The sequence below is a fragment of the Podarcis vaucheri genome (assembly GCF_965113315.1).
Source record: "Podarcis vaucheri genome assembly, chromosome: 4".
NCBI lineage: Eukaryota > Metazoa > Chordata > Lepidosauria > Squamata > Lacertidae > Podarcis > Podarcis vaucheri.
Genome location: NC_138762.1, coordinates 39,012,448 through 39,134,343, shown reverse-complemented (window position 1 = coordinate 39,134,343; position 121,896 = coordinate 39,012,448). Strand labels below are relative to the sequence as shown.

At 42.7% G+C, this 121,896-nt stretch overlaps 1 protein-coding gene and 1 long non-coding RNA gene across 2 annotated transcripts; one reads left to right on the top strand and one right to left on the bottom strand.

Moving 5' to 3' along the window:
* Positions 1 to 7,650: 7,650 nt before the first annotated feature.
* CD47 (CD47 molecule) lies at positions 7,651 to 55,777 on the top strand. The gene is made up of 10 exons (XM_082219755.1): positions 7,651 to 7,876; positions 11,860 to 12,213; positions 21,180 to 21,269; positions 31,271 to 31,372; positions 34,500 to 34,592; positions 35,380 to 35,475; positions 39,545 to 39,637; positions 43,068 to 43,099; positions 48,539 to 48,567; positions 52,108 to 55,777. The coding sequence occupies exons 1-10, from the start codon at positions 7,828 to 7,830 to the stop codon at positions 52,178 to 52,180; spliced, it is 1,011 nt and encodes a 336-aa protein (XP_082075881.1). The 5' UTR covers positions 7,651 to 7,827; the 3' UTR covers positions 52,181 to 55,777.
* On the bottom strand, positions 43,829 to 48,499 carry LOC309530747. Its single transcript, XR_014218869.1, has 2 exons — positions 47,415 to 48,499; positions 43,829 to 47,369 (listed from the first exon to the last, which is right to left on the bottom strand). It is a non-coding gene; the product is annotated as an uncharacterized lncRNA (long non-coding RNA).
* Positions 55,778 to 121,896: the final 66,119 nt, after the last annotated feature.

Sequence of the window (121,896 nt, the reverse complement as noted above, 5' to 3'; positions counted from 1 at the left end):
GCAGGTCTCTAATTGCCACATTTTGCCCTTTTCAAGAAGCTTAGGAGTTGGTTTACCTGTTCCTCTAGTTTAAACACCTGCTCATTGAACTGGAGACCTGCCAGCACTATATCTGGGTCCTTTGAGTAACCTTGGAAAGAAAGATTCAAAAGCACACACAGGATTATAATAAGCATTATTCTAGGGATCTGTGGGCAACTTGGAGCTGATTTAATCCAATTGGATGATCAAGGGCCCTTAGTTTAAAATATGCAATCTCCCAGTTGCTTGCTGCCTGAGGTAACTAAAAAACTACAGTAACAGGCACGTTGGTATATTAGGGGGGGGGTGGAACAGACAGGGTATATGTGTTGAACTACAGGTTCACTGGGGACGCGGGTGGCGCTGTGGGTAAAACCTCAGCGCCTAGGACTTGCCGATCGCATTGTCAGCTGTTCGAATCCCCGCAGCGGGGTGCGCTCCTGTCGTTCAGTCCCAGCGCCTGCCAACCTAGCAGTTCGAAAGCACCCCCAGGCGCAAGTAGATAAATAGGGTCCGCTTACCAGCGGGAAGGTAAACAGCGTTTCCGTGTGCTGCTCTGGCTCGCCAGATGCAGCTTATCACACTGGCCACATGACCTGGAAGTGTCTGTGAACAGCGCTGGCTCCTGGCCTCTAGAGTGAGATAAGCGCACAACCCTAGAGTCTGTCAAGACTAGCCCGTACAGGCAGGGGTACCTTTCCCTTTACCTAGGTATAGGCTGGAATTATCTTCGGCTGTGTTGCCTTTCACCTCAAGATGTATTTCCACTAATCATATACACCATTACCTCATTTCATGTTTAATACACATGCACAATAAGCATTGCTCACTAAGCTTTGATTCTCACTGTGATCAGTTACATTGCCTTAGTATGCATGTTGGGAACCTGTGTTATGTGTAGCCATTTACACCATGTATCAACTTATGTTCTAGCTTATGAGCTGCATCTTTGTGATTTAAATACAGTCATACCTCGGGTTACAGACGCTGCAGGTTGAGTTTTTTCGGGTTACAGACTCGCTGGAAGCTGGAAGTACCGGAACGGGTTACTTCCAGGTTTCAGCAGTCGCTCATGTGCAGAAGCGCTAAATTGCGCTTTGCACATGCGCAGAAGCACCGAATCACAACCCACACGTGCACAAACGCGGCGCTGCGGGTTGCAAACGTGCCTCCCGCACGGATCACGTTCTCAACCCAGGTGTCCATTCTCCTTTCCCTTCCTCCCTCACAACAAACACTCTGTGAGGTGAGTGGGGCTGAGAGACTTCAGAGAAGTGTGACTAGCCCAAGGTCACCCAGCAGCTGCATGTGGAGGAGTGGAGACGTGAACCGAGTTCACCAGATTACGAGTCTACTGCTCTAAGGGAAATTCCCTTATTCCAAATAGGGTTCCTCGCAAGAAAAGGGAAAAGTTGACAGCTATGCAACCCTATGAGGCACAGCAAGATGGCTGTGCGGGGATCTGACCCTGGGACGCCCCTGCTATCGTGCAAATAACTTCAACTGCTATCTCGCTACTGTTGTGATGTTGCAAATAAGTGCTAATGCTGCTAATTTCCTCACAGAGCTACAGCTGTTAGTTAATAGTCCCCGTCCCCCCGTTGATGAGCACATTTGTTGCACAGCTGCTTTGCTGAGTGGCAAACCCTTCGGAGAGGCACGACCAGCAACTGGTTGTGTGTACGTGCCGCCGCTCGTCGCCGAGCGTGGGTGTGCTAGGCAGCCGGGAGTGGGTGGGCTCCGAGAGCCTGCCTTGGCAGCAGGGAGATGAGTGGGTGTGCTGTTGCAGCTGCAGCTATCTGGACCCGGCAGTACACCAAGCTTTGCACAGTCATCTCATCACAGACAGACCGTGCACTGTGTGTGACTGAGTGCAAGCCCAGCGCTGCCACACACAGAGACGCACAAACCCAGCTTCCTTCTCCTGTCTATTCACTCATTATCTCGGGAGCTGAATTGAGACTCCTCGCCCCCCCCCCCCAAATCCTTGTCTCCTTGGCTTCTTCTCAGCTGGGCTCCATTTCTGCTGGCTACAAATGAGCGCCTTTTGACTCCCACTGCCGAGAGGAGGCTGGCTGGGTCTAGGCATCAGCTTCCTCCCCGCCCGCTCCCCGCTTCGCAAGCTCTCCCCTTCCCATCGCATGGCCTTTTTACAGCCAGCTGGGCTGAATCGCTTTAGGGGACCCTGATCGCAGAGAGGGAGAGATCTCCGAGTGCTTCATGACTTTTCAGGCAGAAAACATAATTAATTTGGGGTCAGGGGGCAAAGAAGCCTCCATCGAGGATGGGAGCAGGGAATCAAGAACCCCCCCCCCACCTCCCACATGCCCTAGATCACAAACTACAGAATTATACATTTTGTTGCTTCTATACACTGAATAAGGCTGCTAGCAGGGTTTAATCTGAGCTAGTCTCAGTCCTGAAACCAGTTTCTTATTGCCAGAAATAAACCTTGGCAGTGGAATGCAAGAGAACTTTGGAGCATGTGCAGTGAGCATTTTTTCTCTCATAACACAAAAACCAAGCCCCATCCCTTAGGACCTGCAGCTTCTAGGCAGGCTGCGGTTCCTGATATCTTTTGTTTTTACAAATTAACAACTGTACTTCTATTACAGCTTTGTACAATTGGTTTTCCTTTGTTCAAATTGTATTTTCTGCAGTCTATTTATACTTATAAGGTTTTGGCTGTGATCCTAGGCATAGCTGAATGAGAGAAAGGCCCATTCAACAGATTGGAATTGTCTTCTTGAGGAAAAATGCATTGTGTTGTGCTCTTTGCCAGCTTATTTTACAAAGGTGCCAGCAGAATGCAAATGCTGAAATCATATCTCTCCACTTAACCTATATACGGGCACAGTTATCCTCTGCAATAAGCAGAATGGAGTGAACAATATGTCTTGCATAATTTTATTCAATTTATATCCCACCCTTCATCCCAAAGGAGCCCAGGGCGGCAAACATTCGCAATAGAACGGATTTCAAAACATTCTGAAATCAGTTTAAAACATTTCAAAAACAATAATCTCAGAGTTGCCAGGAACAGTATCTTTCAGCCATCAAGTGCATGAGTAAACAGGAATGTTTTAAAATATTCATTTATACCTCACCTTTTAGCCCCTGCCACAAAACACATCGCTCGTCCATTTCTTCCTAGCGTAGTGTCAATTCTTCAGTTTAGGGGTACAATTTGCTCCCTGCTAATACAAGTTGCACACCTGTTCAGACCACCTTCTAGAGCTTCATTCTATTATTTCAGTCAGTAGCTGTCAGGCAAACACCCATATTCCGATATCTATATATTCTACAAAACATTTAATAGTAATATTTCTTACCTGCCTGTCACCATGAGATCCCAGGGACCATTACAACAATCTAACAATACAATATTAAATATTACAATTAAGATAATACGGTTCGCTGTAAATTTTTAATGAACGTGCCAGAAACATTCCCTCTGTGGGGAGGGAATTCCAGTTTAGGGGTTACCATAAAGAATGCACTCTCTCCGGGCCATCAACCCCCAAATTTATGAGGGGGGTGGGTGGTAAAAGTACCAAGCCCCCCCCCCCCGATCATTTTAACACCTGAGAGGGCCTGTAGGCTAGGGGGCAGTCTTTCAGATATTTGGGGCCTATGTCAATCAAGCCTTTAAACATTTTGAATTGGGCCTGGAAGCAAACTGGAAACCAGTACAACTGTTTTAAAACAGGGGTTATGTGAGTTCTAAATGGAAGCCTGGCCAGTGTATTTTCATAGAATCATGGAATTGGAAGTGACCACAGGGGTGATCCAGTACATGGGTAGGCAAACTAAGGCCCCGGGGCCGGATCTGTCCCAATCGCCTTCTAAATCTGGCCCGCGGACAGTCCAGGAATCAGCGTGTTTTTACATGAGTAAAATACTTTTATTTAAAATGCATCTCTGGGTTATTTGCGGGGCCTGCCTGGTGTTTTTACATGAGTAGAATGTGTGTTTTTATTTAAAAGGCATCTCTGGGTTATTTGTGGGGCATAGGAATTCATTCATATATATTTTTCAAAATATAGTCCGGCCCCCCACAAGGTCTGAGGGACAGTAGACCGGCCCCTCGCTGAAAATGTTTGCTGACCCCTGATCTAGTCCAACCACCTGCAATGCACTAATCTTTTGCCCAATGTGGGCCTGAACTCATAATCCTGAGATTGCGAGTCTCATGCTCCACAGACTGAACTATCATGCGCTTTGGACCAAGCCATCTTCAAGGGCTGCCCCATGTAGCATGCACTGCAGCAATCCAGTCTGGTTTTTAACCTCCCTTTCTATTTGAAAGATCACCAAAGCTTACAGTAGTGATGATGATCATGATGATAGGTTATGAAACATGATAAAACTACCAACAAACCAAACAACCAATAGAGACCAAAGCACAGTAGCAGATTGCCTAGTAAACAGCAGCAGAAATATTGGTCTATAAATATGGCATTCCACAACTGTGGCACTGTGACTAAAAAGGCTGTCTTGGAAAATGATACACCAGTGGTATTTAACTCCTAAGTTAGCAAAAATGTATAGGACAAGTTCGAATACTTGCTGGAAATGTAAAGAAAAAGAAGGCAACTTTGATCATATGTGGTGCACTTGTAAGGTAATAAAAGCCTTCTGGGAAAGGATATATAATGAAATGAAAAAGAAAGCTTAAAATAACTTTTGTTATGAAACCAGAAGCCTTTTTTATTAGGAATTACATGAAGCGACATACCAAAGGATCAGAAGAGACTTTTTATGTACGGAACAACAGCCACATGGATGCTACTAGCCCAGAGATGGAAAGAAGACAAAAGTCCCTACCAGAGCAGATTGGCAAACTAAGCTGATGGACTATGCTAAAATGGCAAAACTGATTGGAAAAGTCAGAAAACAAGAGAACAATTTTTTTATATTAAAGAATGGGAGGGGATATAAGTTACAGTACTTAAGTGACCATTGTAAGCAGATGGAAACAAGAGCAGGATTTTGATTCACTTGTAGTGTGAAAAATATTATGGACAATATGGTTTGATAGAGTAGGGATGAATATGCAGTTGTAGATGTTTAAATTGAGACTCCATGGGGGGATGGGGGGAAGTCCTGAGATTCAGAGAATCTCTTTATTTAGATATGTATTATTTTGTTTATTTACATGTTGTATTTGTAAAACCAATAAAAACAATTTCACAGGGGGGAAATTAAAAGGCTGTCTTGGACCCACTTACTATTCCTTGGGGCAGGGGAACAGGATGGGACATGGGACAAAGCTTCTGATGTCAATCTGAGTTTTTGGGAAAGTGCGTATTGGAAAAGGCAATCCTTATCATGACTGTTTCAGGCTTTAAAAGCCCAAACCAATGCATGGAATGGACTCTAAAACAAACTGAATCTAATGAAGGTTGAACAATATTGGGTGTACGTCAGTGAGGATAGGGAAGCTGTGGCCCCCCAAATTTTGTATCTACTATGGGTTGCCCTCTCCCTGATCTCCAGCTGGGGCTGATGGGAGTTGGAGTACAACAATGTCCAGATGACTGCACTATCTAGATGACTGCAATGTCTAGATGCCCTTCCTATTCCTGGCATGCAGGGAACTCCTGTTTGTATTCTGGCAGTTACATTCTGAACCGGTAGAAGTTTCTGAGCACTCTTCCGAGTGAGCCCCATGTGGAACATAATGCAGTAGTCTTTTTTAAGATGTCACTGTGACATGAATTACAGTGGCCAGCTTCGTCTTCTCAAGGAGGAGCGAGGCAGGAATATCAGCTCTCCGGGAAGAGGGACTGAAAACTCTGAGAACTGTAGCTCTCTGAAGGGAATAGGGGTCTCCTGACAACTCTAACCCTTAAGCAGACTGCCGTTCCTAGGATTCATTCAGTTCCCAGGACACATGGATGTCTTCAGTGATATAAAAGTTGCGTTAAATGATGCATTTTGATGCAGATGTTGCAAGAACGAGCTGGGTATACCTGCCCTGGCATTGCCCACCCCTTGACGCACCCCGTTTTTGCCCTTTCCACCGGAATATCTTCCATTAGTTATGCTTGAAAGGGCAGCCAGAGTGTTCCTGGCTGGAAGGGTTGGGGAAAAAGATAGCTTAGCAATGACTATATCGTGCAGTGTAATTAGATTTGTCTCTGTGTACTTAATTTACATTTTATGTTATGGCTGCAAAATGTCATTTGTGCGCTTTTGTAAAATACCCTGGAATTATATGGTTCCCCACCCCCACTTGTTACGAGAACGGGGCTTAAATGTTAGAACGGCCTGAAACTTGTGCCGTGCAGCAGATGACCAACAGTCTCCACGTGGCTGAGTAGCATCTAAATGAGCCCTAATTCAGCCTTGTAAATGAATGCACAGAAGTTACAAGCCTGCGGGGGGGGGGGCGGGTAGAGGAGCAGGAGACAGCACTGCCCCTCCTTCAGCAGTTTGCCGCATGTCCAGGCTGAGCAAAGAGGATTCCCTCCTCTAGCAGCCAAATAGGTTTCTGTGGCACAGAGCATAGATGGAATTTGCCCTTCGCGCACCAGTCCTCCCATCTGCCTATCTGCAATTCCATGCTCTCCCCTTCCTACCTACCAAGGCTACTAAGTAAGTGCCTAAATGCAAGGCTGCCTTAATGGACTGAAAATGGTGTGCTTGTGTTATATGACAGTAACAATGTATCTAGGGAAAGGGACAATAAAGAGCACAAATATCCCCATTATTTTGGTTCTGATGTTCCCCAGCACAACCTGGTTGTTTTCAATAGGGGGGGGGGAGTATTTGTCAACGGGCGTAATAATTCCCCACATTTAACTTCAAACGTTTCAAAAGCGTTGGTTTAATTAAACTTTATTGATGATGATGATGGAGTCACAAGGCAGCAGGCAAAGCGAAGGTAGGCGAATTGGATGCGAGATTTAAAAGCTCTCATATTCAACCTTAATTTCCCAGGGAATGATACAGAGCGTTATTAGGATCGGGCCACTGAAGGTCCAGAAGACGGGAAAACCTTTATCAGCATATAGGCTTCACGCAACTTTCCCCCCCCCCCCCAGTGTTGAAAACGCTCGGCAGTCCTTCCCGCGCAGGCAAGGCAAGAGGCAGCGCCTCGACCAAGGCGATCTCCGCAAGCTGCGCGGAACAGCGCCCGTTCCCATCTCGCCCCAGGCTGCATCCACATAAGACGGGCGAGGCGGTATCCTTGACGGCGCCCGCCTCGCGCAAGTTTCCGTGTGACTCAGAATTCCTCCTCGGTTCCTCGCCAGTTGCTCGGCGTTGACTCCGAAGCTGGCGCGCGGCTTGGCGCGCTAGAACCGCCCAGGACTCCGCCAACCGCCGGCTGGGAGACTCGGGAGAGCGATCGTTAGCAGCGTCGGCTCCGAGGCGGACCCACCGGACTCACCCCCACCCCAAAAATCAACCCCGTCTGGGCAGCAGGTCCCGACCGCCCTACTCGTTTCCGAGCCGAAAGGGAGAATGAATTTGGGGAGGAGCGCGCGGCGGCGGCGAGGAGCACCGGGCTCGGCTTCGCCTCTGTGGGGCCGCGGGCGCGGAGGGCTTCCGCTCCCCCCCGCCTCCGCCTTCCCCTCCCGCGGCGGAGAGCGAAAGCAAAAGCCGCGTGTGGCCCCGCCCCGCGCGCTGCGGCTGGAGGGAGCAGCGGAAGCTCGTCAGGCTGCGGGTTGGGCGACTCCGGGTCCCCGCTCCGGCTCCTCCGGCGCCCCCGCCCGCTCCCTCCTTCGGCTCGCCAGGAAGAAGCAGTGCGGCGGAGAGAGCGGCGGCGGCGGCGGCGGCTTGCCCACCCCGAGGCTGGACATGTGGGCGCTGAGCGTGTGTTGGGTGCTGCTGGGCACTCTGGGCGCCGGTGAGTTGCCTTGGCTCTTTCTCTCTCTCACCTCCCCCCCCTCTCCGCCCTCCCGCCAACCCTCCGCGGGGCGTTTAACCGCCCGGACGACTTTCGCCCCTCGCGTCAGAACGCGGGAGCTTCGCCCTGCGCTTTTTGCGCTTCGCAGGTGGAGCAGGTTCGGAGTAGTGGCGGCGGCGCAGTTCTCTCTCTCTCTCTCTCTCTCTCTCTCTCTCTCTCTCTCTCTCTCTCTGTCCCCCGCCCTCAGGCCCCAGGGCAGGCAGGGGGTTGGGAGGGGGTGGGGGGGTCGAGGAGGGACCACCCAGGTGCGCGGCTGGCTGTTCTTGGCAGGTGGGAGCCCGCGCCGTCCTTGGCGAGGGAGCCGCTGCTGGTCCCACCAAAGTGCGCAATGACGGGCAGGGCTTCGCTTTGCGCCACGTCCCCTCCCTTCGAGCGAGCCCGCGGTTTAGGCGGGCGCTGGGGTTGATGCGCGCTGGGATTGGCTTCCCCCCTTCCCGACGCCTGACGCTTTCCATAAGCTCCGCTTCAGGATTCCTGCTGCTCGGAGCGTGCAGGGAAGCGGAGCCGACAGCAGGCTCTCGTATGTGCGTGTGTGAATGGGACTACGAGGTGGGAACTGGGGCGCTGGCAAGCCTGGCACTTGCCGTGCCTGGAACCAGGCGGGAGACGTGGAGGGAATGTCCCTTTCCCCTCTCCCCTCCCCCCGCCTGCTTGTTTCCGAGAAGCGGTGCTTCCGTGGCTGCTCTTAGGAGGGCCGGGCTCCCGCTGGCGTTTTCGCACCTCATCATCATCGGCGATGGCTGCTGCCCTTGAAAGTACCCACCTAAACGGCTGTGGCAGCGGGTAATCCGTCTCCCTCTGTGTGGCTGCTGTTCCCTGAAAACTTCGGAGGACATGTGCACAGCAGTTACGCACAGCTGTCGAACTGGAACGGGGATCCCGTGTGGAGAGAGGGGGATGGAGTGGGATATGGGGGGAGAGCATTCCTTCCCCCTGGGCTGCTTCCTTCTCAACATGCAGAAGTAATCTGCGGAATAATCCATGCTGGGCCTTTGTCGCAGCCGGTTAATGGGGTGGGGTTAACCACATGCCTTGGCAAGCAGCACACAAAAGTTGCCAGCCTGCAAGAGAAACATCTTTTTTTACTATTCTTTTTTTACTATTACTAACAACTCTTCTGCTAGCCTATTGGGGGCTAGCAGAAGAGGGGCACAGAGAGCTATCTCTTTAGCACCATCCCACTGCATTTCTGTTCTGGGCGCAGAAGAGGGCCTGGCCTGCTCACTCACCAAATGGTATTCTGTGCACGGTACTTGACTGTAAAGCAGTTCCTTATTGCCTGTGGTTTCCTCCTCGTATCCTGTGGTTTCCACGCTGCTAGAGTTTGTGAGCCTGCCTCCAATCTCTTGTCCGTGAATTCCAGAGGTCACAGGCATCAGGTGAAGGAAACTCTGCTGTTGAGCCTATAGCTTTGGTGACCCTTCAGAGGACCCACATCTGTTGGTCTGCAAGCTTTCCAAGTTGCTGGGTTACGCAGGCAGTGCAAGTGCTCAAGTTACACAACATGTGCCGCTGTCAGCCACCTACAGGTTTAATAAATTATATGCATCAACCTTTCGGCTCAAGCACGTAAGCGGTCTGTAGTGTGTGAGAGAGTTAAAGTGGGAGTTTTGAAGAGGAACAGAAAAGGCTAAGCTGGGTTGCATAGAAGATGGGGACTAGGCTAGTTCAACATAAAGACCTAAAAGTTAATGATATCAAAATTGAAATCTGTAAACAACTAGTGGACCTGCTTTTCAGACAGCAGGTAGGACACCTTCAAATCATGTCAGCTTTCTGTGGGAAAAAATTTCCTACTCTGTTACAGGATGTAGCAGTGCCCACCAACTTGGATGACTTTTAAAGGATTAGGCAAATTCATGGAGGATAAGGGTTTATGTTCTGCTTTCACTGCTGGAGGTAGTATTCCTCTATATACCAGCTGCTGAGAATCATCGGTGTGGAGAGTGTTCTTGCTTTTGAGTCATGTAGGCTTCCCACTGGCATCTGGTTGGCCACTGTGACAATAGGATGTTCAACTACATAGGCCTTCGGTCTGATCCAGCAGGCTCTTATGTTCTGACCAAGTGGTCTTGTCAACATTAAATACAAGAAAAGAAAATTAACAGAGCAACTTTGTCTATGCAGCTATGCCAAGAGACCCTTGCACTGGTGTATTTCCTGCATGAATTAAACTGCATCCTAATGGGTCCTGCCTGCAAGGGGGGGCAGCCCTTTCATTGACTCATGTGGGGTCAATTTTAGTTGCACTTGAAGGTTTGGTGGTGTAAATTACACCAAGCTTTGTGCGTGGGACTAGGGAATTTGGATGCAGAGTAACTTTGCTAATTCATTTCTTTGCCCTGACATGCTCATTGCATACATTGGACATACCCCTTCTTTGCCCTTTTCACCAGCAACAACTTCCAGCATGATTTTCTCTTAGCCAGTGCTAATAGTTATGTTTGGATAAATCATAAATGCTGCTTTAAGGTCAGCTCAGCCAGGAGTGGGAGGTATTCCACAACCCAATCTTGCTCAGGAAGAATGATTGGAGATTAGAAGTGCACCACCTGAGTATTTTTTGTGAGTATTCCCTATGTCTTTCTTCCAATGACCAAGGAATGGTGCTTTTAAGAGTTTTCAAATGCTGGCAGTTGAAGGGAAATCTCAAAATAATGCTTTTAATCTGGTCCAAGATTCTTACTATCTGTAAAGGCGAGAAGGGGTTTAGGCTGCAGCCCTGTCTACTCAGAAGTAAATCCACTTGAGTTTGATTAGCGTTGTTGTTGCTGCTGCTGCTGTTGAGTCATTTAGTCATGTCCGACTCTTAGTGACCCCATGGACCAGAGCACTCCAGGCACTCCTGTCCTCCACTGCCTCCCGCAGTTTGGTCAAACTCATGCTGGTAGCTTCAAGAACACTTTCCAACCATCTCGTCCTCTTTGTGCCATCAACCTTTCCCAACATCAGGGGCTTTTCCAGGAAGTCTTCTCTTCTCATGAGGTGGCCAAAGTATTGGAGCCTCAGCTTCAGGATATGTCCTTCCAGTGAGCACTCAGGGCTGATTTCCTTCAGAATGGAGAGGTTTGATCTTCTTGCAGTCCATGGGACTCTCAAGAGTCTCCTCCAGCACCATAATTCAAAAGCATCAATTCTTTGGTGATCAGCCTTCTTTATGGTCCAGCTCTCACTTCCATACATCACTACTTTACGCCTGGGGTAAATGGGTTTAGGACTGCAGACTTACTTTCAAAACAACTCTCTTCTGGGGAATTAGAATTATTTGAAACCAGGTGAGGCCTGTGACAGTACTATAGCCTTGGGGGTCTCAATAGTTTAAAAACCATTGTAAGCCACAAGATGATGCTCAGGCCTATGAAGTGCCAATAAGTCTTTGAGTAGCTAATAAATTGACACATAGAATTGTAAATCTCTGAAGTGTAGAAGCTTTGTGAAACTATAGGACAGCAAACTTATATTGTCTGATATTTGTAAAACAGAGATGTTCCTAAGCTGAATATTTTAGAAACTCTTGCCTGTTTAGGCCCCACCTTCTCTCTGATATGATTAAGATGGCTTGACAACAGTACTGGCACAAAGCAATCACAACAAATAATTGGGAGTGTGGGGGGATTATCCCAAACATTGGAATATCAAATAATGCAGAGGAAAAACTGATAGCTGGCTTGTTTTCCCTTTCTGTGCTGCTGTTACCTGATGTTCTTCTGAGGCAGCATTAGTGATGGAGTAATTAACAAAAGTTTCCACAATTTTGGCTAATAGTGGCACAGTACATCCAGAACTGTTCTTAAGTGGCCCTCATTCTATGAGTTTGTACGGGGGTAGTCCTCAGCAGAATGTACCTTCTAAAAGTTAGCAACACTAGCATGGACTTAATTCTTTCTGTTCAAATAAGTAACAGTTGTTTTTCCTTCTTGCAGGTTCTGCCCAGTTGATGTTTAAGAACATTCACAATGTTTCCTTTGATGTCTGTAATACAACCGAAATTATCATACCGTGCATAGTTACTAATCTACAAAGGTTCAAGAGAGATGAAATGTTTTTGAATTGGAAAATAGATGGGAAAGAGTTTTTTACTTATGATGGCTATGAGAACAGGTATTTCAAAAACAATACTTTTTTGAGTGTAGAACTACTGGATATATTGAACCTAACTGCTGGTGTTGCATCAATCAAAATGTCTCTAAAGGAAGCCGTTCCTGGAAACTACACGTGCATAGTAGTAGAAAGAAACAGAGAAGGAGAGCATGTAATTGAACTTCGATATGATACACGTAAGTTATTTGTCTTGTTTTTCTCTGTTATGTATCAAGACTGGTGCTTTTAAAGGCCCATGTATAATTTATCTGGATTCTTGGGTGAATGACAAAGTAGCCAGGGGTCCACACATTTTAGTTTAGTAGCCAGCTAGAATTGGTGCTGACAATGGAGTCTTTCCCTCCCCTGAGACTTCTGTGGCTGCTAGAGGAGGGCAGGGTGGGGTGGGGCTCTCTGTTGAGCTTTACAATGGGCAGTGTGCCCAGTGTGGCTTCTCATGCTGTGTCTTGCAGACAGAAGTCTCGTGTTGCACTGAGTTTTGGCGAATGTGTTTCGGCTTGCTCAGCACAGCAAGAAACGTTCCACCCAATCCTCTATGACTTGGGAAGAGCTTTGCTGGAGGTTGGAGAATCTGTTTCTTGGTGTTCTGCTTCCTAGAGGGCCAGGATCATTTGTAGCTGGCAAGAAAGTTTTTTGGGGGTGCAAGAAGCCATGTTGGCAGGTAGGTGACAGCGGATTTATCTGAGATGGTAATGTTTCAGGCATACTTGAAGAGCTCCAAAAGGATCTCCTTATGAATGGGCAATGGAATGGAAAATTACAGTGGTAATGAAGTACCATATTTTTCCGTCTATAAGATGCCCCCATGTATAAGATGCCCCCTATTTGGGGGGGCTCAGATTTAAGAAAATGGGGGGAGATTGCTCCATGTATAAGACACCCCCTAATTTTTTACATTATTTTTAAGGAAAAAAACCTAGTCTTATACACGGAAAAATACGGTAAGTGATTTTAATTTTATTTTTTGTCTGTGGCACAATGCCATTACAAAACATGGGATTAATGCAAGTACCTACAACCACAGATTGGTAGCAAATATGAAGCCGTGCTAGGACAAACACCAGGGAAGCAGGCGTAAAACAAAGCACTAATAATATATAACACTAATAATCATCAGTACAAACTGAGGTTAGGAGCAACATCAGAATACCATTGTCACTGGTCCTCTTTGCCACTTATCAGGAGGGGCAAGAATGTAGTGATGTCAGGGCTGTGCAGTCACACCAGTGGAACTAATCCAGTGCTGCTGCTGCTATGTCAATTCAGGCCTGACCTTGCCTTCACTTTACCTCTCCCCATTCATGTAAACTAGTGATGACCCTGCCAGGAGACTGTTTCCTCTTCCCGGCCAGGGGAGCCACTCCTGCTTGCATCTTGATTTTAGACAGTTTTCTTTTATCCTTGTGAATTCCACAGTGTATTTAAAGTACCTGCACCCTTCGTTTCGTTACCAAAATCCAATGCAGCTCATAAAACGCAGCCAGTCTGAAAGCCACAAAACCAAACAGTGCAGCAGGTTAAGGTGGCTGCAATAAAATATCATAAACCTTTTCTCCACAAGAAGGCAGCACGCACTGGGTTGCAGAGTCCCAATGTTCCCATATGAGGTTTGTAAACAGCACAGTGGATGGCTAAATAAGGAAAGGGACAATATGTATCTCCATGTAAAGTTGGGCTGGATGGAGGAGAGGTTTCAGCCCCTCCCCCTCCCCGGTGCCATGATTAAGACGAGCATTGTCCCTCCATCATTCATTGGATGATCAGTGTGGTAAGTGGAGGAGGGGCAAGCAAGCAAGCCATAGGCAAGGTGGCAGTGCCCACTTTTGGCAATGCCATTCAGGCTGAAGAGGCTTAGGCTGCTGGTTTGCATTCATGGTGGCTAGAATGTCATTTTCTCTTGCACAGGGCTACCCCTTCCCTATACAATATAGTAGGTGAATCTTAAGAGGTATCCAGAGCAGTGTCTGGTTCTTTTTGTTGGATGAGCTTCAGCTGGTATGTCTCAAGGATGTGGGAAAGGTGCTTGGATCAATGCAGGTGGCTACATGTGTCCTGGGCCCTTCACATTGGCAGCTGGACTGAATGGTCAGGGGTCTGTTTACCTTTTAGATGAAGTTGCAGTCCCTACACCACAGTAGGTATTCAGTTCGGGGATACTTCTGGATCCACTACCATCACTAGAGGCACAAATTGTGCAGAGTGCCTTCATCATCTTTAGTTGGTGTCCCAGCTGTGACCCTATCTGGACAAGGATAGCCTAGCTTCTGTTGTCTACGCTCTGGTAGTCTCTAGGTTAGGTTACTGCAATGCATGATATGTGGGTCTTCCTTGAAGACAGTTTGGAAATAGCAGCTGGTGGAGAGCAACCGGATTGTTGACTGGAAGTAGGTTTGATTGTATAACTGTACTGGCTGCCAGTTTATTTCCAGGTTTGATTCAAAGTGCTATTTTTGTTCAGCTCAGGACCTCAATATCTTAGACACTGGTTTGCCCCATGTAAACCTACCTGAACCCTATGTTCATCATCTGTGTATCCCTTCCAGTGGAGGTGTGGAGGGTTGCAGCATGAGATGGGGCCTTCTTGGTTGTGGCTCCCTGACTGGAATGTTCCTTTTAGAGAGATGTGCCTAGCACTAGCACTATCAATTTTCTGTGCCAGGTGAAGATGTTCCTATTCACTCAGACATTTTGCTCTTAGTTGGTGCTTGTCTTCTAGTTTTTAGTGACAAATAAAATGAATAAAATAATCCTTACCATCTGTTTCCAGAGGCAGTATTTTAATGAATTTAGTTAGGCACCCAGTTTGAGACAAGCCATAGATATGCGGGGTGAGGGGGGGGGAATCCTCTTAAACAGGGATGGAGGGCCTTGTTCTGTCCATTTGTTTACCTGGCAAACTGACCTAATTTTTAGCTCCTGTACAAGGTTTGGAATATACCAGTAATTATTTTTCAGATTATCCACTTCTCTGAATTGTGCAGTACAATTTTTGCCTCAAAAAAGTACACAAATCCATTATGAAATGTATATTTTAGAATAAAATATGTTTAGAAATGTGTATGTTGAGATAAAATTTGTATTTAAATGTTTTTAAATGCAAACTTTCATACAGTTTTGTGGCTTTCTAAATAGAAAAGTCATAGGTTTACGTGGAAACTGGACAGAATTGATTTTTGAATGAATGGGTGTGAAATTGTCAGAGACTGGAAGTAGATTAATCACTACTTCTTAGGAGACTATGTAACTTTGCTAAATCAACAAGGCAAACTAATAGCATCCAGTATGAAGTAGAGTGAGGCAGAATATGGACAATCTTTCTTCCTCTGGGAAACACAACTCAAATAATGATGAAAGAGGCTTTCATAGGCTAGTCTGTGAGGAACAGCCTTGCTGTACCAGGTGTGGGCAGGATGTCCTCCCAAATCAAAGTAGAACGAAGGCTTATGTTAAGTCTAATTTCATTTTTGTTGGAGTTCAGCCTGCTTAGGGATGAGATCAGCCTGCTTAGGGATGTACTGTAGCAATGTCCCTTGACACCCTGAGTTGGGCAGCCACATTTGGACAAGAATACAATAGTCTGATGAAGAGCCTTTGTGCTGAGAGTGGAATTAGCAGAGGTAGAAATGTCAGACACCCAGGAAGCAGCCTTACAAAACACCTTCAACAGGTGCAATTGAGTCCAAACTCTTTGATACTGGAAAAGGGCCTCTCTGAGTGAGACCACATCCATCAGCCTCAGCCAGCATGGTCAGGGGTTATGAGAGCCATATTCCAACAAAATTTGGAGGCCTTCATGTTGGCTACCCCTGAAATACACAGGACTTGGCTAGTTGAATTGGTGGCCTCACTCGGTATAAGGCAGTTTGATTATGCCCTTATGCTTATTCATTTCATATAATTTATGTACTGCTTGATTTTTTAAAAAAACAGCAATCTCAATGCAGTTTGCAAAACAACAACAACCCAACAACAATAAAATTACCAGGAGAAGACTATTGAAAATAGCTAACTAAATCATAAATCAGATTAAAGCACATATAAACATTCTGCATGTCTGGGTAGCCTTGTATAAACAAAAATGTTTATCAGGTGCCGAAAGGAGTGCACTGGATGCATCTGCCAGATGTGAGTAGGCAGGGAGTTCCAAATTGTGGGTACTGCCACACTAAAAGGCTGATTTCTTACAAATGCGGAGTGAGCCTTATGGGGCACCTTATCAGTGCCAGTTCTGCAGATCTAAGCAGTTGAGTGGACATAATAAATAGGGTGTGGCATTCTTGCAGATAAACTTATCCTAAGTTGTGAAGGGTGTTCTATACTACTACTACTAATGCCTTGAACTTGGCTCAAGAACAAATTGGGGACCAGGGCAGGTGTCTGAATGCAGGTGTTATATTCTGGCAGCGTCAGTCTCACTCCCATCAGCAACCATCCTGCAGCATTCTGTGCTAACTGTAGCTTACAGGTTGAGCACAAGGGAAAGCCCCTCATCAATACAGACTGAAACATGTAGAGTGTTGGGTCCTTTCAGTGGGGGGGGGGGAATGCTCAGACAACACAGAAACTAGACATATCCTAAAATAGATTTTTTTAAAAAAAAGAGCCAAGGACCATACAAGATGGAATGCCATGGTAGGCCATGTATTGGGAGAGAAGTTTCATCAGATTTCTTACCCACCTTTAGCCATAAGGTCCTTGGGTGCCCCTGGTGGGATACAGTGGTTTTTAACAAAAATGCTTGTTTGTTTGTTATTAAATTTCTATACTGTCCTTTATCCGAGGATTCCACAGGGCATCTTGCAATATAGAAACTCAAAAATGCAAGACATAGTGACAGATGAAACAATGACACCCACACAATTATAAAACCATTCCCACTATAAAACAAGTTAACTGAAACAGAACATTATAAATCCAATAAGAGAGGTGGGTACCATAAAACAAAATACTTCAGTCATCAAAGGCCAATATAAAGAGAGATGTCTTCAGCGGATGGTGAAAGTTGTTTGATGAAAAGTAGACATGCATGCCTCTGTGGAAAGCAAGTCCCACAATTTAGGGGCCCCTGCAGAAATGGCCCTCTCGGGTTGTCATTCCTCACACTTCTGAGGGTAGCGAGGTACAATGTATCTTGTCTGTATTGAGCTAATGCAGCAGCAGGAGCTTTACTCCTATGTATATGTACATCTTTCTTGTCCATGGATATTGCTGTTTTGGCTACAGGTGCAATGCAACTTGAACTGGAATTAAAATACAGGTTGATTGTTCTTTTGGTTCTTGAGTTTTAAAATGTGTTTATCATTCAGTTCTAACGGAATTAATCAGGCAGAATTATGCACATTTGTAGAACTATGGGATTTGAGATTATCACTTGTGGTAAATGTCTTGATGAGCATTGAAATTGATGTAGAAATGTATATTCCTTTTCCCCACCCCCACTTTGTTTAATTTTCTTTATTGTTGAAACGTTTCCACTTCCAGTTCTTGACAACAAAATTGTCCTTATTCTCAGAAGTGATTTTCCTGAATCTTAAACAAAACGTACCTTTAAAATATAATTGTAAAAGCTGCCCAAGCTCACAAAGGAAGCGCGATGCCACCTTCTGGTTAGAAAGGAAATGGCAATGATGCACGGGGGCATTCCTGAAAGCATGCTACACCAAGAATTTCAAGTATGCTCAAGTAATGGCAACTCAGAATTCTAATACTTTTGTAATCAATTCTGGAAATTGAATTGACTCTAAAAGTCAATTTACATTTGGCCTGCAGCTTGTTTATAGCTATTAGTTGAATTTTGGGATTTTGTTATTCAAGAATTCTGTGTAAGAAATGGTTAGATCAAATTATCCTACTCTGAACACACAGCGTTATTTCATTCGTAGATGGTCTGTAATTGCCTGCATTTGTATAATGTAGCTATATGAAGTGCAGAAGGATAAGCAATTTTAGCTGACTAACATGATAGCTCAATTTACCTTTAACAATTGACAGTGTTGTGTCACCGTATGTTTCGAGAGGAAACTGGAGCCACGATTCAGTTCTGACACCTATTTGGGGGCAGAGAAAGACCCTCCAGTGCTCCTTAACTGCAGAGTAACTACCCATGAGCACTGAAGCATTTTTATACTAGTGGGGTCCTAGATGCCTGTAACAGTGACTCATACCTGGCCATTGGGCATGATGGCTGGGGCTGGTGGGAGCTGGAGTCCATCAATATCTGAATGGCCACAGGTTCCCCACCACTGCTGTAGATTCTCCTGGACTCTGTGGTTTGTTTTTATTTATTATGAGTGTTTATTAAATTTGCATGCTGCCCTTCATCCGAAAATCACAGGTCGGTTTGCGACATGAAAATACAAAATGAGAACACAAAACACATAATAATAAAAACAACAACAAACCAATAACTCCCCCCTTCCACAAACAAATCAGCCAAGAGAGACATTTCCCCTGCAGTAGCAGTGCCTCAAGTGCCATTTCTTCTGCTACTATTCCTAATGAATTCTGTACAGTGGGTTTTTTAAAGAAAACCAAATGGAAGCAGCAACACTGCTACCACCAGTAAATATTTTAGTGGGTTGCCCAGCCACTCAAAGCCTTTACAGGCTGGTTCTGGGTCCCAGGCCGCTTCTTCCCCATCTGTATTCTGAACTGCTAATTTGGATGGAATTGCCAATTCTTCTTTCAAATGTTTTTTGATGTAGCCTAGTGCAACTAAATTGCCAGCATGAACTGATAAGAATGAAGAACTGTGTTTTCAGCTGGGTCTTCTTAATTTTGAAAAAAATATGTAGCTAGATTTCTTTTAATAAAGTAAACTCAAGGTGGCTTCCAAAAAAGTTCATTAAAGACCTAAAGCACAGTAGGAGCAGTTCAATTACCAGAATGAGTTGCATTCAGTAAAAAACCCCAAGGGGAATCCAACATAAAAACAAGGAGATTTAAATTTAAAACTCATATTAAAAACTTGCCAAAATCAAAAGGTCTTGACAGCTTGCCTTGAGCTTCAGAGATAGGGACAAACCAAGTCTTTTTAAAGAGGGAGTTCCACAAGTTGCTGGATGCTAAAGTAGAATAGGCCATATCTCACACTCAAGCCAGTTGTCCTTCTGAATGTGGTGGGATGCATTGTTTGACCTTGAATGTTGAATGCAGTGGGCAGACAGGATCGTATGGCAGGATGCCAGGGATGCCTTGGTCTCAGATCTGCAGAGGCAGATTCTTTTGGAGGTAGCTCTATGTAGCGTGTGCTACAGTAATCCAGTCTGGGCGTGGCCAAGGCATGTATGTCACTGGCTAATCTGCTTTATCCAGGAAGGGACATAAGCGATACACCCCCTGCCATAGTGCTCCTAGCAATAGCTGCTACCTTAGTGTTGAGGAACAAGGCTGGGTCCACAAGCTCTTCCAGCCTTGTGACCTTATCATTCCAAGGGGATGCAAGAAGACGACAAATCTCTATTCCCAGATCATGCAGATGTGTAGAACAGACTTCTCTACAGATGTGTTACAGACCTTTCCATATTCTCCACTTCATGTATTGTTGATAAAGGCCTCTGCAAGAACATTCATTTTGCGGCCCTTAATGAGCTGTAGACCTTTTGTCTGTATGATTACACTCTTTCCACCAGTTCCTTTGCATAATTTTGGGTGTTTCATGTTCCCTCTTTTCCATGTTTGTTTACTCTTGCAACTTGCAAGTGCTAGTTCAGTTCTGTTGTGGCCTTTAAAGTAGATGGAATCATAGAACTGTAGAGTTGAAAGGAATCCCAAGGATCATCTAGTCCAACCCTCTGCAACGCTGAAATCTTTTGCCCAATGTGGGGTTCAAACCCATGACCCTGAGGTTAAGAGTCATGCTCTACTGACTGAGCTAGCTTAGATGTTGCTCTTTTTTTTTTGTCACTGCCGGTTCTTCAGTTTAGATAGATAGATGGATGGATGGATGGATTTAGCCTTTGAATTTGAGCTTAATGGCTTTGCTGTGGGACCTGGCTTGTACTAAGAATTCAATGCCACAAATAGCACTGTTCATAACTAGTGAGTAGCTGACAAGCTGCTGAAGTGTACAAGCTGAATCTGCTCCTGGGCATGATCAGTTTGTTCCATTCAAGAAGTTTGATTCTTTCCTGCTTACTTCCATGGCCAGATTTATTCCATTTGAAGGAAGTAGTCATCACAATCTGGCAATAGCAGTTGTAGAAGTTAGGTCATGTTGCGCTCCTTCAATCGTCATCGTGTTTCTGCTCAGTATTCTTGCGTTTCAAGGAATGGCCTGATCAGAAGTATTTTTTTTTTTAAGCAAGCATGCCAAAGGCTAAAATCCATTGCAGTGTTTTTTATCTAGGGTTTTGCTTTTCTTAGCCAAATAGGTTTACTTGGCTTTGCAGAGGAAATGTGATATTATTTTTAGATTATGAAGTTCTATGTAAACTACCATGGTAGTATAGATTCTGTAAGTATTTGGGATGGATAAGAAGCCACTGTGGTACAACTTGTTCTGAGTCTCAATTTGTTAGTATATTGATCCAGATTTAGGCATGAATTAATTGACTTTGTGGTAGACATGAGATCAAAGAAGAATAAAAGTAACAAGTTCCTGATAACTTTTTAATAGCATCTTAAACTTGTTTCAGTTTCCTTTGATAATAGCATACTTGAAGGCAATCAACAATTAAACATTCATATTTTTAATGTGTGTGCACATATTTAATAACTTTACTCAGTTGTACTAGTGGATGGCATATAAAGATTTTTGATGTAATCTATCAATAGTCTGTTCCATGTCAAGGACTTTTGGAATGTCAAAATGAAACTAGAGAATAGTTTTCTAATGTTAAGCCTGTCCCCCTGGAAATGAGTCAATCTGTTGAGATGGAGAAGCTGTTACACTTAAGATACTAGGTGTAGGGGGGGATGCCCAAGGGGGAACAGTAAAAATACACAATTCTATCATTTTATGAAAATGAAACTTAGAAAAATGACAATTTGGACATGTGAGTATTTGGTTCCTCCTGTGGTCTCCAAAGTAAACCCCAGAGCTAATGTCGGGTCAGTATATTAATTAATACAGTAAAACTTGCTTGTTTTGTGTTGCTAAATCAAACTAAAATTTGTATTTTTTACTATATTTTTCTTATAGCATTTTGGTTTCAACCAGTGGAAAGTTTCTTAGTCATTGGTGCAGCCATATTGGCGGTAGCATTGTTTTTGCTACAGGTTGGCTATGTTGGTAAGTACTAAATTCTTTATTCCTTACCAATGCTGAATAGTATTTTATCGTAAAATGCTTTGCATGTGCCCAACAATGGAGTAAAAAGAAGTAGTAGTTAATGCATTATGTTAAAAAAATATGTGTAAGATTTCATAGTATGAGCAGTTTAAGTAGCTTCTAACATTTTCCATTCTTGGAAAATTACCAGGAATAAAAGATTCCATTGTAATTAATTTCAAGTCTGATGCCCTTTAATATGTGAGTTCCGTTGATGGTGATCAGTACCTTTTTCTGATGATCTGCTGTAGAAAGGAAACTTGTGGTTATTGATGACTGCTTGTTCAACATCTTAGCAGTACAGTGAACACAGAACACATTTTGCTTCTTTCTAGAAGGATTATTATTTTGTAAAAAAAGAAAGCTAGCTCCAAGTCTGGGGGTCCTACCACCTGTTGACCCAATACCCCAGTCTCAGTGGGCCTGGCTAGACTTGGAACATTGGAATGGCTTTAGCTTGAGGAACTGGTTTGACAACCTTTCTGTCCCACCTCCACTCTTCATTGGGGTATTGGCTCTGTGAGGTGACTGCTCCTCCCTTTCTTGATGTTCCTCAACTTGGCCATTTAATTTTGGGGGAGTTATTTCCTATGTCTGCCTACAAATCAGTCCTACTGTGAACAACTGGATTGAAAAATAATCTGAAAATAGGTACTTGCACAGCTCATATCCCAACTGCATCTTGCTAGGAGACTTCCTAGACTGGTGTCTCATTCATCACTACAGGAAACAGGATGCAGTACTTGAATAGGCCTTTGATCTGACCTAGCAGGGCTCCTATTGTATTCTTAGTGCTTGAACTGTACAGCTGCGGATAACATTTCAATAAAGGCTTAAGCAGCACTAGCAAAATGCAGGGTGTGAAATGGAGGTGCCGGGAGATTTGGGATCTTTCAGACATGTTGAGGGGAGTCAGGGGAACAGAAAATTCATAGCAACTATGTGCTAGACATCTAACCTCAGAACTTAGCATTTCATGTTATTGAAATATAAATATAACAGGATTATTCCAGTGACAAATATGAGCCAGAACAGTGTTGTTGTTGTTTAATTGAATCCCAAGAGAAGGGCGGAAGCAACAGTAGATACGGTGTCGCTGATTGCATACAGCCACAAATTCTGGTTTTGTAATCCTTGCAAGTGACGCTACCCAACAAAATGCCCTATGCAAGTAACGGTCAGCTAGGTGGAGATACAGAAGACTGACAACAAACGCCCACGCACCACTTCATGCACCACTCGCCCTAAAACAAATAGTAACACAGAGATGCCTCAGAGTGGTATCATTGCGTAAGTTTGCCTGGAGGTTTGAGGTAGAATATTCTCAACATGTGGGTGACACCCAGCTCTGTTTCTACTCCACATCTAGTTTAGGTGAAGCAGAGTAAATGCTTAAATCCAGTGCCTCGCTGTGCTAGTGGGCTGGATAAGGGCCAACAAATTGAAGCTCAGTCCAGAAAAGACTGAGGTGTTCATCTTGTGGTTGACTGGGTTGCACTCTGCTGAAGGATTATGTTTGCAGTCAGTTGTTTGTCATTGATTCATCACTGTCAAGCACTAGTTGTTTGGTGCTACAGAATGCTTAGACCAGTGTTGTCTAGACAGAGATAGCCTTGCTCTGGTGATTTCCTGGTTAAACAACTGTAGTACTTGGCGCTGCTTTTGAAGGTGCTGCTGCTAGTTTACTAACTGGGACTGGGTACCATGATCACATCATGCCCTTGCTGCTTTAGTTGCACTGACTGGGGCTGTGCTGTGCTGAAATCTGTCTTCCATTCTTCAAAAACAACCACCCCCACCCCTGCAAAACCAACCCCTACCACTGTGAAATAGGCTTCTAGGGTGGTTACTTTTTTGCTGCATTTCTGGGGTGATTTAGAGCTTCTTAATAATTTTGGTGGGAATAGGGTTGAGTGTACCTTATTGTTGTGAGTTGCTTTTTTAGGAAGTGCAGTCACCTGGTGAGGTTGCAGAATGCAGACCACTGGGGAGACTTGTAGGATGAAAGTAAGCATGCTCACAAACCTCAGCAGCCACCGTGAAAATAAGGAAAGTGCAACAGGACTCTTGTACCATGCCTATTTTCCCCCTTTGATTTTTGAATCCAATTTATTTTCTTATTAACTGCTATAGAATGGGTTTGGTTTTTAGTTTGGTTTTCTTAAAGGAGGAGATATTTTCAGCACTCGACTAATCTCTAGCTCCAACTAAAAGGACAAAACCAGCAATTAGATGAAAACCCTTCTTTCTGCATGGGACAATTGAAGCATGGCCTGCCTCTGCATACACCTTCCTATGCCTTGCAACCAAAGGGCTTCTGTGGGTGCCCTGCTATCAGAGGTAAGGGAGATAGCTACCAGGAACAGGGCTTTCTCAGTGGTGGCTCCCAGTTATGAAAAATTTTCACAAGAGAAGCTTCCTTGACATTGACTTCATTATCATTTGGGTACCAATCAAAGCCTTTTAATCCTTTGTGGGCTCCATTACTGTTTTTCTTCTGTTTATTGGTGTAAACTTAGAGCAACCTCTTTAGTAAGTAAATAATCAAAGTTCATCGCTCAGGGCTTGTGCAGACACACATACATAATAGTATACATAGCTCAAGACCAAGAACAGAGCATCAGAATACATGGTACATTGCCATGGTAGGCTAGTTACAAGATTTCCCTCACAAAATCACAGCAGTATAGATTAACGCGTGATCTCCAGAGATCGTCAATCACTTTTGCTTCCCCATGGGCTATTTTTAAAAATTGGCAGTCCTGTATGACATTTAAAAATCTGTAGCATCCAATAAAAATGGAGTGATGCTTAAAGGGGGTGTTACTTCTTTCCTAGCAAGCATTCTTGCTGAATATGGCAGACTGTCTCTGATTGAACAAAGGCCTTAGAAGTAGATCTGGTTACTCCACCATTCTAGGCAGTAATTTATGCTGTACTGATTACTGTACTGAGATGTCCGAATAAACCCACACCAATGCTCCATATAGCATCTGGGGAAATAATTTACCCTTGTAGAGCTCTATTAAAGGACAAGAAGAAGCTCTTTGATATAAAGCTTCAAAGTTGCTGTAAAGAGAAGGTTACAGGATGGGGGGGAGAGAGATTTAACTGAAAGAATTGAATTAAAGACATAGATAGAGTTGCAGCTTTAATAGTTTTCCCCCCTCAGTTATTCAAACTTACTTTAGCTAAATTGTATTTTTAAACTGAGTCCTATTTTAAACTGCTGTGAGAATTTTAATGAATACCCATACTAAATAATAGATTAGTATCATTCGGTGTCCAGTAAAGTAACTTTTGGCATGGGGAGACAGCCAAGGCCGATCATCATTCCCAGATGGTGGAATACATTTTCCATGAAGTGAAAACTTACTGAACAGCCATATAATAAGGCTCTCTTTCTGTATCTGACCTGCTTGGCAGGGGGTTGGACTCGATGGCCCTTGTGGTCTATTCCAACTCTTATGATTCTATGACCTTACGAGCTCATTTTATGGTGTCCATTAATATGTTTCTCTGAATGAGCCAACGTTCCCCCACAGGCATTTAGTATGGAATTGCCATGCTTCATTCACTCAGTGTTACAGAGCATCCACACAGCACCATCATTCATTCATTGTCATCCTGGATTTTCCTTGGGTTCATACGGAGTACTTGAATGGAAGGAGTACTTGAAACTTCACAGATGTATTTACCTTTAATGCACTCTTCAGTCTTTTCTAAAGGGTGCAGTTTTTCCATGACAGACAGGATAACTGACCCATGCACACCTTGGCACACCATTATGATAACATTTGTGTTGAGCACCATTTTTGACGTCATTTTTAAAACCCACCTTAAAAAAAAAAGTGAAAGAGAAATATTCCTATCACCCCATACTGCTGTGGAATTATTGCAGTAGAGTGCTGCAGCACTATAGCTGTATTATAGCTAATAAATTAACATTACAGTGGTACCTCACAAGACGAATGCCTCGCAAGACGAAAAATGTGCAAGACGAAAGAGTTTTCCGTTTTTTGAGTCGTTCCGCAAGACGAATTTCCTTATGGGCTTGCTTCACAAGACGAAACGTCTTGTGAGTTCTTGCGAGTTTGTTTCCTTTTTCTTAAAGCCCCTAAGCCGCTAAGCTGCTAAGCCGCTAATAGCCGCTAAGCCACTAATAGCTGCTAAGCCTCTAAGCCGCTTATAGCCGTGCTTCGCAAGACGAAAAAACCGCAAGACGAAGAGACTCGCGGAACGGATTAATTTCGTCTTGCAAGGCACCACTGTATAGCATTATGGTGCTTATAATGCTATACCTCTTTTTCATTAAAATATTTATGTATGAGTGTATGCATTCATGTATATGGGTTTGTGATCATTAAATGATCAGTTCTAAGAAATGAATGGGAGTCATATAATGGCATCCAACACAATGGTTAAACTAAATGAGTGCTGAAGTCCCCACACATAGCAACTGGGTCATGCCCACTGGTGCACAAAGAACATAGCAGGATGAACATAGGAAGAAAAGAAAAAGGCATAGTTGCAGGAACCCAAGTAACAAGAAAATAGATGTGATTACTGAAACATAAGCATGTGCAAGTGTGTGTGTGTGTGTGTGTGTATCAGATACAAAATATGAGTTATCCAATCAATGCCTGCTACATAAACAGCAGTGAAGTTGTTGCTTTGTAGTTGTTAATTCAGTTTATATACTGCTCTTTATCAAAAGATACCAGGGCAGTGCACAACATTAAGAACACATTACGGAGCAGCAATAATAAAAGTATAATAACAAGCATAACAAAAAGTATAAAAAATGATAATAACAGCAACCTCCCCAACCCTGCTTTAACAGGCCATAGATTATTTAATGCCTAAAGGCCTGGGTAAAGAGGAATGTTTTTGCCTGTTGCCTAAAGACATGTGGTGATGGCACCAGGCAAACCTTTCTGGGGAGAGCATTCAACAGCCAGGGAGCCACTACAGAAAAGGCCCATTCTCATGTTGCCACCCTCTGGACCAATCAGGGAGGTGAGACATAGAGAAGGACCTCCAATAACAAGTACAGGGTCCAGGTCAATTTGTATGGGGAGAGGTGATCCTCAAGGTGTTGAAGTCCTGAGCCTGAGCCATGCAAGGCTTTATAGGCTTTGCAGGGCCAGGAAACTAATTAGAAGCCAGTGCAGTTGGAGCAGGATTGGTCTTATATGTATGCTCAAACTGTCTTGTTCTGTTGAGCATTCTGCTCATTGAATTTTGCACCACCTGAAGTTTCTGAACCTTCTTCAGAGGCATAGCTGTCAACTTTTCCCTTTTCTTGGAAGGGAAACGTTGACAACTATGGTCAGAGGCAGCCCCGTGTATGTTGCATTGCAGTAATCCATCCTAGAGGTTACCAGAGCGTAGGCCACAGAAGTTAGGCTATTCAGATAGGAGTGTAGCTGGGCCACCAGCTGACAGAAGGCACTCTGTGCCACCAAGGCCACCTGGGCCTGAAAATGACAGTATTGGATTCACAAGCACCCCAAGCTACTTAAGGATAAAATGGAGTATAACCCCTTCAAGAGCAGGCAGCCTTCTACCTATCCAGTCTAGCGAACCACCCACTAACAGTGCCTCAGTCTTATCTGAATTGAACTTCAGTTTATTGGCTCTCATCCAGTCCATTATCAAGGGAAGACCAAAAAATTCAGAATTTTCTCTTGTTTTGTGCTTCTTCAGAAACCAGTTGAAGAATTATATTTGTGGATGGCAGCCATTTATCCTCTTATTCTTTCTTTCCAGACACCACTCCCCCCCCGGACATACTTTATTCCTATACATTGAGATTCTGCTACATGCATTTGAATAAATCCTAGAGGGTTGTTACTCCAAGAATGAAGAGCCCAAGTGAAGGGTTTTCAGTTCATAGGCAATGCATGGCCTGCTGCTGCTACCAGTGGCGTAGCGTGGGTTGTCAGCACCCGGGGCAAGGCAAGTAATTTGCGCCCCCTAACCCGTGGATTTGCGCCCCCTAACCCTAACCCCCGATGCTCCGCCCGGTGCGGCCGGCCCCCCCTGCACCCCCCACGCTACGCCACTGGCTGCTACTGCTGCTTATCTGGGGAACCCCTCCTTTTTTGCTATGCACATAGAGAAAAATGCAACATTGTACTCCTAATAATGTGGAAAGTCGATTGTAATTCTTTTTGTGGCTTACAAAAGAAGAGCAATGGTTGGGTAGTGCTAGTATCCATCTGTTTGTCAGTTGCCTGGCTCTTTTATTTGCAGGATTTAATAGGTAATATTTTCGTTCAGTTTGCTTCTGAAAATTCCACGTGCCCTTGGTACATATGTCGAAGCACTTGAGAGAACGCAAATTGTTATTTATAATACTGTGTAATTTAAAATGCCATTCATAGGCCAGTGCCTGTTGCAGTGGGCATTGTGAACATTGAGGGAGTTTGCAATGCTAGATGTGGATCTTCAAAGCTTACTAATCACTTTGGATACAGTATATATTATTAAGCTAAAAACAGTCCCATTGTGCTGGAGAGTACTTACATCTGTGTGATGTAATGTTTCTTGGGAATGCTAACCCAATGCCTGTAGGCATTATTTCATGGCACGCTGATTAAGTAAACATTCGACAGAGCAGCAAAACAGAGCATTTCCAATTTATTGCTGTGCTGCAGAGGTAAACTGTAAGACAGCTACTGCTTTAATGTATCAGAAAACATGAGTATAGTGAGAGGTGATTACTGATAGCTGTTCAGCTTTTAAATGCTGCTCTTTAGAATTCTACTTGCAATGTTTCTTTTTCTCACACACATACTTTTTAAAACACGGAAATCATGCTGTGCCTTTTTTTTTTACCACGTGCAACATCTACAAAGATGATTCTGGAACAGAGAAACGTACCTGGCAGTTTGTTAACAGTGCCTAGGGCAGAAGAGAGCACAGCTGGTGTTACTGAGCGTACAATTTTTCTAACTTCTTTTCTTTGGAAGGCTCCCAAAGTGCTGTATAAACCTATGAACCATCAGTCTTTGAAGCAAACCACTTCTGTAACTTCACTAATTTAACTGGGTGTCTTTAAAAAAAAGAAAAGGAAGAAGACTGGCATGTTCTGTTGAATAGGAAGGAAGAATTTAGGATCTGATCTGTCTCACACATGAAACTAACAGCAGATGAATTGAATTCTATGCAGAGCACTTCTGATTTGAAATAGAATCTCGGAGAATACAGCAACATGTAGACAGAGCTGTAGATTTTACTTGTGGCCAGTATTGTATGGTACAGGTGGAGTGTTTACTGCTGGGAGGAAGAGGAGTGCAGGAAGCAGCATCTCTGAAGTGGCCTCCTATTAACATGACAGAAAGTAGTAATGGGGGCAGGAAGTCTTGGAGCGCATAGTTGCAGTTGTCCCTTTGATATTGTCAGTTTGAGTCGCTCAGAGTTTTACAGGTTGTGTAGATGATTGTTACAGATTTCACACAGCCGATCCTGAATCTGCTATGGTGTGAACCTTGAGTGGAGGAGTTGGAATTTTTGTTTCAGCTACAAGTGTCGGATGAATAATGTGTGCCAGTAGTAGAAAGGGGCAGGCAGACCATTTGAAATTAACACAGAGGCATCTAAAGCAAATGAGAATGTTCATAGCAGGACATAAATGTATGGCGGCAGCATGGAGGGGAGTAGTGTTCACATGGAGGCAGCTATTCTTTTCAACATATTCTCATAGAGCGATGGAAAGCCATCGCCCCACTTGCATGTGTGTTCAAAGCGTGTAGCAACAAAGAGACCAGGCTTTAAGGAATCCAACTATCCCTAATTGCATGCAATAACAGAAGCCAACATTTCTGTCAGGGGACTGCTATCGGAACAGGGAAGGGAGGCAGAGGGGCAGTTGGGATACAGGGAACCTCCAAAAATCTTGCAAAGCAGTTCCTCTTCCTACGGTGGGGAAAGCCACACCTCCAGTGGGGAAGAGGGGAAGGGACCAGAGGATGCTGCTGGGAGCCCCAGCGCCACACCCTGTCAGTCTGAGAGTGGGAAAGGCCACACCTCCAGGGGAAAGGAGGGGAAAGGGCTAGAGGATGCTGCTGGGAGCCTCAGCACTGCTCCTTGCCAAGCCGGCCAGGAGGGAAGCACGCCTTTTCCGTAGCCCACCTTGCGCAGAGGTGTGAAACGCAAAGAAGGAAGGAAAAGGCTGGGGATGACTAAGCTCTTATGCTGGGGGAAGACCCAGAAACGACCACTCCCGGATTCTGCTAGCGACTGAGGCGATCCTCGTCTCCCGCTTCCGGTCTTGCCTCTTTAAAAGCCTTTTGTGGAATGCAACCAGTTTGCACTAGGCACATCATTCCCATTTGGCAAATATGTGGATGCTTTAGATTATGCATAAGTGTACAAATAAGCACCGTAGTAAATTCTGAAGTGCAGGTGCTCGTTATGACAACTTCCACAGCCCGCCTCTTATAAGACTATTTTACAAAGCTGAACTTTTTACTGATGCAGACATTGTGGTTTCAGTAATAAGGCATTTCCCCTCCCCTCATACCCCTTTGAGCCTTTTCCTGAATTCCACCCTGATGAAGAGTTCTGGTGCACCCAAAAGCTTGCTCATTATTTTCTGGGAAATTGATTGGTCATAAAAAGGGTCTTTTTCAGAACAATGGTGGTATTTAGCCCTTAGTCATGCAAGCTAGTGTAACTTACCTTTCTTCTGATTAGCTTACAGTGGTGCCCCGCAAGACGAATGCCTCGCAAGATGGAAAACCCGCAAGACGAAAGGGTTTTCTGTTTTGGAGGCGCTTCGCAAGACGAATTTCCCTATGGGCTTGCTTCGCAAGACGAAAGCCCATAGGGAAATCTCCGGGGACCTCTTTTAAATGCTGGTGGTAGGGAGCAAAGCCTTTCCCCCCCTCCGGCCTTCAGAAGAGGTCCAGGAAGGCCGGCGGGGGCCAAAAGGCTTTGCTCCCCCACCGCCAGCATTTTAAAAGCAGTCCGGCATAGCAGGGAAGCGCTTCCCGCTATCGCGGACGGCTTTTGAAGGCAGGCGGGGGGAGCAAAGAAGGTCCTGGACCTCTTCTGAAGGCCGGCGGGGGGCAAAAGTCTTTGCTCCCCCCGCCTGCCTTCCCGGGCTTCGCTGCCGACCCCCAGCATTTTAAAAGCCCCCGGGGCAGCGGAGACTTCTCTGCTGTCCCGGGCGATCTTAAAATGCTGGCGGGCGGCAGCGAAGCTTTCGCTGCCACCCACCAGCATTTTAAAATCGCCCCGGGACAGTGGGGGCTTTTAAAATGCTGGCGGTCGGCAGCAAAGCCCTCCTGTCCCCGGAGCTTGCGGGGCGGGAGGTGGGGAGAAGGGCTTTTCTTCCCACCCCCAGCCTTCAGAACAGCCTTCTGAAGGCTGGTGGTGGGAAGAAAAGCCCTTGTCCCCCCCCCCCAGCCTTCAGAAGAGGTCGGGGGACAGACTGTCCCCAGACCTGGTCTAAAGGCGGTTTCCCTAGGAACACATTAATTGATTTCCAATGCATTCCTATGGGAAACCGTGCATCGCAAGACGAAAAACTCGCAAGAAGAAAAAACTTGCGGAACGAATTAATTTCGTCTTGCGAGGCACCACTGTACTTGGTGGGTTTCTCTTTGGGAGAAGCTGATTTATTTGGCATGCAGAAGATTGGCAGATAGCACCCCAGAAGATAATCACCTCTGTTGTGAAGTAGGTGGTAGTGCCTCATCCTTGCCTCTCCCTGCTTCACTGCACCTTGTAAGTGTGGTATGGAATGATTACAGCAGCATAAACATGTTTATGTAGTTTTATTTATAATCACCGTTGTCCAAAATCACTTGCGGAAACATTCAGCATTTATATTCTGTTGATGCTTTTTATTCCAGTAGATCATAGAATCAGATGAAATGTAAAAAGCAGCATATTTGCGTTTAAGTATGTTGGTGTTTAAATTCTCGTCCCCTTTTCATTTTTACTTAAAGCTGTGAAGTTTGAGATGAGTCTCCTTAAGAAGATCAGCTTTGGTCTTGTAGCACTAATAGTCATGATTATCGTTGTGCCTGGTGCTGCTCTTTTGGTCAAAGGTAAGTGTCAAAAATTAATATCATTACTACTTTCCATCCTTCAGTCTGAAGGTTCCAAGGGTGGTACGTGATTAAATATCTCAGAACCATAAAACAATAATACAGCGGTACCTTGGTTCTCGAACTCAATCCGTTCTGGAAGTCTGTTCGACTTCCAAAACGTTTGCAAACCAAGGCGCGGCTTCTGATTGGTCAAAAATTAAAATTTAAAATTCGGCTTTGTAATTCGGAATTTATGTGATATGATTTAATTTGATGTGATTGGCCAGTTAATAAAAATTATTTTTAAAAAAACACGTTTGCAAACCAAGCTTCTGATTGGTCCCAGAAACAATGCCAACAGCCGAAACAGACGTTCGGCTTCCAAGAAGCGTTTGCAAATCAGAACACTTACTTCTGGGTTTGCAGCATACGGGAGTTGATTTATTTGGGAGCCAAGTTGTTCGGGAACCAGGGTACCGCTGTATAGTCGAAACAGAAAAAAACAAAAATCAGAAATGGCAAGCAATCATGCATCCAGGACCTCTCAGCCTGCACCTTAGGCCTGGGGAGACAAGTATGTCTTCAGATGACATTTAGGGGACAAACAAACCTCTGTGGGGAGGGAATTCCACATCCGTAGTGTGCCACATTACTCTGCCATGATCTATGGATATCAGTGGTACCATGAGCAAGTCATGCAGATCTTAAAGCATGGGCTGACCAGTGACAAGGGAGCTGGTCCTTCAGATAGATGGTTATTAGGTAGAGCTAGAGCTTTGTCTACCAGTGGGTGCACCTCAGATTGGTTCCAGTAGCAGGCAGATAGCCAGTGCAGATTCTGGAGGACAGGTACAGGGTGAGTCCTTTAAAAGAGGCCCCGTGGATACAGAGTACACATGTTCCACGGGGCCTCTTTTAAAAGACTCATGGTGCCACTTTGCAACATCTGTCAGTATCCTGGCTGCCATGCTGTATACCACCTGCAGCTTCTGGACCACTTTTAAGGGCAGCACCACATGGGGCATGTTGCAGTAGTCTATTGGAGAGGTTGCCACAGCTGGTGAACCAGCCAGATCTGGACATAACCACTGAAGCTACTTGGGCATCAGTAGAGCTCCTTCAAGCTTTACAGAAGGTGTTATATGGGAGATGAGAAACCTGTTCAAATAAAGGAAAAGGGGAAGTTATTACCTTCTGCACAGGGAAAGGAAAGGAAGCTTGTAGGCCTCAGATGCACACTTAATCTGATGATGATGATGATGATGATGATGATGATTTAATTAATTAATTTATACCCCGCCTATCTTGCTGGGTTTCCCCAGCCACTCTGGGTGGCTTCCAACTGAATATTAAAAACACTATACAGCATCAAACATTAAAAAACTTCCCTAAACAGGGCCGCCTTCAGATGTCTTCTAAAAGTCAGATAGTTGCTTATTTCCTTGACATCTGCTGGGAGGGCGTTTCACAGGGCAGGTGCCACTACCAAGAAGGCCCTCTGCCTGGTTCCCTCTAACCTCGCAGCCAGGGAACTGCCAGAAGGCCCTCAGCGCTGGACCTCAGTGGCACACAGTGGCTGAACAATGGCACACAATCCTACCCCTCCTCCAGATTTTGTTAATGTCCAATTCACAGCTCATACCAATTCGTACCAAGTAGAAGTGAGAGAGACAGTTTAACCTAATAGCACCTAGATTTGTATGCACAGGGCCAGCAACACTGGTTCATTTTCTGGTGCTCTACTTGGATCTGATTTAACTTGTTTGTTTGACTTTTATTTACTAAATTAAGGGAGGGGGGACTTACTAATTGTATGCGCTGTATAAATATTTTTTCTAGTAGCCAAATATTTAAATCAAAGTATTCGGTTAGCTAAAAAAAGTTAATAAAGCATACTTATTGTAGTTTAAATGCTACTTTCAAACAAGCCCAAAGCTTCATTTTGTTTTATTTAACACATGACAGTTCAATAGCATGCTCTTAATAAAAGTAAAACATAAATGCATTGAAAATTGCTAACAGACTAATTTTAGCATGCCCAAAGAGCTGTGAATTGGAGAGAACAAAATCGGGGGGAGGGGCAGAATTGTGTGCCACTCTCAAACTTGAACAATCTGACTATACCAGATTGTGAACCGTGAGCCTAATTCTCTAAGTAATGCTTTTCTGCCACCCCTTTTAATTTCCGTGGGAGATTTCAAGGACAGGCTTTTTATTGTTTGCATGCACTCACCTTCTTCCTATTGTTAATCCTTTTCTTGTTCAGTATAAATTAGTCATGTCAGAAATAGCTAGGTGTGGTAAGATGACTGAGTACGGTGGCCTTAGTTTGTTTCTGCTTTGATTTCAGATGTGGGGGATATTTGGCCATCTAAACGTTGCTGAACTACAGCTCTCATTGTCCCCGGGCACTGGACATAACTTGCTTTGAATGATGAGAGTTATAATTTAGCAACACCTGGAGAACAAAAAGGTTCCCCACACCTGCTGTATTTATTTTGCTGTGCAAGCACTGTGTGTAAAAGAATATGAGTTAAGCTGAGAGGCTGAGAGGGGGCATCACATGTTCCAAGAAAGGCCTGCAATCTCCATTGACAAAGTTGGTAACAGTTAGAATCTTAATCTGAATGTTAGCTTTTCAAGTAAAAGAGCACCTTCTTTCTTATTTAGTAGTCTTGATATGAATACTTTTGTTATGTGAATAGCTTGGGTGGTTCTGGAGTGCTGTTTATTACATCCTGTTATGGAAACAGTTCTAGTTTCCTCTTGCAGAGGGCATTTAAGTAGGTCACCTTCATAATTTTCTGCCTCGTTTAGGATATGGTAAACACTGTTACTTTAAAGGGGTAGGACTCTTGTGATTGTATCACTTAATTTTTATTTTCCTTGAGGCGGTCCAGTACTGTTCCTTTCTCAAGAACTAGTAATAAATGGTGTATTCCAAGAATACAATGGGTAAAATAATATATATTTATTCGGGGCACAAATGTGTTGGGGTGTTCTTTTCGTCTAAATCAATAGCTTTATGGGTTGCAGGATTTAAGAGCAAGGGGTAACGTAGAGTCTAGATCAAAGTAACACTTGGCTTGCTTTCCCTGAATAGTAACTGTTCTTTTCTTTTTTAATTTCATTTGGCTTCTTGCAGAGGGCTTTACATTAGCATCTCAATTTGGTCTTGGCTTAGTTGTACTCCCTACTATCCTTTTGGTGCCACCTCTCTTCTTTGTGTTTCAATCAGGTGAGAATCTGTTACTTTACTAACTCATGAACTTGTTTTCATAATCCATTGTGGTGTGGGGAGAGGAAGCAGAAAGGGAAGAACCCCTTAGATTTGTAGGGTTGTAGATCTTTTTAACAATGCTAGCTCCAGCCCTGTATTGGAGAACCTCTGGGAGAAATTTTAGCATTACAGTCGTACCTCGGAATTCAAACGGAATCTGTCCCAGAAGTCCGTTTGACTTCATTCGGAAACAAAGGTGCGGCCTCCGATTGGCTGCGGGAGCCAAAATGTTCGAGTCACAAGGCGTTCCTCAACCAAGGTACGACTGTATTGAGGTGTAGCGTGTGTCTGCGTTGTGGCATTTCACTGCAGATGCTGGAGAGAGCGAACTTTTGTTTCCTCCTTTGCCATTCACAGAAGTGTGGTGTTACTTGAAGCCAGTAGATAAGTTGGCCTCATCTGCCAATGTTCCCTGACCGAGACAAGAAGCTAAGCTGCAAAGATTGTTTAACTTGGTAAAGATAAGTGGATGAATCCAATACTCTGATTAGCTCTGATATAAACATGTGTGCACCTAAGTGCGGAAAGTTAGCTGGATCGAGGAATGCAGCTACTTGTCTTTGGTAAATCATTTCTGTTTCAATATACAGCGTTGTATGTACTGTGATGTAATAAGATACATGTAGCACATGTTTACACTGGTTTCAGTTGCATTTCAGAAGGTGTTTACTTTGTTCCATTTTTCACTTATGTATCTTTTTGGTTTTGCCATTCTTTTCTCAATAACGTATGATTATTTCCCCAGTTTTCGAGAAGCCACCGCTCTTTGCAATTATTCTGATAATTCTGAAAGCGCTTGGATATTTAATTGCTGTGGCAGGTATGGCTACAAGTTTGCCAGGTGAGCAATGTATTTTATTTTATTAAAATTCTTTACATTTTTTGTTCCCTAGAAATTATTTACCCTTTATACTATCAAGGGGAATCAGCTTGCTAGCACACTTAACAAATATCCTACAAAGCAGCTTGTCTGCATTATGAAATGCACAAAGGGTTTGTGAAATCCACACAGGGTTTTATAGAACAGGGATCTATGAGGAATTGGAACTACTATTTTATCTCTTGAAGAAACAATTGCCTGAAGGTGGTGTTACCTTCTAATTAGAATGGCTATGCCATGTACTGCTGCATTTTGTAAGTAGGATCTAAAGGGTTTGCATTAAATTGTTAACTTTGTAATACTGCATATCCTAAAGATTCACTCAGAGCTACTGCTGACCTTTTTTTGTAATTGTTTTAATTTGTGCCCACAATCTTAGTGTGTGTGGTGTGTTTGTGCACCCGCCTGCGCGCGCGCGCACGCACACACACACAGTTTTCACTTACTGCAGCAGAGAAAATTGTGAAGATAAATCTTTTCACATTTAGATGCATTTCTTTTTTTAAAAAAATATTACTTTTATAGATTGCAAAAAAGAGAAAAACAAGCAAGAAAGAAAAACAAAAGAAAAAACAAAGGAGAAAAACAAAAAGAAAAAACAATACAATACAATATATAAACAATACAAAACACAACCTAAACTCAAAACTAAACACCTTAAACTAGGCTAAACAAACCCCACTCCCTATCCTTAACCCTGAATAGAACAAAACAAAAACAATTTAAAAACATACATTGTCTCTTTTCCATACTCTATTTTTCATTCCCTTGTTTCCTCGACCTCCTCACACCTCCCTTTTTGTGTTCCACTTCTATAAATTGTTTCAGCAAATCCTTTCCATCTTTCTCCATTTTCCGTGATATTGTAAATAACATATTTTTTTAACCTAATTTTCCATTAAAACTAAGATACTTATATGAACTTAACTCCTTATAACATTTCTGTTAAGCCCATAAAAAATAAGGAAAAAAAATCATTCCACCATTTTTCTATCACTCATTAGTTTTACCATAAGTCTATATATAAACTTTAAATTTTCCAATCTTCTTCCACCATCTCCTCTCCCAGGTTTCGGATTCTGCCAGTCCTTTCTGTCAATTCCATAAAGTCCATCAACCTGGCGATCTTATGTCCAAGGCTCTTAACTCTTTTCTAAGTCCCTTCTGCAGATCTTCTTCATTTGCTTTAATGCTAAAGAGCAAATCTCGGGAAAACTCCAGCCTGTCCAACCTTTTCTTCCTTCTGAACAGATCAACTAAATTTCCATAGTTAAAGCTACAGTCCATGAAGTATTTCCGGGTATATTTCAAAATTCCTCCAATTCCAAAGGCCCCCAAAACTTCAATCTCCTCCAGGCCTAAGTCCATGTCCCAAAAGTCAGTTAATCCCTGCATAAAAGGCTCTTTCCAACTTTCCTCCTTTAATCCAAGCCGGGATCCATTCCTCGGAGTCTGACTTTTCCTAGATTCAATCATAGAAGGCCTCAACTTATAATCCTCAAATTGCTTCTGAAAAACCACAGATCTCACTTGTATTATTTTATGTTCAACAACAGCAGCATTCTCCTTCTCCTCCTTCTCCTCCACCATTTGTCCTGCCAAAATGGGTTCCTGTACCAAGTCCTGAATTATTTCTATATTAGTGTTCGCTTTTTGACTCAAGTTGATCACTTTCTGTTCCAAATTATCAACTTTGAAAGTCATGTCATCCATCTTCTTATGAAGCTGTCCCAGCGAACCGCTTATCTTGCATAAAACAGTCACAATGGCCTCTCCTGTCAACATTTTTAAATAGTCCAAGGTCGCTCTCTGGTTCTCAGACTCCCTAACTGCCACTGGAAATCCCCCAGTTATATCCTGTAACAGTTTCAAAAGCTCCCTCTAGAGGGAAACAGTCTCCACTTGTATCAATTCTTTCAAGCGCAACTCAGGCATTAAAGATAAATTTTCAGTTACTTTTCCTCTTCTTTAAACGCAGAAGGGGACAATGGAAACAGTATCTTACTCTTATTTAGCTAGCTGTCAAATCCGTTCTGTCAAAAGCACTCTCTCCAAATGTCATCTGGCAGCCCGTTCCCAGGTTCAGAGCAGTGGTAATTTAATTTCTTCACTCTCTTCTGCAGGCTCACTAGATCCAAAATTTCCCGCTCTTCTCCTGCTTCCAAGGGGGTTTTTGTATTTTAAAACCGGTGGAAATTTTATCCTTTACCAAAAGCTTTCAAAGGCTTTAACTTGTAACGTCTTTGCTTCAGTCTGTTTACAAAAACGGGAGGCGGACTTCCTGTTTATAACCTTCCCGTTTCAGTGCCGAATTAAAGTATTTAAGAATCCAATTTTCCGTTTTACTCACGAGTAGTTCTTTAAGGTGCAATTGTCCACAGGAAAAAGTCAGCGCTCTCCGGCAACAGCAATGCGGCTTCACTCCGTGAAAGAAGCAGTCGGTTCAAAGCACCGTGCCACTCACCCCACGTCGCTCCGGATCCCCAAAACAGGATTTCCCTGCGAGTAGGGGAGGCGCAAAAGGTGCCAGCCGAATCCCACGTCCACAGGCTTCTCCCGCCTGTGGTTTTTAATGGGTCTCCGCCTCGCCGTGGCGGTTCAGACCCTGTTTTCCACGGAGCGGATTCCTCCCGATCGGAGGAAATCCGCCATTACCAGAGGCACCAACCCAGAAGTTTAGATCCCATTTAGATGCATTTCTTTACTCTTAACAGCATTAAACATCAGCAAGATGACAGAATGTGTGAAATGACTGAGTTTCAAATATTTAAAGGTTGTCTTTCTAAGGGTGGCCAGCCAGAAATAATAATAGCATACTAGACATCTAAATTTGCGGTGCGCTTTTGGTGGGGGCGTGGAGATTGTGCTTAGATTTGAGTTTAGAAAAAGCTGCCTCTGTGAAATTACATTTATTGCAGCCTTTAAAAAAAGAAAGCAATAGAGCTGCTTTTTTTGTGTGTGTGTCCTAAAACCTTGTTTGAATAAATTATCTTTAACTGCAGGCATCCAGTCTGCAGCCCTTGCCACTGCTCTAAAGCAATATTCAATGTTTGGCAAATAAAGCAGCAGTAGCTCTGTTCTAATGGCTCTGTATGCTCGCCTCTTATCTTTCTTATTAGATAAAGGCTAGTTCAGGGTTGCAGTGACTCCTGTGGATTGCAGATACTCATTTGAGATCACAAAATATCTGAAAGGAGTTTGATTTTGCTATGCAGTTTCTAGTCTTTTCCTTTGGCATTAGTGAGAGGTCCACCACCACACCACACCACACCAGCACACAAAATTTGGGGTTTCTGATTAATGAAGAGGAAATTGATTGTATGCATTCTTAAATTTCAGCAAGATTACTAAGCTTTGTGTAACTGTGTGTCAAAGTCATTGCATAGAATTTTGCAGAATATTTTTTTTTAGGCTCACGGTGACTCATTTTAACACAAGCCTATTCAACAAGTCTTCGACAAGTGTATGAGTTGTTCTTTGGCATCCAGCATCTAAATATTTCCTCCACACTCACCATTTTGAGTTTAGAAATAATTGTGTTTGTATTGGGGGGGGGGGGGTTCCCCCTGTCCTAGATGGAAGTAACATCTGTTCTTCAGTCTCCTGTCAATAACTTCATTGTTAGTGAATAATATTTTAATTTCACTAAACTGCATATTATCAAAGAAGATGTTTGTGATCCAGGTTTTAGCATAAAACCATTGAAATTATGAGTCTTAGAGACCAATGCTTGCAGAAAATTAAAATACAGCCAAGTGTATTTGTTTGCTGTTGGTTTTTGACCCACAGTTCCTTGATATTTTTCTGCATATTCCTTATGGTGGTTGATGCATGTAAAAGATACAGCAAAACCTGACACTTTCTGACACTTTCTGACACTTTCTGACAACTAATGTGACAATGTGCACATTGGTGCAAGATGTTATGGCTGTAGATATTTTCCTAAGTGTTGTAGTTACACTGCCAGACAAACTCAGAAAATAGAAACAAAAATGCTAACCTAAATACTCCATTTTCTCTCTCTCAACAGAATGCCCACCAAAACAAACTTCTGTTGTGATTGCAGGCTTAGGAATTATTGATATTGTAGCAGCAATTGCTTTCATTTATATGGTTGTTATTGGTAAGTACTATTTACTTAGAGTATACATGAAATGCTTTATCTTAAAACCAAATGAATATTCAAACAAAGTTCTTGTTTAGTGCCGTTTCGGAGAGGATTGATCAGAAGATCACAAATGCAGGTTGCCTTGTGTACGAGCAAGGGGAACCCTCACATCCAGGGGCCAAATGCAGCCTTGCCCGTGCTTCTTTCCAGCCCTGAGGACTCTCCCCAGGTCACACTGCTCACAGATCCTGTTCTGTACCCTCATTGAGGGCTCTTGACTGGCTGAGATGTGTCCTTGAGCTATGATAATGCCCCTTGCTTGCTTGCCTGGATGGAGGATGTATATGTGGGGGCATGTAGATAGAAACCAGTGACTTCCATGTAGCTTGAATGTAGCCTCCTGTACAAAGGGAAGAGTTGCATTCTTTGTTCCACCTCTGACTCCATCTACTTTTTGCCTTGGGTCTCGCCCACCACTGGCGTGCAGCCCCCAGAAGGGACAGTGGCCCTCAGACTGAGAAAGGTTCTCCATTCATGGGGTGATATCATGCAGAAAAAGTTCCTTTACCACATGAGTAGATTTGGGGTTGGCATGTGGGGAGAGGAGAGGGAGGTGAAGTACCATTGTGAAAACAGAAATCCTTGGGCTAATGGAACTACTTTGCTGGATATTGCACCTAGCCTATCAGATAAATATTTGGGGCACTATGTAGCATTGTTTTGAGGGAGGGATGGAAGTTGACAGTGGATCTCACTGATTTGTCTCTGTTTGCAAGGGTTATATTGGGCTGTTTTTAAGTCCTGTGCCATGAGTACAATGAGCTGCCTTCCATGGAGTGGTGTGGAGCCCATAATTCTCCTTTCTTTCAGAAAAACTTTTTACGGGAAATAGAAGGTGCTGATGTTGTTCAGTAGGGGCACATATCCAGCAACTGAGTTCTATAAGGCATCTTCTGATGCATTCTAATGCAGATCAATATTTTTGGTCTGGGGGAATCTATTGATAAAAGGAAAGCAATCAGCAATCAAACTTGGGGGCACATAATCAGGTCCCAGGCTTACTTGAAGTAGAACTTTATTCCAACATTGGGCCCCTGATGTTGTTAGCCTACAACCCCCTTCATACCTGACCATTCAGCTGGGGATAATGGCAGTTGTACTCCAAAATCATTTTGGAGACTCAAGACTGAAGAAGCAGTATGCCTGCATTGTAAATGAAGGGAAGGTGAGTTTGCTGATTGGAGAGAAAATGGGGTTGGGTTGGGTAGGAAGTTGTTGACTATGTATACCTGAAAATATTTGGTCTGGATTTTCTATATGCAAGTTATGTGGATGAAGAATGTGAGGGTTGCTCTGGCACAAATGCTGCTTAATAGGTATTTGAAAAATAAACATAGTCTTGCTGAAAGGAAAGTTTGCAAGCTAGACAGTAATAATACAGCTGTGTGTATCTTGCACATAGGCCTTGAAGTCTTTGAGCTGAAATAATAGATATCACATGGTTAAAACTATCCAGAGAAGCATGTAACTTGGCCCATGGATATAACGGGGCTTTCTGATTCTTAGCCCCCACCCCATGCACAGTAGCATCTCTCTTTGAAACTATACCTTGGAGGCTGCTGTTCAGAGGAAAAGGTTAAGCCCTTTAAAGTTTTTCTAAGCTTTCTGAGTGCTTCAGAAGGAAGGAACGCTTCTGCAGTTCTTTCACAAACCTATTGAGGAGGTAAACATGAAGAGATTGGAACTGCATTCACACAATCTATTCCAAAAGTGTTTTGTGTATGTAGCTTTCTGTTCTATGTATCCATGTCCCACAGGTGCTTCTGATACAGGTGTGAAGGGAGGGGACTAGTACTGTGTAATTGTGATCTTCTCGGCTAGGTCATGATTGACCCAAAGCTGAATTATGTGCTGAATTACACTATGACCATGATTCCATTGTTTTGTCTATGTTTGTGTGTGAGAGTGCATATTTTTTAATTTTTAGTAACCTTATGTCCTGCCTTTCCACCTGAAGACTTCCAAAGGTGGCTAACAACATAAAATTTTAAAAAATCAATTATCTGCTGATAGTGATAGATACAAGAGCTGAGCAGACTTCTGCTTTTTGGAACCACTTTGTGTTTTGTACTGGAACTCCAGCCTATATGTCCGCCTCTAGTTAGTGTTAAAGGACCATGGTTCATTTTATGTCTAAGAAATTGTTCTCAGTGACAGAACTGATGAGGTCTCACTCCTTCAACACAAGTGCACTCCTGGTTCCTTGTTAGCTTTCTTCATTTCAGCAGCCTAATTTAGTTGCGGGAAGTTGTTGCTACTGTAAAAATAAAAATCGAGCACCAGAAACCCTTGCCAATCTAATGTCAATTGCCCATGAATCTACTAGTACATTGTGCTCTAACTTCTAACCATCACTGCTTTAAAACAGGTAAAGTGGGCAGCAGCAGGTTTGTTTTTTATTTTATTTTTAAGCCCATAGCAGCAGCCAAATAAATTAAGAAATGGCAGTTGGAATAAATAAGTCTTTAAGAAGTGGTGAAAGACCGTTAGCGGTGAAGAAACAGCCAGGGACAGGAAGGAAGGAAGGGAGAGGAGGATAGAAGAAGAGACAAATATAGTCACACATTGTAAGATAAAAGCCAAAGTGAGTCTCCCATGGCAGGTGTGTGTTCTGCATCTGTAAAAGCTGAAGGCTACTGCTGTGGAATCCATGCATGCATGGCTACGAACTCTGCTTCTTGGCTTTGGGTCGTACAGGTGGAAAGTCCTGCATGTGTACCATTTTCATCCTGTATACTGCATTCCAATAGCAAACATGAAAAGGGAAGGAGGGACATGTGGTTTTAACCAAAGATATAAATATTGAAGAAACATTCCACACAATTTGTGCTTTGAACATGCACTCCTGGAAAGCTTGCAAGAATGCAGGTCTGGGCCAAGAAAGGAACTTTGCACGAGCAACCAGAAGAAAAGCTTTGCTTCTGTCACACTCCTGCAATGTTTAAAAGATAAGCATGGGAAAAGCGAGGAGGATGAGACCGAGACACAAGTTAAGAAGTAGAAAGGAAAAGAGAACATATTAGACAATGGCCTCATTGCAGGTAATGCTAAAACCATGAATTGTCACATGCTTCCTTCTTGCCTCTCCTCCCGTGTGATTGGAAGGAGTTTGCTAGCCTTTACTTTCTGTTTCACAGCATCTTTCAGCAAACATCACGTACCAGTAGGAGGCGCTAGCTTAAACAAGCTGTGCTTCATGTGCAACAACTGAAAGTAAATGCTAGTAGCCATGTAGGAAAATGGCAGGAAGGGGACAGAGCATGAGTCCAAGGCTTTGGCTGAAATTCTTTCTTGGTCGTCTTATGTCCCTGCATAGTGGTGATTAGATTTGTGTGCTTTGAGTATCCAGTAAGAAATTGTGCTGTATTTTTACTTGTAACCATAGGTACCAGATTCAAAGATCATCAGCCTCCAAAGGTAAGCTTAAAATTAATGCATACGGGGTTGCTGGATGACTCAGGTGATACATAATGTGATTCTGAATCTTTCACAATTGGTTTGATCAGATTGGTAGCAAGTAGAATCACGGCAATGAGAATTCTTGCCATTTCAATAGGTTATGTAGACATGCAACCCTGGCTTTGCCTCATTATTCATTCAACTCTTTATTCATTCAACATCTTTCCCCATCTCCTTCATTATACAACGACTACAGAGTGGAGACTTGAATTGCAGCTTTACCACTCATACATTGGAATCGTTAAGAATGGGAGAAGTAACCTTTTTAAAATAATAAAAAAGCTAGAAAAATTTGAAATATTTGAAAAATAAAATCAAGGCAATGCATTTCAGGTAACTTGTATACTACAGCTTTGAACGGTGAAATGGTAGTAGATTAAAGCCTAAAGATTAAGCTCAGGCCCCAGTTTAGCACTTCAGAGAGTAGTGCAATTTGACTCTTGATTCCTTCAGAGGCTGCTCATTCACCTCAGGTCCCAGTTTCCATTTGGTGAAGCCAAAGCTTTCCTGGGTTCATTTTAGGACAGCTTTTACAGTTTTGGAATGGTTAAAAAAGAATGAATCCAATCTCCTCTACTTTGTTGTGGTAAATTTGTTAGGGGATACTGTGTCTCTTCAAGAGATATGTGCTTCCCTAAAGGTGAAAACCTGCCAAATTTCAGAAACATAAATGCAGGGGGGGGGGGTTGTGCTAGGTGCCTTTTAAAGGGATTTGCTTTCCTCCTTGTGGTTTTTGGGGAAATTATTTTTGTATGAAAATGGCATACTTTCCTAGGAACACCTCAACAGTGTAACATGCAGAATTTCAGAATGATGGGTGCTTGGGCTAGGGGGATAAAGAGGAATGAGGTGTGTGGGGGGAGAGCCCTGCTTCAGGCTTATGCTCTGCTCAGTTGGCCCCAGAAAGTCTCAGAATCGAAGTACAAAGCTGTGTGTGCACGCGCCAGAGGCCAGCAGCACTAGAAGAACTAACAAGAACAAGGATATTTATTTATTCGGCATTCCAACCCCAAAACACTGCAGTTACAGTCCACTGGTAAAGGACCATTCCCTCCAATTAAAACCCAACCTTGTCAGTCACAAAGATATTCTCCCCAGCTCCCCCCTTTCTTACTCTGATTTTTTAATTTTCTTATCAGCTTGGGGGGAGAAATTTGCTGGAGGCCCATTAAACTGCTCAAGGTTATTCAGAGGGGCTCACTTGAGCTCAGCTAATTTTCTAATCTTTCCAAATTGTTCTGATTTGGATCAGGATTTGTGAATATGCACAATGCTAATAAGCCCTCCTCCCTATTTTTTTTTTTTTTGGGGGGGGGGTGCTTCACCACTCCTGCAAGCCCCTTATCAGCTGCGACACTAGTGTTGGCTACTTTCTAATATAGAAAGATCAGCCCAGAGAGGGATTGGCAGGAGGCAGCGTGGCTCTCTTACCCTTCATCCCTGCTTCCTTATATAGACCCACTGTCACTCAAATATGACTGGAAGGCAAAAAGATGCTGCGCTTGAAGTTTGTTGTTAGACTGTTTCTCATGAGCAGCGGATCGGTTGGTAAAGCTGTTTATTCACTGTGCCACTTTAGACTGCAGATGGGGCTAATATGATTGAATGCTCTTCTGTCAACAACAACAACAAGAGCCCTGCACAAATAAAAATTAATGAGAATCATTCTAATCTTTTCCCTGACATGTGAGTTCTTTTGGCTGATGGTTGGGGGTAGCAGGTGGGGAGGAGGAACATGGAAAAGCATTCAGTTTGGTTAGCTGCTTGAAGTGGTACAATATATAAATGGATTTACCACCGCTTTTGCTATGTTTGACATCTAGGCCTGCTTTTTTTTTAAACTCTGGTGTATACCAATGGAACTGGGATATATATATATATATATATCTCCTGAAAGCACACTTGAAAGGTAAAGTGAAACGGCAGGTGCTTCTAATATTTCTTCATCTGTCAGACCTGAGCCCTTGCTTGAAGTTTCATTTTCTCCCCCTCTGGCAGTAGGAGAAATTGATAGCCATACAGCTACTGTTAAAAGGAGGAGATCCAGTCCTTTCCCCTGCAAATTGTAAAATCCGTCTGTGCAGGACGGCCTTTGATCTATCATGTAAGCTGCCTGGGTTGCACTTCACACTGTTCTGGATATGTCAGGTTGCAAATAAGACACCTGCCCTATGCCCTAGTGCAGACCTAACATTTATGCCAATGGGTAGGAGATCAGGAATGTACCTTAAGCTTCCACACATCCTCTTTCCCTGTCCCATTAGGCCGTAACCACACTTCTTTTACAATGGGAGTTTTCAGACTGGCTGCAAGGCAATCATGTTAACCATGGTTTGTTTATTGATTTCTTTTTTTAAAAAAATGGACAGACATTCTCTCACGCCCCATGCGTGTCCTGCTCATGCGCGGCCGCTTTTACATGAGTTGCTGTGAAATAAAGAAATAAAATGATTGAAATGGCACGCCTTCCCTCTCTTGGAGCTGCTGCCTGCAAGCTGCTCAGGTGCTACTGCCTGGGTCACCTTCCCTCGCTTGGTACTGCTGCCTGGAAGTCACTCTCAGCTGCTCACTCACTGCGATGGGAGGGATTGGAGGGAAGGCTGGGAGCAGCAGCCCCAAGCAAGAGAAGGCACACTGGGCAGTGGCCCCAAGCAACTTCCAGGCAGCAGTTCCAGCAGTGCACGCGAGTCTCTCCCTCCCCACCCCATGTGCCCTCCCTATTAAAGTTGGGTGCTCCTCCCTTTTGGCGATTTCAGTTATGCGCACGGGGGCCTGGAACATAACGCCCCACATAAGTGGTGGGAGCCTGTATACACAACCCTTTGGTTAAAATCATTTGAGGTGCATAACTCTCAATAAAAAACAGTAATAACAAACCCCACAAACAATTAAAAGGCGCTGGGAAATGCAACTTTTAATATAGCCAGCAGAGAGAGAAACATGTATGCAGTGAGTAGTTAAAATCCTGGCCTTAATTTTTCCTTGTATCCACTGCAGATAATACACTTTGACTACTTTGATTGGTCTTTTATCAACTCCTTGCCAAATTTAGTACACTTCAAATGTATTTTCCAAGTCTGACGAAGTTTTCCTGAAACCCTGGGGTTCTTTTTTTCTTCTCCATACCAGGCAAAACTTATTAGTATTTTTTTGCCAGTTAGTGGTTATTTCAGAAGATACTGGCAGTGGTATATTCAAAAAATAAAAACTGTCTTTGAGACTACTGTAATTTCTGGGGCAGACCTTTTCCTCATGCAAAATACGTTTAAACATCATGCATAAGTTTTTCATGATTAACTTTGGTTAGCTTTTCCAGACTTTGCATAAATACTTAATAGGGAAATCTCTCCATTAAATCAGATATTTTGTTAATTTTTTTGTTTGTTGTGTTATCTAAGTTAAAACAACCCACCCAGTTTGTAAAATTAATTTTGTAACAGAAATCACATTAAATTCCTTAATTGGGTTCAGTAGCTTCTCCAAAGAGTTATTTGAATAATATATAAATAATGCCACAGCAACTGCTTATGAATTAATTTAAATATCCTACTGTCCCATCTTAATGGTACTTAATGCCTGCTTAGACCCTGACACTTTGGCTCAAGGCTCAATAGTTAGGGGGAAATGAATTTAAAAATAGATAGGGTAAACTGAACGTACACAACTAACTGAGACAGAAGTATATGAGTTAGTATATATCTTCAATATTCCTGTAGAAAATTTCCCTTCCAGGTCAGCATTTTCCAGAATCAGGTACAAATAGCTCTATTCTAAATAGTCAAAAGCTTTTTCCATATATATATATATATAACCCTCTATGGTTTTTAGACTTAGTAATCACATGAATTATATTCAAAAGATTCTTTATATTCATTTCTAATTTATATTTTTCTTTAATAAAACTTAACTGATCTTCTGCAGTATACCTCCCAAAGATTGTGTTGCCCAGATTTTAAACTCTTGTTTTAAAAGGGTGATGGGTTGGTAGGATTTGACTCCAGAAGCATCTTTATCCTTTCTTAAGGATAAAGAAGCCTATGTTTTTGGAAAGGTTTGTTCTTTCATATCTGCATTTAATGCCCCCAGAAGAAGATAGGACAATGCATTTCAAGAAAATATTATGATATTTAGTACCAAAACCATCTGTTCTTGTTTTAGTATTATTTTAATTCAACAACAGCTGTATAGAGCTCAATAACTGTAACTGGCCTTTAAGGATTTTCAATATCTGTTTTTGTTAAACAGGACCATTTAATGTTTTCTAAATAGGAACTTATTTTCTTTCAAGAGGGAGAATCTGAGGGCTACATAACATTTCCTTAATTCATATGCAGTGTCCTTTGGTTTTGTATCAGCCCTGCCCCTGTTCTTCAATTGCTGAACCATGTTATTAGATTATTTTACATACATAGATGAAAGTAATCTGTTTGGCTGGTAGCCTTCTTGAAAAAATGCCTTGAAGAGTTTTGGGTGCAATTGATTAGGCCAATTTGCTTTCTTGGGACTTCTAACTTGCCTAATTTTGTCTTAAACAAAGGCATATTCTCCTGCCCCTAATTGTTGAATTTGATTGATAAGATCCTTCAAATCCCTTCCCCTTTTGTTATTAAATAGGCCACACTATGTTATCAAGACCCTCATCACTGATTTTGAGGCCTTCCAACCAGTGACTATAGTAGTCTCAGAAGAATTATTAATTCAGAAATATTTCTGCATCTTAGCAGTCACAATCTGATATTGTAGTAATAAATTCTTGACTTGCCAACAGCTATTTCCTGATTGGGACTTATCACATGTCTGCTCTGTTGTAATGAGAGCATATCTTCATATGTGTAAGTTCATAGGTACAGATGATCAGAAGAAGTTGAGAATGGAAGGATGAATAGATAACACAGCGTTGTATAAATACTGGGAGAAGGAATGCTTAATGTTCAGAAGCCTTGGAAAGAAAAGCCTACTTTTAAGGCTGGGGTCTCATAAAACATCCTCTTTGCTCCAGTAGGCTCCAGATGGAGGATTAAGTGTACACTCATCATTGCACTGGGATCTACACTCCATGTATTCTTTCTCTCTTGTCCAAATCAGCTCCTCTGGGAGCTAAGGGACTAGCAATCTTGCAGTTTTGGGGAGGGGGGATGAGGCTGTGAGCCAACCTGTGGGACACATTTTCTCTCTGCTCTTGACTACATGTTGTCATTACTGGCCCTAGAGCTAACAGCCTGCCATTAACCTAATTAATGTTCTGCTGTTTCTTGTATTTGTTTTGTAGAATCATTATTTATTGTATATGTCAATTAGAGTCATTTAATTTGGGAGATCCAAGCTAGACATGAAGACATTTATATTTATATATATATATATATACACACACACATATATATTTTAAATATTTTACAGAAAGCTGTCGAAGAACCACTTAATGGTAGGTAGTAATTGAAATTTTGATTTATATTCAGGGACTTGCTTTTTGTTCCAGTCCAAAAATTAGCTTTTGGGGCTGTATAAAAAATGTATACAAGATAATGAAAAAATATTCCTGACCTTAAATTATTGGTTTTTCATAGATCTCTTATGGGTATTAGAAAGTAGTTTATGGCTCTGTAATTCTTGGTTTATCTGGACCTTTTCAAAGTTCAGATGGCTTTTTTTTTTAGGATAAATACCACTTTGATCTTATAAATTCATTTGCCAAAAGGAATTAGTTTCTTAATGAAAGATTTGTTCCTTCTGAAAAGTAGATATGAGTTATCTTTTGCATGGGGTTCACAAGTTTCTAGGGTAGTGCTTAGCAAAACTTGGGTTTTTGTTTTTGTTTTTTTGCCTTTTGGTCTCTGATTTCCTCATTTGATCCAACTGGTATGGGGGAAAATCCCACTGAATGCTGATGTAGAATCAAGAGAAAGGCTGGTTGCGCATCAGACCCTCTAATTTCTTTTCCATTACATGGAACTCTTGCATGTCTTAAATTACAATATATTTTAACACTGTTCCTACTAAACTGCTGTTTACTCCTTGCTTCTCTAACTACTAACGTTTTGCTTGGTTTTGCAAAGATGCGAAAGGAGTGATGTTAGAATGATGGTAAGTTTTGCCTGTATTTATTAGCTTTGCTTTTCAGTAGGGCTATGGGATTTTTCCTTTGTTTTGATTTTTTCCCTTTTTCATGAAACAGGAGGCACACTTCAAAGCATTAGTATTTCCAGTTATTAGTTTTTCTAGTAAGACACAATCCTTGAATATTTCATCAGAAATAGTCCCTGAGGTCCAGTTTTTCTAGCTATGAAATAAGGTGTGTGTGGGTGTCTCCAAATAGTGGCGGTTTATAGTCACTTTAAAGCCATTGGCAAACTTCCTTATTTCCAGCATCTTTACAGATTTTAGTTTTGCAGCTGTGGCTCCATAAATCCATTTGCTGCATCAAATGGCCCTGGTCCCTTATTAAATCAGGCAGGGGGCTTTGCAGTCCACAGATTGCCCTCCCAAAATTTCAGTCAACTGCTGAGCCCCAGAATGCAATGCAACGGAGAACAGTGATAGAAAGGAGCTTCTTTCTTCTCCAAAGCCAATAAACAATATGAAGCAAATCTCCTACATCTTCCCCAGCCCCTTTGGCAAATGCGGATGACTAGGGAAGGAGTCAGCAGCGAGCACAAATATAGGCTGGTTACTGAGCCAGGGTAAAACTTGTAGATGTCCATTTGCCTCCCTTGAGAGGCTCACAGCCTTGTAGCAAAGAATGCAGTTCACAAATAGAACATATACTAATGGCAAACATATTATCTGAGTGTGGAGCTTGTGGAGCCAAAATTATGACACCCTCACACAAGAGGGAGGTTATTAGCAGTCCCAAGGTTTGAGAGAGAGAGAGAGCGCCTGAAAAGGGAGAAGAGGGGAATGAGACAGAAACAGTCCAATGAGTACACAACATGCTAAATGGCTAAAGTATATTGAGTGGAGGAATTGGATTGGAACATCTTGAAAGAAGGTAGGACTGACTGGAAAACTGAATGAGAGCCTTCTACTGTGCAAGGTTTGCTGCAGATTCCACTTGGCTGTGAATGGCCTACAGGCAAAGTTGCCAGGCACACACAGGGTCAGGGGGAAGAGTTTCCTGCAACATTGCTTAGCTGGTGGTCAGGAACCCTGACCATGAACACCCCTCCACACTGCAACATTTTGAATTGTCACTTTATTCCTATTTTTTAAATTACTTTCCTTCCTTTATAAATAAAGGCAAAATAGTATTGGTGGTGGATGTGATCAGACAAAATGGTATTGGTAGTGGATGTGATCGGTCTGTTCGACTAATGCTTACTAAAAATACTGATTTTCCTAATTTTGTTACTAATCCACAAGGAATTGAGTAGGGTGGGAAATAAGTGTTCATGTTTTACATACTTCATTAATCTCTGGCTTGCTATTTAGTTCAGTGGCTTCTGTATTAATCTTGATTTCATGGGAATCGAGATTAATTAATCTAGGACTGCAACTGAACTTGCAAGTAATTAGGTTTTAGTCATTCAAGCAATTCATCAGTGAGATAATCATGAGTGTTTAATCTGTTTGTTCCAACTGTTTGTGCATCTTCTTAACACTAGATTCAATGAGAAAGTAAGTAAAATTCATTAAACCCCACTTGTACTGTGTTAAAGAGTCGATGGGGATACTTGAAGTGTAAAATAAGAGGACATTATTATTCAATTTATATCCTACCTTTTTTGAAAGGAGCTCAAGGGTTCCCCCCTCCCCGTTTTTTTCTTCACAGCAACCCTTTGATGTAGGCTAGGCTGAAATACTCAGTCTGGACTTGACAGTCCTCTTCATACTCTCTCGTCAGTACTTTGTCTTTATATTCCCTTCAGTCAGAAAACAGTTCAACTACACAAAAATTATGCTCTGTCACCCCAATGTCTTGTTGATTTTTAACTAAGAATGAGCGAGTCCAAATGGAATGTCCACTGAAGATCTGCCACAGTTTGACCTTTTTGGTTCCACTATCCTGTCTCAAGAAGCTGGTCTCCAATGTCAACTGACATCATGGAAAGTCTTGCAAGGCATATAGATACCCCTTTTATTAATTGTTTTTAGCATAACTCTTTCTTGTTACGCTAACTGAGGAACACCTTTTATGCTCCAGGTCTCTTTTAGAAGTAAACTGCCAATCTTTTTGTCTCATTCAGAACTATCTACAAATCGAACCCTTTTTATAACAGAACATCATTCATTCACGTAACCTGGTCATGTCACTGTTTCTCCACATGGACATACAAACCTGCCTTGTACTGACATCTCATTTGCACATAACAGTAAGCCATGGTTAAGTAAACTACGGTTTATTAAACCGTAGTTTGACCATCCAAACCCACCACCTTAACTATTGTTTGTTTGGTATCAGCAAACCACATCCTCAAGCCATGATTTATTGTTGGCTTGTGAAACTTGGTTTGTGTTAAGGAAGGCTTGTGAGTACACCAAGCCATAATTAACTCTGGTTTGTTTAGCCACCCCACCCAAGATGTTTGCCAAGCTACAAAGGAATAGCTAGAAAACACTAGATCTTTACAGGACACCCTGGAGAGCCACTGGCCGTCAGAGCCAGATGGACCAAACACATCATGCTAAGCCATGATTTGTTTGGCTCTCCAGGGTGTGCTGTAAAGATCTTTTGCATCACATGACAATTTAACTGGAGATGCTAAGGGTGGAACTTGGGACCTTCTGCATTCAGTCTTACACTTCAAATACATTTGCACATCCTCGAATAGGTTTGTGGAACTGAAAATAGCTGCAAAAACCAATTGATGCTGATCTTTCATAATGTATATAATGAATGGCTATTATTCCTATCTCAAGCCACCTACCTTAAGTTCCGAAGGCACTCGCTCGATTTATCAGATTTAACTGTTTGTTTTTAAAGTGTCCCAAATTTCAGATAATAATTTTGTGGTTTATTTTTCCCTTCCCAGCAAGGTAAAGCAATCTGGCAATGGACATGGAAACAAGTGGAGAAAGACTTTTGTTGATACACCGTGGCCTTGATGATGCACTACTCAAAGAAAAAGAAAATCAGGAAATTAGTTGTTTTGCATGTGTGGAAAAGTGCTGTAATGACTTATGAGGTAACTTTATAGTCACAGGAGTTGTGGTATTGTTTAAAAGAGAAATGAGTGTATGCACGTGAGTTTATTTTTATTTCTCTCCTTTTTGGTTAGATGAGGGAAAGAATACAAAGGACTCTCTCTCTCTCTTTTTTTTACCCACCGTTTTGTGTCTCTTTAGTGCTGCACTGTTGAACTGCCACTTTTCATAAAGACCAGACTTCCTGAAAGGACTACTTTCCAACATAACAGTGTTTGGCACATTAGCGCCTTTCTGTCCTGGGCCAATTTCTGTGATGCTATACAGCAGCTACTTCTTACATGAAGTAGCACTCCTAGCCTCAAAACTGGGGAGCAGTGTTGAAGGAAGGGAAGCAGAAGAGTTGCTCATGAGTCCGCAGTTCTCACTCTTCTTTTTTTACTTTTTAAAAAACTTTTTGTACATATAACTGTTCAGTGCTAATGTATTTGCTTGACCTTTCCCAACCTAGTTGTCCCTCAAGTGTGTTGAACTACAACTCCCCCGCAGCACAAGCCACACAGCCATGCTGAATGTTGCTGATAGGAGTCACATTCCAAAACATCTGGAGGGGTCCTGGGTTGGTGAAGGCTGATTTATATTACGAAACAAATGGTTTTTTTTCCTGGTAGCCTGCAACATGGCCAGTACCAGCCCTATATTTAGAAGAGGTTAAGCTTGGTATGACTGAAAGTTATTGCAGGGTCACAGAAGATAAATCAATGGGACCACTTACACAAATCTTTGTACTGCATGATAAACGATGCTATTTTTTTCCATCTTGCTATTACACACTGACCTGGTTCACATTACACAAAACAGTGGCCAAGTGCAATGACCTGGGTATGCAAGCTCCCAGGGAGGAGACGATAGCTGCCTTGCTCTTCCCTAGTTGTTTTGCTGCAGCATTGCGCACCATGCTAAGACATGGTGTGGCTTAGCATGTTGCCCCATCTCAGGCTTGAAGTTCAGTTCTGCAGGGCAAACTGCAAACCAAGAACATACTTTACCTGCAGCTCATCATTAGTTTCGATAAGAGTTAAACCACGAGCCTGGGTTAGATGGCATGGGGGGTCAAAACATGGCTTAGCTCAATGTGGTCCAGCAGCAGAATGACCAGAGGAGGGTAAAGTGGCTGTGATCTCATGTTCACTCTAAGCCAGTTTGGCACAATGTGCAAAAACAGCCTAATTCCAATCTTACCTTTTTGACATTTTCTATGACAAATACAGAAACCATATTCAAATGAGAAAACTATTTCTATTAAGCACTGCTCATACCCTATGTGGTGTGAATGTGAGTGGATACATTACAAGATGAACAGATATTGTTTGTATTATAATATTTTTGAAAAACGATCGTCATTAGTCTTTTCTAAATAAGAGCCTGGTTTCCAACTCTCTCAGATGATCACAAAAGTCCCATCCACGCACTTCCTGTTAGTATTCCTGCTGTATATACTGTAATTCTTTGTGTGCTTTGGTGATCAGTATTGTAGTCAAAGTAACTTTCTCTTTTTTCCTATTCTTTAATTAAAATGCTCTTTAAAATTAAGGACCGAGTTCAGCTTTCGTGGCACAAATCCCATTTTCTACACTGCTGAATGTAGTAGTCCTTTAATGTTCATGAGGCTGAGAATCATCCCATAACACTTATGCTAATTAAATCCTATTTCTTTTCCATCTCCTGCAGTTGCCAGAAACTTATGCGCAGAAACAGGAATTGTTCTTTTTTGGTCTATAGATTGCCAGCATTCCAAATTAAGCTGCAATTTTTTTGAAACTATGATTTCTGTGATCTTGTCTTTCAGTTATTTACATATACAGGATTTATGATTTATTTTTATTAAATTTTGTATACTGCCTATATCCATAGATCTCAGGGCAGTTCACAGTATATAATTACAATATAAAAACACACAAAATATATAATAAAAAATGACGGAAACAAACCAATAATCCCCTCTTCATTCAATAGGATTTAAGGAACTGTATTCCTGTATCCATCCCACTAAAATATTCTGTGTAGACTCCATTCAAGAAATTGCATTAAAAAAACATTGTGTGCTCTTCTGCACCTTCCCATTAAGAATCTATCCACTTTAAATATACTGCAAGATTAATTGTATTTAAACATAGCGTTCTGAGCCCCTAAATTGTGGAGTCTCCCTTTTGTAAGTTCAGGTCAATTTCGTGAAATGCTCTTTATTAAAATGTTCAGTGGGACTTTTGCTCAGTCTCCTGATAGCCCTCTACCCTCAAATAAACTGTGTTTCACATCTACATAGCTAAAATGTTTTGTTTTAATCTAGTTAGCTAATTGTTACTACCTGAACAACCACCATCACAATGAAGGCTGAGAGCATAGACTTCTTGAGTAGCTGAAGGCCTGATGATGCTAAAGGCAAGTTCCCCACACCCGCACTCATTGCCCCATTCAATACAGCAGTTAATGAACAAAACATTTTCCTGAATAAAGGGGCTTATTAGAGAGCTCTGATGCACTTTGGTTCTCATTTTTTAAATGGCTGTGCTCCCTGGGAGCAGGAATATCATAGATTGCCTCTGATTTTGAATATTTGCTTTGCTTTTTTTATTATTACTCTGGTAGCGTTGTTCAATGCTCATATTCCTGCATTGGTTTCCAAAATTTATTCTTAGATTTCTGTGTACTGTTTGATCCTCTGATAACTACCAAACTGGGTAAAAGGGCTACATTCTCATGTCTGCCCCTAACTGAGGTAGGTATTTGAAGATCGTAAATATTCATGTAAAGATGGCAGGATTAGGTGGTAAGCTTGTACATTGGCTTTAATTCTTAAGGTTTGGGATCTTGGATCTCTTTTTCTAAAAATTAAAATACTATTGTGCATGTGTTTGAGGTCCGCCATCCTGAATGCAAAACAAAATTCAATAGATCCCATTAGTTGGTGATCAGTCCACGTGTTCCGTAGCATCGTAGTAAGTTGATTCATTGCTGATGCATCTCATTTCTGGAGCATGCAGAAAATGAGAATTCTGCAAATTCATTCCATGCTATATTTGAATTTGAAGTCTAATCCTGCTGTTTGCCTTGCAAGACTATATGATTTTGTTTGAAAAAGCACTAAAGACAACTTATGTAGCCCACAAACGGGTAAAGCCAAATTCTTTCCTATAAATAAATATTCCTTCGTCTTACAGAAAGACTTTGATTCTGATTATGCCCTTTTGAGAACGTCATAACATGTACAAGAGGGTCCTGTGCTTTAAATTTCATACGGCCGTCATTCAGAAGAGAAAGTTTTCCTAAACTAGTCCTTTATTTCCCCCGATGTTTAAGAAACCAAAGTGGTTATGCCTGTTTTAATACTTGTGATTGGGGTTTTCTTTTTCTTTTTGTATAAATATAAAGCCAAATCTTTGTTGTTTGACCATTTGGAAAAATCTTCAGTCTTTTAAACATAACAGTGTGTTTTTATTTATTGAACATAGCTTTGTAAATCAACTATATAATTAAAATAAAAGTGTTTTAATTTTTTGAGGGTCTTTCTCCTTGCGTTCTCAAAGTTACTAACAATTATTTTTAGGCCTGCTAGGCTACTTTTCTTTCAAATTAACCCTGAAAAGTTTGTTGCAAATTGTTACTAATTTAGTTTTTCACAGTATGCTTAACCATGCCCCTTTTTTCCATTGAAAATATATTAACATTAAAACAGAAATGTCAGTGACACAGTTTTCAGCCAGTGAGTTCAATGCTATGTTCTAAATTAGCATATTAGCACTAAATGTTGACATTTCTTTAAAACCATGCAAAGAAAAAAAAGCTTAAATAATTAAATTTCTGGGAGCTAGTGTAAATATAATGGAAATAACTTAGCAAAATGTAAAATGCTCTCTTCTATGCTGTGGAGAAATCATGGTGAGATGCATTTTAAGACATTGAAGTTGGTAATGTATATTAATCATTCAAGGCATGTTATAGCCTTATTGGGGGGGGGGTGGCTAACTTTTTAATTACTTGACCTGAGAAACGTCAGCAAGACATATAAAGGAAAAATTATTTTCAGATCAGATGCTTGTCAGATTCATACTTTTTAGCAGTTACTTTTATGGCACATCCCTTCTCAGGTTAAAAATTATTCAGAAGCGCTTCCATAAAAAGCAAATATTTTATTATGCCTGGGACATCTTGGTGTTTTTGTAGGCAAGGTTTGAGGAGTTCATATAGTGACAAGAAGGTCTGTTTGGGCGGGGCATAATTTATTGGTAGGAAAATGGAGAAGGCAAAGGAGATTTCAAAGATAGAATGCCTGATGCTAACAGCTGCAGATCCATTAGCATTCCAGTTTTAAATAAAATTTAGAGTCCGATTCACCTCATGCTTCAGAATATATTGTTTGAGACTGAACAATTTATATGTTTTTCAAGGGAAAATATAAGCTATGTGAAGTGTAGGTGACCTTGTAACCGAAGCAACACAGAAAATGCAGGTGAATGTTTCCTGAACTTCTCCATCCTCTTGGCATTTGTAGTACAAAAGCTTCCTTAGAATTCTAGATTTAAAAACAACAACACAAAAATCCTTTGCTGCCAAGAGCAACAAAATAATAAAGCACATATTGATGTGTTTTATTCATAAAAGTTCAGCCCAAACTGTTTCTAACCTTCTGCTGATGTTTCCCTTTATCCCACTCCCTCCATTTTTGTTTTAAACTTGACTGTCTTATATTGCAACTTTCTGAATTCCCACTTCACATGCTTACATTTTCTGCCTTTACTTTCCTGTCAGGCATGCAGCATTAGCTTTCCGATATTACCATAAGCATACATTGGGCTTCGTTAATCCAATAAATTATTTATTTCATATATTTATATGTCATTTAATAACAGAACAGTTTCTTAGTAGTTTACACCCCCCCCAATTAATAATGAAACTATAAATTATTATTATTTCTCCAGCCACTCTGGGTGGCTTACAGCATATCTGAAAACATAAAACATCAAGAGTTAAAAACCTCCCAAATAAAACAATAAAATTCCCCAAAAGCATAAACTTGACAGCACATTTTTAATACATCTTGAAAGTCAGGGAAGTGACTTACTAGCTTGACTACAAGTCACCCCTTTTTCCGAATGCTGCTGCTTTCATGCTAGACCTTGCTATGGCCATTGCTGGCTGCCATATTCAAGGCTGGGTAGGAGTTTTTCCACTTGACAAATTGGCACCAGCCACTTAGTTTTTGCCCACCTCTTAGAAGTCATCACTACTTTGTGAGGTTAGGCATTGGGTAAGCCTTAGTCTTGGCTGGAGGGGAGGTTGTAGCCTCTGCTTGCCCTCCTTGGTTAAGGGTATCCCATTAAAGGGATCTGTGAGGAGCTCCTTCTGTTTGACACCCAGATGGGAGCTAGGGCCACAGAACTCCAGCAGGGACCCCTCAGGGGGTACCCCTATTTGATGTAGCTCATAGTGTTGCGAAGGTTACCTGGATACATGTTCAAGGTTTGCTCAAAGACTACAGACATAGCAATTGGAGAAATAGTAAAAGTTATTGCTGACAGCAATAGGTCCATTGGAGTTCTCTCCCAAGGACTGGAACCCTGATTATTTGTGCTCTAGGCTTATATACCTTTTTCCAGATAGCGTTAGGCATTACATATTCATAAACTGCAGCAAAATTAAACCAATAAGCTTGAACACCACCCTTCCTATATCCTCCTATGTCCATATAAAGATTACTTCTGCTTTCCATATACCGTATTTTTTGCACCATAACACTCACTTTTTTCCTCCTAGAAAGTAAGGGGAAATGTCTGTGCGTGTTATGGAGCGAATGCCTGTGGGTGGCGTGGGGGATCTGCTGCAGTCGTGAGCAGAGGATCCATGGTTCCCCTTCCTTCCCTCCTCCGTGGTTACAAAGCATGGATCCACATGGATCCTCAGGATTTTTGCATTGGGCTACTCCAAACTCACCGTCAGATCACATGTCTGTGGCCACAGCATGAACCACAAAAATCATTCACCCACTGTTTCGTTTAGAATATTTTTTTCTTGTTTTCCTCCTCTAAAAATTACGTGCGTGTTATGGTCTGGTGCGTGTTATAGAGCGAAAAATACGGTAATTGCTCATTATTTTAGTAATTACTCATATACTGTTATCAGCAAGCAAAGCAAAAATCCTCAATGGGCAGACAAAGCCCCAAAACCGCCTCCAGTTATCAGACATCCTGTGTACTATGTGGAAAGCACCCAACTTGGACATCCTGTTTCACTGAACATTGGGTTATGATGACCGTCCCATGGCTATGATGGATGTCTTCCTTACAAACTGCAAGCACAGCTAAATGCATATATGTTTGCTGCTAACATAGCAATAAGGCTAAGAGAAAGGCACAGCACTTGGCTTTTTAGAATTAGGCACTTTTGGCATTATAAGGTAAAGTGAGGCACAACAATATATATAAGGCATAATGATATAACTGTATGCTTTCTTTAGAGGGCCTTGCCACAATAGCTCCTTGCCCATGATGTGGTTGACCCTTAGGCAGACTCCCAACAGACAGGCTGGAGTTAAATAAATGGCTTCACCCAACGCCTACGCCAAACCACATCTGTAACCAACAAAGTTGTACCGTATTTGAACCCCCCTAACACTATATGCTGCTGTCTGGTCTGCTTATTTCACTACACAGGGAGCAACTGGGTCTCTGGGCCTTGGCATGCAATTAATTTTGTTTTCCCAACGTTTCCTTATCTGTTAATTTCTGTATTGTATTTGACTTCTGTGCAATGCAAAAGCCGCTGCTGGGAATATAGCCAAATATGGCACAAGTTTAGTACTCATTTCCATGTTACTTGTTTCCAGAAAAAAAATAAAATCCTCTTTTAAATAACATGGAAATGAGCACTAAACTTGCACTATATATTTACTCAAGTGGCTTTTATGTTGTGTGAAAACTCAATGCAGAAATGAACAGGGAAACTTCAGGAAAACCAAATAAGCTGCCACATGAATACAACCTCTGTGATCTTCAGCCTTGAAAGGCTCTTAGCACGTTTTTTACAATGATACGACATACACACTATACCAGGTATAGGAAGGTACAACTAAATATCCTTCTGTGAAGGGAACAGGCATTTCTTGCCTCCCTTTAACCTTTTCCTTTGCAGTCCCGTGTCCCCCAAAATCTGTTGCTGGGGTTCAAGTGCCCCTTGTGAATGGTGATGGGCAAGATACTTGATGGAAATCACTTCCCCTTCTGTAAACAGAAGGGCAGCATAGGATCCAAGTCAGGCTTCCTCAACCTCGGCCCTCCAGATGTTTTGAGACTACAATCCCATCATCCCTGACCACTGGCCCTGCTAGCTAGGGATCATGGGAGTTGTAGGCCAAAAACATCTGGAGGGCTGAGGTTGAGGAAGCCTGATCCGAGCACATATATTTAAAAGGAACAAAATACAGGCAACAATTTTAAAAATCAATCTGCCCAGCATTGGTCAAATCAGATACTAGCTGTAGTTAGAAAAACGGGGGCAAATTATGGAGTTTCATTTTTAGAGGTATTACATAAGTGATCAAATAGACTTTTGAGTAAACAAGGAAAGTGATTTCATTTTTTTAAAAAAGCCCATTTCGATAGAGATAACTTGGGAACCATGTTTTGCAAGATGTACACTTCATTTATTCTCAATGAAAGAAATTAGAGAGTGTTCATAGTTTAAATGCCTGCCTCATCAGAACTCGTGTGTGCCTCAGCAGGTAATGTTCAAATCCATTTGGAATTCTGCTGCTCTTCTTCATTTCCCCAAAGGAAAAAAAAAATCTTATACTTGAAGATTATGCTAAAAGCATGAAAGCCTTCTTTCTGGAGGTGTCAGTTTCAAAACCATAATATATTAAACTGGTATTGCCTTTGTGTGTAACCACCATTCTCACATGGCCCACCCAACATTGTTGTAAGGGATCATTGAGGTCACATCCCTTGGTACTCAATTAAGCACATTTTTATTACATGCAGTGATATATCAAAACTGTGGAAAAGCAAAGAACATTTTCATCAGTATAGTTACTAAAATAAACCAAGTTTGAATTTTGAAAGCACTGAATCTTCCATAGAAACTGCATCTGTAAGACAGCAGAACCCCCCCCCCCTTTCTTGAGCATGCTGAATAGCTTTTTCATGTTTATGTGAATGCAGAAAGTTGTTAGCTGCATTTGCAGGAGAGGTTTGGCATATGTCAGTGTCACACACTACATCAGTAACAGTAAATCAATGCTTTAGAGACCTGTAAATTCGTATGCCAATGCACAGTGTCATCCTGTGGATAATAGAGTGACCTGAGGTTCAAGTCAAAGCTTGAATGTCTAATGATGTTTTGCCATTCTCTGCTGTTCAGCAAAACGTCAGGAGGAGAAGCTGTTATCCAGAACAGTAGATACATAAACTTCCAGATCTGGCCTAAAAAGTGTACCCCATTTCTAATGGGGTGATGGCAACATCTTCCTTGTCTTCTAAAGCGCCTCTCTGGTAACAGTGCTGGTGGGAAGTTGGTTCATGAAAAAGCTGTGATGATGGCTGCAGCGTGTACCCTGATTTTAGCTGATGTGAGCAATTTATCTAGATTGATGGAGCGAGTGAGCCAAAGCTTCACTGGCTGACTACCTCCTTTCCTCTTAAGTGAGAGCATCCCTAGAGCGAAGTTCAGCTCACGGGAAGTCCACATCCAACCCACATTTTCCCCTTCACCGAGTACTGAATGTGTGATATGCACAGCCTTTCACCAGAAAGATGTATTGCTGCTTTTGTCCATTTTATCTCCATACCGATTGTATATGGTGTGTATAGTCTTGTTTGTTCAGAGCTTGCCTTGTCTTCCCTGTTTCTCAAAGGGAAAGATTTGTGTAAGCCGCAGTAAGAACTCCAAGGGGGAGGGACGGAGAGACTCTGTTGTTTGGGGTGGGTGGCTGTTTCCATCATGCCCCATCCTCCTCCTAGGAGCCTTCATAAAGGAGGAGCAGCAGCAGCCAGAAGAAATGTGAGCTGGATTCTGATCTTTTGAGGTGCAGAGAATGTTGACGAAACAGCAGCCTCTGTGAGGGAAGTGATAAAAGTCCATTGACTGAGGGAAGAAAGGGGGGGAAAGGCAGGGCCTAGGGACAGAAAGAGTTGCAGCACACACCAGAGGAAACCTGAGGTTTGAGAGGGAACAAGAATGGCAAAATGTCACATGCAAATGGGCTACATGGAGTTGGCGGAAATGACTGGCAGAATCCAAGACCAGGGAGAAGAGTCAGTGAAAGAAGATTGGAAAAAAATTAAAGTTTATTTACAGAAATATTGTAAAATTAATGAATGTTAGAAGGATGCTGGAATGAAGTTATATGGCTTTAGCAGAAATGTTATAAAGAATTAAGTAAAGATAGATTGTTAATGGGTCAAAGTAGAAATTTAAGGTTAGATGGTGTTAAGATAAATTATAGAACAAAAATTAAGAAAGATGGAAAGGATTTGCTGAAATAGCTAATTGAACAAGAATACAAAAAAGGGAGGTGTGAGGAGGTCGATGATACAAGTAAATGAAAGGTAGAGATATAGAGATATTGGATGTGTTTTTTAAAATGTTTTTGCTTTTCTTGTTGTTTTGCTGTATTTTTTTGTTTTTTGTTTTTATTTTTGATGTATTGTGAACTTTTTATTGTTTCTTTTTTCTTTTTTCTGTAACTATTAAACTTTTAATAAATATCTTTAAAAAAAAATGTCACATGCAAAAAGGTGGCTAAAGGCCCAAGAGGCTCTAGATTTGAGAGAAGAGTGAAGGAGGCTCCGAGGTGAGAAACTCACACAGACCTTACAAGATGAGCTGTGCACTGCAGGAGTGAAAAGGCAATTAAGCTCTGGAGTAGAAGTTTTGGGATGAGCAGCCAAGGGGTGAGCCAGGGGTCTAGTACTCACATTCAGTTTGAACTAACAATCCAAATATTTGGCAGTGGCTTCCCAATTTATTATACCATTGCCATAGTAACACCTTGAATTACAGGCCTAAATTAGGTCCCCAGATGGCTTGCTACAAACGCGTAATGAAACATATTTATATTAATTTTAAACAGAGAGCAATTAGTATAAAGGGAGAGAATGGAAACTCAAAGTTGAGTGTTATTAATTTAATATTATTAGGGATAGGAATACTAGCATTGAGAGCACAGCACTATATCCATGAATGACTTCTAATGACATGTGAAATGGTGATCAGCACAGCAGCAGTGAGCTGCCTATAAAGATGAACGATGTCTCAGTGTCTTACTATATATATATATATTTCTATTGCTTTATGAAAGGCACTTTCAGGAAGGCATGTTTCCTACCTGTAACATTTCCACTGTCTGAAGTAGAAACTCTTGTGGTGCGCTTAGAATTTATGATTCAGTGTAGGCAAACCGGAAGCTTAAGGTTGTAGTGGTGGCAGCATATAGCCTGGGCAAGGCAGGCAAGGTCTTGGGCTGGAGTGAGAAAGGAAAGTGGGAAGGGGGCAGCTGGAGGGGAAGGAAGGCAACCTGCAGGAAACAAGTTGTGTTTTAAGAAAGAACCCAATGGGTTGCCTTCCTCACAGAACTTTTCCACCTTTGCCCACAGCCTAATATCTACTCAATGCTGCAAGTTGTCTCCTTGGCTGGAGTGGGGCAGCGTATCTCAAGGAGTGTTAGAAACCGAGATATGAAAGCTAGAAGCTAAATGGCAACTTAAGCCTAGGTTATGGGCACAATAATGGACTGTCTAGGCACACTTTTTTATAACAAGAATACAAAGCTGAAAATGAATGAACTGCAGCTATTCATTTTTCACATGGTCTAGTGAAGACTTCAAAAAACAAAGCCATGCTTCCCCTGCCTGCCCCCCTAATATTCTTAAGAGGGTCTCTTCTCCAGTCTTCAGAGAGTGGCTGGAAGGGGGGAGGCAGAAAAAGGTCCTCCTTTCCTTCCCCTCTGCAGTTTTATTCTGAAATCTTAGGCACAGGACTGTGCCCAGAGTTCAGAAACTGCTCACGTTAATGAAATTTCCTGTCGCAAAAGGTGTCCGGAACAATGGGAGTTTCAAACGCTGATCTCGAGAGACCAAGAAATGGCCAAAGCTCAACATAAGGTGTGAAGATGGGCAGCCCTTACTTAATACAGTGGTACCTCGGGTTACAGACGCTTTAGGTTACAGACTCCGCTAACCCAGAAATAGTACCTCGGGTTAAGAACTTTGCTTCAGGATGAGAACAGAAATCGCGTGGTGGCAGCGGGAGGCCCCATTAGCTAAAGTGGTACCTCAGGTTAAGAGGGGTTTCAGGTTAAGAACGGACCTCCAGAACGAATTAAGTACTTAACCCAAGGTACCACTGTATTTGCTATTTAAACCAAAGTTTATACCTAAAGTCTTTAATTATTTCTGTCATTCAGTTGCCTTTCCTCTTATACTGCCTAATATTTTTTTGTCAAACTGGCATCCCTTATTCCTTTCTTTCCCACCCCACCCCCATATAAAATGCATAGGTTTTAATAGAAGGGGAGAATCTATAATAAATGCAAAAATACCCACAAGCAAATACATTTTTAAATTCCTATGCTTTCTGGTGGAACAGAAATAGTGATTTATTAGTGTGTATCAAAAGATCAACATTCCCTAAAATTAAATTAGGCCTGTATAATAAACACAGTGACCAGAATCCAATGAGTTGTGTGCGTGGGGGATGGGATTTTGATCCCTGCGCTCCTGCCCTCCTTTGCCCCACCCTCACTTTGAACAGATCTCTCATATTATACATTGCCTTTGAAAGTCACTTCAGTTTCAAAAGAGGCTTGTCCAGTACATGCCATAAAAAGCTGCTGAGAGAGAAAGACAGGCTCAAAGCTCTTTCGGGTGCAAGGCACTAATGGTATGATTTTTAAAACCTGTAACTATTCTCTCCATTCAAAATTGATAGCCTTGAACCGTGCCACCCACAGCCTAATGAGCAGCATTAGACGAAGGGAGCCAAGCTGCTTTCCTTAATGCATCATGTGTTTGTCTGTGGAGGGAAGCTCTGCATTTTACAAAGTGATTAGTACCATCTATGAAGAACAAGCTCTCCTGGTGAATGCTCCACTGATCCATCTTCTTTTATAAAAATCACAAGAGATGTTGATTTCCTAGCCCCACTCGCATCAATACTAACAGTGCTGCAGAAAATACTTACCGTATTAAACATCTCTTTATTAAATTGACTCAAATATGCTATAATTTGAGGAGGTTTAATAATTCAGCAGCCATTTATCAATATTTCAAAAGCTGTTCTCTGTAGGCAACGATGAACATGATTTGGTGACTCTGAGCCAAGCACAAATATTTGAAGAGTAAGTTCTTCAGCTGGAGAGGAGTGGAATTATTTACCACTGTATGACAAGGAACTGAATGGATGTTAACAAATAAGTGAAGAGTGAATATCAAGACTAATCTACCTGATGCTGACTGACGCACTGGGATTGGGACACTCCTTGTTTTCAAATAGCATCTAATATAAAGACCTTTGTTACATCAAGGCTCTCTGCTTTTCCTCCAACAACAGAAGTGGTTGCATTAACTTCTGCTCCGATAAATGATTTTCTTTTCAACGTTGCTTCAACAAAAATGTTAACCCGCTATTAAATGCTGGGATAGACAATTGCCTAGTGTTGCCTTCTGGTCAGGCAAAGTAATGTGTGACACGTATGTTGAAGTGTTTATTGCCCCAGCTTCTTTTCATATTTTAATATTAGTATCTCTGGAAGAAATAAATGGCATGGGTCCCTCTCCCCCCCCCAGCTCCACAAAACCATTAAGCTGGATTAGGCTCAAGGTTTCATTACTCCTCTTTCTCTGTTTCTTGTGTGTTAAGTGTTGACATTTTACCAGCATTGCAGCTTAAAAGTTTTCATTATAAAAAAGAAAAACAAGCTAAAAAAAACCAAGATATAAAAGGAAGCTAAAATCGACCAGATTCCAGCAAAAAGCCACAGGCTGCACAGAACTACCTGCCCAGCAGACTGTCAGCTGTTGCTCTATCTTTTAAATCCTGAGCTGAAAATCTGTATTAATAAAATAATAATTTAAAAACTTGCTAACTCTTACTGTTAATGAGGTTTGTTATTATTTTATTAATACAGTGAAGTGAAGGCCCAAGACAGGTGTTCATCATCATGTGAGCTGCGCACAGGTGGTCAAATGTTGTCCCTATTTTCAAAAAGGGGAAAAGAGAGGACCCAAATAATTACCGCCCAGTCAGTCTGACATCAATACCAGGGAAGATTCTGGAGCAGATCATTAAGCAAACAGTCTGTGAGCACCTAGAAAGGAATACTGTGATCACCAATAGTCAGCATGGATTTCTGAAAAATAAGTCATGTCAGACTAACCTGATCTCGTTTTTTGACAGAATTACAAGCCTGGTAGATGAAGGGAACGCAGTGGATGTAGCCTACCTTGATTTCAGCAAGGCATTTGACAAGGTGCCCCATGATATTCTTGTAAAGAAGCTGGTAAAATGCGGTCTTGACTATGCTACCACTCAGTGGATTTGTAACTGGCTGACTGACCGAACCCAAAGGGTGCTCATCAATGGTTCCTCTTCATCCTGGAGAAGAGTGACTAGTGGGGTGCCACAGGGTTCTGTCTTGGGCCCGGTCTTATTCAACATCTTTATCAACGACTTGGATGATGGACTCAAGGGCATCCTGATCAAATTTGCAGATGACACCAAACTGGGAGGGGTGGCTAACACCCCAGAGGACAGGATCACACTTCAAAACGACCTTGACAGATTAGAGAACTGGGCAAAAACAAACAAGATGAATTTTAACAGGGAGAAATGTAAAGTATTGCACTTGGGCAAAAAAAATGAGAGGCACAAATACAAGATGGGTGACACCTGGCTTGAGAGCAGTACATGTGAAAAGGATCTAGGAGTCTTGGTTGACCACAAACTTGACATGAGCCAACAGTGTGACGCGGCAGCTAAAAAACCCAATGCAATTCTGGGCTGCATCAATAGGAGTATAGCATCTAGATCAAGGGAAGTAATAGTGCCACTGTACAGTGGTACCTCGCAAGACGAATGCCTCGCAAGACAAAAAACTCGCTAGACGAAAGGTTTTTCCATTTGCGATTTGCCTCGCAAGACGAATTTCCCTATGGGCTTGCTTCGCAAGACGAAAACGTCTTGCGACTTTGTTAAACCATTAAAACCGTGCTTCACAAGACGAAAAATTCGCTAGACGGCAAAACTTGCGGAACGAATTAATTTCGTCTTGCGAGGCACCACTGTATTCTGCTCTGGTCAGATCACACCTGGAGTACTGTGTCCAGTTCTGGGCACCACAGTTCAAGAAGGACACTGACAAACTGGAACGTGTCCAGAGGAGGGCAACCAAAATGGTCAAAGGCCTGGAAACGATGCCTTATGAGGAACGGCTAAGGGAGCTGGGCATGTTTAGCCTGGAGAAGAGGAGGTTAAGGGGTGATATGATAGCCATGTTCAAATATATAAAAGGATGTCACATAGAGGAGGGAGAAAGGTTGTTTTCTGCTGCTCCGGAGAAGCGGACACGGAGCAATGGATCCAAACTACAAGAAAGAAGATTCCACCTAAACATTAGGAAGAACTTCCTGACAGTAAGAGCTGTTCGACAGTGGAATTTGCTGCCAAGGAGTGTGGTGGAGTCTCCTACTTTGGAGGTCTTTAAGCAGAGGCTTGACAACCATATGTCAGGAGTGCTCTGATGGTGTTTCCTGCTTGGCAGGGGGTTGGACTCGATGGCCCTTGTGGTCTCTTCCAACTCTATGATTCTATGAAGCGAGCTACTGCCATTCCTGTGGAGCCTCCTTTTATTGAGACAGATATGCAAGCCAGGCAAATACATTTTGGGCTGTGACCTTTACACATATTCCGTCCTGAGATCGTGGGGTGGTACAAAATTATTTTGGCACCTGTTCCACAGCGTCATTTTCCCCTTGCACAGTGTATGACGAAGGAGACAAAAGGTCTCAGGGACAAAAGGTTACAGACAGGGCCCCGCAGACTACTGAGACCGCAAAAGGTCAGACATAGGGAACGATGTTCCAGACAGCTGTGGCTTGTCTGAGGGGGAGTTTTTCCTGCACCCCAGGGTCACGCGTGCAGGCAGACTGTGGCTGCCTGCTGGTGGGGAGTGTGCTCCCTCCGGAGCTCACTGTCCACTCCATGATATCCCTACAATACAGAAAGTGATTGGCTAGCTGTGTGGTGCAACTATCTATCATCTATCTATCTATCTATCATCTATATTTATATACGCATGCACATTTTTAATGTTTTCTGTCTCCTGTTATTTTACCTTCTCCATCCACACAATTTATTTCCATCTTCTTGGGGCTGTCTATGCTAAGCATGAGTGATGCCCTGAGTAATAAGCAGTGCTGTTTTTCTAGCAAATGGCAAAAGCGCCCGACTGAGAGGTGCCGGAACAGTTCTGGCAAGTTCTGGCTGAAAAAATGCCCCGGTGATAAGGGCCACAAAGCGCAACTCAGTTTCAGAGCCTTTCTGTTGTTGGAGGGCCAACACCCATTGCATGGTACAGAAACGGGGCAAGTGGAGGCAGGGTGGCAGCAGACAAAGTTTGAATGTACACCTATTATATTGGCTGCCATGTACTGGAGTGTGTGGACCAGATTCCATTCTTACTCTCGGGCAATTAGAAAACAAGATGTAGTCTGGCACTGGAAGCTACAGAAGAAGGTACATTATTCATCACCCTAGGTAGCACCTGCTGTTTCCTGGTCTAGAATATTAAGGACACACAATTGACCATGGAAGAAGTCTGCCCTTTCACAAAGCCTGTCGGTTCCCTTGCAAATAACAGAAGTTCATGCACAGCCAGCAGTTCCATGTCTGCAATGTTGTTTTGGAGTGAACAAAAAAAGAAAACGGCATCACATTATTTTGTAAACTCAACAGCAACAAAAGATTGGGACTGCTGGTGTTGTATTGATTGCACACAGATAGAGGCCTGAGATCTTGAATGCTAATTGTCCTTATTCAATGCTGAGTGTGCTACTTTAAAATGAACAGTTGTACTGTTCAATTACTTGCATTTGAGTGTATTTAAGCTGATTTTGGTGCAGCTAAATTACATGAACAGCACCATGAATGATAAACTGACTTGCATCACACAGCTTCATTTTACTGGTTTATAGAGGTAACTGTAGCGATTCAACTGTCAGCCCATAATAATTAGCTGTTTAGTAACTTTAGCATGGAGATGGAGAAGTGACACAATTATTGCACATTCTTGACTTTTCTTGACTCTCCATTATTATTTTTAAATGGGCAGTTCTTATTTAAATTGATGGATCATTCCTCTGAGCTTGTATCAAAATGGCAATAGAACATCAAGGATCATAAAGTTTATGTCCTTCATAGTTTACGTTGGTTTTAATTTTAATCTAAAATAAATACTTTGGTCCATGAAATAATAAGGTAATGTTCCTACTACATCACTGGTTTAATATGAATACTGAGCTGTTAGGTATCAGTAACAGCAAATTATGGTTTCCACTAGTGCACTATTATCACTGCCATGCTGAGCATTTAACAGGCCACTCACTGAACTCTTCTAAGAGTTTGCCATATCTTGTGCATCATATGCCTTCTGCCAGAAGAAGATTTGCAACAACGGAGTTTGAGCTAGTTGCAGTGCTTTTTTGCAGCCTATAATACTCCTACTTCATTCCCTTTTTTCTGGTAGACTCGATCCCCTTTAGCTGATGCACAGACTAGAATCAAAGAAACACATCTATATAAGGCTTAAGAACACCGGAGGAGCTCAGCTGGATCACATCAAAAGCTCATCTGGTCCAACATCCTGTTCCTCACAGTGGCCAACCAGAGGCTTATGGGAAATCCACAGGAAGGACATGAGGGCAAAAGCCCTCTTGTTGTTCCTAGGTATTCTGGGATAAGATGTCTCAGATCGTTAAATACCATGTCCTGTGTCTTTATTTCCCAAGGGGGGAGGGGGACTTGCCACGCAAGATGTCTCAGATCGTTGAGGGAATATATAGTCATCGTGATATCCATCATTTATTTAATCGCATTCTATTTGTATGCCACCCATTTTAAAGCCTTCTGCCTTCATGGACATCATATTGTAACAGTGCTGCATGAAGGAGGTATTTATTTTGTGTCTCTGAACATCCCATCATGCAACTTAATTGGGTTCTAGTATTAAGAGTATCATTTTATACTCTTTTTATCCATCATTTTATATACCTCTATCATTCCTCCTACTAACTTTTTCTACACTGAAAAGCCATCCCTCCCCTCTATTTATATCCCACCTTTTCTTCCACCACGGAATCCAAGGTGACGTAGATCTTGTTCCCAAGTGGTCACACATCCGTTCACTGACCAGATCGCCAGCCTCCTTAGCTTCAGAAGTGTCTGCCTTCAGACTGAGACCTTTCCTTTCCTTTCCCTAGAGAGAAGTTGCTCAAACACCCTGATCATTTTGTTTGCCCTTTTCTGCACCTTTCCCAGCAGTACATTGTCCCTTTAAGAGCTGCAGCAACTAGCAATGTACACAGAATTGCAGTTATGGCCTCATCGTCTAATTTGATAAAGACATTAAAATCTTGGCAGCTTTCTTGGTAATCCCTTTCTTAATTATCCCCAGTATGGAATTTACCTTGTTCACAGCCTTCACACACTGGGTTGACATTTTCATTGAGCTGTCCATCATGATGCTAGCCACCTCCAACATAGATTCCATCAACGTATACATGGCTAGGAGTTTTTGCCCCAAAGCACATCACTTTGCACTTGTGTACATTGAATCACATTTTCCATTTTATTGCCTGTTCACCCAGTTTGGAGAGATCCTTTGGAATCTCTTAGCAAACCACACCTCTCCCAAATAATTCGATGTTGCCCACAATGTTGGCCACCTTAACAGAATATAGACTTAGTTAAGAACCACAGTTTCATTTCAGACTTGGAGAACCCTGCTACTTACATTCATCCCTTGCGAGAATACATAATCAACTCTGCTTATTGTTGCTGTTTGTTTATCTATTTCAAAACTTTAGATACAGCTTCATAATGAGAGTTGCTAAGCAGTTAGCTAAACAACAAATGCAATACAGTGGTACCTCAGGTTAAGTACTTAATTCATTCCGGAGGTCCGTTCTTAACCTGAAAGTGTTCTTAACCTGAAGCACCACTTTAGCTAATGGGACCTGCTGCTGCCACCGAAGCACAATTTCTGTTCTCATCCTGAAGCAAAGTTCTTAACCTGAAGCACTATTTCTGGGTTAGTGGAGTCTGTAACCTGAAGCGTATGTAACCTGAAGCATATGTAACCCGAGGTACGACTGTACTGATATATTTATCTAAGTGGAAGTTGCTGGGAACCATAGAAAGAGAGAGTGTTCATTTCAGTCCTGCTTATGGGTTATGTATATGTAACCCGAGGTACCACTGTATGTATATATAACAAACAAGGAAACAGAGCAACTACAATATAATACAAAACTACAAGGCAAGGCAATATACAGCAAACAAAATCCACTCAAAACAAAACCATAGCAGCATATTTTGAAAGCATCTTAAGAGTCAGGGTTCTCTTCCTCTCTCTTGCCAGGGCTCATAATATAAAACAGTCACCCCACTCACACATACACACCACACCCAAAATCTATCTTACATCCACACAAATCATACAATGCTACCCATTCAATATCACTCACCCCAGTCTACTTGCAACACTTCACACTCATGCACCCAACCACTCCAGCATCCTTCCACTCAACTAAAAATCTATGGCAAAAACACTAGGATCCAGCCAAACTGTTCACTGTCAAAATTGCATCAAAAACAAAGCGAACTGCCACCCTTCAATCAGAAAGATGTAGGGTTCCCAACATTAATTTGGCTCTCATCCTGGTTGTTGTCTCCTACCACAAGATTCCATGGTACCATCAGACATTTAAGCAAACACAAGAAGCACTAAAGAAACACTTCAAAGAGGGTACCCTTGTTGCAATCCCAAGTTCCCTTCGCCTCAGCACTGCTGTTTTTGTAGCAGTCTAACTGGATGGCAACCGTCCACAACAGCTTCTACTCACTTCGCAACATGGTTCTGTTCCAACATGACAACACTGAGGGTCAGTGGGACTACCAGGGAGCAAAGACAACAGGTGTTCTTACCTCTCTCCCCTGCCCTTGCTCCCTTCCACCCAGTCTAGACGTTTTACAGTATTAACACTAACCGTTTGTGCTATTTTGTGCTGGTGCTTCAGAGAAATATGCCAAGGGAATGCTGATGTCTTGGTTAACTAATTAATTAGAAAAGGCCTATGCCATCTTTCTGCCAATCAATCCTCAAGGCGGTTAACACCAATAATTATAGACTGTTCATTTATACATGGACAGGAGCAGAGGTGTACAGCACACAAACATGGGTTTAAGGGTTGAGATGAGGGATCCGCAGTCTGCCAAATATTGTTGGATGACAACTCCTATCAGCCCTTTGCCAACACTGCCAGAGGTAAAGGTTGATGGGAGTTGCAGTCCTGAAGCATCTATAGGGACACTAGTTCCCCAGCTCTGATACAGAGCAAGTCAGCTCCTATTTAGCAACTCTGGCAAATAAATTTCCATGCAAAGCTATACAGAGAGCAGAGGGGGAAAGACACACACATGACAAGGCAGATAAGCAGCCCCAAAATAACACAAAACAGCACTCCCACCCAAACTGGCAGCCAAAATGGCCTGAATGAGTTTTGTGTCACTGCCCCACCCCCCACTATTACGATGATCAGTCAAATGCTGGATTTAAAGCCAAACAACACAAGCCTCTCATAGAGAAGAACCTCTGGGTTCAATAAAGGTATTGTTCTGCTTCAGAAGAGATTTGCACAACAACATAAATGCACTGTGTCCAAATATCACCCCAGCTTTCAGCGCACAGTACATCCATCCAGTTTGCAGCACAGTTAATCAGTGCTGCTATTTGTCTCCAGAGTTACAACTGAATCTTCCGTTATACTACCCTAAATATATCTCCCTTTTGCCACTCTAAAATTAAGACAGATGCCATCTCTGCCTTTTGCTCAAGGTCTAGTTTGATTTACCACTGAGAAAACAACATTTAGTTAAAATGCTGGGTAGATTTTCAACTGGCTGGAAAAGGAGGAATTGAACAAGGTGGTTTGTTTGTTCGATATAAAGCATGATAGACGTGCAAACTCCTCACACCGCTTTGCGCTGTTTAACATGGGAATCATGAATTCCAAAAAGGGTGAAAGACTGCATTGTTCCTCAGTGAGTAGGGCGCACACTTTGCCTGTATATGTCCCAGGTTTGATCTTTGGCAGGGTTGTGTGAATGACCCCCCATCTAAAACATTGGAGAGCCACTGACTGTATAGGCAACACTGACCAATGCTTTGACAATGCCCCTGGTCCTGTGAGAGCTATCCATAGACAATCCTTCCCCTCTCCCACATCAGTCAACAGGTCCTGGCTCCTGCTTTAATTTGACAACTGGTGTACTTTTTTGTAAGTAAAGAAGTGGATATTTATTAGAGCAGACTCATGGTACAAACTCAAATTAGGTTGTCCTAATGAGTTTCCCTGCCTACTTGCCAAGCAGAGGCGGCGAATGCCCAGTTACTGATGAGAATCCCTTTCTCTGCAGAAATTCTTGGTCTGAATACAGGTGTTCTGCCTAAGAGGAGCAAGCTGCCTCTTTCTTTCACTGTGCTGCCTCTCCCTCAGCCAACCTTCCACTCTGAATCTTCCCACTCTGACACAGCAGAGTCTTCCTCACCCTCTGGCAGGGATATGGCCTCCCCAGTCTCCAATGGATTCCTGTTCTTCACAGGTGAAGGAGAGGCAGCCTCTGGAACACCTGCCTCATCAGCAGATCCTGGTGCATTGGGGGGGGGCTGTCAAAAGGTTTTGCACTGCTGTGTCATCCCCTCCCTTTCCCATTCAGAGTCCATTTCCTCAAGTGTCTCCCACGCCTGGTCTGAATCAGACTTTCATGACACAAAGGCTACTGGTGTTTCTGTCATAGTCTTGTTGCTGAGCAGCAGCATGCAGAACTCAGGCGAAGTGAGAGGCCAGCCAACCAGAAGAGTCTCCGAGATGTACTTGCCTGGAGGCAGAGGCAGCATCCAAAGCCAGGCCCGGTCCTAGGGTCAGGTGAACAGCAATCCACGAGGTCAGGCAGTCCAGGGGTCAGGGAATCTGATGATCATGGGGTTCAGGGTCAAGATGAGCAAACAGCAAGGTGGAGCCAGGAACTACAAGTGTTGCTTCCAGCAGTTGAATGCTGCTGGAAGCTCTGCTTAGGAAGGCTGAAGCCAGTTGGGTCTCATCAGGGCCTTCTCCTCTGTGTCCTTGAAGGGTGATCAGCTGCAGGTGGATTCACTTCCCCTTCAGGCTGCTGTTCAGCAGGCGAAGCTGACTCCTGGCCCATGACAGTTTCATGTGTTCATGTCAAATCACCAAAAAAGGCCCATTGTGAGTATGAAATAGTTGGTAAAATCCTACCCATAATCTGTCAAATATACCTTTAGCTAACTATCTTTTAATATTAATATGTCTTGGGGGGGTGTTGGATGAGGGACTCAGACAACTGTGTATTGCTCTAAAGTTAGCAGTGGTGGGGATTGTCCCATTTGACGACCTAATTAGGACCAACATTGGTTCTAATATGGCCCATGAATCAGTTTTCTCCCAGCCATGCCAATTTGCCCCACATCTGACATCATATGTGACATCAGGTATGATGCAAAGAAACAATCAGGTGCCTTAAAGTGTACACTCCATTGTTCTCTGGCAGGTAGGCTTGTATTTGGCATATTTTACATTAGGCACCCAATGCAAGACCTGGTCAGATTGGTTCCATTTGGGAGCTCCAGGTAAGAGTTCCTGAGTGCAGCCAACCCTTCCCTAGCAAAGCGGAACTCACTCGATTGATGATACCAGCATAGTCCCAGCCAGGCTGAAAAGGAAGAAAGGTGATTGGCAATTGGGCAACCCTACCCACATGTCAAAGTGGCACATGGGGTGTTGGGGGACCCAGCCTTCCAATCAGATCCTACTCCCCACACCGAGTTAGCATTTCCATACTAAACTGTAAGGATTTCTCACAAAACCATTTTGGGAAGGGTCGTAATGCAACTTCAGTTTTGCAAAATGTCAGCTTGTGGTCATCACGGCCCATGAGGTTGGCTGGGAGCTGGGATGGAATGAAGGTCCAGGCCTGTAGGGACTAAGTGCTTGATGTGCACCAAATGCCTCTTTCCTCCAAACTGTTTTGTGGGCGCATCATAGAGATTACAAGAGAGAGAGATTGCAAAATAGGTTTGTCCCACCTGCAAAATAACTGGAAATAAGCATTCCTTGCATCCTCTCTGGTGCCTTGATTCTTTACAAAGAGACCATTATTGCACATGTTTATTTTTACTATTTACTTCTGATGAGGATGACTCTTACGTTAATGTCAGGGCAGCAGACAGCACCCGCAACAAGTGTAATATGCTCTCACAGCCTTTGGAACAATAATGTTTGGTGGTACGTGTGTCGGCTGAATTGTTAATACTAGTTGTGACAGGGGATGCAGACAGTGGCACCCCTAATATAAGCTACTATGCTCCAGGCCTCAAGACTCTGGGGGTCTTATTAAGACATCCCTCAAAGTTGAGTACTTGAAAAATGGCAACATGCCCTGGCAGATGTTTCTCCAGAGATGCTGCTGTTGCTGGCTCTCACTGCTAGTTTTCTTCATACCTTGAAGGGACAGTGGGTCAGGTGGCTCTTAAAGGAGAGATGACCTTGACAGCTCCATTCACCATCCCTCCTCTCTGCCTTTTGTGGGACTGATGAAACTCACTGAAGGAGCCTGGGTGTAAGGCTTTGCAGCAGAAGGGACAAAATCCAAGTGAATAAGCAGAAAGCAGGAACAGGAGAGGCAGGCAAGCAGTGTGTGTGCAGGGAGGGGTCTCAAAGGTGAGGCAGGAAGCCATGTTGGAAGTAAGCAATGATAAACAGAACATAGGTTCAGAAGCAGTTCACGGTGACAGAACAGCAGCACAGCCGGAGGTTGCTGGAAATAAGATAAAGTTGCCTAGTGACTACTGCAAGAATAACACAGAAAAGAAAGGAGCACAGTCAGGAGTTGGGGAGACTAGTCAGGCCTACTGCAGGTGTGTGGGAGCAGTTCTTACATACAATTCCAGGGAAGACCCAGGTTCAAAAGGGCAGGGAGAACTCTGACAGGTGTACATGAGAATTATCCATCCCTGGGATAGCTCAGTTGGCAGAGCGTGAGACTCAATCTCAAGGCTGTGGGTTTGAGCCCCATGTTGGGCAACCCTCCTGGAGGGTTTTGCCTGGTTGGACTGTGCCCTTGAACTCTGATCATGCAGCTTGCTTCGCTGGACAAGGAAGGCAGAGAGAGGTGTGTGAGTAGGATCTAGCCTACTGCACAGGTAGGTAAAGTAAAATCCACATTCATTTCTCTGCCAGCTTTTGCCTCCGGGGCTACCTACCACTGTCAGTTGGCCCCCAGAAGGTCATCCAGAAAGGAATGTGGGCCTCTGGCTATAAAAGGGTTCCTGCTCTAGGGTTAGGGCATCAACACTGTTTCACTGATACATGATACACATGTAACCTATGCTAATGCAGGAATATTAGGATTTTGCCCTCCAAGGATGCATACATGCTTTTGAAGGGATGTTTTAACTATAAGGACAATCAGATCTATCAGCCATCTTGGTGGTGCGGCCTGGTTGATGTTGACAAAGGATGGGGCCTTTTTGGCAGCAGTTCACCAATTGTAGGCTGCCCTCCATGGTGAGGAGCATGTCTCCATCATTATTGACTATCACAAGGACTTTAAAAACATTCCTGCTTATCCTGGCAATGTTGAAATCACTGGTTGAGATACAATTTTAAACTATTTGCGCATATATATATATATATATATATGCACATGCATTTACCAGTGGGATATAAATAAATAACAACGTATGGACTTAGTAATAGTGATTTTAATTTACAATAAAACTATGTGCATATACATTTTTTAGTTATGAGCATTTGGGAAAGCAAGATCTGTGCTGCAGTTATGGCTGTTTATTGCTCAGAGAGGAAACTGAACGAACAAGTAAATAAAATTAAAACTCCCTTGATCGAGCATCACCACCACCCCACAGTTCAGGATACAATTTTTTTCCATTGTGGCTTATATCAAGATGCATGAAGGAATTCATAATAAACAATGTCAAATTACAAGTTGTCAGGATCCTTCCCACAGGGCAGTTGGCCATGCAGGGTAGAGAGAAAGGATGGGTCATCTGGGCACAATCAGTATGGCAAAGTGTGTTGGATTTCTATTTAAACTGCAGTTAGTATTTCTAAATTTGCATCTTGTACATATAAATTAGCCTATGTATTCTTTATGCTAAACTCTATTATCTCCCCACCCCACCCCCCGCTGTACTCTTTATTGGCATTTCATAAGTGGCCACTTTCAGCTGCCAGCTCCTCAGGGTGGCCAACTGTCCCACTTTAATAAAAACTAATTAAAAATAAAAAAGATGTACTTGTGCTACAGATAAATGGGGGAAAGTACATTTTTCGTCTCCACTTTCAATTCATAGAGTCTTTTTCACAGTTCATTTACATGTAGTGAGAGACATTTTTGTCATAGGCATCTTGCAACTGGGGGAAAAGGGGGGAGGGGAGGAGAGAGAGAGAGAGAGAGAGAGAGAGATGGGGAGTGTTGTTCTTTCGTTCTGATGCATAGTGTTAGTGTTAGGGTTTGTGTCAGCATCACATGGATAGCAGGGGTGTGGGTGTGCATCTTCATGCACTCTGGTTTCCGTCACGGTGTTCCGTTGCACCAGAAGCGGTTTAGTCATGCTGCCCATGACCTGGGAAGCTGTCTGTGGACAAACGGCCGGCTCCCTCAGCCTGAAAAGCGAGATGAGCGCTGCAACCCCATAGTCGCATTTAACTGGACCTAACTGTCCAGTGGTCCTTTACCTTTATTTACATTACAGTACAATGGTACCTCAGGTTACATACGCTCCAGGTTACAGACATTTCAGGTTACAGACTCCGTTAACCCAGAAATAGTGCTTCAGGTTAAGAACTTTGCTTCAGGATAAGAACAGAAATCGGGCTCCAGCGGCGCAGCAGCAGCAGGAGGCCCCATTAGCTAAAGTGGTGCTTCAGGTTAATAACAGTTTCAGCTTAAGAATGAACCTCCGGAACGAATTAAGTACTTAACCCGAGGTACCACTGTTACAGAGGTTAAGGGGTCCCAAGATCAGTTGGTTGCGTTCCGTTGGTTGCAGTATGGTTTGTTTGTTTGTTTGTTTGTATGTGTGAGGTAGGTTATTGGGGCAGGTTAGTCATATTGATTTGCATGCTGTTGGGGGAGGATAGGTCATTATCCTTTTGCGCAGTGTATGCGATAAAGAACAACCAAACCGGGGAGAAGGTGTCCTCCTTTGCTTGTCCCTGTGCTAGTTTAAGAAAAGTTAACCAACAAACTGTCCCAACTTTATGAAGGATGGTTCTCTATTTGAGTACTTTCCTGTCAAACCAGGTTGAAAGATAAGGAATCATAAAAAGAGGTTTAGCAGACAATTACCTAATATATTAGGACATGGGTGGCACTTTGGTCTAAACCACTGAGCCTTGGGCTTGCCGATCAGAAGATCGGTGGTTCGAATTCCCGCGACGGAGTGAGCTCCCGTTGCTCGGTCCCTGCTCCTGCCAACCTAGCAGTTCAAAAGCACGTCAAAGTGTAAGTAGATAAATAGGTACCACTCCAGCGGGAAGGTAAACGCTGTTTCTGTGCACTGCTCTGGTTTCGCCAGAAGCAGCTTAGGCATGCTGGCCACATGATCCGGAAAAACTGTCTGCGGACAAACGTCAGCTCCCTTGGCCAGTAAAGCGAGATGAGTGCCACAACCCCAGAGTCGTTTGTGACTGGACAACTGTCAGGGGTCCTTTATCTCTTCTACCTAATATATATTGTTATTGTTTTAATTAGTCTTTTACGTCTGTATGAAAGTATTGCCACATGCACATAGGATGCAGATTGCGGCCCACTTTTGTCCACTGTTTGCCTAACCACCCCCCTTGCTGCTCCTGCCACTGTTAAGGCTACTTGTGAGGAGGGAAAGTGATGTTAGACAGAGCCCACCAGGGGGCACTTTTCCTGACTGCCTCAGTCAGAGGTTCAGCTGGTCATGGTGATGTTAAGAGTCTCTGCTGAGTTACAGCCAGATACGTTGTGTTGGCCCTGTGAGCAGAAAGCTACCTTCTGACACTATGACCCTCCATGCTTCTATGCCCCTTCATGCTTCTTTGCTGATATGACAGAAACACAGGAAGCTGCCTTATACCAAGTCACACCATTGGTCCATGTATCTTAGTATTCACCCACTGACTGGCAGCAGCCCTCTGGGATTTCAGACAGGGTTCTCTCCCAGCCCTCCCTGGAGATGCCTTCGACCTTCTGCCTACCAAATAGATGCTCTGTCCCTGAGTGATGCCTCTTCCCCGAGTCTTCTGGAGCTGGCCGTCAAAATAATGTGCTTTTGAATATTTTTGTTCCTGCTTATTTTTCACTTATCACTATTTTATTCTGCTCACTCTGCTTGCTTCTCTAAATACTCCTGGGGACATTACTAGCAAAAAGAGAGAAAAGGGATGGTGGATTTTTAATGATGAAATGAAAGCCTAGAAGTTTCTGTAGCTTTCAAAGTGAGACATTTTATTTGCTGTTCCTGGTATATAAAGTTGAGTTTGTATCAACCCTTTTCAAAGTTTTTTTTTTTTAAGCACCCAATAGGAATAGAAAAGTGAATTAAAATATATTATCTACCAATGTATTTATTATATTTCTTACCTGCCTTTCACCATGGAGGTCCCAAGGCAGGTTAAAACCATTTAAAAACACAGTATTGAAAACCATTAAAACACATTATAATCAAGCAAATAGAGTGGGTTCTAAAATTATATTTCTCAGGTATCAAAGGCCAGTGTATTATGATTGTCATTATCATTCTATAAATATATTCTATAAATATATTTATTTACCCCCCAAATGCTTTTTCCCCTGACTGGGACTCAAGGCAGCTTACAAGTAAGAACCACTAAAATATACCTTGATAGAATTAAAACTAGATACATATATTAAATGCATTAAAACCATACAAACCATTACAATAGAAACAAGCACAGCACCAGCCCTTTCGTTAACAGCAGTCAGTCCCCAAAAGCCTGCTGGAAGAAGAAAGTCTTCATATTTTGCTGGCAGGAGGAGGAGGGAGCAAGTCTAGCTTTTCTAGGGAGGGAATTCCAAATCTGGAAGCAGCCACCAAGGAGCTGTATCTTCAGCATATGATGGAGCCTATATAACAATGATGACACCTTTTGTGAGGAGGTAGTTCTACAATTCAGGGGCTGCCACAGAGAAAGCCCTCTCCTGGGCTGCCACCCACTGAACAACTTAGGATGGTGGAACTATCAAAAGCCCCCCCTCTCATTGATCTTAACCCCAAGAGGCTCTGAAGGGAAGGAGCCGCTATTTCAGATACTTGGACCCTGAGTCATTTAGGGCTTTAAATGCTCATGTGAGCACCTTTATGAGCCCAGAATGAGCAAGAACCAGTCCCTGGCTATGTCATCACCCCATCCTATTGACACTGCTGAATGAACAGGGGCTCTCTGTGGCTCTCTCACACACAAGGAGCAGCCCTCTCACCTCCATGAAAGCATCAGCTTCAGAGGAGAGATTTGCCAGAGGACTGAAGCAGTTCACGCCTGCCGTGATCCCAATAACCATCAGCACTGCCGTCACCCCTCAAACACGCAAATTGATGCTATTTGCGCTTTAAAAACCAAAAAATCTGCATGTTAAATGCAAAGACATTTTTAACACCAATAGCATTATATCTACTTGGCCTTGATTTATTTGGCTCCTAAAGCCAAAGGGGGTCTTTCCATGGTTAGAAAGTCCCTGTGCAATAGATCTGCCAACTGCCCTTTAGGCTTGTCTCTCAACCTCAATTCTTCTGGTACAAATATCTTCCAAACGGTATAAATGTGTGATTGCTGATACTGCACACACATGCATATGAGAGCCAGTGTGGTGTAGTGGTTAAACTGGAGGCAGGTGGTGCTGTGGTCTAAAGCACTGAGCCTCTTGGGCTTGCTGATCAGAAGGTCAGCGGTTCGAACCCCCGTGATGTGGTGAGCTCCCATTGCTCTGCCCCAGCTCCTGCCGACCTAGCAATTTGAAAGCACGCTAGTGGAGGAGATAAATAGGTATTGCTGTGGCAGGAAGGGAAACAGTATTTTGGTGTGCTCTGGCTTACATCACGGTGTCCTGTTGTGCCAGATGCGGTTTAGTCATGCTGGCCACATGACACGGAAAGCTGTCTGTGGACAAACACCTGCTCCCTCGGCCTGAAAGTGAGATGAGCGCCGCAACCCCATAGTTACTTTTGACTGGACTTAATTGCCCAGGGGACCTTTACCTTTTACTGGTTAGAGTGTTGGACCAGGACCTGGGAGACTAGGGTTCAAATCCCCACTCACCCACGCACCTCACTGTCTAACCAGTCGCTTTCTCTCAGCCTAAACTCCCTCACAGGGCTGATAAAATGACGGGGTGAACCATGTCTACCACCTTGAGCTCCTTGGAGGAAAAGGTGGTATATAAATGAAATACATAAATAAACGCAAGATGTTTGACTTGCCCTGCAGCCTGTCGCTTGGGCCACTTGCTTTCCATCACCTGACATGTTTTGTTCTGCCCGCACTCCATTCATTCTTGCCTTCTGCTGGGGATGAACCTGCAGTCTGCATTGTGTTGAGTTTAGCTTTGGGACTGCCTGGTGGGCCTGCTACTTACTTGGCAACAGGGAACACCGAGAATAGATGAACAGGAAGCCTTTGCTCCTGCCCCTGCTCCCAGCACAGTCCATCCACCAAGCTCTGGTGTGCTGGCCCCTATCCGGGATCAGCAGTTTTGAATTCAAAAATACCAGACATAAGTGCCAGCACTGCAGGAGCTGCTGAGGTCAGATGGGAAGGGGGGGGGAAAGGGGGAGAAAGAGAGAGAGAGACAGGCATACTAGAATTCACAGCTGCCAAAAGAACTAAAATAAAAACCCCAGAATAACTAACCCGTTTCCTAATTATTGTTTAGGCAAAAAAACCCACACGATTTTATTAAAATACCACGCTGCATTTCGAAGGAGGGGGGCTCCTCCTGCTCCTATTTTGAGATGGAATGAAAAGTAGAATGTCTAAATATGATGTTTATGTAGATAAAGATCTATGCAACCCAGCAAGAAAGAGATGCTCACTGCCCACCTGTGCGTGGTGTTGATGCAGGTGTGGGTCTGGATGTAATGAGGATGATGATAATAATTTAATAATAGTGATTTTATTCATTATACCCCACCCATCTCGGGGGGGGGGGGCTCCCGACACACATAAAAACATAATAAAATGTCAAACATTAAAAACTTCCCCGCACGCATCTCCATCTGTATGTTGGGAAACGCCAAGGCCCATGCCTCTCCCCCAACACAGCGCTGCCCGAGATGATTCATCACTCCCGTGCCCCATTGCACTGATGTGACCCATATCCAAGGACCTGAGCGCACATTAGCAGGGAAACAACACCAGCAGAAGCCGGGCTTAGGGGTGTGGGCACTAAGCTACTACAAAATCAGGACAAAGGAAAACATGGCTCCTCTCCTTCTTGCTCTCAGAGAGAAGGGAAAACAAAAGCAATACAGAAGGAAGCTTCCGTTCACAAGACTCCAACAATCAGTGCTGGAATGTAAAACACAGACATGCAATTAAAACAATCCCACAGCGAGGGAATGGAATACCGACACTGTATTGCTATTCCTGCTGAACTGTCTGGGTGCATATTTGGATGCAAATGGGGAGGTGCATTCACACCTGGGTTGCTTGTGTGTGGCAGAAGGGTCCTGTCATTTGGCAGAGTGATGTAGCTGCCCAAGGTGACGGAGGTGTTGGAGGGCCGAGCAATGTGTATATGCTGGCTGGGCCGCTCAGTGCGCTGCAAGCCAGCCTGCTGCGTTCAGGTGTAGTGAAGGACGCTGTCCTGTTGCCAGTGTTGATACAGGATTCAGTCAGGTCTCTTTATGTACACTGAGGAAAAGGAGCCGGGCTCTGCCTTCCCATGATCACTGCTTATTTACTTGTCCTCCCATTCTATGCCTAATCGGCACCATTGCCAGATACAGCTGGCAAGGTCAGTGGAGGCTGTTCTTCCTCCTAGATTTGGAGAAGGAACTTAGGAAACTGCCTTATATGGAGTCAGACCGCTGGTCTATTTTGCTCAATGTTGTCTACACTTAGTGGCAGTAGCTATCCAGGGCTCCAGGCAGGAGACATTCCCAGCCTTATGCTCAGAGGATGACCTTCAAACCTCTGTGAGTGCGGCTTTCTCCCGATTGTAGTGCAGAGTGTTTGAGGACCGGAACATTCACAAGGAAGCCAAAATGCTTGTTTACAAAGCTATTGTACTACCAACCTTTCTGTATGCTTGTGAAACATGGACCACTTATAAACACCATCTCCAACTCCTCGAAAGATTCCATCAATGATGTCTCCGAAAATAATTACACATCACTTGGGAAGACAGGCAAACTAATACCAGTGTACTGTAAGAAGCAAAGATCACCAGTGTTGAAGCAATGATTCTTCAACATCAACTTCGTTGGACTGGTCATGTTGTGTGGATGCTTGATTATCATCTTCCAAAGCAACTACTCTATTCCAAACTTTAAAATGCTAGTGGTCAACCAAAGAGGTGTAAAGACTGTCTCAAGGCAAATTTTTAAAAATGTAGTATAAACACCAACAACTGGCAAACACTTGATGAGAGTGCTCCAGTTGGAGAACAGCCTTTACCAAAGGTGTCATGGGCTTTGAAGACACTTGAACTCAGGATGCAAGGGAGAAATGTGCTAAGAGGAAGGCACGCTTGGCAAATCCACACCATGATCAACTCCCACCCAGAAGCCAATGTCCCCACTGTGGAAGGATATGTGGATCCAGAATTGGCCTCCACAGTCACTTATGGACTCACTGTTAAAACCGTGTTTATGGAAGACAATCTTACTCGACTACAAGTGGTTGCCAAAGAAGAAGAAGATTCCCAGCCTTGCCTGGACATACCAGCGATTGAACCTGGAACTTTCTACATGCAGAGCAGACGTTCTTCAGATGCAGGTGAGAAAGTAGCAACAGCAAGAAAGAGCAGCAGGTTCAGGGAGCTGTGAGCATCAGCAGCAGGGGCTGCAATGTTGGGGGCTTCAGATGGTGCCCTCCACTGGTGCTCAACAATGATTATTTCTCCTCCTCCTCCCTATTAATCTATGTGCCAAAATGGCTTCTAAGTGGTTTACAGCTATAAAATCAATGCGTAATTAAATGACAAAGCCAATCCCCTGATGCCAGCTCTGACTGCAGCCTGATCAGGGTTAGATTATTTATATTCTAATCAATAATTTGATGGATCTGGTGGACATAACAGAACTGTCAAATATGTTGTTAACAAAATATAAATACTTCCAGGCCTTCAGTGTGAGCAGTAAACTTGGTTAACTCTAATTTTGTAATCTTGAGTGAGGGACAGTTCCTTGATTCTCTCCCTTCACCTTTTCTGGACAATTTTTAATTTTTTTATATATTCCATCCAGAATGTTGCCTTTTAACTGAGATACTCATTTGGGCAAAACTCACATTGAACCCACATACATTAAATATGATGTGAGCCAAGGAGTGTTACTATAAAAGTGACAGCAAGAAATATGCTAAAATATTCACTGCGAAACAGATAAAACCCACATGCAAAATAAACCTTTCCTTTCAACCTGTCATAGGAAAGAAAAAATATTCACCATACAACAGAGAAAACCCTTTTTGTTCCAGCAGCCCTCCTGAAATAACCTTTCTGGCAGCTGCATCCCTTGAATCATGCTTTAACAGGCCATCATTCAAGTGGTGCAGCTTTTTCTAGCAGGGATGGGGAGAAGCCACCCTCCTTGGGTCTCTGCCTGTCATCCAGCTTTTGAAGGCACACTGGCCTCTGTCAGACTAAGAGGCTACACCCCTTCACGCATTACAAGATAATCATAGCTGACGTCCCAGTTGCCCAGTTTTCTCCAGGGATATTGACCTCAGCCACACTTTTCACAAGGCTACTGGCACCCTGGCTCTTGATCTGCAAGTTAAATCGCTAACCCTTGTATGCTACTACAATCCTCCCCAGCTGTGCTCATTTCTCCTGTTTGGGCTTCACCTCATGAGAACATTTAGATAATAAATTGTGACAGCTGCTTTCTCCCCAGCCAGGTCCTATGGTTTACTTTTGTTCAGTTTCGCCATTGTGGAAATTATTTATTATTATTATTATTAGCAGTAGCAGCTGCTGCTGCTCCTCCTCTTTCCTGGTATCCCCCACCCCCACCCAAGGTTCTGTTCAGGGCCCCTAGCAATTCTCTCTCTACACACACTTTGTTGGTGTTCTGATGAAACAAGTTCACTTTCCAACATGTTTTAGCAAATGGAGAGGTGGAGCTCCGTCAGCTTAGCTGAGAGAGTCCAGCCATTTTTGGCTCCTCCTCTCATTGATCCCCCCCCCCCCAATTACGCTTGATCATTACAAGAATTCTGTATCTAAGAACTACTGCTTGAGTTTGATTTCCCCCTTCTCTCCCCGCAATCACTTTTCCATTTGTGTCATGACTTTTGAATTGTCTTATTGCTGATTTAATAAGCTGCTCTGGGAGCCTTTTTTCCCAGCTGAGGAGCGCAAGTAAAATGGCTTAAACAAATAAAACACATGTACAGTGATAATCCTCGCCTATCTCTCCCAATCTTAGTTTTTTCTCATGTGCTCAGTGAATATGTGAGAGGGGAATGGGATTGCTCCACCCCACCCCTCAGTGCTCACACCCCCAACATTGATATGCCTTCTGGACATGCCTTGGGGCAGCCACATTGCTACTAACCTGAAAGGGTGCCTACATGTGTCCAGACTAAAGATGGTGGAGAAATTTGCAATCATCAAACTTTAACATGACCAGTACTTTGTTTGCTCATTCACCAACAGTGCAAGCCAATTGGCTTTCATGCAAGCAGTAGCTTTAGTTAACAATATGCTGTCATGAGTTTGGGGTGTTAAAATGTGTGCCAGACTCCTCTAATCCCTGGATCCAGCAAGTGTTAGAATTTAATCAAGGCTTCTAATTTTTGGGATTAGAGGCAAGGTGATAGCCCAGGTGATGAGCCATTAAAGGGCTCGGTGTGAGATGGCCATTGGATGCGGTCCCTTCCCTCAATAGATAAAGTCAGAGTTTAGAATAGAGAGTTTGGGGGCAGTGATGTGACCTGGAAGAAAAGGAGAGAGAGAGAGAGAGAGAGAGAGAGAGAGAGCAACGCTTGATAGCAACTTTTGATTTCTGCTTGTATCCAAGATGGCAACTATGGGAGAAACAAGACTCTTTTGGAGTGTTGATGCTGCGAACCCCTCCAACACAGGCTCAGGTTGCATATATATCATGCCTCATTCCTAGTGGAATCTCACACTACTTGGAAATTAGGGTGGCAGACAACAATACTGAGATACACGCACACACATCAACAGTGCTTTATAACCCAGTTCATTATACTAACAGACTCTGCTCATGTTGATTGTTTCAAAGTTACTGTCTGATCTGATGTGCCGAAATGTGTATTCCCTTGAACTTTCTTTTACTGAGGCCATGATGGGAGCCATTAACATTCATTCTTATGCTTCTTACTTTATCATAAAGCTCTCCATTTACATGACTGGCAGGGGGTGGGGGTAGAGTAAGATAGAAATACTTAGAGGTACTAGTAGCTTTATAAATACATAGGCAAATAAATTTTACAAGAACGATTCTCTGAGCTTCTCCCAGAGGAATTTCTATCAATGAAATGGGTCAATAATTTGTGCAAAAATGTTGCTTAGAAGTCTGTGCCCTGAGGCTAAATGAACAGGCTGAGGGGAGGGGAATGGAGTGGGGTTGTGGAAACAAAACTATTACTTATACCAATTTTTTTCTACACTGGGTGGTAGATCGAGCATTATCAATTTTGAGTTGGATCACTGCAACTGCAAGATCAAGAGAGGAGTACACAAACTGAAAAGGCTTATAGTAGAACTTTAAGACATGAGACATTTCTCAGCATCGCCCCAAAAATATAAGTAAGAATAAATAAAACAGGGCCAGCAACACAACTGAGGATTGAGTTAAAATAAATAGCAAAATAGTAAAGCAAAGTATTTTGTTCAGTCACATGCACAAATCTCATCATAGGAACCAACTCTTAGGGGCCAAGGCCTCTTTTGCCCCCCAATAAAATATTTCATGGGACCAGGCACCCCCAAAGTTATTGGGAATTGCCATTTAAATGGGGGGTGTCACATCTTTTGATCAATGATATGGGGTTGGGCTTACCTACCCCGCAATATTTTATTCAAGTTGGCACCCCTGAACCTCATTAAAATTCTTTTTCAAATGTAGACTGAGGCAAAGAGCATGTCATACTTAATGTGGCACCACAAGACAGATGCATTACAATACCCCTGGAAACATACAAATGGCTACTTGATGGTGGGGCATGAATAACTGTAAATAACAATATCCATTTTGTAAACTAGGCTCACAACATTATTCAGAGGATGAAAAGCAATCATTCTCTTTTTGCAAACCACTAGAGTGGGCCAAGATCATGTATGTTTAACAAAATGTGAACCACGACAGATGAGTTTGAGTTATGATAGCGTGATCAAAAGCTGAACGAGTACAGAATAGCAAACCCAAATCCTGGTACAGACATGCACCAGTCGGGTCTTGAATTTCAGTGGCACCCTGTGCAATGCTAAAACCCCCCACTTCTCGCACTCCATTCTAAATAATAGTTGCAGTTTTCCTTGTGGCATCCCTGAGGCTCAGTGCCCAGTGCGACCAGACTGGTTGCACTCCCCTAAATATGCCTCTGCATGAACATGAAGGATGACTCTATGTGAGTGAGAGTGCTGGCCAGTCAGGACTCCTGGTGGTGTTAAGCAGATGCACACATGCATCTGTACACCTGTAGGTCCCTTTCAGACAAACACCATGGATGCAATCCTGCATCCCCTTCCTATGCCCACTGAATGTGAACGCATGATGCCTTCTGTCTGAACAGCCCATGAGGCCTCGCCTTTGGAGATGCAAGAGCAGGTGAAGAAAATAGTCTGGGATAGAGACCATTTGTCAGAAGAGCCTTCCAACAATATTTCTGTTTGGATGTTCCCTCTCAAATTCAGAATATCCAAGCAAAAATTCTCATACATTCAACTAAGTTTCCTCTCCTTTACCTCTTGAATATACAATCAAGTCGTTTGCTTTTGCTTGTAAGAACCCACCCATTCTTCCTCAACCAAAACCTTGGCCCAGACGCTAGCCATCTCTGCCCTTTATTCACTGCAACTTTGTTCTCTAGCTTCTCCTTTGCCACAACACAGTTTCCTTGCCTCTGCTGCAAAAAATATTATCATCTTCTACCATTATTTAGACTGTGTTACACACACACACACCCTTTCTCAAAGCTCTACTTTGGCTTCCTATCACCTACTACATCCAGCACAACCCCTTTGCCCTTTCTTTTTAATGGGATGTCCTAGGTTTTCCAGGACACTTGTGGGGTATGCCATGGGCCTTGCTTGGCTTATATGCTTGGACCACACTTCAGCCATGCCAAAGACCCATGCCCACTTACGCCACCAATTTTCCCTTGTTGCCCAGCTGCTAAATGTAAACATAAAGAAATTCATGAGTGTGGCAGACACCATTAAAACCAGGGGGCAGTCTTCCAGAAACAGGAGGCCCCAAATCAATATGTAAGCCAGACTTGGTGTTGTAGTCTCATGCTGAGCAAAAACAAGCAGAGCTCAGTGGACTGGGAAGCCAGCCAACCAGAAGAGTCTTGGAGGTGTACTTGCCTGGAGGCAGGGTCTGTATCTAAAGTCAGGTCCAGTCACAGGGTTGGGCGAACAGAAATCCACATGGTCAGATGAATCCGATAGTCAGGATCAAGATGAACAGGAAGCAGCAAGGCAGCACAAGGAACTACTAGTGTTGTTACCAGCAACTGACTGCTGTTGGAAGCTCTGCTTAGGAAGGCTGAAGCCAGCTGATTCTCATCAGGGCCTTCTCCTCTGTGTCCTTGAAGGCTGATCAGCTGCAGGTGGGCTCACTCTGCCTTCTCCCCCTTCAGGCTGCTGTTCAGCAGGTGAAGCTGATTGCTGGCCTGACACTTAGGCAAAGTTGTTGGACTACAGCTTCCATTATCCCCATGCTGGCTGGAGTTGATGGCAGTTAGAGTCCAACTGTAGGTTCCCTGTGCCCTTAAAATATATACTGAGAGTTCACTTCAGGGCTTGGCAGTCTGGAGTTTGTGTCAGGGCATAAGGAGCTGCTGTTGGAATCTAAGGGAAATATCTAACTCCCAGGTTGAGAAAAGCTGCCCTACAGACTGTCTGGTGCTTTAGCACAGAAGTGGAAATGAAGGAAGCATTCTCCACAAAAGTACTTGGTGCATGAGCTGAGGGTGGGATGTGAGAACTTGCATAACCTTTTATCAGAAATTAATAGAAAATAAGAACTGTTCAAGCCTAATGGGGTACTGTTGTGCAAATATGAATTGCGGTGTAAACAAGCCATCGGAATACAGTCACTTTGAGTGAAGCTTGTATTATTATTCTGTCTAACACTGAGATCCACAAGTGTACATGCTTATTAAATATCCCTCCCCTCTCAAAGCACACAAATCAAATTATGTCTATTTATTTTTGCCTCCCTTCATCTGCTCAAAACGCCAGTTTTTGTATTTTGTACGATGCTCCCCACCCCCAGTGGCCTCAAAAAGATGGCTTGTTCCCAAACAAGACCCCCATTGAAGGGTCCTTCAGACAGACGAGTATTGTGCTGGCCAAGATAGTGAACTTCACTAAGACCTTTTGTGACCAAAGTAGAAACAGACAACTGTTAGCACAGATGCTTTTGTCCTCTGCCTATACTCTGCTACAAGCTGACACAGGTTATTGATTTCAGTTACTTAAATATCAGCTGGCACAAACAGAGCTTTCTGAGTTCCACCACCAGTGCTTAATTCTTTTTAAAAGAGAAATCCTGGGGCTCAAGACTTCCTTCAATCCATGCCATCTGCTAGGTGCATTTGTTCCCTAATCCTAACTGTGTGGTGGTGACAGGTTGCAGATATTCAGTGGTGAAGTGAAAGGCACAGTGAACATAATTCTTATCCTGTCACACACCCGCAAAAATAAACCAGAACATTCGTGGCATAAGAAGTTACTGGATTTCAGCAGGAAGTTATGGAGACAAAACAGTATGTCCACCCCAAAACTTCTGCAGTTGCAAACTCAATTAAAAGTAGGATTGTGTTTAAATGCCCTGATACCATCATGAGCACAAATCATCCCAAATGTACAATAATTATAATACAGTGGTACCTTGGTAGTCGAACAGCTTGGCTCCTGAACAAATCGGCTACCGAACACCGCAAACCTGGAACTGAGTGTTCCAGTTTGTGAACATTTTTCGGAAGCCAAACATCCAACACGGCTTCTGCGGCTTCCAATTGAGTGCAGGAAGCTTCTTCAGCCAATCGGAAGTCACGCCTTGGTTTTCAAACCATTTTGGGAGTCAAATGGACTCCCGGAATGGATTAAGTTCAGGAACCAAGGTACCACTGTATTTGAAGGGCTCTTGAAATTCGACAACATCTAGAGGGCCACAGGTTCCTACCTCTGCTTTGGAACATTTTATTTCATTTCCTGGAGAGGAGCAACTTAGAGTATTTCTCCAGATGATACTAAATGCACTTTCAAGATTTTTCTTCTTCTTGCAATTTTTATATATGTGTGAATGCTGTTAATGTGGGATGAAATGTAGAAGACAGTTAAAAAAACCCCAACAGCCTCAGTTTAAGAAACAAACAAAAAACCCTTCAAACCTCATCCAATGTATATTCTAGCTCTTGTACGTTTTACAACCACAGTGTGGAAATGCAAACAGCATTTTGGTGTCATGTGAATGCCCTCAGGTGACAGTCTTGGTTAAGTGGAGAGACAGAAATGGCCGTGAGGCTGAGAGCCATATGCTGTAAGCAAGTACTGTAAACATACAGTTTAATTATTTAATGTTGTATCTAATGGAGGGCAGAGATTTCTTCAATGTCAGTTCTCCATCTATTCATAGGCCAAGGTGGGTGATTTTCTTGCCTTTTTTTTTTTTTTGGTTGCTATTGGTTCATCTCCCACATGACTGTGCCCTAAGGTCTTGTGGGTGACTGGTCTACAAACAGGAATTAAATCAAGACACCTAAACCCAAAAAAGAAAACCACCCTGGATTTGGGCTTATAGAAATTCTCAGGTTGTGCAAACTAAGCACATAATAATTACTTTACTGGATCAGAGCAAGGAGCAACTAGTTCAGCTTTCTGTGCCCATCCAGAATGAATGAGATAAGTGCTCGTAAGCAGTACACGGTGAGTGGTCTTCCCTTATTATTGTCCCTAGCATCTCCTCCTGCTTCTCAACATCAAATTTCCATTTAGCTGTTACTGGTAGACCTGTTCTCTGCGAAATTCTCTAATCCAATTTTTGTCAACCAACCTGTTGCCCTCCAAATGTTTTAAACTAAAACTCCCATCAGCCCCCGCCAGCATGACTGGGTTGAATGGAGAGCTGTTTCCCAAAACATCTAGAGGGCACCAAGTTGGTTAAGGCTGATCTGTTTTTGAAGACATCTGAGCAAGGAACTGTGCAAATGCACTACATGTGTGTACTTATAGCAATACATAGTCTTCAAATGGTGTTCTTTTTTGTGAAATGTTAATAAAGTGTTTCATCTAATCTCCTATATACCTTCTGCTATGGGCTGATATGCTAAGGTTATCTTAAACTCTGGACACTTAAAATATTTTATGGAAGCTTTTGCTTCAGCTGAAAGGATGAGTAATACGTATTTGGAAAATGCAATTCACATAGGCATGGATATCTCCACTTAGGGCACCTAAATGTTTATGAAACCTTTTCCTCCTGTTGTAAGGATGAATAATATGTATTTGGAAATTGTAACACAGAGAGAGGGGGAGGGAGAGAGAAGAGGAGGAGGAGGCCTAGCTGACAAAAAGATTGAAGGCTCTGCTGAAAACTGAACACAAAGTCAGATCTGCTGCTTTTGAATAGCAATTGTGCCAAAGATGAGACCTGACCAGCCCACGTACATTGGACTGGTGAAAAATTACTATCATTTTTAAACTCAAGCACTATATTTATACTCCAGATGTTATCTTAATGCAGCTTTCTGGGAACAAAACAAAAACAAAAAATAGCATTCTTGATTACAGCTTAAGAAAGCAACGCAATTTCAGGTCTACCATTGTGCGTACCTGATACCACCCGCCTATAAAGTGTGTGTGTGAGAGAGAGAGAAAGAGAGAGTATTCACGCACACTTAGGCTGCAATCTTACACACACATACTTGAGAGTCAGTCTCGTTGGCACTAATGGACTTCTGCCAGAGCAGACGTGCCAACAAATGCAGCCTTAATGTTTAAAATGAAAGGCAGTGGATATTGCTACTGCTGCAATCAAGCACAGAAATATAGACAGAAATATAGACACAACACGTAGGCTAATAACTGTTAAATCATATATAATAGAATAATGATATCATTCAAAAGGTAGAAATAAATCTATTAGAGTTCATATACAATGTAACAGACTAGTGGTGCAGAAGTCATGTGCTCAAGATAGGCGTCAAAGGTCAGTCTCACAATGGTTATTCAAAGGTTTCAACAAAAGACGTCTCAAAAGTCTCAAAAGTAAAGTTTTCTCAATAGTTTTTCAAAAGTTTTAACGGAAGACGTCCCATAAGTCTCTTGTGAAAAATATTGGGTACCTACCTTTCTTTATACATTTTGTTTTGTATCTTCTGTTTTATTATACAATGTGTATGCGGGTAGCTCAATTTTGTTATCATTCATTGGCTGTATGCTTTGTATTGTATTTTCAGCTGATTAAGACTATCACGAAACAGTAGTATCATTCCGGAAACACTGTCCTTGAGACTTTTGGGACATCTTCCGTTGAAACTTTTGAAAAACTATTGAGAAAACTTTACTTTTCAGACTTTTGAGATGTCTTTTGTTGAAACCTTTGAATAACCATTGTGAGACTTATCTTTGATGCCTATCTTGAACACATGGCTTGAAGTTCAGTGCCACTAGTCTGTTACATTGTATATATGAACTCTGATAGATTTATTTCTACCTTTTGAATATCATTATTTTATTATATATGATTTAACAGTTATTAGCCTATGTGTTGTGTCTATATTTCTGTGATTGGTTCTCATTGCAACACAGGGGTTTGTTTTTGACTGCTGCAATCAAGGGCAGATGAAGAAAGAGGCAGTAAAATATTTAGATGCCTTCTTTTTTGCCATATCACCGTTTGGCTATATGGGATACAGATGTCTTCATCTCACTTGCTGAGAGCAGGGTGAGGGCAGGAGAACCGCACTTCCAAGAGCTCTAATCATAAATTATTATTGTTGCTGGCACAGGGCATGCACACCGTACATGACTTACAGCTGTTTAAATTGTGCAGCCTTCTTCCAAAGAAGTCTGGGAACTGAAGTTTAATCAGGATGACTTGAATTTTCTGTAAGAATTCTCATTTATGGTTTTGTGAATTCTGACCTTCCAGAAATGAGCTCAGAGAAATTAGCTGAACTGTAGATTTCTGATTCTGTGGCAAGCATTGTGTGAAAACCTTCTTTGTAGCAGAATGTTCCAGAGGTGTGAGAACCAGCATGAATGTGCTGCCAGGAGTGTCTGTAATAGGAATATGGGAGGGCTGGAAGAGAAAATATTTGTCTTATTGTTTACATTCTGCTATACCAGAACATTCAGCTCAGCAAGATTTAAATATAAAGGATAATTTTGTAAAACTTGGAAATAAGCCTTACTTCATTCAGGGGAACTTCCTTTCATTTCAGCACTGCAGTCTTAAAATGCAGGATCACTTCCTTAAAATGATACCTCATAGAGCTGTTGTTCTGCAGATAAAAAGGGAAAACATGTTCTGAGCTCCTTTGGAGGAGAAATATCTATGACAGATCGATTTCTTGATCCATTTCTTGCTCTGTGGCAGGGTTTCCCAAACTTGGGTCTCCAGCTGTTTTTAGACTACAACTCCCATCATCCCTTGCCAGCAGGACCAGTGGTCAATGATGGGAATTGCAATCCAAAAACAACTGAAGACCCAATTTTTTTTGAAACCCTGCTCTGGGGTAAGCATAGATAACTCTGCCTCAGGACTTACAGTAGGCAGACAAGGAGGAAGGGAATTCTGGAAGAAAGAACACCAGTCTACATGTCCACATAAGCAAGGAAGTTAGTCTGAAATAAACCTGCTACCTAGTAAGCATCATCCAAGTCCAGGTTCTTCACTTCTAAAAATCCCAGGCTTCTGAACACAAGAGGAGAGAATTGTTGGAAAATCCTGAAAGCCAGGACCCAGGCTGGGGGCAGCTATTCTAACAGAGATTTAACATGGCAAGACATGCAGCAAAGGAAAGCATAGAAATATAGGCTGTGAAACCTTTAAAATGTGCTCTTTGTGGTGAATTCCAAATTATCCCACTTTTAAATTTCCTTCCAATGTTTCCCCTTCCCCAGCACACAGACAGACCGCACATTTGGTAAGTTATAAAAATGGTTTATTTAGAAACTCGCCGAAGGTCATGTTCGTGTGCTTTTCCATACAGCAGTCAGAAAGAGTTGCAGAGGCAATAAAAGGTTGCTTGGTTACAAAATGGTAAAAGTTGCTATAGGATAACACTAGTTTCAGATTCCATTCTTGTCTGAAACAAAAAAAGCCTGGCTAAAACCATGTGGCTGGAGGGAGCAGCTCAGCACTCCTCACACACCAAAGTTCACATGTAGACTGAGGGAAGAAAAGCTTGGTCATTTCCTCCCAAGGTGAGGGGACATGACCTAGGCTAAGCCTGGCAGGACAGCTTACTCTATGGCAGTAACCCCTTCATGCATTCAGTAGATTCAAGCATGCTGCTTATATGAGGCTGGTTTAGCCTACAAGAATAACACTTGGCACATACCAACACAGAGCATTCATTACAGACAGTAGTCTTGGTTTTGTATTGAAAAGGCCTCAAGCCCAATCCAGGTCCACCAGGAATGGCCGAGGAAACCCCATCTGAAACCCTGTAGAGCTACCATGACCAATGGTCTGATTCACCATAACAAGAGTGAGGAACCTCAGGCCCAGAGGCTGAAGTCCTCAGGCCTCTCTACCCAACCCTCAGGTCTCTCTTCAACCAAGGTGTCTTTCCCTAGGCCACACCTCCTTTTTCTCAGGTCCTATCCTTCTCTGGCTCTGTCCTGCGTCCTCCTTGAGTGCTTTTGCCAGGCTGGGATGCATACTTAAACTGTGACAATGCCTCTTTGCTTACATAGATGGACAAATGTGAACAAACAGAGACCTCTCCACCTTTTGCAGGCATCCCTCATCTGGAGACAAAAGTCCTTCTCTACAACATCACATCCTTTCCCCCCAACCCACCTGGGAGATAATGCAAACTCCCTGTCTCGTGAAGGCAGACAGGCTCCAACTGTCTCGGCTGCTTATTGGTTGAAAGCTTCTACCAAGAAATATTCAGTCACTTAAGAAGAAGAAAAGCTTTATTCAAGGTTCACAAAAATTACACCTAAGCTCTGGTCCCATTTTCTCAATAGTATATACACTCGGTTGATTCCACAGACTTAGCTATGCTTAGGGGAGACTCACTGAAATGAAACCATGACTATTTTAAGTCCCGTTGATTTACACGGGTCTGTTCTAAACATGGCTTATGCTGTGTCCCTAACCCCACGTATCACAGAGTAAACCTCACTGAATTCAACAGAAGAAGATATGTCTGGGCAGACATGCTCAGGACTACACCGTTAGTCTGATTCAACCCTCAAGTGTTACCTGTATATTGGCATATGGATGGTCAATTTGCAAACCAAAGGCTTTCTTTCAGTAATGGAGAAAACATTTATTTCCCCATACACTTCCTTATTTTATTAAATTTCAACTGAACCAGGACAGAGAAGATTGTTCTTGCCTGCACAGGAAGATGACCAGCTTCTATGCACTGCATTCTAGTGAGTCCTTGAACACCATTCAGGTTCAGATAAATGTGGATAAGAAAAGGTTTTATTAATAACAAGACCCATATTGTAGCCTTGGACCAATAATATGCAAAGAAGGTATCTTTAAAATGAAAGACGACAATGTGGACATCTGCAACAAAGCTTTTTCTCTTTTTCTTTTAAAGAAAGTGGTGAGGTATTTACTAGTGTGGCATTCATAAAAGCAAGTAAATATAGAATTATTTCAGCTGCCAGTGCTTATTGTGGGAAGGCACTCAGCAAACTTTATAAAGTAATTGTAAGCTGCATCGCACAGGAAAGGTCTTTATACCAACTAATGAAATGCAGCCACCTCTTCATTAAAATCTGTGAGATGTTTCATGGCAATTCTCTACGTTGTAACCATGGAAATAGGATAATATATAGCATCAGAATGAAGTGATATGTAGAAATAAAACACTCTTAGTCACATTGGAAGTTTTCCAGAGCACCTTTTCTTAAAAAAAATAATCACATAGCTTGATGGCTATTTCATAAACCCAAGGAGCTGGGATTGTATTTCTATGCCCACATACCTGGGAGTAAACCCCATCAACACACTGAGACTTAATTCTGAGTAGAAAGGTATAAGATTGCACTGTTAGTCCCACCGAGATGGGAATACTGAAGCAGCACACACACACGCACACACCCCAAACTGGTCAGAATCATCTCCCCAGTATAGTTCTGATAAGAAAATGAGAAGAGCCAACTGGATCAAGTCCATGGTCCATCCAGCATCCTGTTCTTACAGTGGCCTGTGGGGAACCCATAAGCAGGACTGAAATGAGCACTCTCTCCTTCTGTGGTTCCCAGCAACTTCCACTTAGATAAATATATCAGTACAGTCGTACCTTGGATCTCGAATACCTTGATACTTGTACGTTTTGGCTCCCAAATGCAGAAAACCCGGAAGTAAGTGTTCCAGTTTTCGAACTTTCTTTGGAACCCAAACATCCGACGTGGCTTCCACAGTATCTGATTGTGTGGATTTTGGGGGTTTGTAGAGATGAATAAAGACAGACAACGAGATGTTTTCTTTCTGAGAGCTTGCGTGTGTGCCAGATGAAAGTGAGAGAGAGAGAGATTCTTCTTTCTCCAGCCTCACAGCATCTCCTTTTATTCAAAGTTACAACAAGCATGGCCACGAATGTGCCAGTGGCTGATTGGCTCAATACAAGACAAAGAAACTGAAATCCTATTGGCTCATTTGTATGTAAGGCGGGCTTACATAGCTCCATAGATCTTTGGCACATGAAAGACAGAATGTTAGAGCTGTATTTAGACAGGCATATAAGCTCTTAATCCACCTATGACTAAGATTGATAATGTTATGACTAAGGTGTTTACTAATGTTTAGATTGTTATATAAACTCACACAATTAATTATACATTGAGGATTAACACATCATTGTGATTTACACATCATTGTGAACTAAAGGTGAACTAAAGAAGACAAGTGTGGTATGTAAGGAATGATATACAAAAGGATCTGTGCCAGGCACAGACCTTTAGCCTTGTGCGTGAAAGAGAGGGAGAGAAGCGTGATTGATTATAAACAGGTCTTATAGTCTGTTTTAGAAGCAAAGAGAAGATAGAAATAATTCCCAGAATGCAGGAGAAAAAGAACCAATGTTTTACTATACTAGGCACATAGAAATAACATGTCTACATCTCCTCCTTTTTTTTCTTCTTTGCGAGGTAAGGCAACTAGGTGAATAAAGCAACAATACTTCCGGATCAGTGGTTTGCCATCAAATGCCGGAAATAATACTGCTAGGCTTGATGGGGCAAAAGTACTTCAAGATTAGTGGTGTGCCAACGAATCTCAAAATAATCCTACCCACATCTCCCCTTTTATTTTTGTTTTTTACTTACTGGTGGCGTTGCCATTTCGCATAATAGGCTGCAAGGAGCGCGCTAGGTGGTGGTGGAGGAGAGAGAAGGCGAGAAAAAAGATTTGTAAGGCTAGGAATGCATTGGAGAAAGCAACAAAACAAAATTAATATACATACAATAATAATGATATAATAAAAGACATCGCGTAGCCATTTGAGATTAGGTAGCCACGCCGTCGACCACAAGGAAAAGGAATCCCAGAGTCCGGAAAATCCGATATCCTTTTTAATGTGATGAGTGAGATTTTGCAAATGAGAAATTTGCCTTTGAACGGCCTTAGAATTGTCAGTGATGTTAAAACAGCACATTTCCTTGAATTGTTCACAACCATAATGATGTACCATGAGTAGGTAGTCCAAGGTAGATTTCGACCTTAATAAACCGTTGCGAAGTTCGGCTTGCTCTGTGTTGAGAAGATGAAGCGCCTTAGACGTAATATTCAGGGATTTTGCTGCAGAGCAAGCTAAAGAATTAATATTTGCGCTATTACGCACAGCCAAACCTGGAACACCTAAGAGAGAGACAGCTAAAGAGATGTATTCAGACCTGCTAGGGAGAGAGACAAGATCATCACAGTCATCAGACAATTCAACACTACGCTGATGTCTAGAGTAAGAGAAATGATGTTTTTCAGGCAATATGATAGACAGACGGCTTAAACAACAAGGTGTGCCGTGACTAATGTTTGCCGGAATGTAATTGAAAGTGTAACCTGGGCAGGACCAAAACCAGCCTGCTGGCAGTTCTGTGTACTTATATATATAAGAAATGTTTACATAATCAGAGCAATTGAAGTTATTTTTGCCCATTTTTACGCAGTTCTGTTTCGTACAGTTGACCATACGTGCACAAATAGCATTATAAGAGGCCACATATGGTGTTGTCAAATCAATAGCTAAAGGTGGGCGTTCACGCATTTGCGTGCCCCAATTGTGATAACCTTTATATCCAAGGGTACGAAGTGAATCATTTTGAGGTAGGAATGAGAAAAACCAAGTATCATTCTGTATGTCATGAGGATCATGGCAAACTGGAATGAGACAAGAGCCAAGGATATCACCAATGGCTACTTGCTGAGTAAGGCAAAATGATGAGACATTGAGCGTCCTTGCAAACGATTCCCATACATTTAACGATGTGGAATCACCAGTAGGAAGAGCTGAAGTAGAGAGAGGCAAAATTAAAATACTGAAAATGAGAATTATCATGGAATTCATATTAAGACAAGCAATGAGGGATAGAAGCTGGTTAGTAGGGCTTGCTTCCAGTTGCTGTTCTCTCCTATACTGTTCAGCTTGAAGAGAGAGCGATTTTATTTGGCCCCACGTCACTGGGGGATTGCGATGTCCCCGCTTACGAGTCCTGGGGGGGCTGGACGTCACATCGCGGGTGATCTGGAGTTGGTGGTTGAATTGAGGCAATGGATCCGGAAGAACCTGTCGCCACGCCATGGTGCAGCCGGATACAACGTGCAGGAACCCACCGAGCACCCTGTGGAGTAGAAACTGCAGCGTAACCCTTACCCCATGTAATCAATTTCACTGGTTCACTCCACTCATTGGAGGGTAGAATTTTATAGCGCACCAGTGGAGCTGGAAGAATTTCCTTTTGCTGGAAATGCTTTTGAAGACGTGTGTAAGATTGGTGATCCTGTATGGAGATATTCAAATGATTAAGAGTAAAGAGTACACTTGACAACCAACTTTCCTTTTCTGAAAGTGAGTTTGGAATGCCTGCTTTCTTTTCCTGCCTGTTCAGTGCAGTTTTCAGGGTACGATGAGAGCGCTCAACTATAGCTTGGCCTTGAGAATTATAAGGGATGCCAAACAGATGATGAATATCCCAAGTTTCACAAAACTTAGCAAAGCCTTTTGCACAATACGCTGGGGCATTGTCAGTTTTTATAGAATGAGGCTTGCCCATAACTGACATTGCACGAACAAGATGATTGCAAACATGTTTTACTTGCTCTCCTCTTTGAGGCGTAACCCAAAGGTAGCCAGAGTATGTGTCGACAGAGACATGCAGAAACTTCCAGGGTGAAAAAGGGGCAAAATGGGTTACATCCATTTGCCACAATTGATTGGCTTCCAGTCCACGGGGATTAACACCAGGGCTGGGATGGCCAATCTGATTGGAGCATTGAGGACACTGCTGAATAATTGCACGCGCCTCTTCCAATGAAATTTGAAATTGGCGGCTAAGGGCTTTTGCATTTTGATGATGAAAAGCATGACTTTCTATAGGAGAGACAGGCAAAATCTTTAGCAAAGAATCTGCTTTTGCATTTCCATCTGAAATGAAACCTGGAAGAGGTTGGTGAGAGCGAATGTGCACTACAAAGAGTGGGTGAGAACGATTAGAAAGAAGCAGTTGCAAAGACAGGAAGAGACTCAACAAGTTATCATCTAATAAAGGACTTACATAACTGCCTTGCATTCTACATATGACGTTTGAAACATATAAGCTGTCAACAATCAAGTTAATTGGTTGTGAGGAAAAATAATGCAGAGCTTTTACAGCAGCTGCAAGTTCAGAACGCTGAGCAGACTTTTGTGGGAGAGTGTACAGGCTATGCCACTCCTCATTCTGTTGCCAAGCAACAACTCCTCTAGAAGGAGCCCCATCAGTGAAAACAGTCAGGGCATTCAAAGGAACAGGGGACAAAATCGAAGAAAAGGACATAGGAAATTGCTTGCTCATTTGCAGGCGCGTATCGGGTGGAATATGACAATCCACCTGACCCACAAAATCAGCGAACGCACACTGTAAATCCATGCTAGTGGAAAGAGCTGTTTCCCATTGTTCTAAAGGCATAGGGACAATAATTTGATTACAATCAACACCAAAAAGATGCTTACAACGTCGTCGTCCCTTGCTAATGAGCTGAGCAAGGAGATCCACTAAAGGGTTTACTGTGTTTCTTGGTGCATGATGTAAATAAAGCCATTCTAGTATATGAACTTTTGATGGACCTTTCTGAATAATTGCAGCAAAAGGTTGTACAGAATCCGTCATTATGACCAAATCAGGCATAACATTAGGAATCGCTCGATCCACCCAATGAATACGCATGAGTGCTTTCAACTGTGCAACAGTTTTGAGTTGATCAGAGTTCAAGGTGATTTGCTCACCTGGAGATTGATGGCCTTTTAAGGCTGAGAACAATGGCTTTAGCACTTCAAGAGGGATTTTAAAATAAGGCCTTATCCAGTTAATATTTCCCAGCAATTGTTGCAGTTGTACATATTTCATTGTTTTTGAAACATGAAGTTCTGGGATTATTGGAATAGAATAGCTAGCTATCATTTTATGTCCTAGATACTGAAAGGGGGGAGATTCCTGAACCTTCTCTGGAGCTATTTTTAAACCATACAAAGACAAACTGGTTATTAAATCATGTTTCCAATTAGGGGGAAGGACTGGAGAATAAAAAAGGATATCGTCCGTATAATGATGAATCTTAAGATGTGGGTACTTAAGACGAAAGGATTGAAGTGCCTTATCCACAAAATATTGGCACATAGTGGGGGAATTTATCATTCCTTGTGGCAGAACCTTCCAGTGATATCTCTCAGATGGTCTACAATTATTTAATTCTGGAATTGTAAAAGCAAAAAATTTGCGATCCTTTTCATGCAGGGGAATAGAGAAGAAGCAATCCTGCAGATCTATTATAGCCAATTGATATGAATGTGGAATCATATTTGGATTAGGCATACCACATTGCAAAGGCCCCATGGGTTCAATGATGCTATTTATGGACCTCAGATCGTGCAAAAATCTATATTTCCCATTTTTCTTCTTAATTACGAAGACTGGGCTATTGAAAGGGCTGACAGAAGGTTCTATATGGTCAGCTAATAATTGCTGATCGACCAATTGTCTCAAAGCAATCAATTTCTCTGTAGTAAGAGGCCATTGCGGAATCCATATAGGATCAGTGGACTTCCAAGTAAGTGGAAGCACAAACTTACTCATTTATTTGAATCGTTGCTTGTAATTGTTGCAACAAATCTCTTCCCCACAAATTAAGATGAATTTTGAGCACACAGGGCTGAATATATGCAATAACTTCAGAGCTATCAGGCAAAGAGACAGGCAGCCACTGTGCGCTTTTGCAAGAAGCCTGATTACCTCCCACGCCCCACACTTCAGGAGAAGTTTCAAGCGGCCAAGTTTGTTTCCAAAAATTACTCGAAATAACCGAAACATCCGCACCAGTGTCTATCAGACCCTCTAATATTTTTCCATTGATTTTATACTTACGAAGGAGTTTCTCTCTTCCAATACGTTGGGTCACAGCTAGAAGCTGAGGGGAAAAAGATAAAGAGAGCTTGTGCAGATTAGTGTCAATTGCATAAACAACATCAGGTGGTGAAGGCAGCATCACCAAATGAGCAAAGGATTCACCCTTTGTTAACTGCATGGGCATATGGCTCCAAAATTGAACCATGATTGTGCCCACATAGTCAGGAGGCAAGGCACCTGGGATGACATGAATGCCTTGTTTTGCAGCAGAAAATTTAGGTAAAATTAAACCTGTGATATTAGGAGGAAGTGGACCTGCCATTTGGCTGGCCATGATTATGATTTCACCAGGCAATGCAGTGTTTTTGGTCTCTTGATTAATCAAATCAATGGCAAATTCAGAAGGCATATTTTTAGTAACTTTTGCAGCAGCAGAAACCAAAGGCTGACATCTCTCTATTCTTTGGGGCCCGAGAGACTGGGCCCAGTGAAGTTTCCCTGAGATCTACATTGATTTGCCCAATGATAGCCTTTCCCACACTTTGGACATTTTTTGGAAGGTCTGGTCGTGGTATTTGCATTATTATTCTTCTGTGCAGTCCCACCTTGGGCCTTGCACTGCTTTGCAAAATGACCAGGACGGTGGCAATTATAACAGTTTCCTGTTTGTATCACGGAAGCCTGAAGTGCATTGGCAAACAAAGACATTGTATGAGATTGACTCCCTACTTCCGAACACGCTTTTATCAAATCTGCAAGGGAATATGTTGAACGGCTTATGATTGATTGCAGCATTTTTTTACAGTCCGTGTTAGAGTTCTCATAAGCCAATTTTTTTAGCAACTCATTCTGAGCCGTTTCATTATCTATCTGTCTACAGATAGATTCCTTCAGTCTATCCACAAATTGATGGTATGGCTCTGTATTCTGCTGTTTAACATTTACAAAAGAACTCAGTGGCTGTCCTGAGACAGGAATTTTACGGAATGCACGCTGCACGCAAGTTGCAGTGCGCTGAAAGTGTGAAGGTGACAACACGGCTTGGGCAGCCAGGGTCTCAAATGGAGGAGCGCCGAAAAGCTGGCTTGCTATATGCGTTGGATCAGCCAGAGCTATGGCGGCATGTTTAAATTCATTTTCAAAAACTAAAAATTGCGCTGGAGATAACATCATCCTCATCAAATCTTTCCAGTCAATCGGAATCATTGTAAAAGAGGTAGAAATTCCCTCTATAATTCCCATTACATAAGAAGATTTAAGACCTGAATCACTAATGGCTTTCCTTAGATCTTTCATGACAGCATAAGGCAATTTTTCATGATAAACTTGTAATTGCTGACCTCCAGGAGCATTTTGATATGTGAGAGGAAAAATTAATGGCATTTCACCAGCCCATGCAGCTGTTTCTTCCAATGAAAAAAGCCCATCCTGCTTAGCCTGTAAAAGCCCAGCACGGACGGCTCCATATTGTTTTGGCAAAGCAGCATGGTCTAAAGACAAAGAGGAAGGGACAAAGGCATGCTGATTTGCTTGTTCAGGCAGGGAAGGGGGGCCGAGGGGGATGGGGGGGGAATTTGTAAACTGAGACGACGCAGGAGCAAGGGAAGGAGAAAAGGGAGGGGGATTTTGGCTAGGTGATGAGGGAGACAAAGGAGGCAAAATCAGAGGGTATGGCGGGGGGGAGGTTTCTGCAGTTGCCAGCAATGGAGAAATTGAAAGAGAAGATTGTTCTAATTTTGCTATGGCGGTAGCACACTTTTGCCATGTGAGTAGGCAGCTGATTTGAGCACGTGGCTCAGAAAATAAAATTTTGCCGATTTTCTCCCATGCGCTAATTTGCAATGAGCCTTCTGCTTTATAAAAAGGACATTGATGATTTATCTCCTGCAGCAGCTGTTCAATCTCTTTTAGAGAAATTTGGACTTTGTCTATTGTCTGTCTTACTAACGAAAGAAGCTCTTTCGCGTGAGCCTTTTGCACCTTACTTAAATCCCCTCCCATACTAACGAATTAAGCGCTTTAGACTTTTTCCCAGTCGGGTTAGTATGAGGAATGCTTTTGGCTCTAAAGGGATCTCTATTGGGATCTGATTACTTACCCTTCTTCAGGATCACGTCAAGGGGTCACCAGATGTGGATTTTGGGGGTTTGTAGAGATGAATAAAGACAGACAACGAGATGTTTTCTTTCTGAGAGCTTGCGTGTGTGCCAGATGAAAGTGAGAGAGAGAGAGATTCTTCTTTCTCCAGCCTCACAGCATCTCCTTTTATTCAAAGTTACAACAAGCATGGCCACGAATGTGCCAGTGGCTGATTGGCTCAATACAAGACAAAGAAACTGAAATCCTATTGGCTCATTTGTATGTAAGGCGGGCTTACATAGCTCCATAGATCTTTGGCACATGAAAGACAGAATGTTAGAGCTGTATTTAGACAGGCATATAAGCTCTTAATCCACCTATGACTAAGATTGATAATGTTATGACTAAGGTGTTTACTAATGTTTAGATTGTTATATAAACTCACACAATTAATTATACATTGAGGATTAACACATCATTGTGATTTACACATCATTGTGAACTAAAGGTGAACTAAAGAAGACAAGTGTGGTATGTAAGGAATGATATACAAAAGGATCTGTGCCAGGCACAGACCTTTAGCCTTGTGCGTGAAAGAGAGGGAGAGAAGCGTGATTGATTATAAACAGGTCTTATAGTCTGTTTTAGAAGCAAAGAGAAGATAGAAATAATTCCCAGAATGCAGGAGAAAAAGAACCAATGTTTTACTATACTAGGCACATAGAAATAACATGTCTACATGATTGAGTACAGGAAGCTCCTGCAGCCAATCAGAAGCCACGCCTTGGTTTTCGAATGTTTTCGGAAGTCGAACGGACTTCCAGAATGGTTTGCGTTTGGGAACCAAGGTATGACTGTATTTTCTTCTTCTTCTTCTTCTTCTTCTTCTTCTTCTTCTTCTTCTTCTTCTTCTTCTTCTTCTTCTTCGTCAATCACTCGTAGCCGAGTAAGATTGTCTTCCATAAACACGGTTTTAACAATGAGTCTATAAGTGACTGTGGAGGCCAGTTCTGGATCCACATGCCCTTCCACATTGGGGACATTGGTTTCTGGGCAGGAGTTGATCACGGTGTGGATTTGCCAAGCATGCCTTCCCCTTAGCACATTATTGCCTTACGTCCTGAGTTCGAGTGTCTTCAAAGCCCATGACACCTTTGGTAAATGCTGTTCTCCAACTGGAATGCTTACAGGCCAGTGTTTCTCTGTATTATGTATTAATTACATAATTATGTATTAATTACATAATATATAATATGACTGTATTATGACATAATAACAATAATAATAGTTATAAAGAACAAATACATTGGATACATAAAATATATCCCTATACACATCAGAATACTGTATTTTTCGTCCTATAGGGCGCACCGGCCCATAGGACGCACCTCAGTTTTTTGGGGGGGAAATGAATAAAAAAAAATTATTCCCCCCCCCACCGCGGCTGCCGCCCCAAGCCTTGTGCACACCTGCCCGAAGCACGGGGCACCCTCGGGAGGGCTCCCCGTGCTTCGGGCGACAGGCTGCCGCCCCAAGCCTCGTGCGCTCGGCGGGACCTCCTGCCGGGCACTCAAGGCTTACGGACACTCGCCGGGGCTGCTGCCCGCAAGCCTTGTGAACCTGCGGGAACTCCCGCCGGGCTTGCGCAGAGCTTCCTGAAGCCTGGAGAGCGAGAGGGGTCAGTGCGCACCGATGCCTCTCGCTCTCCAGGCTTCAGCGAAAGCCTGCATTCGCTCCATAGGACGCACACACATTTCCCCTTCATTTTTGGAGGGGAAAAGTGCGTCCTATGGGGCGAAAATATGGTAAGCTCTGCAAGTTACTTCAGCAGACTTTTCAAAACATTCCTTAAAAATGCATATGGATCTCCATTTCTGTGCAGTTTGTTTCACCAATACATGGCAACAACACTCTGTTTTTCAGCAAAAAGATTAGCACCTTTAAATGAAAAAAATCTCTGGCTTTTCCCTCCGTACTGACAATGGCTGCTCACACACCATATATTTAAAGCTCATTGCCTCCCACAAAGTATCAACAGAAATCTAGTTTACCCCCTCACAGAGCTATACCTTCCAGCACCCTTAACAAACTATGGTTCCCAGGATTGTTTGCATGGGTGTGATGTCATCCGCTTCAAATGTGCTTCAGTTGTATGTTGTGAATGCTCCCAGGTATGAATCCTATCAACACTTCCATATGAAAGAGTCTCACTATCTGAAAACCTTTGCTTATTTACCGCCTATTTTTAGGTTCAGGCAGCAACGCAGAATTGAGAATTCTGGTCAAGGATCATATTTTCCACTCCTCCCCCCCTCCAACTTCTTTTTTGTTTTTAATCCCACTCCTTGTTAACAGCTGCTGGTTTCAGTATTATGGGGAACAGAAGTGTGTGTGTCCCTGCACGTCTCAGCACAGTGGAAGACAACATTCTGCCTGTCTTCTTTCAGAGCCCACGTACTGCCTTTGACACTCGCTCAGAAAGCAGACTTTGGCTAATGATCAAGCAGCGTACAGGCTGTGGTGCAGTCATCATCCTGGATTTGTTGTAGGTGCTGCTGCATCGCTCCTTCTCTCTAGCTGCAAAGCTCTCTGATGTGGCACTGCATCCAGGAAAAAAATAATGGGTAAATAACAGAGGGCTTCACTCCCAGTATGTTTTAAACGTGTAAAAATGTCACTTACAAATGTTGAACTGATTACTCGCTAATTATAACTGACATTTTAACAAATTGAAACTCTGCTTCCTTGCGACACTTCTGGGCTTATGGTGATGCCTGTGCTGTTATGTTCGGCCACAAGGGGAAGTGTGAGCATGTCTTCGTGGCACAGCAATTTTTATACACATAGGTTCAGCCAGGGCAAGCCCAAGATATTCTGATGTCTGAGGTGGAGCAGCAAAAAAATGACCCTTTCTACAAATTAATGGTTCCTAATGGTATTCTGCCACCCAAGGTAGAAAGCCCCCCAAGTGCTCCTCCATCTCCCTGGCAGAAGAAATACAACAATAATAAACAGTCTGTGGCCCTTTCGTAACATCCATACCAACTCCCTCACTCTGTCTAATGATGGGGCTGGTTTGTTGGACTACAGTCATACCTTGGTTCCCGAATGGCTTAGTTGACGAACAAATCGGCTCCCGAACGCCGAAAACCCAGAAGTAAGTGTTCCGGTTTTTGATCGTTTTCGGAAGCCGAACATCCAACACAGCTTCTGCTTGAGTGCAGGAAGCTCCTGCAGCCAATCAGAAGCTGCGCCTTGGTTTTTGAATGGTTTCAGAAGTCAAATGGGCTTCCAGAATGGATTAAATTTGAGAACCAAGGTATGACTATACATGGAGCTTTGTCCAAATTGTTGTGATGTTTTTAAGATCATGGTATTAAACTGCGCGAGAGAATGAAGTAAGACATTGAAAAGAGGGTGGCTGCTGGGCATCCTCTTTGCTCAGTTTCTCAGTGGCTTCTGCAAACCTTGGGTTTTCCTTGAGAATGCTGGTATCTCCCTCTTGTTCCTCAGTGGCTGTGTGTTGCTTACAATCATGTTGGCACTCATTGGGTGAGTTTGCTATTAGAAGGTGTGATGACTTACCCCAGATCTGTATGTTTTCTTTTCTTCTCGCCTTTCCAGTCTCCACACCAACTGCAGCTTTCCCTCATTTTGTCATTAGCGGCAGAGTTAAATTGATGTGATTCCAGAGAGTGAGCACAGACTAATAATAATATATTGTTCTCATGTAGAATCATGCCTCATAAATTCCTAACCAGACTCCTTGAGATGCAAACAATTGAGAAGAGAACCCATATTTAAATTGACCAGCCAGAGGCTAATAAATAGCATACCAAAGATAGGAGACTTCAGCACTGATGATTTGTCATTAACGTCTATTTACACAAATATATGCACTGCATGAAACATAGGAATAAATTGGTATGGAGTCAGCCATGTTTAGAATAGACCTAATGAAATGAATGAGACTAATTTAAGACTATTTGATTTCAAGGAGTCTAAAAGCATGATTAAGTCTGGACTCAACTTGTAGTTGGTAATTAGCAGTGCAGATAAAAATATTTTGTTGGCAAATGAAGATAATATTTTAAACAAAGTCTAAAGGAGGGTTGGGGAATGAGTGGCCCTCCAGATGTTACTGAACTCCAAGTACCATCAGTCTCAGGCCTCAGTTGCAGTAACATCTGGAGGGCCAAAGGCTCCCCATCCTTTCTTTAGACTTTGGATATTTATTTGTTCATGCAAGATTGCTATCTGCAGTGCTACATCATATATTCCCAAACAGATCCATACCCGCATATGGAATTAAATACATATTGTAATGAATGTGAACGTACTTGAGTTGCAAAATGTGGGAGTTGGTCCAGAGACTACAAGTGAAATTTAGCAATACAGAAATGGTGAGTGTTGCTTGTCATGAATGATGTACTACCTTTCTCAAAGCACTCAGGCTTGATTGTAACCAATGGACCGCAATCCAGATTCTGTGTTCCTAAGGCAATTGAAACAATAATGGAGTTGTTCGTTTGTTTGCTTGTTGCATTTATAGCTCACCTTTTCCACCAAGAAGCTTTACCTCCCAGGAGCTCAAAGTGGCACACATGGTTCTTGCCTTCCTCAATTAGCCTCACAAGAGCCCTTTGAGGTAGGTGAGGCTGAGAGGTAGTGGCTGGCCTGAGGTCACCCAGTGATCTTCATAGCAGAGTGGGAATATGAGCCCTGATCTCCCAGGCCCTAGTCCAACACTCCAACCATTGTACTACATTGGCTCTCATTGTGGTCCTTGTGTTCTCCCAACACCACATTTCCAGAGAATGTACCTGATTCTTTGAAGCAGAAGGGTTGCGTACAGAGAGAAGCATACCTGGGCACCTTGGAGCCCTGAACAAAGGAACACCTGGGCAGATAGTGTACAAAATAGGTTGGCAGGTTGGTATCTTTCAGCCACCTGCAGTGTTTATGAAGCCATTTGCAGAATTATGACAATGGCCCAAACCTCGCTGGCAGTGTCTGTTCAGGCACTCCTGCATTCATCTTTTCCACGCTGTCACTGGCTCAGGCTTGAATGAAAGACCACAGAAATGTGAAGCATATACTTAGCTACAGAGCCCTGGGCATGTTCAGCAGAAGTCGCAGCTGCATCACCTTTGAAAACAAGGCCAGGTTACCAATTACTGTGTTTACAATGCTTAAAACAAAAGTGTTCCCCTATGCCTCCGAAAACCAAAGTTCATTAAGCAGTTTATTAAATGTACCACTTCTCACATTGCTCACGGGACCGTACTTGAGCGATGTCCTCCATCACCCATCTAATTTGGCGTCACCTCTGCCTCCTTAAGAGGTGCATATCACTTTAATTATATACATTAAGGCAGTGTGACTCACATTGGTGGAGGTGGCAAATGCAGTTCCTTCTGGCCTTGGCTGAGAGAGCTGTTTTGGAAGACGATTCCCTCGGAGAATATTGTCAGCTAAGCTAACCTATCATCACCCCCTTCCTCATTATAATCCTGAAGGCAAATCTGTTTCTATGGTTTTAATTAATATCTTCATAGACCATCCTCTCTAACATACCTGCCAAAACCCAGGAGATTGTATTCTCTGCATTCTAAAAGCCAATCTGAAAGAGCAGAGGAGGTAACATAGGTCTGGACAGTTTTCAGCATAATGTTCAAGGCAGTAGGCTTTCCTGTCTCTAGTGTGAAAATTAGACAGGATTTTGTGCAGAAGCATATCACTGATTGTAAGAGAAGTGGAATGACGACACCATGAGACTTGCTTATGTTACTGGGACATGCCTTGCAGTAGTTTGTTACTGTCAGGCGTACAATTGTGATTTTGTAGCTGCCGTTGCTTTTTATCCAAGGTAATAAAAATCCAATCTAATTTAAAACTTGTGTCATACTATGCATGTATTGAAATAATGCCTTTTTCTTCTTCTTCTCTTTGACGGAGTGGAATCCACAGCAAAGCAATTTATACGAAGGGTTTGGACACGTAATAGGCCATCATACATTCAGCAAGCCCAATTTGATTTAAGTTACAAAAGGAAGCATTAAGGGGTTTGAGAAAACACGGGTATGTGGGGGCCTTTTCTACATCTAGTTCTTTGTGGAGCTCAAGAATAGTCAGTATTTCATAGTTCTATTTTTGAAAGCTATTGTTATCCTAGTGCACTTCTAAACTTGTCCATTCTGAAGTCTAACAGAATTCCACAAGGTGGGCACAGCCATCCAAACCTAGGAACTCAGGAAGCCGTCTTAGGCTGATTCAGACCACTGACCCACGCAAACCAGTATTACCTATTCTGATGGGCAGCAGCTCTCCAGAGCTGCAAGCAGGGGTGTCTCTATGTCCTGCCTGGAGATGCCAGGGTTGAACCTGGGACCTTCTGTATGGGAAGTCAACATGGTATCACTGAGTAACAGTCCTTCTCCTGATCTTCTGTGTTCTAGGAGGTTTGGATAAGGTAGAGGTAGTCCTCTTCACAGGCCTGCCCGGCTCTATCAGCCTCTGCCATCCCTCTCTCTCTGAGGTCCAAGTAGTCTCCTCACCCTTCCAGTGGCCATAGGAATTCTGGACCCATCCTTAACCATTCATCATTAACCTGGGATCAGGATGTGTTCTGATTAGATATGATGCAAGTGTGCAGAGCTAAGTAGGCTTGGTCTGGTCAGTGTCTAGACGGAAGACATACCTGAGTTGCATGATGGAAAAATGTTAGTGTGTGTTTATATGTGTGTGTTGATGGATTATACCAAAATGGCAAAAAATGACTGGAAGACTCAGAAATCAGAAAGAACAAAATTTCAATAAGGAATCGTGGAAATTTATAATTTGTCCTAAAAAACCATTGTAAACAGTTAAAATCGTTAGCAGGATTGGAATAACATTTGTAGTTTAATGGTGAATTTAGGATATGATGGAGAGGTAAAAGATTTGGATTATAAGATGCAGGAGGAAATGACTAACAATAGGACACACAAATGAGGAGGAGAGAAGTCCAGAAGATTCTTTGGAATCTTGTTTTTATATGTTGTATGTTAGATATGTGATTGTAAAACTTTAATTGGGGGGAAAACAAATAAATTTATATTTGTGTGTGTGTGTGAATGTAGATCACACACACACACAGCTCTAAAGTTTGTTGCACACTGGTGGAATGTAGCAATGCTACTGGGAAGAAGAGACTCAACACCTTGCATTGGACAAGCAAAAAACCAAGATTCCTTTGGGGGGGGAGGGAAATGAGCTGCAATAATTTACCCCCAGATTGTACTTTACAGAGAAGAGCCTGGAAGCCTCTAGAGAACAGCATGACCATGTGGAATGAAAACAGAGATAATACATCAAAGTCAACAATTAACATTGGCAATTCATAGAAAGAGTGCTTCCCCCTGCAGCTACCAGGTGCCACGAAAGAGGCCTATTGCATCAAAGGCTTCCTAAATGGGAAGTCTGGATGAATAAGGTTTTACTGTAATCCTACTGGTAGTAGCCATCCTTTGCTGTTTGCCTCAACTTTTCATTTTAATAAGCATGTATTATTTATACGCCGTTGTAACGTGTGGTATGTTCTAGCTGTTGCTTTGCTATGGCGGCTTGTCAGGAAGACTCATTATATCTCTGGGTGTCAGAGGATGTAAAAAGATCTCTCTCCACCTTGTATTTGTGAAGGCATTAATAATTCATCCATTTGTCAGGACAAAGAACTTCTTTAGAGCCGTACGCGCGGCTTTGAAACCACAGAAACAGGAGGATCCCTCCCACTTTCTGACTAGATGCTCTTCTTTATCACAGCCAGATCAATCTTAAAGAAAATTTGGAGCCTTCAAAACATCAATCTGTGTAGCTGTGGGATGACCAGTGCAGAGATTCAAAGAGCCCAGGGTAGTGGTGTCATCTTGCTGTTGTCATTCTCAGTGACCAAACATGCCAAGATTGGGGAAGGGAAATCAAGAGTGTATCTCAAAGCACCTCTTTGCGTAGTTGCACACAGAAAGTTGTGAGAACAGACGGTTCTTTGGCCACAATCCTCTTGTTCAGCTCAGAAACCAACTCTGAGGGAAAGGAGATATCATCTGGGGAGTCATCACACACACCCCTGCACCCAAGACCGAATGTGGCCTTCTCTAGCTCAGAGGACACCCTTCTGATTCATCCCGCAGCACCTTCATAATAATAATAATAATAATAATAATAAGTTTTATTTATATCCCGCCCTCCCCAGCTGAGCCGGGCTCAGGGCGGCTAACAACAATCAAATAAACAATCAAATAATAACACATTCTAAAAATATTTCATTATAGAAATTAGTTAAAATCAAATTGATGGCAACCGATTAAACAAAATTCTGTGCAGGTTGCCAGAGGAGGGAGTCAGGCTGCGCCCTGACCAAAGGCCTGGCGGAACAACTCTGTCTTGCAGGCCCTGCGGAAAGATGTCAAGTCCCGCAGGGCCCTAGTCTCTTGTGACAGAGCATTCCACCAGTTTGGAGCCGCAGCCGAGAAGGCCCTGGCTCTAGTTGAGGCCAGCCTAACCTCTCTGAGGCGTGGGACCTTGAGGGTGTTATTATTTGTAGACCGTAGGTTTCTCTGTGGGGCATACCAGGAGAGGCGGTCCCGTAGGTACGAGGGTCCTAGGCCGTATAGGGCTTTAAAGGTTAAAACCAGCACCTTAAACCTGATCCTGTACTCCACCGGGAGCCAGTGCAGCTGGTATAGCACCGGATGAATGTGATCCCGCAGCGAAGACCCCGTAAGGAGTCTCGCTGCGGCATTCTGCACCCGCTGGAGTTTCTGGGTCAGTCTCAAGGGCAGCCCCACGTAGAGCGAGTTACAATAATCCAGTCTGGAGGTGACCGTCGCATGGATCACAGTGGCTAGGTCAGGGCGAGAGAGATAAGGGGCCAACTGCTTAGCTTGGCGGAGATGGAAAAATGCCGCCTTTGTTATAGCTGTAATCTGCGCCTCCATAGAGAGGGAGGTATCGAAGATTACACCCAAACTCTTAACGGACGGTGCTGGCACTAATTGCACCCCCGCAAGAGATGGGAGTTGCCCCCTCGATCCCATATCGTCCCGCCCCAGCCAGAGGACCTCTGTCTTCGAAGGATTTAACTTCAACTGGCTCCCACGTAACCATCCAGCCACAGCTTCCAGACATCTGGTCAGTGTGTCTGGGGCCGAGTTAGGATGGCCATCCATCAACAGATAGAGTTGGGTGTCATCAGCATACTGATGGCAACCCAGCCCAAAACTCTGGACAAGCTGGGCGAGGGGGCGCATAAAGATGTTTAAAAGCACCGGGGAGAGAATCGCACCCTGAGGCACTCCACACACCAAGGAGTGGCGGGATGACAGTTCCCCCCCAAGCGCCACCCTCTGTCCCCGATCAGAGAGAAACGAGCGCAGCCATTGAAGGACTGTGCCCTGGATCCCCACGTCGGCAAGGCGGCGGTCCAGGAGTTCGTGATCAACCATGTCAAAGGCTGCTGACAGATCTAGAAGAATCAGCAGCCCCGACCCGCCTCGATCCAGCTGCCACGGGAAACAAGGCTACACAATGGCAATGGTCCTTTAAAAGAACAGACAGCTCCTCAGAAGGGAGGCTAATAGGAAGTTCTGACCAACCAGTCTTCATAAGGCTCAAGAGGGCTTTAATGTGCTGCCGAGTCAACAGTTATCCCCAGTTGAGTCCTAACCAGCACGGGCTGCTGTGAGGTGCAACAGGGTAAGGCAAACTATTTTATACTGCTATGTCCTGGTTGTGATCTGTAAATTGGATGTTGTCCTTTAGAACTAGCTTTTTATTTTATTGCATAGGAGGGCTGGGGAACCTCTGGCTCAAGGGTCAAATTTGGCCCCCCAGGCCTCCCCTCCCCAGTTGTGGTGTGAGGCCATTTCCCCCTCAAAAAAACCATCTTGCCCCATACCTGATATCACAATTTATGTTAGGTGCAGGGCAGCTAGAGTAGTGGCAGCCCTGCAGAAATCTGGATTGTGAGGAATTCATTCCTGTTGGGTTCAGGTGCACCTGAACCCTGCAGAAAGGAGGATTGAATTCCCTGCACATCAGCTGGTGCACAGCGGGTTCAATCCTGCTTGGTTACTATCTCCTCCCCTGCATACCAGCTTTGTGGGACAACCCACTTGTCAATCACTTGGTGTCATTGATGTTAGAGTGGTTGACTGTTTCTGAAATGGTTCTGAAGTTTGGGAGGAGATAAAGATCAAGGCCACCGAAAGCCAGCAAGGTTCCCCCCTCTTCTTGTATGGCGAGCTGTAGCCTGGACACCTTGGAAGGAAATGGCTATTTTAAATGTTTAATCATATTTGGGGGTTGGCCTCAGAGGCCCCTTCCAACTCTGCCTTTCTATTATTGTTGTTGATTTCATGGATTTGTAATGTTTGCAGTTGTAAACTGCTTGGAGAGGCAGTTGCCTAAGTAGTGGTCTCAAAGCCTAAGATAAAGAAATGTATAATTAAATAAGCTAAGCTGACAAGACCTTTAGCTCATCTCATGGAATCACAGGTGGGCATTTTGAACCAATGTTCAGTACTGGCAAAATATTTTCCGACATGACCACCTCTAGAATATCCCTTCCAAAGCATTCCTTCCTTACTCTAGAGCAGTTCTATTGGTTTGAACAATGCCATGCTGTGTCTCTTCCCTTTGTATTGCAAACAAAAAATCAGCTCTGCACACATCTAAAAATAGCCCTTAATCTTCAACACTTCAACTGAAGATTAAAAACAATTCACACATGTTCTCTGTCATTCTTGCAATAGCGCTACGAGATGGGTCCCTCGTTCTGTAACTGGGGATAATGTGGGGGCAAGGAGCTAAAGGTGAAACTGAGTTCAGGAGTCTCTGTACCCACAATTGCCATCCACCCACAGGGACTTTTGCTGATGTTCCCTTCTTACTGAACGCTCTGCAAAGCTGTGTCAGAACAGAAGGGAAGCCCTGGGACAGCCTCCAATAATCACAAGGAGTTAGGGATGGGACATCTGGAGAGCACGATAGCATTTAGGCATCTACATGAGGCACTTTGGATTCCCACCATATTCTTTTCCTATACATCTGTTCTCTTGGATGAGGACACCTTCTCTGAAGCTCCATTCCAATGTGAAGAAATGTGTATTTTTGGTTTCTGCCTTTAATCAAGAAACTGGCTTCTGAGCTGTAGAGCAGAGTGAAACTGGCACCCAGCACATAAATTAAAAGACTACGCAGAGAGGCTAAGAAAAAAATTCTTCTGTGGAACAACTGATGTGAAGAGCTCTTCAGATAATGGGTTGGTTGGGAAATGTTGCCTGTCTCTTTGGCAGGATGGAAATGGTTCTTTCTGAAGTGAGCGCAATGCCAGCTTTTCAAGCCGTATTTCCAGTCCTCAGCAGGAGATGTGAAAACAGATGACCAGCTTAGCATATGTGGAGAAGTTTCCTCGTTCCTTAAATGCATCCTAAAACATTGCGAAATGCACAGCCAAGGTTGGTTTGATACTTTTTGGTAATAGCTGCTCTGTCTCTTATTACTGAATCATTCTGTTTCAATGGAAGGAAGAGATTACCAATCTATGTGTTTTTCCATAGACACTCATTCTGTTCTCATTGTGTTAAAACTCATAGTGATAATGGTGTTTCATCTGGTGAGAAAGCTGTGGTGCTTTTACTCAGTTTGCTACCTCGGGACCATTATGTCTTAGCAATGTCAACATTTAACAAACTCTAACAAAGTTCCCATGAAGCTGAAGAATCAACACGGCTTCTTCAAAGGCAAGTCCTGTTTTGCTAACAGTTTAGAATTCACCAGAAGTTTCCATCTTGAACATGTGCATAAGGATTATCCACTTCACTTAGATCTTGGACTTTTATAAAAAAAAATGTTTGACAAAGCTTCTCAACAAAGGTTTCTGAACAAACGTAATAGTCGTGAATAAAAGAGCAGATCATCATTCAGATCGGTAACTGGCTAAAGAAAAGCGAGTAGGAATAAATGGACAGTTTTCACAATGGAGAGATTGTATCATTAAAATGTTTAAGCTACCTGAGGCCATCAAAGTGGTATATGAGTTATAAATAAAAGAAAATACAAAAAAACCCAAATATAAAAAACAATTAAAGCATTTCCCACACACTCTATGAATGAAAAGTACTATTTCTACAGGTGCACTATTCATATTTTACAAGAAAACTTCTTTAGAAGGCACCACATTGGGAATTTATATCCCACCCTGGGCTCCTTTGGAAGAAAGTTAGGAATATAAATTCAATAAACGAATAACAGGATGTGTATGTTTAATTCTGGTTGGTAATTGATTCCAGAGGGCTGAAGCTGCAACACTAAAAAGTCCAGTTTCTAGTACAAACTAAATGCACCTCTAAGGCATGTGGTACTTTCAGCAGTAGCCTCATCTGATATTATTATTATTTTATTTTATTTATCCAATTTATATATCACCCTTTATCAAAAGTTCTCAAGGCGGTGTACAACATTAAGAACACATTTTATGGAACATCAATAATAAAAACATAATAGAAAGCATGATAACAGACTGTGGAATAATAACAAAATCACAGTAACATCTCCCCACCACCACCTCAGCTTTAACAAGAGAGAGGTGATTCTTTGGTTAACCTGATTCCAAGTTCTTGAGAAGTGTAAGTAGTGGGGTCTCCCAAAGATTTAGACTGGTGCTTTTTCAACTTGTTCATAAATGGCCTGGAGTTAGGGAAGAGCAATGAGGTAGCCAACTTTGTTGATGACACAAATTATTCAGGGTGATAAGAACAAAAAGGGACCTGTAGAAAACTGCAAAAGGGACTCTCCCAAACGGGTGAATGATCAATAAAATTGCAAATGCAAGGTCAGTGTAAGCAAACAGTTCAGCATAATTAAATGTAAAGAGATGCACACACATTGATGGGGGTCTGAGGATGCGATGGCTGAGTAGGAAATTGATCTTGGAGTCATGGTGGCTAGCTTAGGTATGCTGTTGAGCCAGTGTGTAACAGCTGTGAGGGAGATGAATTCCATGGTAGGGCTCATTAGGAATGGGATCGAAAAGAAAGCTGTCAATATCATAATGTCATTATTCAAATCTATAGTGTGACTGCACTTGGATACTGTGTATAGTTCTGGTTGCTGCATCTCAAAAAAGATACCACAGAGCTGGGAATGGTGCCAAGAGAGGGCAGCTAAAATGAGCAGGGAGCTGCAGCAACTCCCTCATAAGGAAATGTTACAGCGTTTGATTTAGAAAAAAGAGGCAAATAATTGAGAACACGATAAAATTATGCATTGGCTGGAGAAAGTGCATAGAAAATTTCCCGTCAGCCATTAAAACTTGGAGATTCTGACTAAACATCAGGAATAATTTCCTGATGGTAAAGAGCTGTTTGATTCCCTCAGAAGGTGGTGGACTCTCCTTCCTATGAGGTTTCTAAGTGGAGGTTGATAGCCATCTGTCATGGGTGCTTTAGTTGACATTCCTGAATTGCAGGAGATCAGATTAGAATACCCTCATAGTGCCTTCCAAGTATAGTACTTCTTCACCCAGCTCATAGTTAAACTTGTTACCACCAGATTTGATGAAGGCCATTAACTTAAGAGTGCTTTAAAGGGGGATTAGATACCTCCCTGGAGTATCCTATTTCATTGTGCACAGGTTGTACAATGACAATAAAGGTATTATTATTATTATTATTACTACTACTACTACTATACTGGCTACTACTCATAAGAACTCAAGAAGAGTCTGCTGGATGAAGCCAATGGCCCATCTAGTCTAGCATCCTGCTCTCACAGTGACCAGCCAGGTGCCTGTAATAGTAATAGTAATAGTAATTTATTATTTGTACCCCGCCCACTCTGGGCGGCTTTCAACAAAGATTAAAAATACATTAAAGTGTCACACATTAAAAACTTCCCTGAACAGGGCTGCCTTCAGATGTCTTCTAAATGTCAGGTAGTTGTTTTTCTCTTTGACATCTGCTGGAAGGGTGTTCCACAGGGCGGGTGCCACTCCGAGAAGGCCCTCTGCTTGGTTCCCTGTAGCTTAGCTTCTCGCAGTGAGGGAACTGCCAGAAGGCCCTCGGCGCTGGACCTCAGCTGAATGAGGGGGTGGAGATGCTCCTTCAGGTATACTGGGCTGAGGCCATTTAGGGCTTTAAAGGTCAGCACCAACACTTCGAATTGTGCTCGGAAATGTACTGGGAGCCAATGTAGGTCTTTCAAAACCGGTGTTATGTGGTCTCGGCGGCCGTTCCCAGTCACCAGTCTAGCTGCCGCATTCTGGATTAGTTGTAGTTTCTGGGTCACCTTCAAAGGTAGTCCCACGTAGAGCGCATTGCAGAAGTCCAAGTGGGAGATAACTAGAGCATGTGGGAAATCTGGAAGCAGAACCCGAACACAAGAACACTCTGACCGCCTGTGGTGGCAGAGCATAGCCATCATGGTTGGTAGCTATCAATAGCTTTCTCCTCCATTAATTTGTCCTCTTTTAAAGCCATCCAAGTTGGTGGCCATCACTTGCCTCCTGCAAGTGTGAGTTCCACAGTTTAACGGTGTGTGACATGAAGAAGTGCTTTCTTTTATCTGTCTTGAATCATCCACCATTCAGCTTCATTGAATGTCCACAACTTCTAGTGTTATGACAAAGGGAGAAAAAACTATTCTGTATCCATATGTAATATTCTTAGCTTCTTTCTCACTTTTTCTCTAAAGTAAAAAATCCCGTTTGTATAGCTGTCCCATAGCTGAAGTTATCTGGGTGGCTCACAAGCAACAACAGCAGAAATCATTAAAATGCAGTATAGAATAATAATAAAAATGTATCACATTAATTAAAAACAAACAAAGCCTGTTTTTTTGTCTTTATGTCCTAGTTAGCCACTGTGGGAGAAAGAATGCTGGACGGCGTGAGCCTTTGGTTTGATCCAGCAAGAATCAGCTTAGTTTCTTATCTCGAAGATGATTAGAAGACTGCAGCTGAATCCATGCAGCTTGATCCATCTCTTTGCTCCACATTCAAAGCTGCATTGCTCCCACAGAGCTCCTCTTCCACAACGGCATCCCGATTCATTTAAGTCACTAGTGCAGTGTTTCCCAACCGGTGTTCCGCGGCACACGAGTGTGCCGTGAGACATCGGCTGGTGTGCCGCGAGATACCTGGAGGGAGGCGGGCGAGTCGGGTGGCGAGAGGCGGGGCGGCGGCGGCGAGGAGAGGCCGCGCCTCCTGCTGCTGCCTGGCGCTCCTCCTCGCAGCCGGCAGCGCTGCCTGGGCGCCTCCGCGCGACTCTGCCTCGCTGGGTTTGGTCTCCCAGCAGAGACGGGTCACACGCGCCCCTCCCTCCCTCCCTCAGCCTGCGCGGAGGGAGAGCCAGAGAGAGGCATCGCTCCTGCGCTCCGAGGCGGATTGAGCGCAGCTGAGAGGAGCTGCCGAGGGAAAAAACTTTCACTTTTGTGCGTCCCTCCCGGCGTGACGCTGCGCGCTGACGTCACGGGGCGGGGCTTTAATGGTGGTGTGCCGCGAGATTTTTTTTCAGTAAACAGGTGTGCCGTTGCCCAAAAACGTTTGGGAAACACTGCACTAGTGCTCAAAGTTCTATCCCTCTATGGTGGTGAATGATGGCAGCATGAATGCCTGGAAACTAAAGCCTGGATTTGTGGTTTAGCATTTTATCCCCAAGTGACGGAGCACTGAAGAACTTAGTAGACAATTTGGCTTCAAAACACAAAATAGACTTTATTACCTGCTAATTAATCATAGCGAAGAGTAAACATTGTCGCGGAAGAGGCAAAGACAAGGAATACTGCATCACAATTCATTAGGTGATAACTCATACAGAATATAAATAAGGATTTTTTTAAGGATTCTTTTCTTCTTTATAAAAATGAGCCTTTATTTTGCTAATGGCATTATAGGGTTCAGTGACTGTAGCAAAACCTCTGTATTTCATAATTGTACACAGCATTTATTCTTATAATAAACATAAATATATATATATATATGTCAGGGACTCTGCAGAAAGCGATACAAATGAACTATATACACAGGCACCTTTTGTGGAGCAAAACAAATACAATCTAAGAGTAGATCTACAAAACCTAAGTGCACAGTAATATAGTATTTGCTCAGAACATTATCAGCAGCCTTTCATAATGCAGGCTGGTGGATTTTGTACATCCACTTTAATATACAATTTTAAAAATAACGTGAACTACCTGTAGTTCCTACACTAATTTTCAAAGAGGCAGTGTACCTTTTCTGAAGCTTTGCGCTTGCGCAGTTATATTAAAAATGGCATATAAATTTGTCCTCCCTGTCACCCAAGTCTCTGGTCTATTTCAGACACCTTTCTATGGCTATAGTTTGCCATCAACATCAGACCTGATGTTTCCAGGCTTTCTGCTTGATATTTATTTTGTCATAATTGCAAGGGCTAAACTCCTTGCGCTTAATGGTATATATTGAAATGAAAACTGCAACGGGTTCTCAGGGTGCGATAGCATTTTGTTGGGAGATGTGGAATGTACAAAAACACAGAGTTGTGCTTGAATTGAAATATAGATTACTCACTCAGAGCTCTGCACTTCTGAAAAGCATCTCACCCTGGCATTTCTCAAATGGCTCTCTAGAGGAAATACGCTGCTAAAAGAGTGATTCATAGACCACGGCTTGACGTAGCAATATTGAAGTGTTGTGTGAATCACCTCTTATAAATTTTTCACACACTGAACTCTAAATAGCTTCTTGTGTGATGGCCCACACTTTTCCAGTGGAAGCCTTTCCTCTCCTATTGCGCTCTATTACAAAGTACCAAATTGCGCTGACGCCACTCTGGTCTGATGGGCAGTTCATGCATAGCAATAATGGCAAGCGATGCAACACCAAAAATGCCTTCAGTTTCCTCTCTTAAAGCACCCGAGCTGTTGGGCAGATGACTTCAAAGGCATCATAGGGTGCAGTTGTGTATTGGCAGCCTTGTGCATTTTGCAGAAGCAGCTCTGGAGTTTTGTGGAGTTGTGTTGTGTTGTTCGAACAGAATCGCTCTTGGACTTTTCATGACAAGGATAAGAATCATTTTCTACCGCTGAGAATAGCATGCGAGGCTGACTTCACTGTGAAGTATCAAAGAAGTGGCAACAGGCACAGTCCAAAGAATCATAGGGCCAACTTTCAGACCTTCTGCTGTCACAGTGGATCATGTTTTCCCCAACTCTAAATTACAATATTCACGTAGACTGCCCATAATGAAGTGGTTGGGTGAGATTTCTGCCAGTGGTTTGGTAGGCCATCACCAATCTTCAAGAGGGTGGTTAAAATTCAAGACATGACATGATAACTGCAATCTGATCTTGGGAAGGGTAAATCTCTCAATCTCGATTCCTCTCCATTTTCCGTTTTTTCCACTATTAAATTCAGTTCACATTTCCACATCTGTTTGGGTTTAACCACTCCCCCTAAAAAAGTCCTGAAAATGAACCAGCATTTCATTGCAAATTCCGATTAATAAGAACATTTTTGTATGCAATCTTGCCTAATATACACATTTTTGCTTAATACAATGCCTTTTACATATGTTCTTTTCACTAAAATGTGCATTTTAGGCACACTTTGCCCTAGTATATGCATTTTTGTACACATTGCTTGGCTGGATGACTACATTGCAAAATTTGGAGCAGTGTGAATTTTGAAGAATGGCTGTATTCTGGAAAGTGTGCATTTGGGATGTTCTCCTTTAAACACAATCTGAACTGAATTTCTGATCTATTCCCAGATGGAGAAACACTGATCTGGATTAGATGGAGAAAGGAATCAAACACAGGTGACATGTCCAAAGGATGCACTCTTGTGTTGTGTTGAAATCCCTTTGGTCGCATTAATGTGAAGCTAAAATATTCTAAATTGCACCCAGTACCTAAATGTATTTAGGTAATCTATTCCTTCTCTCCAAGTTTCTTGGAAGCAAAGTATTCATTTTCATTCATTGTGCTGACATTAACAC

What these genes read in the sequence shown, in the direction of transcription:
- CD47 (XM_082219755.1), top strand. Translation starts at nt 7,828, where the DNA reads ATGTGGGCGCTGAGCGTGTGTTGGGTGCTGCTGGGCACTCTGGGCGCC. An exon ending in TGCTGCTCTTTTGGTCAAAG is followed by an intron (nt 31,373 to 34,499) that starts GTAAGTGTCAAA and finishes GGCTTCTTGCAG; the next exon opens with AGGGCTTTACATTAGCATCT. An exon ending in TATGGCTACAAGTTTGCCAG is followed by an intron (nt 35,476 to 39,544) that starts GTGAGCAATGTA and finishes CTCTCTCAACAG; the next exon opens with AATGCCCACCAAAACAAACT.